Below are 131125 nucleotides of genomic sequence, written 5' to 3'. Positions count from 1 at the left end.
TATCCTGTGCTCAACTAAAACTTGGCTTACTGATGACAAATTCTTTACCCTCACCAAGGCTGTCCTGTCCACTCAATCACACGCTCCCAAACCCCCATAGTGTAAGCATGGCACTCATCTCCAGATCCCAATTACCCACTGGCTCACTGTCCAAGATCAAAAATCTCACCATCAACACTACTTCCTCTTCTTCAGGATTCACTGGCCCCAGTTGATTTCCTCACTGAATTCTCCACTCTCTTGTCTAACCTCAGTCGCTATACCAAATGACTTAATCTGAGGCATTTTAACCATTGTTCAACTGTGGCAGACACCTTTCATTTTTCTAGGTCCCAGGCTAAGCGTCAACGGTTATGAGAGGTATACCTCGGGCAGCATGTTCCCAGCTCGTCAGAAGCCATTAACTTAGAGTTTGGAGTCTCCTGGGTGGCTAGATGAAATCTCGAAGTTGCTTTATGTTGCATACACTGGTCAAGGTTCACTAAGAAAGTTAGCAAAGTTTCATTTCTTTCATTAATGTTGCAAGTGCAATTCAAAAGTTCTGTTATCAAGCAAAATCTGCTATATTGATTTTCTGTCACTGCTTTTTACTTTTAATAAACCTGGTTTGCAGTTTACACCGTCGCAAGGGTTGGTGGCATGTTTATTTTTGTGCTATTCAAAAACCGGGAAAAGGGGGCTTGTGTCAATTCAGTGAGCTAATTACAGTAACATATTTCTATTTGACCCTGGGCAATGCTACTTTACCAGAGACTCTGCCTGCAAAGTCACATTCTGGCTTCTAGGGAGTGAGGGTTTGCTTGCAGGAGTGATCTTCAGTGCTGGCCATAAAGGAAATATCTGGCAAAGCCCTAAAAATGTAAGTGTTCAGCTAGATCAGGTGATGAACAGCAAGGTCAGTCACAGGCCATGTGCATTTGAGCTACAGATTCTCAGATTTTAGTGGTGAGAGATCATCCAGGATCAGAGAGAGTGTGAGGAAGGTGGAGATGACAGAGCTGTGAAGCAGAGTGACACAGGGTTCAATATCAGCAAAGATGGCAGACTAGAGAGAGGAAGATTGGAGCTTGTGATGGAGTTGGGGGAACAGTTTTTTTCCCAGGAATGCAAGGTGAAAGTGGAAGCATTTGGAGCAAAGAGGTTGATGTATATCAGCAGGGAGATGAAGTGCTCAGAAAGAACCTTGTTAAAGGTCAGGGAGATATTAAGGGCCCATATGTAGATGAGATTGAAGAGGCGATCATGAGAGTGAGTGGGAAAGTTAAGAAATAACTTGCATTTATAAAGCACCTTTTCACAACCTCAGGACATCCGAAAGCACTTCACAGCCAATGAAGTATAGTCACTGTTGTAATGTATGTGGAGATGCCGGTGATGGACTGGGGTTGACAATTGTAAACAATTTTACAACACCAAGTTATAGTCCAGCAATTTTATCCGAAAGCTTGTGAATTTAAAATAAAATTGCTGGACTATAACTTGGTGTTGTAAAATTGTTTACAGTTGTAATGTAGGGAAATGAAGCAGCTAATTTGTACAGAGCAAGGTCCACAAACAGCAAATGAGATCGATGACCAGATAATCTGCTTTAGTGATGTTGGTTGAGAGATAAATGTTGGCAAAGACATTGGGAGAACTCCCCACTCTTCTTTGAATAGTGCCATGGGATCTTTTACGTGCATCTGAATGCAGAGGCATGAGTGCTGCCACTGAGCCAAGGTTGAGACTGGGAAAGTGAAGGATGAGCTTTGATGGAGGCAATGAGGTCAAGAGGTCTGAGACTATAATGCACATGAAGCACACATAATTCTTTAGAAATATTAAATGATCAACTGGATTAAAACAACATTCAAAGCTAACAACACAATCAGGGATTTGTGCTTATGGTAGCTTCTCCATTGCTGATCAGAGTTAAAAATAATAAGACTATTGAGGTTTCATTGAGACAAAATAAAAAGCAATGACTATAATCAGGTGAAAACAGGTCTCACAATAATTGCAGTTAATCAAATGATTTGGACAATTTCAATTTCTTCTTAATTGTGACGACCTTGATTGCAAAATGCCTTACTCTAAATGAAAAAACCCAACATGCATACAGTTTGAAATCTTTCTTTATCACAAAATACATATGCAACATTACTTTTACAATTAATTATTCATCTCTCATCAGAATAATTTTTTGGCGATATTTTCACATTGCAATACCAACCAAGTATCTGAAGCTTTTAATCACATCTCAGATTTTAATTCTAAGTGAACCAGGATCACCAGGATCTGAACTCAAAAAAAGCACACACGCACTGGTGGTTTTACACTTGAACTCCAAATGGCGTTCCTTCCTCAGCAGTGAAAGAATGTATCAAGCTCCACTTTGCAATCCTTAGTATTACCCTGTGCTGAATCACAAACTTGATATTTTCTCCAAACTATCTTTCAGCACATCAAATACTTTTCATTCAGCTCCTGTTCTGGATAAATATTATTGTCCATTACTGACAGTTTGTTTTGATATCAACTTTGCTGAATTGTTCAGTGTTGTATGGCAGATGGGGGTACCCTTCAAACTTTGAGAACTGGCAGATGTTATCTGAAAATAAAGGCACAACAATTGAATTAAATATTATCCATTAAATTTAGTTTATTCTATTGAAAATACAAATAAAAGTTGCATGATATTTATAATAGTTCACATATCTGCAAGTCCCACGTGTTTTGGGGAGGGCGGGGGCGGAGAGAAGGCAATGTATCAGCAACAAAGTGAATCTGAGCTGCTCTCATGGACCTCCAAGTGGGCTGATCAAGCACAATACTGATAGAACCTGGGAGCAGGTCAAGTCATAGGCTCACCCTTTCAGTCAAGTGCCATTATTTTTTTTTAAATGCTAAGTATGGCAACATAATTGACCTCAGCAACACTGGGCTTAGGACAGCATTAAAAAAAGCCAGCTAGGGCTGCTCACTTTCCAATGATCCCTGCTGAAAAGTGTGTTTGTACTGATGTTGAGTGAGAAGTTCAGGCTTGTCTGTGATGGACCCCACATTCAAAACAACATCACTGGGCTCGATGTTACCAGGGCTGCGGGTTCGCGGCGGGGGGGGGCTATTGGGCGCGTAGGTAACGCACCCGACAAAATCAGTCTGCCCCCCGCGCGATCGCAGCCTAATTGGATCCACTTACCTGGTCTTCCGGGTTCCCCACTGCTGATCTGTGCGTCGGGCGGGCTGCGCATGCGCAGTAAGGTCTGTCAGCTGGAGGAGCTCTATTTAAAGGGGCAGTCCTCCACTGACAGATGCTGCAACAAATAGAAAAAATTACAGCATGGAGCAGCCCAGGGGGAAGGCTGCTCCCAGTTTAATGATGCCTCACTCCAGGTATCATTAGATGGGGTGAGGAGGAGGAGGTGGGGGAGGACAGAGATCTTCCCCCCCCGGCAGGTGGGAGGAAGCGGCCTGCCTCTGCCACCAGAAAGGCCTGGCTCGAGGTGGCAGAGGAGGTCACCAGCACCACCAACATATCGCCCACCTGCACACAGTGCAGGAGGCGCTCCAATGACCTAAGTAGGTCAGCCAAAGTGAGTACACTTACTCATTCCCCTACACTCCGTCTGCCACATCACTGCCCCTACCCCACATCTCCTTCTGCATTGCCAACACTACTCTTGTCACATCACTCCTCACACCCACTCAAACCTCATCCTCATCTTACCTGCACTTACTCACCTCGCCAGTACTCATCCCACCACTACCACTCAACCCAATCCTCATGGCTCTATCTCATACTCACCCTCTCGTGCATCTCTTTCACAAACAGCCTCACTCAACCTGCCACTACCCGTGCTGCAGCCACAGTGCATGCATCACATATGTGCAGTAGGCAGCGTAAGGCAAACGTGTCGTGAGCATGAAGGGGATATACAAGGGTGTTTGAGGGTTTGTCATGGTTTTTACTTATATTGAATTTCTGACCAACTCACATTACATATTATATGGCACCACTACTGCCATGTCTTTGCAAATCCTGTCTGGTTTGTGCAATAATGCCCTTTCCTGAGGATCACAATGAAGACCCACAACTGATGACACCCATTGTGTCACTGCAGAGTGGTGTAGGTGTATTTGCAGGGCTCTTTTGTGCAGACGACTAAGAGACGTCGGCGATATCCCCGGTGGCACCCTGGAAGGATGTGGAGGAGAAGTTGTTGAGGGCAGTGGTGACTTTGACAGCGACAGGTAAGAAGATGGTGCTCGGGCCAACCGGGAGCAGCTCGGCATGAAGGAGGCTGCAGATGTCCACGACTACATGTCGAGTGACTCTGAGTCTCCGTGTGCGCTGCTGCTCAGAGAGGTCCAGGAAGCTGAGCCTCGGTCTGTGGACCCTGTGGCGAGGGTAGTGCCCTCTGCGACGCATTTCTCTCTGCGGTTGCCCTCCCTCCTGCTGTGCAGGTGGATGTGTTACAGCACTCTGTTGTGGAGCTCCACGTGTCAGAGGTGGACGGCGTGGCCGGCGATGCTGTTCGCCCTCTGAGGAGGTCATGACTGCAGCTATGGCGGCCCCCATCCGGAAGATGTACATCTGAGGGGATCCGCAAGGTAGGTACATGTGTCTGGACCCCGGGGTAAGTGTACAAGTTGGTGAATTTTCTTGTCAGGAGGAGGGTTGACCTAAGTAGGTCAGCCAAAGTGAGTACACTTACTCATTCCCCTACACTCCATCTGCAACACGTCCATTTCAACTAGGAGTGTTTCCCCCAGTCAGAGAAACAGTCCCAGTTATCTATAAAATCCCACCCCTCACATAATCCCTTAATCAGGTCAGTTAATGACCTGAAATAGCACAATAAATACTCTCAAGTGGCATCCCGCTGGCTTTAATTGCCTGCGGGATTCCCACCTGCGGGGGCTGCGCGCGCACGCCGGCGCGTCAGTAGGCAACCCGGAAGTGGGCGGGTTGGAGCCGGGCTCCGGACCCGCTCCGGGATTCCCCGATTTTCGGAGCCCCCCCCTGCCAGGAACGCACCCGATAGCGGGTGCTAAAATGAAGCACATTGTCTGGCTTCATTAACAAAGAATAACTTCTTGAGAAAGTTACGGAAATGTGCAAATCACCCATGGAACTATACCTTAGAATGAATCAATAGAGGAGGGAAAGAGACAAAACTAGAGGAAAAATACTTCCTAAAGTGGAATGGAGATAGCTCAAATTAAATTTACCATTAGAAAATTTAAAAATACAATTTTCTAAGACTGATTTGCCTACAAGACCATATTGGCCTCACTGTCTCACATTTAACACAAATCTCAAATATACTATTTCAATCATAGTATGCTTCAAACATACAAACAAACCACTTCACTAGGTTACTTAGTTAACTCAGTCTGTAAACTGCACCGTTGGCACTGATGCCACATCGGTATTATAAGCAGGCCAGTGCCCTATTCTGCTGATGTATGGCAGCAATGGCACAAGTATGCACACTTGCAACAGGTGGGTTCACTTCACTTTGCAATGCTAGCAATATAACTACAAACAATGCAAAGTATGCTCTTTAAACTTACCTATTTTTAAAAAAATTAAAATAAAATTTTGGCAATAAAGCAAACTACCTTTTAATTTCTGCAAGTGAAAAGAGTTGACTGTCTGGTCAGCTCTTCGGAATTGAAAGGTGATGATGTGAATCAGTTAGTGGCAATAGCAGTGCTCTGTGCAAGCATTTGAAAACACAGGGTTCCTCCATTGTCACTCCACAGCAAAATAAAGAATAGGGCAACAGTAACTGTCCATGCGCAGTGCTGCAGTAATGTTATCAGTACTACACTGGTAGATGCAGTATAAATACAGCATTTAATGCACAAATTGTTGCTTTGGCTCCTCGATGTAATACAGTGATATGTTATATCACATTCTCTACAATAATACATTTAGATCTCCATTACCAATATAAAAATACTCTTTATAACAAGGCCATTAAAAGATTTCTTAGCAAGCCTCAAGAGAGTTGGCCAACAGTATTCCTATAATATTCTCTTCTTGTATTATAATGTATACAGTTGGATGTACAGACGCACACAAGCTGCTTCCCAATATGATTAAAAAAAATTTCTGACGCATAGAAGCCATTACTGTATTACATCTGTTTGACTTGCACTTCATATTTAGAATTCTACAAAAATGTGACTTAATTTCACAAAGGTGCATTACATATCAGTATTCCTGCAAAACCTTAGTTATTCACGTACTTGTACTGATATATAGTCCCCAGGTCTGATAGGAGCAAGCATTCCAGATGACCAGTCACATGGTATCTCCACGCTGGGAAATATTACTTTAATGTTACCATCATTTCTTCCGCACAGTTCCACCTTAGACCGCTTACTAGCCTGGAACAAAATAATAACAAAATTAATCAATTGGTAATGGGTTTCTGTGTATTTTGGTTTTAAAACTATGACACAAAATCAATGTACAGTCACAGGCATAAAATGCCAGTCATACATTATAGATTAAAATTTCAATAGCTAAGTTTTACATTTTTTGCATTAAATTGACTGAGTCCTCTTTCTCTTGTTGCACGTTCTATCAAAAGGAGGGGTTGGGAAAACATTCCACACTACTAGCTGCTGGGATAAAAAGAAAGAAAATCAGAAGTCAAATGCTTAGGGCAAACATGTGAAAAAAAAACTAAAATCAACTCAACTGTGGTAGGGATTAAGGAGTATCTTCTCAAAGTACTTTACAGCTAACCCCTGTGAAAGGTCTGTTATTTATAGGGAAAGAAGTATCTAAGGGAGTACTTCTTGTTCTTTTCTCCCTTTCATAGAAGAACTTACTATAAATTTATGTGACCGTTTATCTTTGAACACATCAACTTTCCTGCCAACTTGAAAGACCTTCGAATAGGGCCAGCCTTAATGCCAATTAAGGGGCCTGCTCCGTAAGTCATGGTGCAGCTTCACTACAAACAGCAGCAACATTCAATTGACAAGCAAGCCACTCTGGAGCTTCTTGACTGTGGGAAATCAGGCCATCAGCTGGGGGTGTAGTTTGCTGAGATACCACTGTGTTCTACACTACAAATATTATTGGACAATAGATTTTGTCTATTGAAAAACAGCATTGTTTAAACTCTTGCAAAATAAAGTTAAAAAAATATTGGGCTCGATTTTAGCGTCGGGTTTCCTGCGGGTTTCCAGCGGGGGGGCCCCCGAAAATCCCGATATCCAGTCACGTGACCGGATTGCGCCGAGATCCCGGCCACTTCCGGGTGCCGCGCTGACGTGCGGGGCTGCATGCGCAGGCCCCGCTGGTGGGAATCCCGCAGGCAATTAAAGCCAGCGGGGTTCCACTTGAGTGTACTTACCTTGCTTGTTGAGGTCATTTAATGAGCTGAAACAGCTGTCAAAACAGGAAGTGTGGGATTTTAGGTTCAAGGCAGTGTGTTTCACATGCTGGGGGAAACAGTCTCCCTTCAACCGGTCGTGTTCCAGCCAGCAGCCTGTGGCAGCAGCCAAGGTGCACTCCACAGCGGGTGGGAGAGCCCTCACCCACGCAGGAGGCCACCGTGTCAAGTAGGGCAACCCCTGCCCTCCACCATCCCCCGCCAAGCCAGAGGACAGACCGACGTGAAACCGCAGCCCCAGTGCGAGGAACCACCTACCGACCCTGCACAACCCCTCAGACCAACACCTGCCAGATGGGTGGTGCGTTTACATCCTCGGAGGACGAACAGCATGACCAGCCCCAGCAGCCTCGCAGTCCACCTCTGACACGTGGAGCTCCACAACAGAGTGCTGTGACACATCCACCTGTACAGCAGGAGGGAGGGCTACCGCAGAGAGAGACGCGTCGCAGAGGGCACTACCCTCCGCACAGGGTCCACAGACCGAGGCGCAGCTCCCCGGACCTCTCTGAGCAACAGTGGACACGGAGGCGCAGATTCACTCGACATGTAGTCGTGGAGATCTGCAGGCTCTTTCATGCCGAGCTGCTCCTGGCTGGCCCCAGCACCATCTGCTTACCTGTCGCTGCCAAAGTCACCACTGCCCTCCACAACTTCTCCTCCGCACCCTTCCAGGGTGCAGCCGGGTACACCGCCAATGTCTCTCAGTCGTCTGCGCGGAAGAGCCCTGCAAATACACCTGCACCTACTCTGCAGTAACACAATGGGTGGCATCAGTGGTGGGTCCTCATAGTGATACCCAGGAGCGGGCATTATTGCACACAACAGACAGGATTCGCGGAGACATGGCAGTGGTGGTGCCAATATAATGTGTGATGTTTGTTGCTCTGAAATTCAATATAGGTAACACCCATGGCAAACCCTCAGACACCCTTGTTCATCCCCTTCATGCTCAGGACACGTTTGCCGTACGCTGCCTACTGCACATATGCGATGCACGCCCTGTGGCTGCAGCACAGGTGGTGGCAGGTTGAGTGAGGCTGGCCGTGAGAGAGCACGAGAGGGTGAGTATGGGATAGAGCCATGAGATTGTATGAGGATTGGGTTGCGTGTTAGTGGCGGGTGAGTACTGGCGAGGTGAGTAGGTGCAGGTAAGATGAGGATGGGGTTTGAGTGGGTATGAGGGGTGATGTGACAGAGTAGTGTTGGCGGTGCCGAAGGAGATGTGGGGTGGGGGCAGTGTTGTAGCAGACGGAGTGTAGGGGAAAGACTACGTGTTCTCATTGTGGCTGACCTACTGAGGCCATTGGAGCGCCTCCTGCACTGTATGCAGGTGGGCGATATGTTGGTGGTGCAGGTGACCCCCTCTGCCACCTTGAGCCAGGCCTTCTTGGTGGCAGAGGCAGGCCGCTTCCTCCCGCCTGCCGGGTGGAAGATCTCTGACCTCCCCCTCCTCCTCACCCCATCTGATGATACCTGGGGTGAGGCATCATTGAACTGGGAGCAGCCTTCCCCCTGGGCTGCTCCATGCTGTAATTTGTTCCATTGGTTGCAGCATCTGTCAGTGGAGGACTGCCCCTTTAAGTAGAGAGCCTCCAGCTGACAGATCGTACTGCGCATGCGCAGCGCACCCGACGCGCAGACCAGCAGCGCGGAGCCCGGAGGAGCAGGTAAATGATTCCAATTAGTGGGTTGCCTGCTACGATCGCGCGGGCAACCCACTAATTTCACCGGGCGCGGAGGCCACGCACCCGAAACCCAACCCGCCGGAAACCCGCAGGCCTGCTAAAATCAGGCCCATTAAATTTAACCAGTGAAGAATTTTTATATGCATTTTACAAGCAGAACTAAATCAACAACTTTAAAAACACATTTAACCAATCATCTTAGCAGGTCTCCCATTGCATTGCTGATGGTTTGTTGGGGGATATGCTATTTTATATTGACATGAGCACTATGCCATGCAACATACAATGTTTTATAACATATTTGATCTCCTGTGACATTAGGTAATCAACAAACAAAAAATCTCTTCCTGCAACTGTTTCTCTGCTTCTTTCCCACTCACCAAATCTTTTGGCATCACTTTCACGGTCTCAAAAGGACAAGTTTAGACATCAGGAACACCCAGGAAGCTGTTCCATGGGAGGAGTGGGGTGGAGTGGGGGCTGGGATATGGAAGTACTGGATGAAGGGTTACCACCTGTAATGTCACAGGGTCCTACCATCTCGTAGCCTTCTTCGTATGACAAACGATAGTTTTTGGCCAATTTGTCTTCAAAACACCTTTCTTTTAATTCATTCTGCACAGTAACACTACAGTACCTTTGGCAACACCTAGTACACTTTCCCAGTCCCAGGCTCTTTCAGCTGTCCACAGCTGCCTTTCAGCTTATCAGCTTCTTTCAGGTCTCAGAGCCCAGGCCAGCCCCAGCTGCCTTCCAGCTTACTGTTCAGGGGGCTCTCTTGCAGCAACATAAAGTCACACTACAAATACATTCGATGTTAGCAACACCTAGAACACTCTCCAACTCCCTGGCCCTTTCAGCTGCCCTCAGCTCTCAGGGCCCAGCCACAGCTATAGCTATAGCTGCCCTCAGCTGGCTTCCAGCTTCATTTTAAGGAGCCCTGTATCTCTTGTGCCTCACCCTTTTATTCTCACCTGGCTGGGGAAAGTCTCCACCATCTCCAACCTCAATTACTTTTTAAAGGTGAGGTTTCTTAAAGGCCCATATCCTTCCTCTTAAAGGGAAGGTTTCTTGAAGGGCCATACCCTTATTCGGGGAAAAGGGCTCTCACCATCCTATGGCTGACCTACTGGTCCTCAGTCCGTACTACCACAGTAAGTACTCATGGAGAACAGGGCCTCAGGGAGTTGGGAGCATCAGCGGCACTGGGTCTTTGGTGCACTGCAGGGCAGGAGAGAGTGAGTCTGATGCCACTCAACAGGTGGATCAGTCTATACTGGGAAAAAACAGAGTTTATTTTAAAAAGGAATGGTCAGGCATGTCCTAAGGTCTGGGAGCAATTAGGAAAGGTGATTACTTGGATGGTTCCTCAGCTTTAATAGCACAGGTGGGGTGGGGGTACCTAGAGTTTGAGAGCACCATGGAGGTCTTGCACTTTGGTAGCACTGGGATGACGGTCTTGGGATGATAGTTGTCGAGGGTTTGATTATTCCTGACGTTTGAAAAAACTGAATCTGGAATGGAGATTGACGGGGGAAGAAAAATGCTCCCGGTGTTTGGCACTGTTCCCGGGGAGGATAAGGAAGATAGCCCTGGAGTTTGACAGCTTTTATTGGGGGCGGGGGCAGTGGTGGGGGTACAAGGGTTGGCAGCGCAGTTTTTAGGTCAGGGAGGAAAGCACCAGCAGGACAGAGAAAGCCAGTATTGCCACATCAGTGCTGGCCAAAGATACTGTAGAAAGAAAGCAGAAAGCCACCACCACCATCAAACAGACAAGAAAGGTAGCTGTAACCACAACATGAAAGTAGAATACAGCAGCAGCTATAACATGAAAGGTAAAAACAAGCAGAAAAAAAGGGCCATCGCCATATTGGATGCTGAAAAAGCATCAGAGGCTCAGAGAGCATTAAAAAAGAAAAAAAGGACAGAGGTAGTGACCAGATGGAAGAACAACTGCACAACTGAAAATATATTACTTGCGATTGCAACAGCAAAGTCCAAATGAAACTTCAACTACTGCTCCAAATTGAGCCTCAGGGTAAAATGTTTTCTCATGGAGCAACTCCAGACTAACTGTTTTATTTAGAGTTGCTGATTTCTTTTAAAAGTAAGTTTGTTATAAACTTAATTTTATGCTGGAAGAAAATTCAAGATGTCAGCTAAAACCAACATTTTTTGGAATTATTTGACTGGTTTGCTGCTTCTTTCTTTTATCAGTAAGCTCTCCTGACTGGCCATTTAGGATCTTTGTTTTCATACATCCATAGTAATTTCTCACTGGTAGTTTTCTAGATGCTTTCCTCACTTTTGGTTCATACGTTCCCTATTCTTCAGTTCTGATTTGTCCTGATTTATGAATATGAAATTTAAACCAGTGAATAAAATGTGATAAAACAAAAAGTGCATACAACTGTACTGTTTACATTATTAGCAGATCTCCTGTGGCAATTTGTGCAGTAAGTCAGAGGATACTCCACATTATAAAGACATTATGCTACGTAATGCACAATGTATTATCAGGGATACTGATTTAGTGACTAAATACAACAGATTATATTCATATTAACTGGAAATTTTGCCAGTGTTTTGCAAACAAATTGAGTGTAGCGCATTTTTCTGTGAAAATTATAAATCAGCGTCTATTATTATATGTTCCTTTACCCATGTCCTCAGTTTTTGTCTTTTACTTTTTTAGGCTGTCCGGGATTTGAAAGAGGACATGGAAATGAAAGAGAAAGTAGGGGATTAGGAATGCAGGCTGGAAGAGAATAAGGAATCAGGGACAGCAGGAAGCATGGAGTGGCAGACTTATGTTATGCTGTTCCAAAGTTGGGGGAGGGAGGGGGGACGAGGGCTGGATGGTGTGTAAAAAAAAGGAAAAGAGGACAAAGAATATAGTGTGGGAATGCAGGATGGGTTCATATCTGAAGTGAAAGAATTTGGAAAAGAAGGTTGCAAGAGAATTCCACCAATAGGCTGTGAAACGTTTAAAAAAAAAAATTCCTGGAAAATTAGTAGGTGCTTTTCACACTGCAGATGGATAGACAGACTCGTGTGGCAGACAGTGTGCCAACCATGTACTGTTTTTATATTCGCTATCATATTAGTGGATCTTTGGCATTGTTCATGGTAAGTCCGATGACACACAGTTTAGTAAGGAAAGGAACATTATGTTATGTGATTAATTATTAATCCTGAAAATATTATTCTGCTGCTAAAGTGAAGCTGCATCCCCTTTAAGGCCAAAAAAGTCTAATTGATGTTAAACACTGGATGAGTTCATAAAAGGTCAAATATGATGACACAGACGTTCTGGCTCCAATATTTTTTGTTGCTGGAGAGATTCTCTGTATATTCAAAATGCCTTGGTTTCTTAATACATTAAAAAAATTGTGACAATAATTTGAGTGTGACACGAAGCGTGACACACAGGAAATGTGCACTGAATTCATCATTTTTATTATGTGACTGATATGGATATGAAATTGAAAAGGAGTTCTTCATTATGATTGTAACTATCTATGGATGAAACCCAACATAACCAACTAGTACCGACCAAAGACTTTAAAACTGATCTTTTGTCAGCAACACAAACAGGAAAATTATTATAATTAACAAGTGTTCTTTCTACCACGCATTGAGATGGACTACTCGATAACCAACATTTCCCTTCTCTAGGTTTTTGGCATGACTCAGAAAAATTAACATCTCATGGTCATTTGATATTAGAACATAAGAAATAGGAGCAGGAGTAGGCCATCTGGCCCCTTGAGCCTGCTTCGCCATTCAACAAGATCACAGCTGATCTTCTACCTCAATGGCATTTTCCTGCACTATCCCCATATTCCTTGATGCCTTTAATATCTAGAAATCTATGGATCTCTGTTTTGAATGCACTCAATGACTGAGCGTCCACTGCCCTTGGGGGTAGAGAATTCCAAAGATTCACCACTCTCGAGTGAAAAAATTTCTCCTCATCTCAGTCCTAAATGGCCTACCCCTTATTCTGAGACTATGACCCCTGGTTCTAGATTCCCCAGGCAGGCGAAAGATCCTCCTTGCATCTACCCTGTCGAGCCCTGTAAGAATTTTGTATGTTTCAATGAGATCACCTCTCATTCTTCTAAACTCTAGAGAATACAGGCCTAGTCTACTCAATCTATCCTCATACAATAATCCCGCCATCCCAGGAATCAGTCTGGTGAACTTTCGTTGCACTCCCTCTATGGCAAGGATATTCTCTCTTAGGTATGGAGACCAAAATTGCACACAATATTCCAGATGCGGTCTCACCAAGGCCCTATATAAATTGCAGTAAGACATCTTTACTCCTGTACTCAAATCCTCTTGTAATAAAAGCCAATATACCATTTGCCTTCCTAATTGCTTGCATGTTAGCTTTCAGTGACTCATGTACAAGGACACCCAGGTCCCTTTGAACATCAACATTTCCCAATCTCTTACCATTTAAAAAAATACTCTGCATTTCTGTTTTTCCTACCAAAGTGGATAACTTCACATTTTTCCACATTATATTCCATCTGCCATGTTCTTGCCCACTCACTTAGCCGGTCTATATCCCCTTGAAGCCTCTCTGCACCCTTCCCACAACTCACATTCCCACCTAGTTTTGTGTCATCAGCAAATTTGGAAATATTACAATTGGTCCCCTCATCCAAATCATTGATATAGATTGTGAATAGCTGGTGCCCAAGCACCGATCCCTGCCGTACCCCACTAGTCACAGTCTGCCGACCTGAAAAAGACCAGCTTATTCCTACTCTCTGTTTTCTGTCTGTTAACCAATTCTCAATCCAAGCCAGTATATTACCCCCAATTCCATTTGCTCTAACTTTGTTTACCAACCTCCTGTGTGGGACCATATTGAAAGCCTTCTGAAAATTCAAATACACCGCATCCACTGGTTCCCCCTTATCTATTGTACTAGTTACATCCTCAAAGAACTCCAATAGGTTTGTCAAACATGATTTCCCTTTCATAAATCCATGTTGACTCTGCCAAATCCTATTATTATTTTCTAAGTGTCCTGTTATCACATCCTTTATTTCTAGCATTTTCCCTACTACTGATGTCAGGCCAACAGGTCTGTAGTTCCCTATTTTCTCTCTCCCTCCTTTCTTAAACAGTGGGGTTACATTTGCTACCCTCCAATCTGCAGGAACCATTCCAGAATCTATAGAATTTTGGAAGATGACAACCAATGCATCCACTACCTCAATAGCCACCTCTTTCAAAACCCTGGGATATAGATTATCAGGTCCTTGGGATTTATCGACTTTCAGTCCCAATAATTTCTCTAGTACTATTTTTTTTTAAACTAATACTAATTTCCTTCAGTTCCTCATTCTCACCAGACCTTTGGTTCTCAAAAAAAACTCCCAGAAATATTAGTGTCGTCTTCCGTGAAGACAGACACAAAGGGCCCGATTTTAGCACCCGGTTCCGGGTGCGTTCTCGGCGGGGGGGCCTCTAAAATCCCGGTTTCGAGGAGCGGGACCGGATCGCGCCTCGATCCCGCCCACTTCCGGGTTGCGCGCTGACGTGCGGGGGTGCGTGCGTTGGCCCCGCTGGTGGGAATCCCGCAGGCAATTAAAGCCAGCGGGGTTCCACTTGAGTGTATTTATCTTGGTATTTCAGGTCATTAAATGACCTGATTGAGCTGTTTATTTAACAGGTGTCGGATTTTACAGTGAAATGAGACTGTTTCCCATACTGGGGGAAACACTCACACTCTCAACGGACGTGTTGCAGCCAGCAGCCTGTGGCAGCTGCCAAGGTGCATTCCACAGGTGGGGGGTGGGGGGGGAGAGCCTTCACCAACGCAGGAGGACACTCCGTAACATTGGGCAACGCCTGCCCTCCACCACCCTCCTCCAAGCAAGAAGATTCACCGGCGTGGAAGTCCAACCCCTGTGCGAGGACACACTTTTCTACCGTGCACAACCCCGCAAACCTAAACCTGCCAGATGGGTGCTGCGTTGACATCCTCGGAGGACGAACAGCATGACCAGCCTCAGCAGCCTCGCAGTCCACGCCGTCCGCCTCAGAGACATGCATCCCCACAACACGGTGCTGCGGCACATCCACCTGCACAGCAGGATGGAGGGCATCCGCAGAGAGAGATGCGTCGCAGGAGGCACTACCCTCCGCACAGGGTCTACAGACCGAGGCTCAGCTTCATGGACCTCTCTGAGCAGCAGTGCATACGGAGGCTCAGAGTCACTCGCCAGGTAGTCGCCGACATCTGCAGCCTCCTCAATGACGAGCTGCTCCCGGCTGGACCAAGCAGCATCTTCTTACCCGTCGCCGTCAAAGTCACCACTGCCCTCAACTTCTTCGCCTCCGGATCCTTCCAGGGTGCCACGGGGGACATCACCGGGGTCTGTCAGTCGTCTGCACACAAGTGCATAAGGCAGGTCACCGATGGGTTGTTCCGCAGGGCCTCGACCTACATCAACTTCGCCATGGATGAGCGCAGCCAGACGGAGAGGGCGGTTGGATTCCATGCTGTGGCTGGCTTCCCACGGGTGCAGGGTGTAATCGATTGCACCCACATAGCAATACGGGCACCTCCACATGAGCCAGGGCTGTTTATCAACAGGAAAGGGTATCACTCCATGAACGCCCAGCTCATTTGTGACCACCGCCAGAGATTCCTACACGTGTGCGCCAGATACCCTGGCAGCTGCCACGATGCCTTCGTCCTCAGGGAGTCCACCGTCCCGCCCCTCTTCCACGCACCCAACGCCGGCAACGGCTGGCTCCTCGGCGACAAGGGATATCCCCTGCACACGTGGCTTATGACACCTCTGAGGAACCCCATTACCGAGCCACAGCGTCGGTATAATGACAGCCACATTGCTACCAGGTCTACAATTGAGCAGGCTATAGGGCTGCTCAAGATGCGCTTCAGGTGCCTTGATCGTTCCGGGGGAGCGCTCCAATACACGCCACTCCGAGTGGGACGAATTATAGTTGTCTGCTGTGCCCTGCATAACATGGCACTACAGAGAGGGGTGCCGCTGGAGGAGGCCCCATGCACACCCGCCACCCACATTGAGGACGACAATGAGGAGGAGGTGGAGGAGGAAGAGGAGGAGGAGGAGGAGGGAGAGGAGGAGGAACGACCCATGCGCCGAACACCGGCTCACCTGCGTGCTCGTCAGGCCAGGGAGGCACTCATATGCCAACGGTTCTCCTAACATCACACTGTGTGAGGCGTTCACATGTCATAACGTGCACAGACGAGGGTCCATACAGGCTCCCTCCACAGAAGAGTGGTGCCTGTACACCTGCACCCACTGGATTATGCTCAATGGGTGGGACGGGGTGGTCGTCGTCATGATGAGGCGCAGGGAAGGGACATATTGCACAAGCCGCAGAATTATGGACAAGAGGTGGCAGCATTGGTGAGAAAAAGTGAGTGTATTTTGTGGTGACATTCAAAGAGTAGAAAATTAAAAAAAAACGACAAACACCCTGGTGCAATCCCTGTGTGCTCACGGAACTTTAGGCGTTCGTTTTCGGGACCCCCGACGTGGTGCTACCCCTGTGGCTCCAGCAGAGGTGGTGGCAGGTTGCTCCTGTTCGTGCCCTGACCGGGTAGATGCTTTGGGCCGACGCCCCCTGGGTTTCGGTGCCCGTGAGGGCACCTCCACAGACTGCTCCTCCTGCACCTGTGCAGGGGCAGACTCGGCCACCTGGAGAGGATGGACTATTGCGGGCACTGGTTGAGAGGGGGGCAACGGGTGAGACTTGGGGGCGCCTTGAGTAGCGTCCACACTTCCATTTCCCCGTTCACCATCTTCCCTCTCATGGCCAAGGCCCACATCACCCCTTCCACCCTGCTGGACGGCAGTTTGGATGACGTGGGTGAGACCTTGCAAGGCCACCTCCAATGTATCTGTCAACCTGTTGATGGCGGCAGAATGTTGTTCACCCTGAATCCGAACAGCCGTTGTGAGGGCCTGGATGGACTCATTGGTGAGCTGTGCGTGACGCTCGAGGGAGGCTAGCCTGTCCTCCACCGCAGACGTTCCCACACCTACCCGCGACACTATCTCAGAGATGCCTTCACGTCCCTGCGACACTATCTCGGCGATACCCTCCTGCACCTGTGCCACCATTCCCCTCATGCAGGAGTTGGACTCCTCCATCCTCCGTGCGATTGTGGAGAGTGCGCGTGGCACCTCTCCCAGTACCTCAGCAATGTTCTGGTGCCCCTCGACGACTCTCCTTTTGACAGGTGGCCCCCTGGGTTCAGCATCTGGGTCCGGCTGAGCAAAGCCTGGAGAAGAGTGCTCCCACCGACGCGGACCCTCCGCGGCTGACCCTGCCACCAGGGTCTGCTCATGCTCATGTGTGCGCGGTGACTCACCATGTGCAATCCCAACTAGCTGAGGGGGGGGACCCACCGAGGTGTGTGTATCTGCGCTGGTGGATGCAAGGCTCATGTGTGACGATGCACCCTCAGAGACGGGCATGTCCTCTGAGGAATCGCCCTCAACCGAGACGTCGATCGCAGACGGTCCTGGAAGAGAACAGAGGGAAATATCAGGCATGTGACCAAATGTGGCGGTGCGGCATATGCCATGTGATGCTACGATCATTCACGATCATGAGTGATGAGTGCCAGCTTTCCCTTACCGGCCGTTTCGCCACAACCAGACTCGCCATCCGCCATCGACAGGCAATGCAGCGTGCGGCTGATCTCCAGTGCCTCGACCTCGGCGTCTGTCAGGGCCATCTCGTGTGGCGGGCCCCCTCCGGTGCATGCCCTATCGCGTGCGTTCCTGGCCCTCTTCTCCTGTGAGGGCAAAACACAAAAACGTTATTGAGTGATGATTACAATGTGAGACGCTTCAAGCATTGGTGTGATTGGGTTGAACGTGTGCCAGATGGATGGGAGGATGCGTGTGCCACATGGCCATCCCATTGTATGGGCATTGGGGTGTGTGGTAGTGGTCGAGTGGGGACAGGGACGGTGGGTACGTGCAGGCACTGTGAGGATGATAGTTGGGTGGCTGTGAGGATTGGTGCGGGAGCGCAGTACTGTCAGTGGAGATGGGGTTGTGAGGTGTTTGAGGTGATGTGGAAGATGGAGTGATGCAGAATGCGTTAGTGTACTCACTTTTCCGGACCTGGTGAGGTCATTGAATCTCTTGCGGCACTGAATCCAAGTGCGGGTGGTGTTTCCCCTGCTTGTGACCTCCGCGGCCACCTCCTCCCATGCCCTCTTGGTGGCGCTGGCAGGGCACCTCCTTCCATCCGTGGGGAACAGCGTCTCCCTCCTCATGCGGACCCCGTCCAGCAGCACCTGGAGGGCGTGGTCCGTGAAACGGGGAGCAGCCTTACCCCTGTGCTCCTCCATCCTTGATGGAGTGTAGTTTGTGGCTGGAGGGGCTTTGGTGGACTGCCCCTTTAAATAGAGCGCAACCATCGCTCAGACGTCAATGCGCATGCGCAGGCCGCCGGCACGCAGCTGAGAAGCGCGGAACCCGTAACTGCCGGCTAATCACATCAATCATCCCGCGATCGCGTGCGCAACGCACTCAATTTGGCCGGCGCGTTTTCCTCGAGCCCGCCCGACCACCCGCTGCCAACCCGCACCCCTGGTAAAATCGGGCCCAAAGTATTTGTTTAATTTCTCTGCCATTTCCTTATTCCCCATTATAAATTCTCCCTTCTCTGTCTGTAAGGGACCGACATTTGCCTTGGTCAGTCTTTTCCTTTTTACATACCTATATTAAGTTACCCTTTGGATCCTTTAGACGTCCTACTCTTTGGTTGATCACCTGATTATTACAAATGCATTTATAAAAGCATTTTAATTTCATTTTCTGTTTCAGCTCCTAACCAATTTCTGTGCTTCCTTAACCGTAGTCCTATTATCATCTGTTCTCTGATCGAACTGTAGATTTTTGCTTGGTATTTTTGCCCCATCCCCAGTTAGTTCACTCGTTCCTCTGCTGCTATTCTTTCCCAATCAAGATATTTTTTCCAGTATTTTGCACAGGGATGTAGTGGGACACAAGGTATTTGCAAAGACAGAGAAAAGATAATCATTTTTGTAAGCTCCATTACGTTGTTAATTCACATATAAACATGAACTTTTGTTCAAATTGGATTTTAAGAAAAAAAAAACTTTCTGCTGAGCATTCTGACCTGGATCATGTTACTATTTCAATATTTATTGCTGATTACATTTATTCCAAGAAATAAGGCTCACATTTCGAACATCTTTAAGGTTCCTTCTACTTACCCCTTCCACTAGAACAAGTTGCTCAGTCCCAGTAAGTTCAGAGTTGAGTTTAGCAGCCTCCTCTCGGAACACAGCGATGAGTTCTTCTAATCGACGCTGCTTCACAATTGCAGGAACGCTGTCCTGCAGTCTATGATAGGAGTGTGTCTTCTAGAAAAGACAAATATTACAATATGAAATTTGTACAAGGCAATGCACTTCATTTTAGGCTTTCGTGGCTAACCGCTGACAGCAGAAAGGGTCCACGAGAAATTGAGGGATTTAGATGAAGGTGAAGAATACAGTGAATTATACATCACATTAGCTGCTTGCCTCAGAATAACCTTTACTCTTTTGTTGCAGATTTGACAAACGACAATATGAAGGAATGGAAAATAATCTCCCTTTGTGCAGAGCTCATGAAGAATCAATTTAAATGGAATTTAAAGCATCTTGAAGTTTGGCTTTACAATCAGCTTGAATTGTAAAATCAGAAAAGTGATCACCATGACATTTTAATTTTCCCATACTATGACCTTCTGAATTATGTGGCTTAATCAGCAAGTACCAAATTATAGGAGCATGTTGTGCTGAGGAATGGAATGAGGCAAAAGAGCGAGCAAGCTGAGGTATTTTTGGAAGGAGTATGCTTTTACGAGCTGGTTTTAAAATAGTATACAGCTAGTGAAGGATCCAAAAAAAGCGTCTAAATTATGCATCCCAAAGTCACCAATACTTTTTTGTGAATCGGCTAAGTTTAAACAGAGGGGAATAAGCAGTTTGCAAATGAAATGAATGATAGTAATGGGGTTATGGGATCAAAAAATACAATCCTCTGCCATCTCCATCCCTTCCAAATATATATGAAGGTCGAGTACTCTGTGTAGCTCACCTTTCTCATGCTGTAGGCGAAAAGATATCCCACGTTGTATTGGACCCGTCTAAGAAGTGATATGGTCTGCAAGTGATCATCCTCAGTCTCTTCACAAAATCCAGCAATGAAGTCGCTACTTAAGCTTACACCTGTTTCCATCAAATGAATTTACAGAAAAATGTAAATGAAATGTAAATACAATAAGCCAGCTATAATAAATTAACAGCAGCACATGGCCTCAGGATTTGAATAGTTCTGCACCTGCAGGTGGCACTAGAAGTGTAACATTAAAAGAACAACTGGCTTCAAGGGGTCAGACCTAATACCCACCCACCACAGAACTATTTTACAGCCCACCGCTACTCAGCCAACATTTGGCCCTAAGCCTGCCCCCCTACATTCAAATCTCAGCCTTCAATCTCCTCCTCCCTCACTGAGGAAGTATTTGACACCCAAACCCTCCCTCAGTCATTTTATTGGCTTTCAAACCATGCTCCAATCTCAGCAAGAATTCGGTCACATTCCCCTGCATTTGAGAAAGATTTTAGCCCCTCTTGTTGAGGAGCACATTTTCTAACCCCCCCCAAACCCATGGCTGCATTTCCTGTTCTAACCCACCCACTGGCTGTCAATCCCACCACACCCCCGCCCCCCAATCTCCCACCGGCTGCAGCTGGCCTTCACACAAAACCCCCACCTCACTTAATTTCCCCTTTTACAGAAACTTCCTCCCCACCCAACTGCATTTTCCAACCACAGAATACATATCTCCTCCCCCGATGGCTAGGCATTCCGTGCCTCAATCCCCCTACCTCCACTGATCTGAATTCCTCTTTCTCAGCACTCCCTACCTACTGTCGTCTTCATTTCCCTCCACTTCCCTTCATTGCCTCCCTCTCCCCCTCCCTAACACTGGTTCCATTAACCCCATCCTCTAACCTTGCTTAAACTGAAAAATTCTAATTCATCCTGACTACCCACGTGCAACACAATCGACTTATAGTATCTTGCATACCCGCACAAAAATTGCACAATATTAAGAATGTTTCATGCAGAGCAAGCACACATTCTGCACAAATCATCCAGGCATTTTTGGTATGGTGCAACTGTAGTACAAACGTCATAGGGTTAGGGTTGTGACTGCATAGTGTAACTTCAAAAAAAGTTGTTTGATGAGAGAATGTCACTTACAAGTTTGGTTAAAATTTAAATCTATAATGTCACCTCATCATTTAGGGTGGTCAAATGTAGGTAGTCATGATTTCCATCTTCCCGTACAATGAAGCAGTTTCTTTTCCTAATACACTCAGATCTCCCATAGCATTACTCAGACAGCACGTTGCTGGGAATGAAATGGAGTAAGGTGAGTAATGAATGAGGTTGGATGAGTAAGTATTTTGGGTAGGGGGAGGAAGGATTTACGGTGGTAGGGAAGGTTTAGGATGGGTGGGAAAGGAAGTGAGCATGTCTTACAGGATTGGGATGGTTAGGAAAAGAATTGGAACAAGTAGGAAAGGATTAGGACACTGTTGTATGAAGGCTGTATTGAATATTGGTTTGGTGTAGTAGTTTTTTTTGGATGCAAGGTGAATTGTATTATTAGTGGTAGGGGTGCAGTTGTAGTGTTGAAGTTTGGTGTCGTATTAGGGGGATGCAATTAGAGTGTTTAACTTAAAAGAAAGAACTTGCATTTATATATCTCACCTTATAAGTCCTCAGGACATCCCTTAAGTGCTTCTCAGTGAGTTAATTACTTTTGAAGAGCAGTCACTGTGGTTTGTAGGGAAACATGGCAGCCAATTTGTGCACAGAAATAGTAATTAGATGAACGACCAGGTACAATGGTGTTTATTGTGTCGTACTATTGGATTAAATTGCTGTCGCTTTGAGTATGGAGAGCTGTGTGGCTACACCATAGGGCTACCCACCTGGTAAAACACTATCTGGCTATAACAGAGTAAAGCAATCCCACAACAAAAAGATCAGAGCAAAGCTTTCTATCCCTAACAAATCCAATTGAGAATGGTGGACAACCAGGAAATTAACAGGAGGAGGAGGCTCCATGAACATTCCCATCTTCAGCAATGTTGGAGAGCAGCAAGTGAGTGCAAGAGACAACACTGAAGTGTTTGCAAGCGTCTTCAGCTGAAGGTGCCAAGTGGATGATCCCACTTGGCCTCAAGGCTTCCCACCATCACAGTTGCCAGTGTCCGATCAATTCAGTTCACTCCACCTGAAATTAAGAAGCGACTGGACACAGTGAAGATTATGGGCTCTGACAACATTCTGGCAGTGGTGCTGAAGACCAGCGCACCAGAGCTAGCTACCCCTTTTGCCAAGCTGTTCGAGTACAGTTATGACACTGGCATCTACTAGACAATGTGGAAAATTGCCCAGGTATGTCCTATCGACAAAGAAAAAAAGATAAATCCAACCTGGCCAGTTACCACCCTATATAAGCCTCCTCCAAATCAACAGTAAACTGATGGAAGGAGACGTTAATAGTGCCATCAAGTAACATACTGAGTTCATGTTCTGCCACAACAGCTTAATTCCAGATCTCATCAAATCTAGGCATGCATGCAAGAGCAGAATGCCAGAGGAGAGGCGAGAAATGCTGCCTTTGACATCAAAGCAGCATCCGACATCAAGCATCTTACCCAAACCAATATCAATGAGGGTCAAAGAGGAAAACCCTCCAATGGCTGGTCATAACTAGCACAAAAGGAAGATGGTCATGATGTCAGAGGCCAACCATTGCAGCTTCAGGCATCGCTGCAGGAGTTCTTCAGGGTAACATCTTCAGTCCAACTATCCTCAACTCGTCATCAATGACTTTCCTTTAGCAATAAGGTCAAGAGTGGGGCTGTTCACTACATTTAGCTCTATTCCCAAGCCCTCTGATAATGAAGCAGCCTATGCTAGGCTGTAGCAGAAACTGGACAACATCCTGGTTAGGGCTGACAAGCAGCAGATAATATTGACACCACACAAGTGCCAAGTAATGACCACCTTCATCAAGAAAAAGCCCAACCACCTCCTCCTGAGCTTCAGGAGCACCATCACTGCCAAGTTTCACAACTTAGATATCCTCAGTGTCATCACGACCAGAAGCTAAATTGGATGAGCCATATCAACACCATGTAAGCTATGAGATCTGGCTCATCTACTGACACCGCAATGCCATTCCAAGACTCAAGTCAGGAGTGTGATGGAATACTCACCACTCATCTGAACGGCTGCAACCACAACATTCAAAAAGCGCGACAACATCCAGGACAGAGCAGTTTGCTTGTTTAACATCCCTGCCACTGGACTCAATATCCACCCCCTCCATCACTGTTGTACTATCTGCAAGATGCACTGTCACAATTCACCATTGTTACTTGAACAGCACTTCCCTCTTCCGTAACCTCCACCACCAAGAAGGACAAGAGCAACAATGTTGCAGGAACACAATCACCTCCAAGTCACACACCATCCGGACTTGGGTATACTGTCGTTTCTTCATCATCGCTTGGTCAACAGCCTAGAATTCCCTACTTAACACCATGATGCTGGCAGCATCACAAGGACTGTAGCAGTTTAAGAAGGTGGCCAATTCTCTCATGACAACTAGGAACGGCCAATAAACATGACCGTGCCAGAATTGCTCACATCCTGATAGCAAATAAAAAAACATGAATGAGGTTATTCACAATTGTCAGGCAATTAAGATATTAACAAGTTCTAACATTTTAGATAAAAAGTGACCTGCGATCGCTTAGCCATCGGGGACTTCATTTGCTTTTGACACCTGAGTGCAACAATTCTTTGTATCTGACAGTAGTTTACAAATAAAAAATAAATGTCTTTCCAGGGACCACAAATTCAACTACCCCTTTAAACAAAACTACTGTAAACTAACTAACCTTCAGATCACAAGGGCCTGCCTGTGACCATCAGACAAGTTCAATCTTAACCTTATTTAAAAAAATACATTATCCTGTAGATCTGCGGACATACAAAAATAAAGCAATTTTCCAGTTTTAAATATAATGGAACTTTGCTTCCATCATCCTCACCTAGATCTCTCCGCTTTCAACAAAGGGAAATCAAAAAATTGAATGCACGAACTTGTAAATTCAATAATACCACTTGTTGTAGTAAGGCATTTTTGTTAGAAAATCATGAAGGTGAAGTTACCTGGGATGATCCTGCGTATGTGTTCAACAAGTTCTAAGTACGCCTCTCTAGTATACCTGTGATGAAAAGTAGACAATTAAGGAACACAGTCCATCAACAAAACTAGCATTAATTTAGAACCTTTGAATTTAGGAAAGGTACTTTATTTGGATAAAAACATAAGTAGAATCGTAGTGGAACAGAAGAGGTGACTGAAGGCATGATCAAACATATAGATTTTAAGGGTGCGGCTGAGGAGGCTTTTGAAGATGGGAGAGATATTGTAAGCTGAAGGGATTAGAGAGAGTTCAGAGTAGTAGTAGCTCTGCCACAGAATGTGAAGTGGGGGAATACAAAGGAGGCCAGAGACAGAAGAAGAGCGCACATGCTGGTAGTTACGGCTGAGGGAGGTTGCAGAGGCTAAGGTGAGATGGGATGGTGAAGGGAATTGTAAAGGATTTTGAATTTAATGTATTAAGAACATAAGAAATAGAAGCAGGAGTAGGCCATACGGCCCCTCGAGCCTGCTCTGCCATTCAATAAGATTATGGCTGTAAATCCACCTCAACTCCACTTTCCCACCCTATCCCCATGTCCCTTGATTCCCTTAGTGTCCGAAGATCTATCAATCTCAGTTTTGTATATACTCAACGACTGAGCACCCACAGCCTGCTGGGGAAGAGAATTCCAAAGATTCACAACCCTCTGAGTAAAGAAATTTTTCCTCACTCGGTCCTAAATGGCTGATCTCTTATCCTGAGACTATGCCCCCTAATTCTACACTCTCCTGCCTGGGGAAACCGCCTTTAAGCATCTACCCTGTCAAGCCCTCTAAGAATTTTACATGTTTCAATGAGATCACCTCTCATTCTTCTAAAGTCCAGAGAGTATAGGCCCATTCTACTCAATCTCTCATCAGACAACCCTCTCATCCCAGGAATCAATCTAGTGAACCTGCGTTGCACCTCCTCTGAGGCAAGTATATCCTTCCTTAGGTAAGAAGACCAAAACTGTACACAGTACTCCAAGTGTGGTCTCACCAAAGCCCATTGGGAGACAGGGAAGCTAGTAATAGTCAACAAGAACAGGGTGAGTTTTGGATGAGTTAGACACAGGCCATTGTTTCTGAATTCCCTTGGATCAATAAGATTACACTTCAACTCACCACCTAGTTAATTGTGTACCGATTCCTATTATCTTGCCTTTTGTGCATATGATTCAAATGTAAAGAATGTGATTTTAGCAAGTACAAGTCTGATCTGTACACTAACATGCACCAACTGAAGGGATCAAGATAGTAACTTTGAGGCTACATGGAGCTCAGATGGCAATTTGTCAGAAGTTCAGGTCGCAACTGATCAGAATGTTTAGATCCAGTTACATTATGTCTGCTAGTGTAGAATTAGCGCACTTCTTGTGCGTTGGAGAAGAGTTCCACTCAAGCGAAGTGCTGTGAAACTGTCAAAGTAAAAACAGTTTTTTTTTAAAAAAAGAGTGCATTTATACTGCATTTTAGTATCGCCGTGAAATGGCTTCCACTTTGCAGCAAGTCTAAAAGTGGAGTATAAATATGGAGTTAGTGCTGAACCAGATTCTGGAATGAAGTGGCAAGCTCTGAGACAGCTTGATGCAATGTCAAACTGATTCTCTGAATACTTCATCTTTCCTGGAGTTAGCTTAAATACTTAGAGAGTCTCATCTGCACTCTCAGCATTCCAACTGCTGGAAGAGCAGCTGTGTGAGCAAGAATGCACCTGCAGAGCTTTCTCCTGGACAGCAAAAAGCAAGTTTCAGCCAAGCAGTGTAATCAGAGTACGACCTGGTTGTAATCTGTAGTATAGCCACCAGTTTAAGAATGTACCCGTAAATTGTAACACTGATACTAATCCATCTCCAAGTCAATAATATGAATTATATTTAACAGGGGACTTTATAAACTCTATTAGCAGAAAGTTGATTACCCTCGTCTCATAGCTTTAAGGACGGCAGTGCTCCCACTCTGTGCTGGCAAATGGATCTGTTTGCAAATATTGGCTCTCTCCCGGATCAGTTGTAAAACCTATGAAGGCGGAAATGAAAAAGGGAAATAAAAATCACCATTTATTAAATCATAAAGATAGTGCACTCACTAACAAATACTGAACCAAAAGAAAAAAAGTAATGATTTCAACTCAACAGTTATCCACAGTGAGATCTAAATGTACATTCGTACAATTGTTTCCATAAATGGTATAATGTTGCACAAATTTCATTTTTTGAAATTTATTACTAGAAATAATAGCAAACAAGATGCAAAGAATAGTAAAACTAAAAGATAAACAGAATGGGATCAGATTCTAACAGCCTGACAGACACTTCAATAGTGAGTATTTTATTGAGGTGGACCATGTAGTAGATATTTCAGGATTTATCTGCTGGTTGTTTCCTACTATATATATCGCAATCTTTGAATTTTAAAATTATAATTTCTTATTGGATTTGTTCCCCTTTGCTTCATGGAACATTGCTCCCACAAAGTTGGACATTCTTGTGTGTCTGTACACTAAGACAGGGGTCAAAATCACTTGATATTGTGAATTCTGAACGTTGGACATTCAGGGAAAGGGTTAACTATGTCCCTTAAACCTGCAGAACAAGCTTTTGGCTTGTAAAAACATTGGAATTTAGCTGGGAAAATGAAGGCAGACAGCTCAGCCCTAATCCACATAGTGTGTGGAAGGGATCTCATTTTCTTTTGAGATGTGTTACCATCAGACACTAGCCAGAAAAACGGAGGGGCAGAAACTGGTAGTTAGCTTCTTAATTTAAAACTGCAAACAGAAACTACCAGAAGTCCTCTAACAGGTTTTTGATGTGCAAAATCCATTGATGAGATAAAGGGGCCACAGACCACAAGACTACATCACACCAGATCATCAAGAGACTATGAAAGTAGTCAAGTCTCCAGCACACAGAATGATTAGACAATAGAAGTCTGAAGCACCAACAGGACACATTAAAGACCAACATGGCATTTAGTTTTAATTGACTTAACTGTCAATTATTGAGGTTTGCTGGTGGTTGAAGCCTAACAAGAGAGGTGATTGGACTTGGGTGATGCCTCCCCCAATTCTACATCGCTTTGTTCTGAAACAACATAAAAGACCTCACGGCAAAAAGCTCGCTCTCTCTTACGACGACTGCAATCGAAGAGCTACAACATCAAAGAAGAAACAGCCTTGAGTGTGGCGGATTGATCACCCGGTAAACTCAACAACCATTCTCTACTGCCAAAAGGTTATAGGAAATTATGCCAATTATTTAAATAAAATTGTGCTTAATCCTGAAGCGATTTGTTTGTGTATTTCTTTTCCAAAATTTACTGTCTAGAGTTCAACAAACCTTAGACACCAGTAGGGACCGGTGTTTGGATTGTGTAGTGACAAACCCTACAGAAATCTGGCGCCTGAAAACAGGGACTAACAGATAACTTTGGAAAAGAATAATAGCAGTCACCTCATATACTTAGTAGACCTAATTTCACTGTGTGGTAATAGAACGGAGCTCGAGGAGTCAAGCCAACCAGCCGCGTACGTAGCAGCTGATAGGGAAATAAAATGGAAGAGACCATTAAAACTTATGTGACAAAACACATAACAGATAGGAACGATAAAACACAGAGTGTCTTGGCCTGGACAGGGTGGAGGAACAGTTGGGTGACAGGTCACTCAAAAAGAAACAAGCTAAAGCGGTATGGTTATTTGTATTAAGTAAAAGGAATGGCGACAAGGATAAGCACTGCCAGGATTTAGTAGAAACAGTTAATCGTCTACGCAAAGAACTGGAGGAAGCCAGGGAGGGTGCAAACAGAATAGAGGTAGAATTAAGAGCAATGTAAGGAAAATGGAAGTAAAAAACAACTGTTAGAAGGTCATGTAGAGTATTACTAGTCACAAGTCGTAGCAAAACACAATGAATTAGAGGAACCAAAACAAAAATGTCGTGATTTGGAAGATAAGTGTCAGCAAAGCGAATAAGAAACAGGTGACTTAAAGGCTGCGTTTACAGTACACGAGTATAAACTGAGAAAATCATAGAGAAAATGACTTAATTTCCCATAAACATTGTAAAAGTGGGATAGCAGAACTAGAGAATGAATTAAAGACCAAAAAAGGGATCATATGCGGCATTAATCAGGTACAGGAGGCTAGTGATGAAGAGGGGATGAGCCTGGACTGGCCAGGCATGAACTATGAGGCCAGCCAATACCATCCAGGCGAGAGTACAGGAGATGCTTTCCATCTAGAGGCTAGAGATCCACTTATGTATCCAATGAGCCAGATAAAGTACCTGGTAGGACAGGATGGTGTACAGGGTGCAGCTGACAGAATATATGAGGTTCCAAATGATAGTATACAACTGCAAGAAATGGCAAAGCCCATAGCCAAGTCTGACGGGAAGGGGGATGTAATGAAGCACTTTGCAGAGGTATGAAAAAGGTAGGATCTATTAGCGAAATGGATGAGAGAGAAAGTGAAATTATTTTGGACACTGGGATCGACAGTGTTTAGCGCCTTTTCCGAGGATAGAAAGATGGGAACGGCCACTTGGGCTCAAATACAGGAGTCAGTGTTGACAGCAATAGGGTTTAATAGAGGGGACCCAGCCTGACTCAGTGCCGACAGGAACCAAATGAGCACCCAGAAATGTATGCCAATAGATTATGGCAGTATTATAATGGTGGATACGGTCCTGGTCTGAGGGAACGTACAAGCTGGCCCCGCCCACGAGCAATGGCTCAGGACATTGATCAGCCATGCACAACCCTACCTACAGAAGCGTTGGAAGGGTTTGATGTAGGAGACAATGCAGCAAATAAAGATGGGATAAAACGAAAATGATAATCAAGCATGATAATTGGAAATCGGTGGGAACGGGCAAACCCATGGAAGAGCAAAAACCGCAACCATGGAGAAATGAGGGACCACTCAGGGACACGCTCATATCACAATATAAGATGAAACATTATAGTTGTGGAAAGTTAGGGATTGTAGATTACAACTTGATGAAAGCGCAGGAGTCTACCAGGGTCGCCCAGGTTTACAGAAACCCTAGGGAGAAGGAGAAAGGGGACAGGCTAAGGTTAAAACCTTACATCCTGATCTGTATATATTAGCCCAAAAAATGAGAGAATGTATAAATGAGAGAATACACTTGTAGAAAGGAGAGTTCCAACCCCTCAGCGGCCCTATAAAACTGAGATAGTGCCAAACCCGAGCCTCTCTGCCCCCAGCGTATGATGAGATATGACCGCCCATGTGTGCGCATAGGGATTAAAGAGATTAAAACACAGTTTGTGGATACAGGAGCATCAAGAACAGTAGTATCAATAAAAGATCCAAGGGACTCCCCCGGTCAACAGGGGAGCCCTCAAGGTTAATGGGCTCATGGGAGACTTGCAGCAAGGATGCGAAACGATACTCGTACCCCTGAAAATAGGAACCCAAATAATACTATGGTGTTGCATCCTAATGGATCTCAAAGATGGAGGAATTTTGGGGGCAGACTTAATGAAAACAAAGGGGCGCGTGGTAGATTTGAGTAACCACATGATATGGCAAACGCCAGATGAACCGGACAAGGAAAAGGTGTTATGCCTCTCCGTCTGGGGAAAGCTATGCTGTATTTGTAATGGAGTTAAGCATAATTTGAATGAAATATTTGAATGATTAGACAATAGAAGTGTGAAGCACCAAGAGGACACACTGAAGACCAATTGTCTGCCATATAAGATCATGGCATCTAGTTTTAATTCACCTGTCAATCATTGAGGTCTGCTAATGATCAAAGCCTAAACTGTCAATCATTGTCAACAACAACAATAACTTGCATATATATAATAAATATATATATATATATATGTAGCACCTTTAACAGAGTAAAACCACCCACGTTGCTTCACAAGAGCATTATCAAACAAAATTTAGAGCCACATAAGGAGGTATTAGGACAGGTGACCAAAAGCTTGGTCAAAGAGGTAGGTTTTAAGGAGCATCTTAAAAGAGGAGAGCGAGCTAGAGAGGTGCAGAGGTTTAGGGAGGGAATTCAGGAGCTTAGGGTCTAGGCAGCTGAAAGCACAGCCGCCAATGGTGGAGCGATTAAAATCGGGGATGCGCAAGAGGCAAGAATTGAAGGAGCGCAGAGATCTCAGAGGGTTGTAGGGCTGGAGTAGGTTCCAGAGATAAGGAGGGTTGAGGCCATGGAGGGATTTGAAATCAAGGATGAGAATTTTAAAAATTGAGGCATTCCTGGACCGGGAGCCAATGTAGGTCAGCGAGCACAGGGGTGATGGGAGAACGGGACGTGGTGCGAGTTAGGATACGGGCAGCAGAATTTTGCATGAGCTCAAGTTTATGGAAGCACGGTGTGAAGCACCAACAGGACACACTGAAGACCAATTGTCTGCCATATGAGATCATGGCATCTAGTTTTAATTGACTTAACTGTCAATCATTCAGGTCTGCTAATGATCAAAGCCTAAACAGTCAATCATTGAGGTCTGCTGGTGGTTGAAGCCTACCAAGAGAGGCGATTGGACATGGGTGATGCCTCCCCCAATTCTACATCACCTTGTCCTGAAACAACATAAAAGATCTCATGGCAAAAGCTCGCTCTCCCCTCCTACCACTGCAGTCAAAGAGGAGCCGAGCCGAGCGGAGGGAGCGTCCGATAAAAGGCGGGATTTCAGAGCGCTGAGAACAGCTGAGAGGAGCCGAGCCGAGGGAGCGTCCGATAAAAGGCGGGATTTCAGAGCGCTGAGAACAGCTGAGAGGAGCCGAGCGGAGCGGAGCTGCGACCGAGTTCGAAGTGACGTCAGGAATCAGATCGGGACGCGACACAGGGGAGGCACCTGATTGGTGAGTAGGTTCAGGTGAGTATTTCTACTTATCTACAGTAACTAAAGTAAAAAGAAAGGGAAGGTCTGCAGGTCTTATAGGAAGTAGCATTTATTTTTTAGTGAATCAAGGTCCCTAGTGTAGTTAACATTCTCTAAATTAAGAACAATTTAAAGGAGTAAACTCCTTAAAGGGAGTGGTAAGTAGTTTTTCTTTCCTTTTTTTTCTCTTGACATTGTAGTTGTTGTTAAGCTAACTTAAGGGTTAAGTCATGGCAGGAGATCCCACAGCCGTGTCATGTTCCTCTTGTGGGATGTGGGAATTCAGGGATCCTTCCTGTATCCCTGATTCCTTCACCTGCGGGAAGTGTGTCCAGCTGCAGCTATTGTTTGACCGCTTGACGGCTCTGGAGCTGCGGATGGACTCACTTTGGAGCATCCGCGATGCTGAGAAAGTCGTGGATAGCACGTTCAGTGAGTTGGTCACACCGCAGATAAAAATTACTGAGGGAGATAGTGAATGGGTGACCAACAGACAGAGGAAGAGTAGGAAGGCAGTGCAGGGGTCCCCTGCGGTCATCTCCCTCCAAAACAGGTATACCGTTTTGGATACTGTTGGGGGAGATGGCTCACCAGGGGAAGGTGGCAGTGGCCAGGTTCATGGCACCGTGGCTGGCTCTGCTGCACAGGAGGGCAGGAAAAAGAGTGGCAGAGCTATAGTGATAGGGGACTCGATTGTAAGGGGAATAGACAGGCGTTTCTGCGGACGCAACCGAGACTCCAGGATGGTATGTTGCCTCCCTGGTGCAAGGGTCAAGGATGTCTCGGAGCGGCTGCAGGACATTCTGGAGGGGGAGGGTGAACAGCCAGTTGTCGTGGTGCATATAGGCACCAACGATATAGGTAAAAAACAGGATGAGGTACTACAAGCTGAATTTAGGGAGTTAGGAGTTAAACTGAAGAGTAGGACCTCAAGGGTAGTAATCTCAGGATTGCTACCAGTGCCACGGGCTAGTCAGAGTAGGAATGACAGGATAGCTAGGATGAATACGTGGCTTGAGAGATGGTGCAAGAGGGAGGGATTCAAATTCCTGGGACATTGGAACCGGTTCTGGGGGAGGTGGGACCAGTACAAATTGGACAGTCTGCATCTGGGCAGGACTGGAACCAATGTCCGAGGGGGAGTGTTTGCTAGTGCTGTTGGGGAGGGTTTAAACTAATATGGCAGGGGGATGGGAACCGATGCAGGAAGTCAGTGGGAAATAAAGTGGTGACAGAAACAAAAGGCAGTAAGGGAGAGTGTACAGAACATGACCGGACAGATGGTCTGAGAAAGCAGGGCAAAGACCAAGGGAAATCTAGATTAAACTGCATTTATTTCAATGCAAGAAGTCTGATGGGCAAGGCAGATGAACTCAGGGCATGGATGGGTACATGGGACTGGGATGTTATAGCTATTACTGAAACATGGCTAAGGGAGGGGCAGGACTGGCAGCTCAATGTTCCAGGGTACAGATGCTATAGGAAAGATAGAGCAGGAGATAAGAGAGGAGGGGGAGTTGCGTTCTTGATTAGGGAGAACATCACGGCAGTAGTGAGAGGGGATATATCCGAGGGTTCGCCCACTGAGTCTATATGGGTAGAACTGAAAAATAAGAAGGGAGAGATCACTTTGATAGGATTGTACTACAGACCCCCAAATAGTCAACGGGAAATTGAGGAGCAAATATGTAAGATTACAGACAGTTGCAAGAAAAATAGGGTGGTAATAGTAGGGGACTTTAACTTTCCCAACATTGACTGGGACAGCCATAGCATTGGGGGCTTGGATGGAGAGAAATTTGTTGAGTGTATTCAGGAGGAATTTCTCATTCAGTATGTGGATGGCCCGACTAGAGAGGGGGCAAAACTTGACCTCCTCTTGGGAAATAAGGAAGGGCAGGTGACAGAAGTGTTAGTGAGGGATCACTTTGGGACCAGTGATCATAATTCCATTAGTTTTAAGATAGCTATGGAGAAGGATAGGTCTGGCCCAAAAGTTAAAATTCTAAATTGGGGAAAGGCCAATTTTGATGGTATTAGACAGGAACTTTCAGAAGTTGATTGGGAGAGTCTGTTGGCAGGCAAAGGGACGTCTGGTAAGTGGGAGGCTTTCAAAAGTGTGTTAACCAGGGTTCAGGGTAAGCACATTCCTTATAAAGTGAAGGGCAAGGCTGGTAGAAGTAGGGAACCTTGGATGACTCGGGAGAATAAGGCCCTAGTCAAAAAGAAGAAGGAGGCATATGACATGCATAGGCAGCTGGGATCAAGTGGATCCCTTGAAGAGTATAGAGATTGCCGGAGTAGAGTTAAGAGAGAAATCAGGAGGGCAAAAAGGGGACATGAGATTGCTTTGGCAGATAAGGCAAAGGAGAATCCAAAGAGCTTCTACAAATACATAAAGGGCAAAAGAGTAACTAGGGAGAGAGCAGGGCCTCTTAAGGATCAACAAGGTCATCTATGTGCGGAACCACAAGAGATGGGTGAGATCCTGAATGAATATTTCACATCGGTATTTACGGTTGAGAAAGGCATGGATGTTAGGGAACTTGGGGAAATAAATAGTGATGTCTTGAGGAGTGTACATATTACAGAGAGGGAGGTGCTGGAAGTCTTAACGCGCATCAAGATAGATAAATCTCCGGGACCTGATGAAATGTATCCCAGGACGTTATGGGAGGTTAGGGAGGAAATTGCGGGTCCCCTAGCAGAGATATTTGAATCATCCACCGCTACAGGTGAGGTGCCTGAAGATTGGAGAGTAGCAAATGTTGTGCCTTTGTTTAAGAAGGGCGGCAGGGAAAAGCCTGGGAACTATAGACCGGTGAGCCTGACATCTGTAGTGGGTAAGTTGTTAGAGGGTATTCTGAGGGACAGGATCTACAGGCATTTGGAGAGGCAGGGACTGATTAGGAACAGTCAGCATGGTTTTGTGAGAGGAAAATCATGTCTCACGAATTTGATTGAGTTTTTTGAAGGGGTACCCAAGAAGATAGATGAGGGCTGTGCAGTAGACGTGGTCTACATGGACTTTAGCAAAGCCTTTGACAAGGTACCGCATGGTAGGTTGTTACATAAGGTTAAATCTCATGGGATCTAAGGTGAGGTAGCCAATTGGATACAAAATTGGCTTGATGACAGAAGACAGATGGTGGTTGTAGAGGGTTGTTTTTCAAACTGGATGCCTGTGTCCAGCGGTGTGCCTCAGGGATCGGTGCTGGGTCCGCTGTTATTTGTTATTTATATTAATGATTTGGATGAGAATTTAGGAGGAATGGTTAGTAAGTTTGCAGATGACACCAAGATTGGTGGCATTGTGGACAGTGAAGAAGGTTATCTAGGATTGCAACCGGATCTTGATAAATTGGGCCAGTGGGCTGATGAATGGCAGATGGAGTTTAATTTAGATAAATGTGAGGTGATGCATTTTGGTAGATCGAATCGGGCCAGGACCTACTCCGTTAATGGTAGGGCGTTGGGGAGAGTTATAGAACAAAGAAATCTAGGAGTACAGGTTCATAGCTCCTTGAAAGTGGAGTCACAGGTGGAAAGGGTGGTGAAGAAGGCATTCGGCATGCTTGGTTTCATTGGTCAGAACATTGAATGCAGGAGTTGGGATGTCTTGTTGAAGTTGTACAGGGCATTGGTGAGGCCACACTTGGAATACTGTGTACAGTTCTGGTCACCCTATTATAGAAAGGATATTATTAAACTAGAAAGAGTGCAGAAAAGATTTACTAGGATGCTACCGGGACTTGATGGTTTGACTTATAGGGAGAGGTTAGACAGACTGGGACTTTTTTCCCTGGAGAGTAGGAGGTTAAGGGGTGATCTTATAGAAGTCTATAAAATAATGAGGGGCATAGATAAGGTAGACAGTCAAAATCTTTTCCCAAAGGTAGGGGAGTCTATAACGAGGGGGCATAGATTTAAGGTGAGAGGGGAGAGATACAAAAGGGTCCAGAGGGGCAATTTTTTCACTCAAAGGGTGGTGAGTGTCTGGAACGAGCTGCCAGAGGCAGTAGTAGAGGCGAGTACAATTTTGTCTTTTAAAAAGCATTTGGACAGTTACATGGGTAAGATGGGTATAGAGGGATATGGGCCAAGTGCAGGCAACTGGGACTAGCTTAGTGGTATAAACTGGGTGACATGGACATGTTGGGCCGAAGGGCCTGTTTCCATGTTGTAACTTCTATGATTCTATGAAGAGCTACAACATCAAAGGAAAAGCAACAGCCTTGAGCCCGGTAAACTCAACAACCATTCTCTACTGCCAAAAGATTATATGAACTTATACCAGTCATTTAAATACAATTATGTTTAGTCTTAAAGCGATTTGTTCATGTATTTCTTTTCCAAAATTTACGGTCTAAAGTTCAACAACCCTTGGATTGTGTAGTGACAAACCATACAGAAAAACTGCTTGAAAATCAAATCTCTTGAGTGTGACTTTGTTGACAGATTGTTGCAAAATATATTTATGCAGAACTACAGAAAGGACAAAAATACTTTGAGGGATTTGGGTACTTCCACAATGCAAACATAACTATTGTACCTCATCTGGGAAATCCTTCGGATGAGGAGATGTGAAACGGATTCTCATCTCAGGATCAATCCTCGAGACCTGATCTAATAAGTCAGCAAAACGTAAGCCTCCAAGTTTGCTTTTGTATATTGTACTAAACCCACGGCTCAGATGTGTAGGCTCCTCCATGTGAAACGGAACTTCTGAGGTATCACGGTAACTGTTGACATTCTGTCCCAGTAATGTAACCTCCTTCACTCCCTGTAATCAAGAGGTACATTTCCATTTCATCAGACTCAAGATACTGTTCAGCATATACTATTTACTGTAAATCCCATCTTCCTGTTACATTAATCTTCGCCCTATCTTAGAATAGTTTACAAGTCCCTACAGAAGATCTCCCTCTTCAAGAGGATAGAGTGGACTTCCAAGTCTCATCAAGGTAATTTTGTAATTGGTTACCCAGAGTTGGCCACAGAAGAAAGCACAATACCTGGCTGCTTCTGCAGATGTCGAGCTGAGAATTCACTGTGTGCAGAATCTAGAACATGAAGTGGATTCCCACTTGTAAATATTACTGTTCTTCAGCAGGTTAACCCCTGGTGCCAACTTGTCTGATTTTTTTTCTTTCAGGAGAATTCCACTCCAATTATATTTATGGATTTTCTTAAAAGAACCAAGCATCACTGGTAAAGTCAGGCATTTCATTGGTCACTGTTTCCATTTTGCAACTAAAAATAATATCTCAGCTGTTTCTTATTCACCAATCATTGCACTCTATTAGGAACATAGGAACAGGAGTAGGCTATTTAGCTCCTGGAGTCTCTTCCGCCATTCAATGAAATCATGGCTGATCTGTGACCTAACTCCATATACCTGCCTTAACCAAAGGTATTAAGGGATATGGGGCTAACAAAAATTGATCAATCTCATTTAAAATTAACATTTGAGCTAGCATCAACTGCCATTTGTGGAAGAAAGTTCCAATCTTCTACCACCCTTTGCGTGCAGAAGTGTTTCCTAACTTCACTCCTGAAAGTCCTGACTAATTTTTAGGCTATATCCCCTAGTCCTAGACTCCTCAACCAGCGGAAATAGTTTCTCTCTATCTACCCATCAGTTCCCCTTAATATCTTGAAAACTTCGATCGAACCACCCCTTAATCTTCTAAATTCCAGGGAATATAACCCTAGTTTGTGTAATCTCTCCTTGTAATTTAACCTTTGGAGTCCAGGTATCATTCCAGTAAATCTACATTGCACTCCAAGGCCAATATATCCTTCCAAAGGTGCAGTGCCCAGACTGAACACAGTGCTCCAGGTGCGGTCTAACCAGGGCTTTGTATAGCTGTAGCATAACTTCTACCTCCTTGTATTTTAGTCTTCTAGATATAAAGGCCAGCATTCCATTAGCCTTTTTGATTATTTTCCGTACCTGTCCATGACATTTTAATGATCTATGTACATGGACCCCTAAGTCTCTTTGGACCTCCACTGTTTCGAGCTTTTCACCATTTAGAAAGTACTCTGATCTATCCTTTTTTACTCCAAAGTGGATAACCTCACACTTGCCTACATTGAAATCCATTGGCCACAGTTTTACCCATTCACTTAATCTATTAATAATCGCTCTGTAATTTTATTCTTCCATCTACACTGCTTACAATGCTACCTAACTTTGCGTCATCAGCAAATTTGGATACGTGGCTCTCTATCCCATCATCTAAGTTGTTAATAAATAGGTGAATAGTTGAGGTCCCAACACAGATCTCTGTGGGACACCACTAGTCACATCCTGCTAATTTGAGTACCTGCCCATTATCCCTACTCTGTCTCCCGCCGCTCAGTCAATTTCCTAACCAGGTCAATTCCATGAGCTTCAACTTTAGCTAACATTCTCTTAAGAGGGACTTTATCGAATACCTTCTGGAAGTCCATATAAACAACATCCATAGACATTCCCCTGTCCATTACTTTCGTCACCTCTTGAAAAAAATCATTCATTTAAGTTATGCATGACCCATTGTCCCGTTTAAATATTATAGTCAAATTACGTTACTGCAAACTTTCCGATTCCAGATCACATGCATCATCCAAGACAGGATTTTCAGTACTTATTAAGTGATTTTTTTTAGAAGTTACTTCTTCTTTAATTCTCCCACATGTGCATTATTTGTCAACCAAAACATCAAATAAATAAACTGCTTCAATACTTCTGAAAATTTGGCCCAGGAGCTGATCCTTAGCCAATGAACATGGGAAGCATGCTACTGGTCAGATATGCATCTAGGCTGATATTACACTTCATATCTGCTGATTTCAATGGAGTTGTTTGGGACACCTTCCAATTAGTGACTTCAGTGCAGCTCTGTGGAAAGAAGATCTGATTTGGCAAGTCTCTTTAAAATAACTATTAAAAAAAAGTCAAGACCAATTTTTCTGAGCTATGTTTTTTGAATATAGACTGGGCAATAAAATTAAAATAATTCTCCCCCTACACTTTACTTCCCTTTTCAGGTCAGAGCTTTTTAAGTCTTAAGCATTCAAAACTGGGGTTACCTGATCTGAAAGCATTCTGACTTCTTGTAAAATGGAAGAAATCGGTCTGCTTCTCTCCCGTCCACGGGTGAAAGGAACAATACAATAGCTGCACATGTTGTTGCACCCCCTCATGATAGAGCTAGAACAAGAGAAATACTTTCTTTTAGCTAAAGTCTGTTCAGTCTTACCCATGCCAAGATATTTGCCCCCTAGTAATTACCCCAGAGAGCAGTAACAATAGTCACATGCCTATATAACAATATATTGTACCGCTGAATATTTAAACTACATTTACTAGAACAAGTTAATGCTGAGAAGTTAATCTCCACTGTGCTTTGCAAGAAAGCAGTGAGACACAGGGCCCACCACCAAGATTAAGTACATGGTGGCTATGGTTTCAGCCACTTCACGATGATGAAGGAGCATCAAGCAGAAGCTAGACATTCCCTTAAAGGGAGGGAGAGAAACAAGTCACAAGGAGACATTCTTCTGCAAGTCCTTCAGTCCAACTCAAAAAGCAAAATTCTCAGAAGCCTTGGAGCAAACTGCCTGACCACTCTCTCAACCAAACAGGAATAGTGCACACTCCATGAAGATCAAAAAGTAAAAAAGGAATGGACAAACAAAAGGAAGGAATAAAACAAAAAGTAGGTTGATGGTAACGCCATTCTCAGGGAGGGGCAAAACAAGAACTTGCTACATTTTATATTTCTGCAGCCAATAGCAGTACTGTTTCTTAAAACTTTTGCTGTTCGAAATGTTTGAAAATGTGAAAGTATTAATTGGGTTACTAAAACAAACTAATGTCACATCATTACAAATCAAATATTGTTAACTCATCTAAAATGAGAGAGAAGCCCAGTGGTATGCGATTTATGCATCATGCCCTGTTCCACAAATTACAGGGGTCAGTTACACATCTGTGATTTCAAACATGGCAAATTTATGATCTTAATTGTTCCAACAGAGAATAATTAAGTGAAGTTAAGGTGCTTTCCCTGCAGAGGAATGGGAGGGATGGTAAAACAGTTCCCCTATGTCTTTGCTTGCCTCTTAACGGGCTGGTTGCAAATGAGCACGGGCTTAGGTCTAGGAACAGCATATACTTCGAATGGCACGTAAGCAGCTTAACAGCTAGTTACTACTCCCATCCCAAAGTATAAATTAGTAAATTGAGATTACACATACATAAGTGCAGACTTTGTCTTGGAGTTGACTTGAACTGGCATGACATCTGCATAGGTCTCATCCAGTGACAATAAAACATTCACAGCCTTTTGGCCTGCTTCAGCCACCGTCAGGAGTCTAGGAAGATCACGGTATGAATCTGGTCCAGCAAGTACATCAACAAGCTTCTCTTTTTCCAGGATCTCCTCTTTCAGTCTCTCAGCCATGCATCCTACCACCATAATCCAGTAATTGTATTAGCCCACTCAATTGCAGCTTTCAACTAATTAAAAAAGTGAGTCATTTACTTATTATGCGACCCCTCACTTCTAGGTTTTTAAACTATTGCATCATTTTCACCAGAATATGTTTTAAACAAACGGGGAAATGAAGGTTTTATTTAACAATGGGCACGATTGGATGTTTCTGTAGCATACGCATATTGTGATTCAACTACTGAAAATCATAAATGTAAGCAGATATTTTGCACTTTTCCACTATAATCTATTCATGCTTTGAAGCTAACAAAAAAATGGGGATTTTTTAACAAAAGTACAAACTTTTGTTTTTATTTTAGATATCATTATTTGTTCACTTCTAAACAATCAGCATTTACATCCAATTTAATTTTAAAACACCGTAAAGGTTTATGCTGCCCTCAACTATTGAAACATCAGTAGATTTGGCTACATTCAAATCAAGTATTCCTATTGTATTCTGTGAAAATTATGTACACTATTCTATAACAACGTAGCCACAAACCTCAGATACATTTAACAACAAGAATGAAAAAGAACCAGTGTCTTTTAAAAAAAATAGGCTCGAGTTGTTTCATCCATTTTTATATATTATTATGCACTGAAAACTCCTGTCAACCACTTCTATTAGGAAATGAGAAAAAAGGTGTCCACATTACCAACAATATCTGTCTCACCTGTAGGTGGTTCTATGATAGGTGTTTTTAATGTTAAAGGTGTCATGGCTTGCCAGTCACATGTAGAATGCCTGATGTGACACAATTGCTGCTATTTTACAGTGAGAATATGGTTTTAAAAACTGCTTTGAGACTGCATGCAGTTGCAGATTTGGCCACTATGTGGCACTGCAGAGCAGTTTCCCCCCCCTTCTTCCCCCACACTTTGATTCTCCAGCATGATGAATTTCTGATTTACTATATAGTTGCTTTACTTTTCTAAATTTCAACTTCTTAACTTTGTACTTTAACTGTATAAATGTCATTAACCTTTCTTATTTGCCCCCAAAATGTAATTTGGCTTCGGCCCAGGTACCCACCTCCTTTGATTCCCAAAAACTCCCAGTTCTAGAGTGGATATTGTGCTCCTCAAGCCTCTCAGATTTTCACTAAGAGTTGGATATTCGAGGGAGAGACAGGCATAGACCCAAACATCTGAAACATAACCCCCCACTAGCTCGTTACACAACCTGATACGCATTCCTTTGCGCCCTAGCTGTATTCAGCTGACTTCCACCATCAGTCGCCAGCCTGTTGTGGACTGGCATTTTGCGACACTCTTCTTCCAAATGAGGAAACTGCCCAGCGGACAAGTTGGCTACGAGCATCAGCCTGATGACCAGTACTTCCACTGGTCCTGATACGGCTTCTTGCCATCATCTGCTGGGCCGATGTTGCTCCCCACTCCCATTTTCCATCCCTGCTGTCTGAATATTACCGTTGTAAGTATAGATATGAAGGAATTGCAGCTTTTGGAGCTTCTAAAGCTCTATCTTGTGGTAGGAATGTGTAGCTGTAGGCATGATTGTGACAGGTAGCTTGACAATGGGAAAATCTTATTGAAATGCAATGCAGAGGCATGACAGAATTATAAAGAACGCATTACATACATAACAAATTTATTATAGATGTAATTTACCCCTATGTGGACCACCAGCACTGGGTCACTTCCTGTCTCCTTCAATATTCCTTCTAACCTTTTATGATATGTACTGCTTTGGCTCTATAGGAATAGTAGGCCATTCAGTCCATTGAGCCTGTTTCATCATTCCATTAGATCATGGCTGATCTGTATCTTAGCCCCATCTAGCCGCCTTGGTTCCGTAACCTAACAAAATCTATCAATCTCAGTTGTGAAATTTTCAATTGCCCTAGTCTCAACAGCTTTTTGGGAGAGTTTCAGATTTCCACTACCCTTTGTGTGAAGAAGTGCTTTCTGACATCACCCCTCAACAGCCTAGCTCCAATTTTAAGGTTTTGCCTCCTTGTTCTGGACTCCCCCCACCAGAGGAAATAGTTTCTTTCTATCTACCCTATCAAATCCTTTAATCATCTTAGACAATTCAATTAGATCACCCTTAATCTTCTATATTCAAGGGAATACAAGCCTAGCCCATGCAACCTATCCTCATAATTCAATCCTTTTAGCCCCGGTATCATTATGGTGAATCTGCACTGCACCCCCTCCAAAGCCAATATATCCTTCTGCAGTACTCCAGATGGGATCTACGCAGAGCTCTGTACAGCTGTAACATAACTTTCACCCCTTTGTATTTCAGCCCTCGAGATAAAGGCCAACATATTTTTTGAACCTGATTTTTGTACTTAAGACCCCTAAATCACTCTGCTCATCCACAGTTCCTAGCTTCTTGCCATTTAGAAAATATTCTGATCTATCTTTCTTAGGTCCAAAGTGGATGATCTCCAGGTAGACAACTCACTACCCTGTACGTATTGTTTTTATCACATGATCCCCAACAAAGAGTCCCCTACAACTACAGTCGCTATGGCTGATACATTTGGATTAGTTGAAAGGACTTTATGACATTTACATAGTCACAAGATGAGAATGATGGATTCTCTTAACGTTTCAGGTCAATGACCTTTCAAAGGTCATCAACCTGACACGTTTACTCTGTTTCTCTCTCCATAGATGCTGCCTGACTTGCTGAGTATTTCCAGCATTTTCTGTTTTTATTTCAGATTTCCAGCATCCATAGTATTTTGCTTTCATTATAGGTGGATTCTCTACCTGATTACCCATATGTTTGCATCAAGAACATTCGAGAGGCCAACGTACCTAATATTCCTATTTTAAGTGGAACTTGAGACTTTGTCCGCTTGGATTTCAGGGATGCAAGCTGCTTCAATCTGTTCCAGATGGTCTGCTCTGCCTTCTCCCTGCAATTAAAAGTAAAAGTCTTATGTTACTTTCACAACTTATCTTTATCATTGTGCTATACTAAAGTTGCAGGTTCCCATAGCTGCAACTTTAGTATTCCATAAACATTATTTCCCTCCCTCATCCAACATGTAGGTAGCAACTAATAAAGCTGTCATTTTTTTCCTTTTGGCTGGACAGTTAACTTAAGGAAGATCTGGCTTTTGTACTCCTGTTGCTAAACTTAGCTTTTCTTTCCTGCCATCTTTGCAATAATGGCAGAACCCATAGATAAAGGTTAGAGATAGGCTGCACGACTGCACAAGCCATACATTACTGAAGTTGATCTCCACTGTGTAACTTCAAAAAACCTTTGTAATTGTTTTAAATTTTGCGGGTCTTGCACTGGATGGGTTAAGCATCATCGGTTACTCCCAGAACAGGACTGCAGGTCCCTTATGATGCAACACTACCTTTACAGCCCAATATCTAGCTAAATTATAGAGTGACCCAGGGAGTGGTCATAACATAAAACCCTTGTTGCACATACTACTGTAATCTTGCACATACCAGCACATAGTTTCTCCTCTCTTTACAGGTGCCCTTGCAAAATTCACCCTACAATTTGAATGAGATTAAGTTGGATATACAATAGTTAGCAATAGGAACCTGCAAGGATGACTGCAGAAATACAGATTAAAAATTTTTTGTAAAAAATTCTAGAAAAAGATAATACCTGATTGAACATGTCACTAGTAAAATCACATCTGCCTGCAACAAAAGAAATACAAGTCAGACTGGTTCTCGAGCTCATTAGATCAACAATTAGTAGAAATCCAAAGTAGTCACATACTGAATGTACTCTATTCAATTATAACCCAGTGTTGCAGCTATATCCTGAAAGAATTAGATAATTAATACAATTAATTATTGGAATATACACATTGAGTAGTTTATCACCATAATTCAAACCCAGACATGTTTCATGGCCCTGCAACACACACTAGCCTGTTACTGTATAAAACACATACAGGTGAAGTGAGTGGTTTTATTCTGTTCTTGGTGAGACTTTTTTCCCCTCATTGCTGCCTCCTGTGATTGCAGCACATCTGAACTGAAGTCCTGTTGTAATACATGACAAAGATTCAGATGACCTCCCACAAAAGCAAAACACATCATCTGAACCAGAGATGTGCTGTCTTGTAACACACTCTTGAGGTTTTGTCTGTTCCAGTTAGTTCTTTATAAAGATCGGTGGAATGTCACACATCAAAAATAACGCTTCCAAACTGCTGGAAAGTTACACAGTAACTCATGGCAGAAACATCACTTCATTGGATTTTGAATGTCATTCTACAATTTATTATATTGCATATTGTGTTACTGAAATTAATTTGATCTATTTCTGTTTCAAGTCAAAAAGGAAACTGAACTGAAAAGTCAGTAAAAAAGTAATTTAACTGGGAGAGCACTGTGCATATTTATTACTCAAAAAGTGCTTATAATTAATAATCTGTACATTTCAAAATCATGACAATCTTATCTTTCAAAAATCACAATATTAAGATTTACACAGAATTACACTATTACTGGCCATCAGTACTGAACAGCAGGAAGAAAGGGAGAAGAGAGTTTGGGGATGGGGGTGCCAGGAGGCAAAGGTGTGCTCAAGGAGAAGGATTTTAGAAAGCTTTTGAAAGCAGAAAAGAGGTGACAAAGCAGAGATGCTGAGTTCCAGAGAGGCGAGGCACAGGATCTGAAGGCGCATCCACTGATAGAGGAAGAAAGGGGGAGGGAAGCAAGCAGAAAGTTACTATTGGAGGAGTGGAGGATGCATGCTGGGATGGATGACTGGAGATCACCAAGGTTAGGTGGGGCAAAGTTATAGGGGACAAGGACCTTAAAAATCAATTTTCTGGGGCATGGGAAGGCAATGCAGCTTATTGGGGTTGGGGACGATGTGAACGGGGTGCTTTGTGCAGATGGCGATGCAGGCAATGGCATTTTGGACAAGTTGTAGTTTATGTACGGCGGAAGCAGGAAAGCTGACAAGGAGACCATTGGAGAAGTGAAGCCTCATTGCACCTGTACAGATCAATGATGTGAAAATCTGACAACTTTTGTGTTACAATTCAAAGTTTCTCACAACTCTCTTTACTCATGTTTACTGTGAAAGACAATAAGCAGACACATGATCTGCAAATTGTAACCTTGTGGCTGGAGTAAGTGGGAATAGCATTTAGTATTTCCAAGATTCAAGGTATTAGCCCAAATGATGAGATTAGATTCTGATCTGACAATCCCACGAACAGAAGCAGGCCAATAAACCTTGACATTAACAGTTAACTCTTGTCATTATTCATGCATTGTCTCCCCCTCCCACCCCCAACCCAAGACAAATTAATTATTTTAACAATACAGCTAATTTTAAAGCTTTCATCTTAAAAACTGCTTTCTTATATTGTAGAGCTCTGTTTCCAGAACACTTTGTATCTGCATAAGATGTACTTTAACATCTAAAGTATTAGCTGTAAGCCAACAATATATTTTATATTAATATAGTTTACCTCTGTGCAGCTGCTGGCTTTCATATAACCATTTTTCTGGAGGATGGACCAAGCAATTTCTGTGTCATTAACATTCATTTGACACCCATAGGTTTCAAAATACACTAAAAATAACAATGAAACAAATCAATGCTAGAAATAAGAATTAATGCAAGCTGTGGGTATTAGCATCTAAAGTGCAGCATAACTCATTTATCATTGGGATATTCTTGCAATCTCTAATTTTCTCCTCCCCTGGTTGAATGTTTTACTATGTTAAAGGTGGTATATAAATGCAAGTTGTTGTGCAGCTTTGTGTTTACTTTTAAAACAGGTATATAAATGTCAACTATTTCAGTAAGAATGCACTCAATAATAATCTCAAAAAATTTCAGCACCCGTCAATTTTACATTTTCCCATGCCGCGAGGATAAGGGAAGTATTGTAACTTACCCAATTTCACCAAAATTGTGAAAACTCACTCCAGTAAAAGAGTACAATTTATTTCAGGGTTTCTCACTATACAAAGAATGTCAAAATGCTGCATTTTTAAAAAAAGTCAAAAATAATCTTCCCTAACAATTCTCCTCTCATAGAAGAATCATAGAAAGGTTACAGCACGGAAGGAGGCCATTCGGCCCATCGAGTCCACGCCGGCTCTATGCAAGAGCAATCCAGCTAGTCCCACTCCCCCGCCCTATCCCCGTAGTCCTGCAAATTTTTTCATTTCAAGTAGTTATCCAGTTCCCTTTTGAAGGCCATGAAGCGTTTGCAACCATCTTCAGCCAGAAGTGCCGAGTGGATAATCCATCTCAGCCTCCTCCCGATGTCCCCACCATCACGGAAGCCAGTCTTCAGCCAATTCGATTCACTCCACGTGATATCAAGAAATGGCTGAGTGCACTGGATACAGCAAAGGCTATGGGCCCTGACAACATCCCAGCTGTAGTGCTGAAGACTTGTGCTCCAGAACTAGCTGCGCCTCTTGCCAAGCTGTTCCAGTACAGCTACAACACTGGCATCCACCCGACAATGTGGAAAATTGCCCAGGTATGTCCTGTCCACAAAAAGCAGGACAAATCCAATCCGGCCAATTACCGCCCCATCAGTCTACTCTCAATCATCAGCAAAGTGATGGAAGGTGTCGTTGACAGTGCAATCAAGTGGCACTTACTCACCAATAACCTGCTCACCGATGCTCAGTTTGGGTTCCGCCAGGACCACTCGGCTCCAGACCTCATTACAGCCTTGGTCCAAACATGGACAAAAGAGCTGAATTCCAGAGGTGAGGTGAGAGTGACTGCCCTTGACATCAAGGCAGCATTTGACCGAGTGTGGCACCAAGGAGCCCTAGTAAAATTGAAGTCAATGGGAATCAGGGGGAAAACTCTCCAGTGGCTGGAGTCACACCTAGCACAAAGGAAGATGGTAGTGGTTGTTGGAGGCCAATCATCTCAGCCCCAGGGCATTGCTGCAGGAGTTCCTCAGGGCAGTGTCCTAGGCCCAACCATCTTCAGCTGCTTCATCAATGACCTTCCCTCCATCATAAGGTCAGAAATGGGGATGTTCGCTGATGACTGCACAGTGTTCAGTTCCATTCGCAACCCCTCAGATAATGAAGCAGTCCGAGCCTGCATGCAGCAAGACCTGGACAACATCCAGGCTTGGGCTCATAAGTGGCAAGTAACATTCGCGCCAGATAAGTGCCAGGCAATGACCATCTCCAACAAGAGAGTGTCTAACCACCTCCCCTTGACATTCAATGGCATTACCATCGCCGAATTCCCCACCATCAACATCCTGGGGGTCACCATTGACCAGAAACTTAACTGGACCAGCCATATAAATACTGTGGCTACAAGAGCAGATCAGAGGCTGGGTATTCTGCGGCGAGTGACTCACCTCCTGACTCCCCAAAGCCTTTCCACCATCTACAAGGCACAAGTCAGGAGTGTGATGGAATACTCTCCACTTGCCTGGATGAGCGCAGCTCCAACAACACTCAAGAAGCTCGACACCATCCAAGATAAAGCAGCCCGCTTGATTGGCACCCCATCCACCACCCTAAACATTCACTCCCTTCACCACCGGCGCACTGTGGCTGCAGTGTGCACCATCCACAGGATGCACTGCAGCAACTCGCCAAGGCTTCTTCGACAGCACCTCCCAAACCCGCGACCTCTACCACCTAGAAGGACAAGGGCAGCAGACGCATGGGAACAACACCACCTGCACGTTCCCCTCCAAGTCACACACCATCCCGACTTGGAAATATATCGCCGTTCCTTCATTGTCGCTGGGTCAAAATCCTGGAACTCCCTTCCTAACAGCACTGTGGGAGAACCGTCACCACACGGACTGCAGCGGTTCAAGAAGGCGGCTCACCACCACCTTCTCGAGGGCAATTAGGGATGGGCAATAAATGCCGGCCTTGCCAGCGACACCCACATCCCGTGAACGAATTTTAAAAAAAATCTGCCTCCACCACCCCCTCGGGCCGCAAATCCCAAATCCTAACCACTTACTGTGTAAAAAAGATTTTCCTCATGTCACATTTGGTTCTTTTGCCAATCACCTTCAACCTATGTCCTCTAATCCTTGACCCTTCCGCCAATGGGAACAGTTTCTCTCTATCTACTCTGTCTAGGCCCTTCATGATTTCGAATACCTCTATCAAATCACCCTGCAACCGTCTCTGTTTCAAGGAGAACCACCTCAGCTTCTCCAGTCTATCCACATAACTAAAGTCCCTCATCACTGGAATCATTCTAGTAAATCTCTTCTGCAACCTCTCTAAAGCCTTCACATCTTTCCTAAAGTGCGGTGCCCAGAACTGGACACAATACTCCAGTTGTGGCCGAACCAGTAAAAAGTATATAAAGAACCAGTAAAACCTATAAAGGTTCATCATGACTTCCATACTTTTGTACTCTATGCCTCTATTTATAAAGGCCAGGATCCCATATGCTTTTTTAACTGCTTTCTCAACCTGTCCTGCCACTTTCAACGATTTGTGCACATGTACCCCCAGATCTTTCTGTTCCTGTACTCCTTTTAAGAGTTGTGGCCTCTAGTTTAAATTGCCTCTCCTCATTCTTCCTACCGAAATGTATCACTTCACATTTTTCTGCGTTAAATTTCATCTGTCTCGTGTCCTCCCATGCCACCAGCCTGTCTATATCCTCTTGAAGTCTATCACTATCCTCCTCACTGTTTACTACCCTTCCAAGTTTTGTGTCATCTGCAAATTTTGAAATTGTCCCCTGTACACCCAGTCCAAGTCATTAATATATATCAAGAAAAGCAGTGGTCCCAGCATCGACCCCTGGGGACCACTGAACACCTCCCTCCAGTCCGAAAAACAACCGTTCACCACTACTTTGTTCCCTGTCCCTTAGCCAATTCTGTATCCACATTACTACTACCCCCTTTATTCCATGGGCCGCAATCTTGATAAGCCTACCATGTGGCACTTTATCAAATGCCTTCTGAAAGTCCATATATACCACATCAACTGCATTGCCCTCATCGACCCTCTCTGTTACCTCATCAAAAAACTCTTACCAGGTTAGTTAAACATGATTTGCCTTTAACAAATCCATGCTGGCTTTCCCTAATCAATCCACACTCATCCAAGTGACTGTTAATTCTGTCCCGGATTATCGTTTCTAAAAGTTTCCCCACCACTGAGGTTAAACTGACTGGCCTGTAGTTGCTGGGTTTATCCTTACACCCTTTTTTGAACGAGGGTGTAACATTTGCAATTCTCCAGTCCTCTGGCACCACTCCCATATATATGGATGTTTGGAAGATTATGACCAGTACTTCTGCAATTTCCACTCTTACTTCTCTCAGCAACCTAGGATGCATCTCATTTGAACCGGGTGACTCATCTACTTTAAGTACAGCTAGCCTTTCTAGTACCTCTATCAATTTTTAGCCCAACCAGTATCTCAACTATATCTTCCTTTACTGAGACTCCGGCAGCATCTTCTTCCTTGGTAAAGACAGATGCAAAGTACTCAATTAGTACCTCAGCCATCCCCTCTGGCTCCACGAGTAGATCTCCTTTATGGTCCCTAATCGGCCCCACCCCTCCTCTTACTACCCGTTTACTGTTTACATGCCTGGAGAAGACTTTTGGATTCTCTTTTATGTTGGCCGCCAGTCTATTCTCATACTCTCTTTTTGCCCCTCCAATTTCCTTTTTCACTTCCCCTCAGATCAGCCATGATCTCATTAAACGGCGGATCGGGCTCAAGGGGCCAAATGGCCTACTCCTGCTTCTTTCGCTTATGGCTCTGAACTTTCCATAATCTGCCTGGTTCTCACTTGTATTATCAACCTGACATCTGTCATACGCCCCTTTTTTCTGTTTCATCTTACTCACTATCTCTTTTGTCATCCAGGGAGCTCTGGCTTTAGTTGCCCTACCTTTCTGCCTCGTGGGAACGTGCCTAGACTGTACCCAAACCATTTCCTCTTTACAGGCCGCCCACTGTTCAATTACAGTTTTGCCTGCCAATCTTTGATTCCAATTTACCTGGGCCAGATCTGTTCTCGTCCCATTGAAATTGGCCCTCCTCCAATTGAGTATGTTCACTTTAGAGTGGTCCATGTCCTTTTCCATAGCTATTCTCAACCTTATGATATGGTGATCGCTGCTCCCTAAATGCTCCCCCACTGACACTTGCTCCATTTGGCCCACCTAATTCCTTAGAACCAAGTCCAGCAATGCCTCCTTCCTCGTTGGGCTGGAAACGTACAGGTTAAGAAAGTTATCCTGAACACATTTCAAAAATTCCTCCCCCTCTTTACCCCTCATTATTATTGTTATCTCAGTCTATATTAGGATAGTTGAAGTCCCCAGTTATCACTACTCTACAGCTTTTGCACCTCTCTGTAATTTCCTTGCAAATTTGCTCCTCTATATCCTCTGGATGCCTTTCATTGTAAGCAAAGCATATACATTTTTTGTTGTTGATGAGATGGTTTCATTAGATAGTTCTTACACTTAGAATTAGAAAATATTCGAATTAGAAAAAATACTGGCCAAAGTCACCAGAAACAGTCAATGCTCTTTTTCCCTCGCCCCTTAAGAAAATACAAATTTATAAACTCTATTCGAGAGAGGGAGAGAGAATAGGCCAGTTAGCCTGACATCAATTGTAGGGAAAATGCTAGAATCTATTATTAAGGATGTAGAAAATCATAATATGATTAGGCAGAGTCAACACAGTTTTATGAAAAGGAAATTATGTTTGACAAATCTATCGATAGTTTTCTGAGGGTGTAACCAGCAGGATAGATAAGGGGGAACCAGTGGATGTAGTATATTTGGATTTTCGAAAAGAATTCAATAAGGTGCCACATAAGAGATTTTAAACAAGATTAGAGCTCATAGGATTGGGCGTAATATATTAGCATGGATTGAGGATTGGTTAACGGATAGAAAACAGAGAGTAAGAACAAACAGGTTATTTTTGGGTTGGCAGGTTGTAACTATTGGAGTGCCGCAGAGAACGGTGCTTGGGCCTCGGCTATTTACATTCTATATTAATTAACTTAGATGAAGGGACCAAGTGTAATGTATCCAAGTTTGCTGACGATACAAAGCTAGGTCAGCTGTGTGGATTTCCACCCCTCTTGTTTGAAAAATTTCCTTCCAACAAACTACATGATCGCAAACAAGCCTTTTGCAAGTTTGAAACACATTTCACATTTCTAAAAGTTGCGGCAACTGCAGACATACAACTTTTATGAATGTCAATGTCATGTTTCAAGATTATTACCTATTTTGCAGCAAGGGGTTGGGGGAAGGGGAGTTAGTTTATATTATGGTATATATTTGCTATGAAGTTAAATTAGGGTCTCATTGAGCCTAGTGAAGCCCATAACTCTCTTGCCTGAATTCTCCCATCTTAGCATGTACCTTTATTTTGAACATCCCTTGTTTTTGTCTTTATTAACCACATTGGCAGGTTATGGAAATTGTGAAGCTACTGGTCATAATCTTCCAAACATCCTTAGATACAGGGGTGGTGCCAGGAGATTGGAGAATTGCAAATGTTACAACCTTGTTCAAAAAAGGATGTAAGCATAAATCCAGCAACTACAGGCCAGTCAGTTTAACCTCGATGGTGGGGAAAAATTTCGAAACGAAAATCCAGGACAGAATTAGCAGTCACTTGGACAAGTGTGGATTGATTAGGGAAAGTCAGCACGGATTTGTTAAAGGCAAATTGTGTTTAACTAACTTGATTTTTGATGAGGTAACAGAAACAGTCGATGAGGGCAATGGTTGATATGGTGTATATGGACTTTTAAAAGGAATTTGATGAAGTGCCACATAATAGGCTTGTCATCAAGATTGAAGCCCATGGAAAAAAGGGGGCAGTAGCAGCGTGGATACAAAATTGTCTAAGTAACAGGAAGCAGAGAGTAGTGGTGAACGGTTGCTTTTTGGATTGGAAAGAGGTGTACAGTGGTGTTCCCCAGGAGTTGCTACTAGGACCACTGCTTTTCAAGGTCTTTATTAGTGACTTGGACTTGGGTGTACAGGGCACAATTTCAAAATTTTTAGGTGACACAAAACTTGAAAGTGTAGTGAACAGTGAGGAGGATAGTGATAGACTTTAAGAGGATATAGACAGGCTGGTGGAATGGGTGTACACATGGCAGATGAAATTTAACGCCGAAAAATGCGAAGTGATACATTTCGGTAAGAAGAACGAGGAGAGGCAATATAAACTAGAGGGCACAATTCAAAAAGAGTACAGGAACTGAGAGATCTGGGGGTATATGTGCACAAATCGTTGAAGGTGGCAGGGCAGGTTTAGAAAAGGGTTAAAAAAGCATATGTGTTCCTGGGCTTTATAAAGAGGCAGAGAATACAAAAGCAAGGAAGTCATGATGAACCTTTATAAAACACTGGTTCGACCACAACTGGAGTATTGTGTCCAGTTCTGGGCATCGCACTTTAGGAAAGATGTGAAGGCCTTAGAGAGGGTGCAGAAAAGATTTACTAAAATGATTCCAGGGATGAGGGACTTTAGTTACATGGATAGACTGGAAAAGCTGGGGTTGTTCTCCTTGGAACAGAGATGGTTGAGAGGAGATTTGATAGAGGTATTTAAAATCATGAAGGGTCTGGACAGGATAGAGAGAAACTGTTCCCATTGGCGGAAGGGACAAGAACCAGAAGACATAGATTTAAGGTGATTGCCAAAAAAAACAAAGGTGACATGAGGAAAAACTTTTTTTACACAGCGAATGGTTAGGATCTGGAATGCACTGCCTGTGGGGGTGTTGGAGGCAGATTCAATCATGGCTTTCAAAAGGGAACTGGATATCTACTTGAAAGGAAAAAATTTACAGGGCTACAGGGATTTGGGGGGGGGGGGGGGACTGGGACTAGCTGGATTGCTCTTGCAGAGAGCCAGCACGGACTCGATGGGCCAAATGGCCTCCTTCCATGCTGTAACCTTTCTATGATTCTAAGTCGCAAAGAGTCTGCAAACGGATATAGACAGGTTAAGTGAGTGTGCAAAGAGATGGCAGATGGAGCATAATGTGGGGAAATGTGAGGTTATTCACTTTGTTAGCAAAAATAGAAAAACAGATTTTTTTTTAAATGGTGAGAAATTATTAAATGTTGATTTTCAGAGGGAATGGGTGTCCTTGTACACGAAAAATAGAAAGTTAGCATGCAGGTACAGCAAGCAATTAGGAAGGCAAATGGTGTATTGGCCTTCATTGCAAGGGGGTTGGAGTACAAGAGTAAGGAAGTCTTGCTGCAATTGTACAGGGCTTTGGTGAGACCACACCTGGAGTACTGTGTACAGTTTTGGTTTCCTTATAGAAGGAAGGATATACTTGCCTTAGAGGCAGTGCATCGAAGGTTCACTAGATTGATTCCTGGGATAATAGGGTTGTCCTGTGAGGAAATATTGAGTAGAATGGGCCTTTACACTCTGGAGTTTAGAAGAATGAGAGGTGATGTCATTGAAACATAAAAGATTCTAAGAGGGCTTGACAGGGTAGATGCTGAGAGGATGTTTCCCCTAGCTGGAGCATCTAGAACTAGGGGCCATACTCAGGATAAGGGGGTCAGACATTTAGGACTGAAATGAGGAGGAATTTCTGCACTCAGAGGGTCGTGAATATTTGGAATTCTCTAACCCAGAGCGCTGTAGATGCTCAGTCGTTGAGTATATTCAAGGCTGAGATTGATAGGTTATTGGACCCTAGGGGAATCAAGGGACATGGGGATCGGGCAGGAAGGTGGAGTTGAGGTTGAAGATCGGCCATGATCTCAACGAATGGCAGCGCAGACTTGAGGAGCCTTATGGCCTACTCCTGCTCCTATTTCTTATGTTCTTAAATCCATTGTAAGTAGAGCTAGAAATCAAATGAATTTCTTCAGTTAAGGGTAAAACCATTATTTTCAGGTCTAAGAGATAAGCCTTTGACTGTATAAATGTAATGAAACAATGGGGTGGATTTTGCAATTGGATCCGAGACAGGCAGCGACCATTAGTACACAGGGTTATCTTCACGTACATATTGTGGGCAACCTCCAGCCCATACTGGATCTAGCATTGGGAGCTCACTAAAAGTAGAAGGGGGTGGGAAAATTGTGCATCGGAAGGTAAATTTGCACTGGGTAAATTTGAAGGCTGGGACGCCTGCAGTGTCACCAGGTATTGTCACCTCACTGACGATGCAGGTTGGCCATGTTGTCAATAGTCGTGCTGTCTTTTAAATTCATTTCTCCTCACCGAGACTGGCAGTGTATTTTCTGCTTTTTTTAACATCAGAAAGCCTCACATTAAAAACTGTAGAACTTCCACAATTGCATTTTATGATATGCTGTGCCTAATTAAATGATGGTTTAATGGCTTCAAACTTTAATTTTCATATATAAAAGAGTGACTTTAAAAAAAACAGCATAATTTTTATGATTTTCTCAGGCTTGTTTATGCCATTTTTTACGTTCTGGCGTATGCTAATGAGTTGGGCAGTAAATTTTGGTTTAAGTAGCTAAACAGCGTAGAATTGGCGTCAATTTTCAGGAAATTCCCGGCAGAACCACACTGGTATTTCCAATGAGTTGCGCCCCCATTACGGCCGATAATTAGACAATCCACCCTCACGTGTCCGTCCCCCGGGGGTAACGGAGGAGGCCGCTCCGCGCACCCACCTCTCCTCCTGCCGCCTGGGACTGTGTCCCCGCTCAGGTAGGGCGGCACGTCCTCACCCAGCTCTCCGTCCGACCCGTTTGCCGTCTCATTTTCGGACGCTGCGCGAATGAACTCCAGAAGGCCGGGCCCGTCTGGTAGTCTGGCGCCGGGTTTGCTGCCGTCTAATGTCGGCCTGTTACCGCTGGGAGGCGGGTCCCGACTGTAGCGTCTGATCACAGTCCCGCGCAATCCGGCTTCAAGCTGCCCATTAACCCGTGACACGCTATAATTTAACAGCCTGCCCGCAGCCTTGAAAGGCCTCATAACGGGAGCGGGAGCCGCGGTACTTCAGCGGACAACACACCCCGGGGGGGTGACTGTCATCGCGAGAATTCGCAATGAACGAGACTTCACTGGCAGGGGCCCGCCTTTCGCGCATGCGTGCATCGGCAGTGACGCCAGTCCGCCGCCATCTTAGTGAAGGATTGTTCAATTATCCTCAGTGCGCCCTAAGTTACATAATATATGAATCTGCTACTTCCATTCCTGGGGACCTTACAGCAGCGTTTAACTACAGCAAAATAAGGTTGGTCAGAAGTGATTGGAGAAATCATAGAAAGGTTACATCACGGAAGGAGGCCATTCGGCCCATCGAATCCATGCTGGCTGTATGCAAGAGCAATCCAGCTGGTTTCACTCCCCAGCCCTTTCCCGGTCGCCCTACAATTTTTTTCCTTTCCAGTACTTATCCAGTTCACTTTTAAAGACCCACTTCCCAGCACATTCTAGAGCCAACCAGAGAGCAGGCTATTCTAGATCTGGTGATGTGTAATGAGACAGGATTAATTAATTACCTCAATGTAAAGGAGCCTCTAGGTAGCAGTGATCACAATATGATTGAATTTCACATTCAGTTTGAGGGAGAGAAGAATAAGTCTAAGACTAGTGTTTTAAACTTAAATAAGGGCAATTATGAGGGCATGAAGACAGAGCTGGCTAAAGTGAACTGGGAAATTAGATTAAGGGATAGGTCAGTAGAGATGCAGTGGCAGATATTAAATGAGATATTTCATAACACTCAGCAAAGATACATTCCAGTGAGAAAGAAAGATTCTAGGGGAAGGACGTACTATCTGTGGCTGACTAAGGAAGTTAAAGACAGTATCAAATTGAAAGAAAAAGCATACAATTCCACAAAGATTAGTGGCAGGTCAGAAGATTGGACAGAATATAAAAAACAGCAAAGAATGACTAAAAGAATAATAAGGAGGGAGAAATTAGAGTGCGAGGGAAAGCTAGCTAGAAATATAAAAACAGATAGTAAGAGTTTCTACAGGTATTTAAAAAGGAAAAGAGTCAGTAAAGTGAGCGTTGGTCCTCTAGAGAGTGAGTCTGGAGAATTAATAATGGAGAATAAAGAAATGGCGGATGAATTGAACAGATATTTTGGGCTCGATTTTGCCAGGCCTGCGGGTTTCCGGCGGGTTGGGTTTCGGGAGCGTGGTCAACACGCTCGGCGAAATGAGTGGGTTGCCCGCGCGATCGTAGCAGGCAACACACTAATCGGCATCAATTACCTGATCCTCCGGGGTCCACGCTGCTGGTCTGCGCGTCGGGCGGGCTGCGCATGCGCAGTACGATCTGTCAGCTGGAGGCTCTCTAGTTAAAGGGGCAGTCCTCCACTGACAGATGCTGCAACCAAAGGAACAAATTGCAGCATGGAGCAGCCCAGGGGGAAGGCTGCTCCCAGTTTAATGATGCCTCACCCCAGGTATCATCAGATGGGGTGAGGAGGGGGGGGAGGACACAGATCTTCCCCCCGGCGGGCGGGAGGAAGCGGCCTGCCTCTGCCACCAAGAAGGCCTGGCTCGAGGTGGCAGAGGGGGTCACCTGCGCCACCAACATATGGCCCGCCTGCATACAGTGCAGGAGGCGCTGCAATGACCGCAGTAGGTCAGCCACAGTGAGAACACAAAGTCTTTCCCCTACACTCCGTCTGCCACAACACTGCCCCCACCCCACATCTCCTTCGGCACCGCCAACACTACTGTGTCACATCACCCTTCATATCCACTCAAACCCCATCCTCATCTTACCTCCACCTACTCACCTTACCAGTACTCATCCTGCCACTAACACGCAACCCAATCCTCATACAATCTTATTGCTCCATCCCATACTCACCCTCTCGTGCATCTCCCTCATGGCCAGCCTCACTCAACCTGCCACCACCTGTGCTGCAGCCACAGGGCATGCATCACATATGTGCGGTAGGCAGCGTAAGGCAAACGTGTCGTGAGCATGAACAGGGTGCACAAGGGTGTCTGAGGGTTTGTCATGGGTGTTACCTCTATTGAATTTCAGAGCAACAAACAGCACACATTATATTGACACCACCACTGCCATGTCTCCGCGAATCCTGTCCGTTGTGTCCAATAATGCCCGCTCCTGGGTATCACTATGAGGACCCACCACTGATGCCACCCATCGTGTTACTGTAGAGTAGGTGCAGGTGTATTTGCACGGCTCTTCCGCGCCGACGACTGAGAGACATCGGCGGTGTAGCCGGCTGCACCCTGGAAAGATGCGGAGGAGAAGTTGTGGAGGGCAGTGGTGACTTTGACAGCGACAGGTAAGCAGTTGGTGCTGGGGCCAGCCAGGAGCAGCTCGGCATGAAAGAGCCTGCAGATCTCCACGACTACATGTCGAGCGAATTTGCGCCTCCCTGTGCACTGCTGCTCGGAGAGGTCCGGGGAGCTGCGCCTCGGTCTGTGGACCATGTGGCGAGGGTAGTGCCCTCTGCGATGCGTCTCTCTCTGCGGTAGCCCTCCCTCCTGCTGTGCAGGTGGGCGTGCAACAACACCGTGTTGGGGGGCTCCACGTCTCTGCGGCGGACGGCGTGGACTGCGAGGCTGCTGGGGCTGGTCATGCTGTTCGTCCTCCGAGGGTGTCCACGCACCACCCATCTGGCAGGTGTTGGTCTGAGGGGTTGTGCAGGGTAGGTGGGTGGTTCCTCGGACTGGGGCTGCGGTTTCGTGTCGGTCTGTCCTCTGGCTTGGCGGGGGGTGGTGGGGGGCAGGGGTTGCCCTACGTGATGCGGTGGCCTCCTGCGTGGGTGAGCGCTCTCCCCCGTGGAGCGCACCTTGGCACCTGCCACAGGCTGCTGGCTGCAACACGCCTGGTTGGACAGAGACTGTTTCCCCCAGTGTGTGAAACTCACTGCCTTGAACCTAAAATCCCACACTTCCTCTTTTGACAGCTGCTTCAGCTCATTAACTGACCTCAACAAGCAAGGTAAGTACTCTCAAGTGGAACCCCGCTGGCTTTAATTGCCTGTGGGATTCCCACCAGCGGGACTTGCGCGCGCAGCCCCGCACTTCAGCGCGGTACCCGGAAGTGGCCGGGATTTCGTCGCGATCCGGTCACGTGACCGGATATCGGGATTTTCGGGGCCCCCCCGCTGGAAACCCGCCGGAAACCCGACGCGAAAATCGAGCCCCTTGTGTCTGTCTTCATTGTAGAGGATACAAATAACATGCCGGAAATAATTGTGAATCAAGAGGTGAAAGGGAGGGAGGAACTTAAAACATTTACAATCACCAGGGAAAGGGTTCTGAAAAAAATATTAGAACTAAAAGCTGACAAGTCCCCAGGTCCTGACGGACTTCATCCTAGGGTCTTAAAAGAAGTGGCTGCAGAGATAGTAGATGCATTGGTATTAATTTTCCAAAATTCCCTAGACTCTGGAAGGGCCCCATCAGATTGGAAAATAGCAAATGTAACTATTCAAGGAAAGAGGGAGACAGAAAACAGGAAACTACAGGCCAGTTAGCTTAACACCTGTCATAGGCAAAATGCTAGAATCTATTATTAAGGAGGTCATAGCAGGGCACTTAGAAAATCTCAGTGCATTCAGGCAGAGTCAACACGGCTTTGTGAAAGGGAAATCGTGTTTGACTAATTTATTAGAGTTCTTTGAGGAAGTTACAAGCAATGTGGATAAAGGGGATTCTGTGGATGTGGTGTGCTTGGATTTCCAAAAGGCTTTTGACAAGGTGCCACATCAAAGGCTACTACACAAAATAAGAGCTCGTGGTGTAGGGGGTAACATATTAGCATGGATAAAGGATCGGTTAGTTAACAGGAAATGAAGAGTAGGCGTAAATGGGTCATTTTCAGGTTGGCAAGATGTAACGAGTGGAATGCCACAGGGATCAGTGCTGGGGCCTCAACTATTTACAATCTATATCAATGACTTGGATGAAGGGACCGAATGTATGGTTGCTAAATTTGCTGATGACACAAAGGTAGGTAGGAAAGTAAGTTGTGAAGAGGACATAAGGGGCTCTATTTTAGCACCCGCTACCGGGTGCGTTCCTGGTGGGGGGGCTCCGAAAATCGGAGAATCCCGGCGCGGTACCGGAGCCCGCCCCGAACCCGTGCACTTCTGGGTTCCCCGCTGACGCACCGGCGTGCGCGCGCAGCCCACGCTGGTGGGAATCCCGCAGGCAATTAAAGCCAGCGGGATGCCACTTGACAGTATTTATTTAGGTATTTCAGGTCATTAACTGACCTGATTAAGGGATTATGTGGGATTTTAGAACAAAGTGGGACTGTTTCCCACACTGGGGGAAACACTGCCAGGTCAAATGGACGTGTTGCAGCTGTCAGCCTGTGGCAGCTGCAAAGGTCCATTTGACAGGTGGCGGGGGGGGGGGGAGACCCTCACCCATTGCAGGAGGCCACTCTGTCACTTGGGACAAAGTTTGGCCTCCACCACCCTCCTCCTGACAGTCAAAGTCACCAACCTGCACGCTTACCCCGGGGTCCGGAGACATGTACCTACCTTGCGGACCCCCTCAGATGTACATCTTCCGGATGGGGGCCGCCGTAGCTGCAGTCATGACCTCCTCGGAGGGCGAACAGCATCACCAGCCTCACCATCCACGCCGTCCACCTCTGACACGTGGAGCTCCACAACAGAGTGCTGTGACACATCCACCTGTACAACAGGAGGGAGGGCTACCGCAGAAAGAGATGCGTCGCAGAGGGCACTACCCTCGCCACAGGGTCCACAGACCAAGGCTCAGCCTCCTGGACCTCTCTGAGCAGCAGTGCACACGGAGGCTCAGAGTCACTCGACATGTAGTCGTGGACATCTGCAGCCTCTTTCATGCCGAGCTGCTCCTGGCTGGCCTGAGCACCATCTTCTTACCTGTCGCTGTCAAAGTCACCACTGCCCTCAACGACTTCTCCTCCGCATCCTTCCAGGGTGCAACCGGGCACATCGCCGATGTCTCCCAGTCGTCTGCGCAGAAGAGCCCTGCAAATACACCTACACCCACTCTGCAGTGACACAATGGGTGTCATCAGTTGTGGGTCCTCATAGTGATCCTCAGGAGCGGGCATTATTGCACAAACCAGACAGGATTCGCGAAGACATGGCAGTAGTGGTGCCAATATAATATGTAATGTGAGTTGGTCAGAAAGTCAATATAAGTAACACCCATGACAAACCCTCAGACACCCTTGTGCATCCCCTTCATGCTCATGACACGTTTGCCATACGCTGCCTACAGCACATATGTGATGCATGCCCTGTGGCTGCAGCACAGGTAGTGGCAGGTTGAGTGAGGCTGGCCGTGAAAGAGATGCACGAGAGGGTGAGTATGAGAGAGAGCCATGAGATTCTATGAGGATTGGGTTGAGTGGTAGTGGTGGGATGAGTACTGGCGAGGTGAGTAGGTGCAGGTAAGACGAGGATGAGGTTTGAGTGGGTATGAGGGGTGATGTGACAGAGTTGTGTTGGCAGTGCTGAAGGAGATGTGGGTGGGGGCAGTGATGTGGCAGACGGAGTGTAGGGGAAAGACTACGTGTACTCACTTTGGCTGACCTACTGAGGTCATTGGAGCGCCTCCTGCACTGTATGCAGGTGGGCGATACGTTGGTGGCGCTGGTGACCTCCTCTGCCACCTCGAGCCAGGCCTTCCTGGTGGTAGAGGCAGGCCGCTTCCTCCCGCACGCCGGGAGGAAGATCTCTGTCCTCCCCCTCCTCCTCACCCCATGTATTGATACCTGGAGTGAGGCATCATAAAACTGGGAGCAGCCTTCCCCCTGGGCTGCTCCATGCTGTAATTTTTGCTATTTGTTGCAGCATCTGTCAGTGGAGGACTGCCCCTTTAACTAGAGAGCCTCCAGCTGACAGATCTTACTGCGCATGCGCAGCCCGCCCGACGTGCAGATCAGCAGCGGGGAACCCGGAGGAGCAGGTAAGTGGATCCAATTAGTGGATTGGATCCTACAATCACGCGGGAAACGGACTAATTTCACCGGGCGCGTTACCCACGCGCCCGATAGCCCCCCCGCCGAGAACCCGCAGCCCTGCTAACATCGGGCCCAAGGAGTCTGCAAAGGGATATAGATAGGTTCAGTGAGTGGGCAAAAATTTGGCAGATGGATTATAATGTTGGAAAATGTGAACTTGTCCACTTTGGCAGAAGGAATAGAAAAGCAGTATATTATTTAAATGGAGAGAGATTGCAGAACTCTGAGGTACAGAGGGATCTGCATGTCCTAGTACAGTTAGTATGCAGGTACAGCAAGTGATTGGGAAGGCAAATGGAATGTTGTCATTTATTGCAAGGGGAATGGAATATAAAAGTAGAGATATTTTGCTACAGTTGTACTGGGCATGGTGAGACCACATCTAGAATGAGGTGTGCAGTTTTGGTCTCCTTATTTAAGAAAGAACATAATTGCTTTAGAGGTGGTTCAGAGAAGGTTCACTTGACTGATTCCTGGGATGAGGGGGTTATCTTATGATGAAAGGTTGGACAAGTTGGGCCTGTATACACTGGAGTTTAGAAGAATGAGAGCTGATCTTATTGAAACATATAAGATCCTGAGGGGACTAGAATGGGGTAGATGCTGAGAGGATGTTTCGCCTTGTGGGAGAGACTAGAACTAGGGGACACAGTTTAAAAATAAGAGGTCTCCCATTTAAGATGGAGATGAGGAGAATTTTTCTCTCAGAGGGTCGTGAGTCTGTGGAACTCCCTTCCCCAGAGAGCGGTGGAGGCAGGGTCATTGAATATTTTTAAGGCTGAGTTGGATAGATTCCTGATTAATAAGGAAGTCAAAGATTATAGTAGGTAGACAGGAAAGTAGGGTTGAGGTCACAATCAGATCAGCCATGATCTTATCAAATGGCAGAGCAGGCTCGAGGGGTGGAATGGCCTACTCCTGCTCTTAATTCATATGTTTGTATAATTGAACCTGCCTCCACCACCCCCTCAGGCAGTGCATTCCAGATTCTAATCACACGCGGTGTAAAAAAGTTTTTCCTCATGTCTCCTTTGGTTCTTTTGCCAATCACCTTAAATCTACGTCCTCTGGTTCTTGACTCTTCTGCCAATGGGAACAGTTTCTCTCTATCTACTCTGTCTAGACCCTTCATGATTTTGAATACCTCTATCAAATCTCCTTGCAACCTTCTCTATTCCAAGGAGAACAACCCCAGCTTCTCCAGCCTATCCACGTAACTAAAGTCCCTCATCCCTAGAATCATTCTAGTAAATCTCTTCTGCACCCTCTCTAAGACCTTCACATCTTTCCTAAAGTGCGATGCCCAGAACTAGACACAATACTCCAGTTGTGGCCGAACCAGTGTTTTATAAAGGTTCATCATGACTTCCATACTTTTGTACTCTGTGCCTCTATTTATAAAGTCCAGGCTCCTGTATGCTTTTTTAACTGCTTTCTCAACCTGCCCTGCCACCTTCAACAATTTGTGCACATATACCCCCAGATCTTTCTGTTCCTGTACCCCTTTTAGAGTTGGGGCCTCTAGTTTATTTTGCCTCTCCTTGTTCTTCCTACCGAAATGTATCACTTTGCATTTTTCTGCATTAAATTTCATCTGCCACGTGTCCGCTCATGCCAACAGCCTGTCCATATCCTCTTGAAGTCTATCACTATCCTCCTCACTGTTTACTACCCTCCCAAGTTTTGTGTCCTCTGCAAATTTTGGAATTGTGTTCTGTACACCCAAGTCCAATATTTCCTCATAAAAGTTCTTTTGCAAAATTGTCAATAAAATGATTTGAAGCTTATATTAACACAAATGTTGTAAACTCATTCAAAAATGGAGTTCCATTCTTAACAAAAAAAGGCATCAAAATAGGAAGTTTTTAAACCAAAATAGAGCTTCTCTCCCAAAGAGTGACATGTTGGTCTTTTTAAGTAAATTATGATTGGTATCTAAGTGCAAAAAAACCTTTAGAGGTTTTGAGCCTGTCCAGTACAATTCTTAAAGGCTTCATGATTCTTTTTGTGCAATTTTTTGTTTTCTTTTAAACAACATTGATGGGTAATATCATGTTTAAAATGATGCATGGATGCATACTGTGGTTTTTAAAACTCTTTCAACAGTTGTGCCAGATTCCCCTCAAAGAGCTTCTTTCCTTGAGAACCAGGAATATACATCTTAGGTTGTGCAAGCCAGGACTAACAGTTACCCCATTTGGCAGTGATGCTGCTTAATGGAATTCACATAGTATTCTCATAAAAACCTCTGTCTCTCAAATGATGAAAAATATCACACTGAAGACTTGATTGGTACAGATAAAAACCACGAATAAAATCATAGAATGATACACAGAAGGAGACCATTCTGTCCATTGTGCCTGTGCGGGCTCTTTGAAAGCGCTATCCAATTAGTCCCACTCTTCTGCTTTTTCCCCCATAGCCCTGTAAATTTTTTCCCTTCAAGTATTTATCCAATTCCCCTTTGAAAGCTACTATTGAATCTGCTTCCACCACCCTTTCAGGCAGTATGCTCCTGATGACAACAACTCATTGCATAAAAAAATAATTTCCTCATGTCGCCTCTGGTTGCTTTGCCAATCACCTTAAATCTGTGTCCTCTGGTTACCGACTCTTCTGCCACTGGAAACAATTTCTCCTTATTTACTCTTATCAAAGTCGTTCATGAGTTTGTACACCTCTATCAAATCTCCTCTTCATCTTCTTTGCTCTAAGGCGAACAACCCCAGCTTCTCCAGTCTGTCAACATAACTGAAGTCCCTCATCCCTGGTCGCATTCTAGTAAATCTCTTCTGCGCCCTCTCTAAGGCCTTGACATCGCTCCTAAAGTGTGGTGCCAGAATTTAACACAATACTCCAGCTAAGGCCTAACCAGTGTTTTATAAAGGTTTACCATAACTTTCTTGCTTTTGTACTCTATGCCTCTATTAATAAAGCCCAGGATCCCATATGCTTTTTTAACAGCCTTCTCAACTTGTCCTGCCACCTTCAAAGATTTGTGTACATACACCCCCAGGTCTCTCTATTCCTGCACCCCCTTTAAGATTGTACCATTTAGTTTATATTGCCTCTCCTCTTTCTTCCTACCAAAATGTATCATTTCCCACTTCTCTGCATTAAATTTTGTCTGCCATGTGTCTGCCCATTTCACCAGTCTGTCTATGTCATCCTGAAGTCTGTTACTATCCTCCTCATTGTTTACTACATTTCCGAGTTTCGTGTCATCTGCAAACTTTGAAATTATGCCTTGTATACCCAAGTCTAGGTCATTAATATATATCAAAATGAATTTAAATTTAATTTAAAGGAGCAAAGATATCAAGCAAATAGTATACAGCACACTGACACAAAATCTGGAAACAGTCCACAAAGTGGGTTTTTTTGTTTTTTTTAAGGTAAGAATAAACAGTCAAGTAAAACTACTTCCAGCTTTTCACATAGTTTCTTAAGTGGACCAATCCTTAGAATGAAATAGACAAGACTTATTTTATCCCTTGGTAAACAGAACGCAGTCTTGAGATTGATCCTTTAGATGAAGGTGTAAATAATAGAATATGTGCCCCCAAAGGCTCGCTGATTTCTGTGTATCCACATGGATATTAACTGCTATGCTTGAACTGCTTAGCATTGAAATATTCTCCCTTTTTATGTCCTCAATTTATTTGAAGACAGGAATAATCAATCAGTTGTTATCAAAGGAACAATCGCATAGATAATGTTAATCATAAATACTGATGGGAAGGTAAACATAAATTGTTCGGAATCTATCACTTGACCATTTTGACACATATTAGCCAGCCTTTATTGCCACAAAACACCAATGGAAACATTATTCTATTTTATAAATAAACCAACATTTTATTGTTAGAGAATATTTTTAAATTTTGATTTAAGATGTTCTATCTATTCCTCAAAAGCAATAAGGTTCTTGAAGCATGGAGGTCAAGCATTCATAGTTTTATTAAGCATACAGTACACGCTGTAGTACTTGGGCATACTCTTAAAATATAGTACTTACAACCACATCCCATGGTTGGGGACTCAAACACGTTACAGTTCTGAGCTCATCATTCAGGTTGATCAAACTCTACAAATCCAAATCCCCATTATAGTCTGCCACTTTTTATGCTTTTCTGAGCTAAAAGTTTCTTATCAAAATGTCCGCATATGGCAGGCCACACAGACCTGATCATGTCTTCTTCACGTGTATAGCTTTACAACTTCAAACTGCAGAGTAGTGACTAACGTCACCTCCAACACTGCAGAACATCCTCAGTGCCACACAGAGGTGTCAGCCTAGATTATGTGCTCAAGTCCTTGACTGAGGTTTGAACCCATAGCATCTGACTGAGAAATAAAATATTAACAACTGGTGTGTGAGAGAAAATCCATGATTAAAAAAATTCATGTATGAAGGTAGATGTTCCATTTGGTTACATCTGATTAACGAATATAAGATTGGTGTAACCGATTGGAAAAATGGCAAAAGATCCACTTTTCTGGATTTCTGCCTGGTTGGCACTCCATCGAATTTTCCAATTAGGTTTTGCATTTGTGCCAGAAGCATTTACCAGTTTGCAATTAGTTATATTACAATTAGCTGCAATTATATTATTTAGACATTCTCACAATTTCTCTTGTTTATGTCAGTCGTTAACCAGTCATTAATTAAGGGTCCAGGGCTGCTAGTTATGCTGTTTATGGAAATGCATTTAAAGAGCCCAATGTTAGAATTTGTAAGTTGCATTTTGAGGTTTTTATGTACCTTTTCTCTTGCTTTTTTGGTTTCTTTTCTTTTCCCACTTAGGAAGCATTGTGTCAAATATTTTGGTGCTGCCATTTTTTTGTATGACCATGTTATTGGGACAGTGGCTTTCCCATTGGGAATAACAATTAATTCATGGCTTTTGGAGGAAGAAGTGGGAAAATGTAGGGGTGCCAATTAAGTCAGGTTCCATCAGAGGACAATCAATACCCCCCAACCTGCACTAATCTGGCAGAAACTGAGTGGAAGTGGCTGCACAGGATCTGGGTCAACAGACAGCCAGATGCAAACTGTGCTGCAAGTATACCTGTGGTTAACTTTCACATTAGGCCTGACACTGATAGTGGTGTTGACGATGAGTTGCTCCCTCAAGTCTTCTTCCTTTGCCTCCTCCCAGGCCTGCTGCAATACTGTCCTACGGGGAGGGTCTCTTTGATTATCCTGGGGTGGGAGGAGTGAAGGGAGGGTCTGACTCTGGCTCCTCCTGTATTTTGTACGTCAGCACTTATGTTGAAACTTTGACAAATTGTGCAGGGATGAAAGATATTAAGGATGGGCATCATTTTAGTTAGTTGACACCACCATCACTGACCCACCACTGCCATCACTGAGCCACCACCAACATCAACATTCTGGGGATTAACCTTGACCAGAAGCTTTACTGGACCAGCTATGTCAACAATCTGGCTACAAGAGCAGGGCAAAGGCTGGGAACCCTGATTAATGGCTGACCCAACTCCTTATGAGCCCACTCTACCATCTACAAGGGTTACATGTAATACTCACCATTCACCTGCATGCGGGTACCTGCAACAACACTAGATGCTTGATGCTATCCAGGAAAAATAGTCCCTTGATCGGTGCCCCTACCATTGGACTCAGCATCCACCCCCTTCTACCACTGTCATACTATCTGCAGGATGCACTGCAGCAACTTACTAACCTAACCTTAACAACACCTCCTTGTCTTGCAACCTCTACCACCAAGAAGGACAGGAGCAGTAAGATCATGGAGCCATCACCTCCAATCTTGCCTTCAAGGCAGACACAATCCTGACTTGGGCATATACCACTATTCTTTCATCATTGCTGTGTCAAAATCCTGGAATTCCTTTCCCAACATCATTGTGGGAACACCATCAGCACAAGGTCTGCAACAGTTCAACACCGCGACCTTCTTAGGGAAACTAGGGATAGACAAATAAAATGAAGCTTTATCAGCATTGGCCACATAATGAGAACAAATAAATTCACTCTTTACATATCAATAGGATATTGCTCTTGTTCCACAGGGTAAAAATCTTTTAAGAATTTCACTACAAGCACAGGCTAGATGACCTCCTTCCACTACACTGTGCATGAGGCCTCATTCTGAGACACATCATTCTTCTTCTTCTTTTGTCCCCCAATAAGGCCTGTAGGTCTTGAAACCAGGAGATGGCATTGAGCAGACGGTGAGATTAAGAAGACCAAGACTAAATCCACTCGAATGCTTTGTTGGATGCTATGACCTGGTTGCCAATAGTGACTCAGCATGATTGTGAACTAAAGAGAACTGATAAATGACAATTGAATTGCACCGGATGTGACAGACAACATAAAAATCTACAGCCAACACTAGGAAGAAAAGAATGAAGGTGCTTTTAAATTAAGTCTTTCACACAGGATATTGGGGAAAGTCACCTGGCTTGTGCATAGAACTCTCATGATTTTCCTCCCCCCATATTTGTGCATGAAGATGAAATGCATCATATCCTGGGATGTCCTGGGATGAACAACTTAGCCAACTATAGTCTCTTCTTATTCTTCCTCAATGTGGAAGAAAACGCTGATAGGGAGAATGACAGATGCAAATGAAGAGATGTACTGAGAGGTCAACCGAATCTCTGTGATTTGGGGAGCAAATAGTCTACAGTGTCCAGCAGGAAAATATAGGTACAGGATATTGTATTCAATTTACTGAGGCAATAGAAGTAAATGAATACATAAAAGAAACAGAATCAAAAATTTGTAGCCTTTATTATGTCATTTTAAAAAGTGGAACATTGATCAGTGTCTTGTATCATTGCAACCCACTCTTATTCATAATTTACATGTCCGCAGTACACTACAGACACATTTATTGTCAGCTTTCTGACCTTTGTAATTACAATAAAATAATACAAAGCACTAATGTGTTTACATGTAAAGCATTATGGAATGAAATGCAAAGAAAATTTGCATTAGACAACCATCATTTTTGGAGAAAGATTTGTATAATTAATTTCTTCCTGAATGTTTCAGTCTATGATCATTGTGCTATTGGTGTGGAAATTCTTTGACATTCAGTTGTAGGTGACGTCTGTGGCAAACAGCAGGAAATTCTAAAATATAAAAAAAATTGACTCAGTATGAAACTGAAACAATGGTTTGGGTGTAATATTTACATTTAACACAACCGAATTTAGGATCTTAAAAGAAGTGGCTGCAGAGATAGTAGATGCATTGGTATTAATTTTCCAAATTTCCCTAGATTCTGGAAGGGTCCCATCAGATTGGAAAATAGCGAATGTAACTCCTCTATTCAAGAAAGGAGGGAGACAGAAAGTAGGAAACTACAGGCCAGTTAGCTTAACATCTGTCATAGGGAAAATGCTAAAATCTATTATTAAGGAGGTTATAGCAGGACACTTAGAAAAATCTCAATGCAATCCAGCAGCGTCAACAGCTTTGTGAAAGGGAAATCGTGGGCAAAAATTTGGCAGATGGAGTATAATGTGGGAAAATGTGAACTTGTCCACTTTGGCAGGAGGACTAGAAATGCAGTATATTATTTAAATGGAAAGAGATTGCAGAACTCTGAGGTACAGAGGGATCTGGGTGTCCTACTACATGAATCACAAAAAGTTAGTATGCAGGTACAGCAAGTGATTAGGAAGGCAAATGGAATGTTGTCATTTATTGCAAGGGGAATGGAATATAAAAGTAGAGATGTTTTGCTACAGTTGTACTGGGCATTGGTGAGACCACATCTAGAATACTGTGTGCAGTTTTGGTCTCCTTATTTAAGAAAGGACATAATTGCTGTAGAGGCGGTTCAGAGAAGGTTCACTTGACTGATTCCTGGGATGAGGGGGTTATCTTATGATGAAAGGTTGGACAAGTTGGGCCTGTATACACTGGAGTTTAGAAGAATGAGAGGTGATCTTATTGAAACATATAAGATCCTGAGGGGACTAGAAGTGGTAGATGCTGAGAGGATGTTTCCCCTTGTGGGAGAGACTAGAACTAGGGGCCACAGTTAAAAATAAGGAGTCTCCTATTTAAGACGGAGATGAGGAGAAATTTTTTCTCTCAGAGGGTCGTGAGTCTGTGGAACTTCCTTCCCCAGAGACTGGTGGAGGCAGGGTCATTGAATATTTTTAAGGCTGAGTTAGATAGATTCCTGATTAACAAGGGAGTCAAAGGTTATTGTAGGTAGACGGAAAAGTAGGGTTGAGGTCACAATCAGATCAGCCACGATCTTATCAATTGGCAGAGCAGGCTCGAGGGGCCGAATGGCCTACTCCTGCTCTTAATTCATATGTTCGTATGTAACCCTTTTATGCACCATGGAAGCATTCATCAGTCAGGTAGCCTTTAGTAGCATAATTAGTAGCATAATAATTTCACAATATTATATAATTTGAGACAAATGCACGAGTTTATGAATTTCTAAGGGTTAGGGGGATCATCCATAATTTTCATCTGTTTTACTGTTTTGTATTACTACCCTGCATATATAAAAGTGTACTATGAGAACAAGCTATTTTTATGAAAAAGTATGCATGGATCATGAATAACAGTAACTTTTTCTGGTCTGTCTTGTTCTGCAAATGCAAATGTAGGAAAAATAGAAATAAAATCACAGTTGGACAAACAGTATGTAGGAAATAAGTAATTGCAATCTCAAGGTGCAACAGATAGGAGCTAGATGGTCCAAGAAAAACATTTCCTCTTTATCAATATGCAGGATTTACATTTTTCCTAAAATTTAATATATGATGCCTAATTCATCTTGATTTGAATTGTCCTGCATAAACTAATTTGATTAATGTTTACCAAGCTACTGTTCTGCCACTCACAGGACTAAAGTCTAATATGGACTGAAATGCTCACCAAAGGTTTAAAGACTGAACAAGACATAGAGATGTATTACATTTTACTTAATTATAACTGTAACATTGACCCTGAAATTGCTGGAAAAATAATGGTGAGTTTACAGCGCCCGCCATTATTAGTGCGTGAAAAACCCATCAATTTGTGGCTAAGAAGAGATATACGGCATGAGTTCTGATTCGCCACAAATTGCTGGATGATTTGCGCTGCTCCTTAGTCTCGCCAAAACTGAAAAAATTACCATCTCGCCGTGAGCCTCCCCATTGTGTGTCATGAAATTGCTGGATTTGCGCCATTAATATGAATTAATCTCGCTTCAGTCATTTAGAGCTGGTAATTCATACTGTAAAGACCCTGTTAATGACATGATTTATGGTCCTGACATGCCGCTCAGCCTTGAAGGCCCAGAAAGGGAACAATGAAACTGTGGAGTATTGCTCACGCAGGTAGTAAATTGTTCCCAGAGGTTTTTTTAAATTTTAAATTTTAACATTTTAACACTTTTTTTCTTACTTTTCCTTTCTGTTTCTTTTTTTCTCTCTCTCTTAATCCACTCTCCCTCTTTATTACTCTTTCTGTATTTAATTTAACTTTAATTCACCCTATTTCCTTCTCTGTCATTCCTCTATTTCTTTCTCTATCCTTAATTTTCATTGGTTAAGGAGATAGACCATTGGACCCCGACATTCAGGAGGTCCCAGATCCCCTGTAGTGAAGCAATTTTTTAGTAGCTCAGGAGAGACTGAGATGAATGACTTCAGCAGCTGTCAAGGGGGCTTGTGATTGTTTTGCTTCATCTGGTTAGACCGCACCTGGAGTACTGTGAGCAGTTCTGGGCACCACACCTTCGGAAGGACATATTGGCCTTGGAGGTAGTGCAGCATAGGTTTACTAGAATGATACCCGGACTTCAAGGGTTAAGTTACGAGGAGAGATTACACAAATTGGGGTTGTATTCTCTAGAGTTTCGAAGGTTAAGGGGTGATCTGATCGAAGTTTATAAGATATTAAGGGGAACAGATAGGGTGGATAGAGAGAAACTATTTCTGCTGGTTGGGGATTTTAGGAGTAGGGGGCACAGTCTAAAAATTAGAGCCAGACCTATCAGGAGCGAGATTAGAAAACATTTCTACACACAAAGGGTTGTAGAAGTTTGGAACTCTCCTCCGCAAACGGCAATTGATACTCGCTCAATTGTTAAATTTAAATCTGAGATAGATAGCTTTTTGGCAACCAAAGGTATTAAGGGATATGGGCCTAAGGCAGGTATATGGAGTTAGATCACAGATCAGCCATGATCTTATCTAATGGCGGAGCAGGCACAAGGGGCTGAATGGCCTACTCCTGTTCCTATGTTCCTATCTGCCACAAAATAAGGTGTATCGCAAAAAGGCAAGGGGGTGTCACAATCCTGATTGTGGCTTCTGTCACTGTGTAAAAGACTAAAGGCATTCTGCAACAAATCCTGAAGCACAATGACCACTTTTTTTAATTCGAAAGGGAAAAATAAAGATGGGGCCAGAAATCGTGCAGAGTGGCGAGGCAACGCTCACCGCAACTCCTGCAACTTAAATTAACTGAAAATACTTACTGCAGGCTCTGTGGCATCGAATTTCTTGATTTTGAACTTTAAAAAAATTGTGCACTATCAACCCAGCCTCTGAGCAGCGTGAATCCAGCGCATGGAACAGTCTGTGAGAGTAGAAGACACGCCCACAAAATCTGTCAGGAAGAGAAGTCACGCCCACAGATTCAGGCTGTATTGCTGAAGCAGGCAAGCAGACTTCATTCATTTAAAGTTAGTATTCTAGATGTCATCGTAAATAAAAATTTAAAATTCTTTTAATAAGAAGTCAAAGAAACAATTGAATTAAATTAAAAATAGACAGAAGGGAAAAATAAAAAAAATAATTTTAATTTTTTAATTTAATTTTTTTTTAATGACCAAAAACTATTAAAATAAGGAGTAATATGAGACTCCACATTTTAAAAATTTAATTTTTAGCTGTTTGGCAGTCATTAAGACTAACTGCGCTTTTAAAACTTAGTTTAAACCTGGTACTTTCAAGCATACCTGTTTGGTGGCGTAATTAGTTACTTTCCAGCTGGGCAGATGAGCAAGTTTGCAATTTTTCAATGATTTCTACGATTGCAGCACACGATGGCACTTTAATTTGAAGTCGTCAAATCGCCTGCGAGCCAATAGGAGCAAGTTCACGATTTCTGCATTTTAGTGCGCATGTGCAAAAGCGGGAACTCACTCCTTCAATTCGCCATTGAAAACGGAGAGTGCTGTTGCGCTCCTCCGTTATTTCAGGAGCAATTTTTGGCTCATCTTTCTTGACAATACCAATAACAGCTGAAAGAAAGAATGGGTAGCGAGGGATGTATCCAGAGCAGCAACCAAATGCTGACAGGACACAGAAGAACTCTAAATTACATAGGCCACTGGGAGAGATCTAGACAGGATAAGAAGAGTAGCAGTTGATAAGAGAAAAGGTAACCAAACCAATATAGGTCCTAACGTAAAGGGGAAAGGCAGCTTCTCGGCAGGAGGTAACAATGGAAATAAACAGGTTAGGGACATAAAGGAGAGCAAGGTACAACCAGAAGCCAGCAGCAATTACAACCAGACCAGCAGCTAGTACAGGAGGAGCAGAAGTTAAACCAGCAGCCAGAAAAAAAGACCTAGAGGTAGAGGAGGTTGAGCTAGGAGGCGAGAGGAGAGCAATCCAGGAATGCAATGAGGAGATGAGGAGACAATCATTGCTGACCGGAGGGTAGGGAGATGGCTGTCCTCGACTGAGGAGCCTCAGAGACCCAGATCTCAGGAGCTTGACATTTGAAAGAAGAATGCCAGAGAGAAATATACACACAGGCAGTGGAGATGGTGTCCCATTGCATCTTGGTGTCCAGGGCTAGACGTAGTATTCAAAGGGTGGTGTGACCAGAGCACTGTACAGTTTAAGCAGGGCTTCCTCCGATTTTTACTCTACCATTTTGGCCGTATAGTTCAGCACTCTATTTGCAGAGATTGGACATATTGAGTATCAAATCTATTAATACCCCGTACATTCTAATACTTTATATTGTTACAACTTAGATCTATTTTATTGTATAATAGTGGAACCTTATTTTCAGATGGTATGTTCATTGCAATAAATGACTTGATCTATAACCTTTGTATATAATCAATGCACAAATCATATATGGCTTAATACTGGTAGGAGGCTGTTCCTTATGCAACAGTTCTACACTAAGTAACTTTACCTTATGTGGCTGTACAATAAGGTTAGAAAGTTTGATGTGGTTAATCAGAGGAAGCGGGTATCCATCAGCCAGGACAGCTGCATAAAACAATAATTTGCATGTCAGTTCTAAATATTGTGGACTTAATTCTTAAATTAACAATAGGTCTTCAATGCCCATCCCCACAATCCTGACCATACTTCTAATTTGCAACACATTTTAACATAATTTTGGAGCAGATTTCTTTTCTCAGTGCCCACCTCAGTCTTTCTTTTTAACTAATGTTTTTTCCCATTTTAAACCTAGTGATTTCAACTTAACGCATCTGCAAGATATAACAGCTCACATTGAGCGTTCACCTGCAGCACGGCAATTACGTGAATGAAACACGGTGATATTTATTTTTAAAAACGTTTGTTGCCAACAAGGTGTGGATGTTAGTGCTGGGAGAACAGGTCTGTTTTCTGTTTTGTCAGCACCTAGGAGTTCCGGAGTAAGTGTAACACAGGCTAAGTGTAGAATAAAGTTCCTTCTACTCTGACAGATGAAACTTTTATCCCATCAGGTTGGGCTGGACTTGAATTCAGATTTCTGAGACGAAAGGCCAGTTTTGCACCCAATGTGTCACCCAGTTCATCCAACTAGTATCAGTTCAATGTATTTTATATAGAGAATAGAAGACGATAAGGATCATATAAGCCTGTGATATATTCAAGAAATCCTAAACAGTAAAAGCCATCCAAAAAGCAAGTCCTATCTAAAATGTGAGAGTATTTCACAGCATTAAACATGCTTCCCAACAAAGTATTTTCTTTTGTTTTATATAATCTTTATAGTTTCTCACTGTTTATCTTTTCAGAACTATCCTGTTGGAGACTCAACAGAATTCATATTTTCCATTACTATCAATAACTGTCACCATTATGTCTACAAGTTTTTCCTTTCACTTCTACTTTACATGACAAGAAAAGGTGCGGGCCAATTTTCCTAACATTTGTTCCTGGGGAGCACCCATTCCCCAGATGCAAAGATCAGGAAAAAGAGGTGGACAACTGTTAATACCAAGTCTCCATTGTCTTTACATTGCCGTGGGATTTTTGAGGCTTCCCCAAGATGGGCAGAGCCGTTGCAGGCCTGGTGATACCATGTAAATGAGGCAGAGGGGGCATTATCGGTCTTGTCTCAATTTCCTATTCCCAATAGTTGGGCACCTATTTTCAGAGGCTCCTGAAGAATACGATATTGGGCCTTGCACTGATGACCCCCCCTCATATCAGGGGGTCTGAGGGCATCCAGCAGCAGTGCTGGAAAGTAAGAGGCCAATTATTTTCAGCAGGTAAACTGATTTTCGGGCCAAGATACTTCTGGCTGCTGTTGTCCAACAGCCACCAGAAGGCCCCAAGACCGATAGCCAGGCCTGCTGCTGTGGGCCTCTCAGACCTGTGGATCCACTCCATTTAGCTCCTGCTCAGTGGGTGCCTCAGGCCAAGGCCTGGGATATCAAAATTGTCTGCAACTTGACTTGGACAGATGCAGTGCATTGTACCTGTCCAACGCTTGAAGCAAAGAGGATACAGAAAAAGCAACCTAGTCATGTTTTAGAACATTATGCTGTTAGACCAGGTTATACTGAAGTAAGCTGAGGAATATTATTAAGAGAGATAGCACTGTCTGTGTTTGAACTGATGTGGAGATGCCGGTGATGGACTGGGGTTGACAATTGTAAACAATTTTACAACACCAAGTTATAGTCCAGCAATTTTATTTGAAATTCACAAGCTTTTGGAGGCTTCCTCCTTCCTCAGGTGAATGTGAGGAGGAAGGAGGAAGCCTCCGAAAGCTTGCGAATTTCAAATAAAATTGCTGGACTATAACTTGGTGTTGTAAAATTGTTTACAATTGTGTTTGAACTGTATGCTATGAAAGTCTCTGTGGACATGGTTCCTATTTTGCTGTAATAAAATTAACAACAAAATGTGGTTAACTTTGAGCATGGATATAAAATAGGAATGGTTGCAAATCAATCCCTTATGGATAGGATCTATGTGTTACATTAATCTCCTGGGCAAAGTTATGTACCCACTATGACTGGATGTGAGATAAATATTAGCACATGTAAAAGTTTCTAGCTATTAGTATTTGAATACACTTTTCTAATTTATAATATCTGTTTAGATGCTCCATATGACTAAACTCCATTTAGCCAGGACGAGCTGGACATTTTGCCATTTAAGATCATTTTCAGTTTGAGAAAATGCTTACAGAGACCCATACACTTGCAAAATTTAAACTTTTCTACTGGGGTACTTTCTGGGGATTGATGGAAAAGGGGAGACTGGACTGTATGGTATATTAGACCCTGGTTATTCACTGGGACCTGGTTCCAAATTCAGCTTAAACCAATGGGATGCAAGTCTTCTCTGGTAAGGGCCCATGAATCAGTCCTCCTCCATGTTGAGCACCACTTGGAGGAAGCACTGAGGGCAGCAAGGGCACAAAATGTACTCTGGGTGGGGGACTTCAATGTCCATCACCAAGAGTGGCTCGGTAGCACCACTACTGACCGAGCTGGCCGAGTCCTGAAGGACATAGCTGCCAGACTGGGCCTGCGGCAGGTGGTGAGCGAACCAACACGAGGGAAAAACTTACTTGACCTCGGCCTCACCAATCTACCTGTCGCAAATACATCTGTCCATGACAGTATTGGTAGGAGTGACCACCGCACAGTCTTCGTGGAGACGAAGTCCTGTCTTTGCACTGAGGACACCATCCAACGTGTTGTGTGGCACTACCACCGTGCTAAATGGGATAGATTCAGAACAGATCTAGCAGCTCAAAACTGGGCATCCATGAGGCACTGTGGGCCATCAGCAGCATCAGAATTGTATTCCAGCACAATCTGTAAACTCATGGCCCGGCATATTCCTCACTCTACCATTACCAACAAGCCAGGGGATCAACCTTGGTTCAATGAGGAGTGTAGAAGAGCATGCCAGGAGCAGCACCAGGCGTACCTAAAAATGAGGTGCCAACTTGGTGAAGCTACAACTCAGGACCACATGCACGCTAAACAGCGGAAGTAGCATGCTGTAGACAGAGCTAAGCGATTCCACAACCAACAGATCAGATCAAAGGTCTGCAGTCCTGCCACATCCAGTCGTGAATGGTGGTGGACAATTAAACAACTAATGGGAGAAGGAGGCTCTGCAAACATCCCCATCCTCAATGATGGCGGAGTCCAGCACGTGAGTGCAAAAGACAAGGCTGAAGCGTTTGCAACCATCTTCAGCCAGAAGTGCCGAGTGGATGATCCATCTCGGCCTCCTCCCGATATCCCCACCATCTCAGAAGCCAGTCTTCAGCCAATTCGATTCACTCCATGTGATATCAAGAAACGGCTGAGTGCACTGGATATAGCAAAGGCTATGGGCCCCGACAACATCCCAGCTGTAGTGCTGAAGACTTGTGCTCCAGAACTAGCTGCGCCTCTAGCCAAACTGTTCCAGTACAGCTACAACACTGGCATCCACCCGACAATGTGGAAAATTGCCCAGGTATGTCCTGAGCACAAAAAGCAGGACAAATCCAATCCGGCCAATTATCGCCCCATCAGTCTACTCTCAATCATCAGCAAAGTGATGGAAGGTGTCGTTGACAGTGCTATCAAGCAGCACTTACTCACCAATAACCTGCTCACTTATGCTCAGTTTGGGTTCCGCCAGGACCACTCGGCTCCAGACCTCATTGCAGCCTTGGTCCAAACATGGACAAAAGAGCTGAATTCCAGAGGTGAGGTGAGAGTGACTGCCCTTGACATCAAGGCAGCATTTGACCGAGTGTGGCACCAAGGAGCCCTAGTAAAATTGAAATCAATGGGAATCAGGGGGAAAACTCTCCAGTGGCTGGAGTCATACATAGCACAAAGGAAGATGGTAGTAGTTGTTGGAGGCCTATCATCTCAACCCCAGGACATTGCTGCAGGAGTTCCTCAGGGCAGTGTCCTAGGCCCAACCATCTTCAGCTACTTCATCAAATTAACCTCCCTCCATCATAAGGTCAGAAATGGGGATGTTCGCTGATGATTGCACAGTGTTCAGTTCCATTCGCAACCCCTCAAATAATGAAGCAGTCCGAGTCCGCATGCAGCAAGACCTGGACAACATCCAGGCTTGGGCTCATAAGTGGCAAGTAACATTCGCGCCAGAAAGTGCCAGGCAATGACCATCTCCAACAAGAGAGAGTCTAACCACCTCCCCATGACATTCAACAGCATTACCATCGCCGAATCCCCCACCATCAACATCCTGGGGGTCACCATTGACCAGAAACTTAACTGGACCAGCCATATAAATACTGTGGCTACGAGAGCAGGTCAGAGGCTGGGTATTCTGCAGCGAGTGACTCACCTCCTGACTCCCCAAACCCTTTCCACCGTCTACAAGGCACAAGTCAGGAGTGTGATGGAATTCTCTCCACTTGCTTGGATGAGTGCAGCTCCAACAACACTCAAGAAGCTTGACAGCATCCAAGATAAAGCAGCCCGCTTGATTAGCACCCCATCCACCACCCTAAACATTCACTCCCTTCACCACCGGCGCACAGTGGCTGCAGTGTGTACCATCCACAGGATGCACTGCAGCAACTCGCCAAGGCTTCTTCGACAGCACCTCCCAAACCCGCGACCTCTACCACCTAGAAGGACAAGAGCAGCAGGCACATGGGAACACCACCACCTGCGCGTTCCCCTCCAAGTCACACACCATCCCGACTTGGAAATATATCGCCGTTCCTTCATCGTCACTGGGTCAAAATCCTGGAACTCCCTTCCTTACAGCACTGTGGGAGAACCTTCACCACATGGACTGCAGCGGTTCAAGAAGGCGGCTCACCACCACCTTCTCAAGGGCAATTAGGGATGGGCAATAAATGCTGGCCTCACCAGCGACGCCCACATCTCATGAACGAATAATAAAAAATGTGAAATGACAATCTTACTCAGGGTGGCTGGTGTAGGAAATAGAAAAATGCAATTCTAATGCAGTCAGGGTGTCCAATCAAGCTCGGGACAGGGAAAAGAGAGCTTTATTCTGCATCTAATCATTTATACCTGGGAGTGCTTGATGCTGACATAGGTAGCAGGATTCTCTGTCTGGATTTTTAGGTGGTATTGAAAGGATCAGGTGCAGGAAATTGGCCAAAGTGCAGTTCTACCAGAAGTGCATTGGGTTATGTTTTAACTCATTTTCTGGTGGACAGGATCAGTAGCTTTAGAAGCACTCATCTCAAACGGACGAGCACTTCATTTTAACATTAATTTCAGAGCATATCAGGCCTGCATGCAGTTCTGTTGTGCAGGACGCATGATGTTAAGAGTATTAACTTTAAATGGGCATCCAGGTGGCAGTAAACAATTTGGAGGTCATGGAAAGGACACAGCAATATAAATGTAAGTGTATCTTTGGCATTTCTTAATCTTTTTTTGTTTTTTTTCCCCTTTTAGGTTCTCATGAGCCTTTGTGGCAATTGATGTAAATTTATCTATTCCCCCAGTGGCACCAATGGGTTTCCCAATGGGAATGCCCTTAGTTGATGTGTCTCGAAGAAGAGGAAAACCTACAGTATGAGGCCAAGCAGGTCAGGCTACACAAGAGATGCTCTGTGTCTACCTGCTAGTACTTGCATGCCACCCTATAGACAGAGGTGAAATGACCTTGGTTTGGCAGACATCGTGCTGGTGGACCCTCCTCTTCCCAAAGTAGGAAACATCAGCAGACCTTGACAGCATCATTAAGATATGTGAATACCTGACTTACTGTAATGTTGATGTTTCCTCACCCACCCACAGTCTGTCATGCATTCAGTGACATTACATGAAGGAAGGCACGGCAGCCTTATTTGGCTGCACTTGTCAAGATGCCATCAACCATTTCTGCAGGCCCTGGCACACCAACTGGCAATGACTGGGGGAATTGTCTTATTGTGGCCTGGGTCAGCAGAGAGACAGATGCAGAATTGTGCCTTCTGCTGCAAGAACACCACGTGGCACATGCAGTGACATTAACTGTCAGCTGTGGGCTGAAACTTGGCTCCTACTCCTTGCATTAAGTTGCAATGATGACCTGGAGGGATTGTATCATGGAGTGGTACAGAGGCAAACCTACTTACAGCCAACTTGTACAGCACAACCTCAACTTCAGCCGCCAACAAACAGTAATTGGGTTCTGGGATGCTCAGTCACTTGTCTGCAGTCTTATGCTGGCACCAAAGATTTCCTTTCCCTTCATTGTTGCTTGTTTTTTCTTAGTCCCCTGTCCCTTCAGCCTAGGCTGCTAATAGATTGAAATTCCTTCTGACATTTTCCAAAGAGTTTTTGAATGTTTCCCCACGTTTGTGACACTAGCCGTTAATTGTCCTCATCCCTTTAAATTTGATTTGCACATGGTCATTTCTCCTACCACGTAACCTGTTTCCCACCAGCAGTAAAACCTTATCACTTGCACTAGGAAAGGCCATGCTTTCAGAATACGCATATACAGAATTTTACCTCCAAGCACTTGCCATTGTTTTGGCAGCCAAATCCGAACCAAATTAGCAAGAACTCAGTCTAGCTCAATTCAAGAGCATCCTAGGATCACTTTGTCCTTAAAAAAAAATTGGAAGTTAGATTTGTCTTCCTCCCGTACACCATATTAAAATATTGGGAGTCATTTTGTGAGTATGTGCTGGCAACGAGGAATCTCACTCGCCACCAGTAATACGTAATGGTTTATTACATGTTGATATTCCAGAGTTAGACGACATTTATTTCTTTCACTAATTTTCTGTACTCTCCTCTTCTCCTGAAAGCAGCGATTCTTTGTGGAACCTCAGGCAAGTGGCCATTATTAATATGTGACCCTTGACGGTGACGTTAGGCAGGCTATTCCTTCGAGAAGAGCATTGCTAGATTGTGGTCAGAAATGGAATCCTTAATTGATTTCCACCTCTTCAATTCCTACTGCCGCTGTTGCTGCAATCAGCTACTTCAGCAAAGACCAGGGATTCAAACTGTGACCTTCCTAGTCTTTATGATTCAGCTACTCCTCAAGGAAACTCACTGAGCCATCAGGAGACCTAAAGCTATACTTTTAAGCAATTGAGGGATTTTTGTACTTTTGGGAATTGGTGTTGCTTTTAATGCAGAAAAACGCATGTATAAATCACAACTTTTCAGAACTGTTAATAATTATGAAGTCTAGTTTTATTTTCCAGATTGATACTTACCATTAACACGTGGCAAAATAATAATAGAAACCAAGAAATCAATTCCATTTTGCAGGCAGCTTACCTGTGAGAATAAAGTATGTTATTACAGTGGGAAAAAGAGCTATATTCAAACATTTATAAAATTTTGATTAAAATGATCAGTATAGTTCTGAGTAATTTATTAACTGTTTTTGACTACGCCAAGTAAGAACCCTGCTTAAAAGCCACTATAGAATGAAAGCCAACATGTAATATATCACAATACCTGCTAAAAATAGCATTAATGGCTCCAGAGGTCAATTGTATTTGATTTACATTCCTCTACCTAAGTAAGACCTAGAATAAGGTGTTTTAAGAATAACCAAGTTTCATAATCAAAGCACAGTTATCATTATACCCTTGAGCTCATTACTACTCTCCGATTCTGCAGTTTTAGGTAGTTAGAAAATAAACATAAAGGGTGAAAGCTCCACCTCAGTGAAGCAGCACGATAGCTGTTTATACCAAAGCTATTTGGAGTGAAAGAAATAGAAGGTTTTCTCCATCACACACAGAGATGATGGCCTCAATATTAATCCCCACACGATGGGGGGAGAGGGTTGGGTGGGGGGGGGGGGTTAAAAATGTAAAAGCGGGGAACGCGTCCCCAACCCGCCGCCTATGCACCTGCCTTCATTTTTTGCAGCGATGGGTAGCGAGGTGTGCAAGTGTCCCTCTGTGGAGAGGCGGGACAATTCATTAACACAGATTTAAAGCAGGCTTTCACAGTGCAATTGGGAGCCTGATTTAAATTTAACAGTTGCCGCGCGGGTTTCCCAGGGCTCGGGAAACCTGGCACTGAAAGAGAGGCAGGAGCTGCCAGCTCAAGAAGGTAAGTGCCTTTTACGGCGCACCTTGTGGGCCAGGAGGAGCGGGAATGCTATCCCCGGCCCCTGAAGGAAGCCTTTGGCCTCCCCTCTCCGATCGTGGCCTCTCTCTCCACCCTGCCGCTATCAGCGACCTCCCAATCCCCTCCAGCCTTGATTTCTCGCTCCCTCCCACCCACGATCACCGCTGACCTGTCCCCCCTCCCCAAGCCCTGATTTGCGGCCTTCCTCCCTCTCGCGATGACCTCTGTCCCACCCCCCCCCCTCAATCCCCAATCTTCAGCCTTCCTCTCAATTGCCGGGGACCGTCCCAAAGGATCCCCGGCTTTGGCCTCCTGCCGTGGTTTCCCCGTCGGACAGCCGGCCAACATGTCAATTTGACCAGCTGCTGGGCGGGAAACAGAAAAAAATAATTATTAATAGGTCCTGCCATTAAACTGGGCAGGACCGCCACGTCCCCGGCCTTGACGCGTTCTCCGGCCGTTTTCGCCCTTCCTCGCACTCTCCCACCCTCCCCGTAAATATCAGGGCAGATATTTTCATCTCTCTGCTGGCAACAATTGCAAATGAGAGGATCAGGAAACTTTGCAAAAGGCTCGCTGATTTTTCCCGAACTGGAACGGGCGGAAACATCAGTTGCACACCTCAAAGCAAAATGTAAATATAATAAAAATGAGAACACTTTTGTTTCTTGCCTTGCTCGTTAAGATCCTACATTAACATTTACATTTTTTTAATACACTTAATAATAATAGAAAAACATGGGAATTGTAATGCTGACCTTTTGCTCTGTATCAAATTTCCTATTTTCAGCTACCACCAACCCCGGCAAGGTTGCTGGAGCAAAATAAAGGCTTTACTTTACACAGGCATTACAAAAACCTTCTTTAAACTGTTTTCTTCTATTTTGGAGTTAAAATTGTAATGTATTTCAGACAGGAGAAGACCTTCAGACATTTAGCCTGTTCCTTTATTCTTCTTTTATGTCAGTTTTGTTTATAAAATTTAATAACCATGTATCCCTTCAAATGACATAAATTTATCTACTTCCTTTTTGAAACCCCTTGAAGTTTCTTGTTTGACCACCTGCACCAGCAGTTTGTTCCATATGCTAGAACATATTCCACACTATTTTGTTAAAGATATTCTGTCCTAAATCTATATCCCCACCCTGTTCTGGAATTCTGTATTTGGCAGAGAAACTTATCTGTTTCCAACTAATCAAACTCTTTCATAATCTTAAAAACTTCAATTAAATCTCCCCTTAGATTTTTCTCTGCAGAAGGGAAAAGTACATGAATACACAATTACTCTTCATAGGACAATATTGTAAGTTCCGGTATTAATCTTAGAACCATCTACTTTACCTTCTCGAATAACAATATCGTTTTTGAAGTAGGAGGATCAAAATTGGACATGACACCCTTCATGCTTTCTCACCAAGATCATGTACAATTGTAAAATCACATCTTTTAATTTGTATGCAATGCCTTTTGCTATTCAGTGCACTTTTTTGTTGCTTTCATTAGCACCTGGGAACACTGATCTAATGGTGCTTGTGGCGTGTTTACCAATATTCCAAAATCTCTCCTGGTCTGATATCTCCAATATGTTCCCATTCAGTACGTATTCCATGTTACTATTTCTTGGCCAAATTTCATCACTAGTTTTACTTGTAATTAACTATATTTGCCACTTTTCAACCAACTAACTCAGCTGGATGGGCCTATCATCTGCTCACTCCACATTGACGGAGAGGATTTGTGCACTGCTGCAGGCCTTAAAGGCTTGTCGTAGCACAAATTCTAGGCATTATTTTTTCCTGCTGGCTGCTGTTAGAAACCAAATGGTCTCTGCCCTAACAGTGTAGCCCTACTGCACCTTAGGATCAAAAAACAAGAATTACCTGAAGTAAGTGGAAGTTGCTGTCTGCCCTTTTACAGATCCCCTAATTTGAAGAGACTGCAGTATAAGCGCTAACCAACCAGTTTCAATACATGGGGGTCAATTTTCAGATGGCCGAGCGGGTGCGTTCATGGTGGAGGGGCTCCTAAAATTGGGGATTTCCGGATCGGGTCTGGAGCCCGGCTCCAACCCGCCCACTTCCGGGTTCCAATGGGTGGCATCAAGGTTGTTCATGGAGAACCTCATGAAAGGGCATTATTACACAATCCAGTCAAGAATGGCCAAGACATGGCAGTAGTGGTGACAATGTAATATGTAAAAACCATGACAAACCCTCAAACATCCTTGTGCATCCCCTTCATGTTCACGACACATTTGCCTTACGCTTCCAACTACACATACGTGATGCATGCCCTGTGGCTGCAGCAGAGGTAGTGGCAGGTTGGGTGAGGCTGACCGTGAAAGAGATGCATGAGAGGGTGAGTATGAGACAGAGCCATGAGATTGTATGAGGATTGGGTTGAGTGGTAGTGGTGGGATGAGTACTGGAGAGGTGAGTAAGTGCAGGTAAGATGAGGATGAGCTTTGAGTGGGTGTGAGGAATGATGTGATAGAGTAGTGTTGGCAGTACAAAAGGAGATGTGGGGTGGGGGCGGTGATGTGGCAGACGGAGTGTAGGGGAATGAGTAAGTGTACTCACTTTGGCTGACCTACTTAGGTCATTGAAGCGCCTCCTGCACTGTATGCAGGTGGGCGATATGTTGGTGGTGCAGGTGACCTCCTCTGCCTCCTCGAGCCAGGCCTTGGTGGTGGCAGAGGCAGGCCACTTCCCCCTGGGCTGCTCCATGCTGTAATTTTGACTCCTTTCTGCAGCATCAGCCAGTGGAGGACTGTCCCTTTAAATAGGGCTCCTCCAGCTGACAGCCTATGATGTGGGTGCGCAGTCCGCCTGTTGCGCAGCTTTCCAGCGCGAAACCTGGAAGCCAAGGTAAGTGGCTTCAATTTACTTACGATCGCGTGGGGAACCCACTGCTTTTACTGGGCGGGTTACCCACATGCTCAGTTGACCCCCCGCTGGCAGCCCGCCTCCCTCCTAATATCGGGCCCATGATCTTCTTTCCAGGCAAAATCCCTGGAGAATGATGTGGGGGCCATTGTGATGTCGCCTCCACATCATTTACATACCATTTAAACCCTTCTGTTGGTTTCAGCTTGGAGCTTCCCGCCCACAATGGGTGTTCCCCAGGAAATGTGCGTCTCTTCTATTTCCTCTCCGTCGGAACTGCTGCACACGGGGCATCAAGCAGAAGAAAATCAGCTCTAGTATGTCCCTATCCTTCTGAATTTGGGCCCATTGGTTTTCCTCATTGCCACTGTTCCCATTTTGGTGTTATCTACAAATACAAATACCTTTGAACTGACTCTCTTTGGTGCACTACTAGCAGACAATTCCCTGCCAGGTGTCTTCCCATTTACTACTGCTCATTGTTTTCTTTCAACTTGCTATTCTTTAATCCAATGCAATACATTTCCATATGTACCTTGGGCTGAAACCTTATGCGATAGCTTTTTATGTGGGATATTGTAAAACACCATTTTAGAATCCAGGTAAATAATATCTATTGCCTTGCCTTTATCTATGAGCTCAGTAACTTCAAAAGATCTAACAGATTTGCCAAACACAACCTCTTACTCCTAAAACCACTGACTGTCTCTTATTAATGTTCCTTAAGCATTGTTTTAAGCAATTTTCCCACATTTGATGTGAAACTTACAGGTTAATACTTAGATGCTCATCACCAACCCACTGTTTGAAGATTGGAGTTACATTTTCTATTTTCCAGTCCTCTGGGATCTGCCTTGAGTCCAGTAAGCTCTGGAAAATATCTATAAGTGCTCTATAAATCATTCAAACAAACTCCTTTAAAATGCTGGAGTGAAGATTGTTCGGGCCAAGTGCCTCATGCAGTGACAGTACACAACCAATATAAAAATGGAAGCTCACTTGTTTGAGTGTAGATTAGTCCTGCTGCCAACACAGTTCAAAAAGTTTGTTTCCTTTGACAATAAGACTTCATTTAGATTACTCTGTTTAAAATAATGTTTTTACATTGCACACCTCAGGAGAAAATATATTGGTTGTCCGTGACCAGTTAGTTTTGCATTCATAGCGATTAGGATGGAATTTTCAGACAACTAAATAGCCTTGAATCATTTGCTTAGAATGAATCTGACTCCAGCTTGATTATTTATGTTTGTGCTGACTCATTTGCTAATCAGCTGGGAGATGTGCAATTATGGCTGGGAGTTTTCTCGGAGCTGCTCCCACTCCACTCCTGCAACTTCGCGGGAAGTGTGACGAAAACCCCGTTTACATGCATAAGTCGGGTTTTCGGCGAAGTTTCGGAGGGGGGAATAGTTCCGAAGAAATTCCTGGCTAATCTTATCCTCATTTATAATATTTGACTTCAACTTTAAAAAATGTTTGGAATTGTTGCAACTGAAAATAAAGTTTGAACAATACTTACAGGAAATGGACCAATGTTAGATTTCTTTAAAGATAATTGTACCCTAAAGGATAACAATAGATATCTATTAATATTATCAAAAGTTGTATTTGATATCAATTAGATACCTCATAGCTCGTTTTAAGAGTTAATAGAAAGGTTTAAAGTGGAAAGGAATTGAGATACATCCTACATCCATCTATATTACATACATAAAACGTTTTGAGACTAGTGTACGTCCATAGTGCCACATCTTTCAAAAGCATCACACCTTAAAGTGTGGCCTGAGAAGCTTTGCATAACCAAAGCTTCACACATTTGTAGGACAAAAAATTGTGATCGGTTCAAATAACCACTTATCTAATAAGTTGTCAATGAAATATCCAATTACTTGAATGTGAATGAATCACAAGTAACAAAATGTACCAATGAGCAATGAATAACCAGCAGAAAACCAAGAAATCAAATCGCTTATTTTTTAAAAGCAACAAAACCAATCAAATTGCTTAATTTCTTCCAAACTCTTTTAACGATGAAGTTGTTTCCTGAGCCAACTGACTATATAAATCTAAAAATACAATTTATGATAGAAGGAATACATAGAAAGTTATATAAAAATTCACAAAAAAAATTCTTTCAAATTACTCCTAGATTTTAGCTGGGAGCTGTAGCCGAGTACCTTATGTCTTTTCAGCAAAGAAGTGTCAATAAAGATGTATCATGGCTTGTGTTTGTCCCAGAGACACAGCCTCCATGTCTAGCAGATAGGAGCCATAGATTGATCAACACTATATGCTCTATTGATTTATTAATGATTTCTCTCAATCACTTTATTATAACATATATTCTAAAATTACCTATCCAATGTTAGTTGCCCTGTAATCTTGTCATCTTTTATACCTAGTGTGGTCGTGATCTGTGCAATCTGTGAATGGAAATAAAGATTCAAGTTGTCAGATTCCAACATAACTTGTAAATCAAATTGTTTTTGCAAATTATGAGAAGTCAAAAACTCACCAGTTTAACATTGAAGAGTGGAGTTAATGTAGAATTTGGTAAGATAGCAAAGGCATAAATGTCTCCAGATGTTGTGAGGATGATTTTACCAGACAAAAACGCCACAGATGGTGCTGAATCAGTTACAAGGCGAAGTTTCATCCTCATGATTGGATACATTTTTTTCACCTGGAATAATTGGATGAACAATTGTACACATTTAATTCCTATGATTTTAAATAAAAGAGTTTAAGACTCTTATCATTAGATCCCATATGATATGAAAGATCAGCAAAGATAATTTAAAACAAGGACTGCTTGGCAATTGGACTGAGTAGCCAACCAGTAAGTCTTAAGTTCCCCAATGATAACTTCTGCCATAAAAAAGATTATGGATTCCTAAAGGTTGTTTGTCACTGGAGTGGATTCCAGTATTACGTGATGTAATATTTTGGTAAGGAGAGTTGCGGGGGGGGGATGAACTTCCTCACCGTTGTTGGCGTATTTCCGCTGCAGAAACTGTTGCTGCCCATTTTCCACTATTAGTTCACTTCCCCTGAGTTGCCTCATGCTTTTCGGCCGTTTCTGTGATTCACCCGCCTAGTACCGACTGACCTCAGGACAGTGGCACTGCAGCTCTGAATTTCCTGCTTTTACACATGAAATGCACTCAGCGTAACTTAGACTCCGATTTTTAAGGTACAGCTGCCGCTAGCATCAGCCGATATAGTGGAAGTGAGGAGTTACAGAACCTGGAGAGTTTTGTTAGTGATTTACTGCAGCTGAGAAAAACTTTTAGCAGCAATGTTTTTCTCATTCTGTCGACAGACACCTGGACTGGCTTCTTAGGAGCCGGTATGGCATTCCCTATGGGCATACGCTTGTATATAGTTGTCTTGGAGGAGGCAGGACAGCAGCACAGGATGAAACATAGGAGGGTCAGGCTGCATTTAAGGAGGATGCAGATATTATCTCTCTTTCCCCCCCCCCCCCCCCCTCACCCCCCTGCCCCATGGAATAAACAGGCAGCACAGGGCATCTGAGGAACTTACTAAGGAATTGTGCATAAGAAGTGTGCTCCACCAAAGAGACAGCTCTGACACTTACTGCAGTGACACTCATCTGCCCACAGTGCTCTGTCTGTGGCTTTGAAGGTAATCACCGCACTCAACTTTTATAGCACTGGATCATTTCAGGCAGCCATGGGCGATCTCTTCAATATCAGCAGTATGGGCATGTATTCATCAGAAGCCCTTTAAAGGAGAGCTGGGGTATTGATCACTGTTAGCATCACAGGGAGGCAGCAGCAAGATAGGGCCATCCACTTTAATGGGTTTGCTGGCCTCTCAAAGGTCCAGGGTGTAATTAGTAGCACTCATGTTGCATTGCAGGCTCCTATAGAACACCCCCCAAACGACCTCAATGGGAACGTCTTCCATTCCCTCTGTGTGTGACAATATGCAGGGAATTCTACATGTCAACTCTCAAAATGCTGAAAGTTCACCTGCTAGGGGCAGGTCTGCACTGGGGGCAGGTTGGAGCTATGCTGATGACATGAACAACCACCCCCCATCCCACCCTAGATGAGTTCAGGTCAGATCAGGTGCAGGGGCGAGAGGAAAATTGAGACCCATAATTGCAAATCTGTTTTGCACCTACGCTACAGCTATAGTGTGAATGCACTCTAAAAACAGGAATTTAATTCAGAATGTTTCAATGTAACTTAGTTTTATTTGTTTGTTGAAAGTTTATATAAGTTGGATTTTAATAATGTTTTCTTTTCGGTAATTTTGTATTTCTAAGCTTTATATTTAAAAAAACTCTAGGTTAATGTGAGGTTTACTGTAACAGTAAAATGGTCATTTGTAATTTTTGATTTATGGTAAGCTTGGATTGACATTGGTGATAATTGGTTTAGACCAGCAGGGGTCACTGCTGTTGCATTGGTCAAAAAATATTTTTAAAATAAAGTTCAAACCCTGGTGTGTGCTGGAATAGCAGTATTCACCTGAGGAAAATGAAGCCTTGTTAAAATAAAACATTAATGTTAAGAATACTGCCTCTATTTTGAGTGAATTAATAAGCATTTTAGCCAAAAATGATTTCTCCTTAGCTCTGAACAATTTGACTGCACCATCTTATTTTTGTCTTCTTCCCATCTCTTGCATGTTTAAATTATTTTTTCAGCATAAAAATTGGTAAATTTTCTTGGGGTCAGCACCATTAGCATAATTTTCGTGGGGTCCCCATGGGATCCTTCTCTGCTCCGGAATTCTTGCCTTTGCTTGGGGGGGCTTAGATGCGACAGGTGGAAAATGACTTTTGGCACTTGCAGCAGAGGAACTCTACAAGGAAGCCGAAGAGAGGGACCAGATTTTAAAAAGTCATAGGGTGTAGAAGTGCAAGCAAAGCTACAAATTGACATAAAGTTGTCTCAGGATGCTTCAGCCTGATCCCGATGTCAAATGCCAGTGGGTAGAATTTTTCCAAGGACAGCAGAATGATAGACATAATTGAATCAAGATGAAGGATTGAGATAATACCTTCCATGCCAGCTAGAATAACATCAGTTACTTCACTGACACAGACAGAAGGGTCAAAAGAGTGAAACAAGAAGTTTGGACCAGGGAAAGACTAAAGAATCTTCAAAGAAGTCCCAGTTAGTTGACTTATAAGGGGTGATACTGCAATGCTGTGCTTCCAGCGGGGAGCTGTGCTTTTCGGAAATGTGGGCGCGAAAATCATGGTTACAATATTGTAGCCCTATATCCAACCCCCGCTCCCTGTTAGTCTGGTTCCTCACTGGAAGCACTGGATTGTGACTGTTTGGCAACTTGTTTGTAGCTAGTTAATTGCAAATGGGCAATATGTTTGTTATATATGAGTGGTATTTCTACAGAGCTGTATTACATTCAGTTCAGGACATTTAAATACATTCATTGTCAGCAATGATTTGAACAAAACAGGCCTATTGTAAGCAGGATCATCTGTATATTGTATTACAATTAACTGTAGAATTATACCACTTTTTCTTTAGTGCAGTTATTGCAGAACAAATATTAATATAATGTAAATGTGCATTTGAAAATATTCACGTATTACCTGTGGTATCAGAGTTCCAATGGTTGCTGTATCCAAGTGTATATGGGAATTCTTAGGAAGCTGCAACAAGAAAATGTGCATTATCCAGTTACATTATTTAATGACTGGAGTTATTTTAATGAATGTCTTCATAACTCACAAGCAACAGAATCATAGTTGAATTGATCCTTACCGGTGAACTATGAACAGGTTTTACATACCTGGCTTCTTTCCTTGCCATCACCCCTGTGCTCGCTAACCTACTTTGACTCCCAGTTCGGCAATGCCTCGATTTTAAAATTCTCATCCTTGTTTTCAAATCCCTCCATGGCTTCGTCCCTCCCTATCTCTGTAACCTTCTCCAGCCCTACAACTCTCTGAGATGTCTGCGCTCCTCCAATTCTGATCTCTTACGCATCACTGATTTTCTTCGCTCCACCATTGGCGGCTGTGTCTTCAGCTGCCTAGGTCCTAAGCTCTGGAATTCCCTCCATAAACCTCTTTGCTTCTACCTCTCTTTCCTCCTTTAAGTCGGTCCTTAAAACCTACCATTTGATCAAGCTTTTGATCACCTGTCCTAATATCTCCTTATGTGGTCTGGTGTCAAATTCTGTTTGATAACAGTTCTGCGAAGCACCTTGGGAGATTTTAGTACATTAAAGGCGCTCAATAAATGTAAGTTGTTGTTGTATACCAAAGGGGTTTCTTGGGCTAGGAAGAGCTTTTTTGTGTAAGTTAGGCCTTATTTATTGTTTTCTTTTAGTTGCTGTATCTTCAGTACACACAACATAAAAGTCATACTGAATGTTTTAAGATTGATAAAATGTTTTTAAGAAAGTTAAAGCAGGAAATGGAAATAATTTCCTGTAATGTATACAGACTGCAGTTTGAAAGGAGATGAGTATCGTTCCATTTTGTAAGCTAGGCGATAATTAAGATAGTTCATGGGTTAACTTGGAACGTCTTACTCCAAACCCAAATGTAAATGGTTCATTTGCAGAATCAGTGATAATCATCTTTCATCTGAAATGTATTTATGAAATTGGGCTCCAGTTACAATCTAGGCAATCATCCAATGTCATTTATTAATACCCCCTTCCATATAAACACAACATCACTCCAACAAAATAGACAAGCTCTGAGATTTACGTTTCACAATAATCAGCTCTCAAAAGAGACTGGCACTTATACAGGACATTTTGGTTTTTCTTCAATGATGGGCACCTCAGATGTGCCCCCGGTGGCCTACAAGCCCATCAATGGTAAGCAACGAAGGGACCTCTCCCTGACTCCGTGAACTTTAGCGGGGCCAGCAACAAAGGTCTAGAGTGGGCATATTTTGGAACTTAGGCCTAGATGGGACACCCCGTGGATTTTCAGGGCAAGTATGTTATACTATTTGATGTACTTAGAATATTGGAAGATTTCCAAATTCAAAATGATATATCATTTCAAAAGGGCATTGTGGAAAGGATTCAAAAAAGATCAACAAATATCATTCCAAGAGTTTGGGCTATATTTGAAAGGAGAAATTCACAGAACTGATCTTGTTTTCATCAAAGAATAGATTGAGAGGAGACATGTGTGCTAAATTATAATAATGTAGGTTGAGCACAGAGTTAGAGGATATAACAAAATTAACAATCCTCAAGCAACACTTGAGATTGGAACGATTTCCTCCCTACAGAACAGTAGATATGTGGAATAGATGCCGAGATAAATCAACCAATTTTGTGTCAAAATAGCAGTAACACAAGTTGAATTAATTGGGCCTGATATTCCTTAGTGAGGGGAGGTGGAGGATGGAGCTGCACCTGCAGGTGGACAGGAATCTGGGGCAGAACCCGAGTACATTAGATTTCCACCCCATTTGAGCTCTGTAGAAAATTCCTATCAGACAGGAGTGTTTCATTCAACTCCCACCCGCCCCCCCCCCCTCCCCCCACTCCCAACCCCACTTCTGCAGCCAGCTTTGAGGGCATGTCTAGGGCATTCTGGGCTGCCCTGGGAAATTTGTTAAGAGCAGGTATAAATCCCCTACTGAGCCTAACGTAGGCCACACGATTGCCAGTAAGAAGGTTAATCAATCTCAGAGGCATTGATTACCTTTAAATTATTGCCCTTTGCTCTCTGAGATGCAGTCAAAAAATATTGGTGCCATTACTGTTCAACCCTTCCCTTATCTCCAACCAATATCAATAAATGATGAGGAGGGGGAGGAGGAAAAGAGAGATTTCTTCTTGGTCGATTATGATGATGACAAGGAAGAGGATGATGAGGAGGAAACCATCCAGGGGTCCCTGCAGAAAAATCATGCCCCACGTTCCTCTGCCCCATTCCCCTCCAATTTACTTGCTTCACCAGCTCAGATGCTTTTACCCACGGGCAATTAGATAGTGTTAATGAGAATGTGATTCACAGAACTCAGCAAACTGGAGAAGTGGGGGAGAAGAGGGCAAGGATATGTCACCTTTCCAGCGGAGGCTGAGGAGAAGGCTGCCAATGGCTTCAAAGTCGTGGGACCCAGAACTCAAGGTAACTCGCCTGAGAAGAAGAATGTTTGAGGAACATCACACCTACATGCAGGCTCTGAGGTCAACTGACAGGTGTGGCTCTCGGATCCGCAGCTATCTTTTATGGCAACACCTTGGAAGCTTTCTCTTCATTACAGAAACCAATGGAGCAAGCAACAGCTTCGTTAGAATCTGCAGCAGACCCCCAGCTAGGAAACAGACAGGGACTAATTGATGCCTGCATCTCCAAGGAAGCTCTGGTGGCAGTAGGTGAGAGAATAGAGCACAGCCTGCATAGCTGTTTTCAGACCATGGCAACCATTGTGTCTCCGGGCTTTCAGGATCTGATAGCTGCCTTTAGACCAGCCATCCCATTGATCAGTGGGGCCACAGATCCCGAGCCCTGTGGAATGGTGATGGCTGGAGTTTACCTGTGTCTGAAAATCTGCAAGTGGTGTGACCCTGTCAGAAAAATTGCTGTAAAAATCATTTCCCAGCCGCAGTAGTCGGCATTAAAACTCTCCAGGCTCTTTAGGCTCCAAATCTCCCTGCTTCTGCTTGTCTCAGCTGATCCTGGCAGCTGCTGTGCCTCAGAGATCTCAGTCCAAGTTCCTCTGAGCATGCTAGGATTGTAAAAGCAGGAAATGCAGAGTTGTAGTGCCACTGGCCTCCATCAAATGAGGTCAGTCGAGAATCGACGGGCTGATCCTGGGAAGGGCCAAAAAGTACGAGGCAATTCGGGCAGTATCTTTTAGTGGCGGAAATCAGATGGAAATGGCTTTTGTCTGACTATCCTGCCAGAAAAAATTTCCAGTGCCGTTTATGCATTGCTAATGCGCTGAAAACGGTGAGGAAATTCTCACCCAAAGTAAAGAAAAAATAAATCAAAAAGAAGTGATCCTTCCCGACCGCCTAAGACGATTGAATTGTGCAACACCCATCCCAAAAGTAGAAAAATCAGGTGGCCATGCATAGAAGTCAGGAGATGCATCCCAAAGCAAGAATGTCCCGCTCTGAAAGCAATAGAAGAGCAAGTGAGAACCGCCCTCAGTAGAGCCAGAAAAACCCAAGTAAAGGTCTTCCTCACCCTCCACTGCCAATGAAAAAATCAGAAACTGCTTCACTCCCACTGAGGCAAAATTGTCAATGCCTCCCCCACCCCACCCTCGATCCTGCACCTAACACAGAAATAGCAACCCCACAATGACCCCACTGAAAAAAAAAGTCAAACCCTGGAAACCGCACCCTCTCCCCGTTTAGACATCCCCAGCACCCCCACTGAGGCAAAATCTCCCATGCCCTTCCCTCTCCCTCTTCCCCCTCCCATCTCCTACATCCTTCTCTATCCTCTTTCTTTCCACTCTCTCTCCCCACCTCCACCCTCCTTGCCGCTTCCTCCCCTTCCCCCCCCCACTGAAGCAAAAATGTGACTGCACCCGCCACAAGGCAATATTTGCATGCCACCCCCCCCCTCCCACTCTCCCCCACTGAGGCAAAATTCATAGATAAACATCCCCACCACCTCCACTCAGACAAACTTTACCTTGCCCTTCTCCCTGCCCTCCTCTTTTGCCTCCTTTGTCATTCTCTCCCCCTCCCTTCCACCTCTCCCTTCCCCATCTCCTCTCTCCTCCTCTTCTCTCTTTTCCTCTTCCCTCCTCTCTCTATTCCTCTCCCTCCTCTCCTCTCCCCTCCTTGTTCTCCCCTTCTCTAACTTTCCCTTCTCTTTTTCTCTCCCTCCTCCACACTTCCCTTTCTCTTTTCCCTCACACTCCCTGTCCTTCTTTCCCTTCCCATCTTCTCCCTCTCCTCTCTCCTGCCTTGATTGAATTATCTCCCCACCACCTAACCCTGCTTGACCTGAAAAGTGCACTTAGTCTTGCTTCCTCATATGCAACACAATGGTAGAACAATTCATATTTCATTAAAATTACAAACATGGTCACCCATACCAATTATAAAATATGTCAAAGTGATAACTGCTCCATTGATTTCTGGATTTAGTCTGGTGATTAAATAATAACTTGTAGGCAGTCTTATTCAGGCCTGAAATCCTTGACAGAATTGAAAACAATGTCCACAGAAATTGTATGATTTTTATAGTAATACATGAATCATGTTCTACTCACCATGTCATCAGTAATGTTAATGGATAAATCTCCTACTGAGTTGAATACATAACCAGCAGTATTAAAGAAATATTCGGAGAATCCAATGTAAAGCATACGGTCATGACCCACTGAAAAATCCAGGGGTGGAGCAGGAAATGGGATGTTGGTACGATTCAAGAGATTGTAGAATTCCCCCTGGTATGAAATGACATTTCATTTAATATATTTCTGATGCATAATATTTTCTAAACCAGCCATGAAAATTGTTTTTCTTTGTATAACTTTGTGTACTTATGCAGTATGTATGTGCATAATACATAGAGAATAAAATATATCCAAAGAGCAAATACAAAGAACTAAGAAAGAAATACTTTGGTCATGCCATATCATATTGAAACATCTCAAAGCACGTCATACAATTAATTACTTTTTAACGTGAAACAACTATTGTTACCAAGCCAAATGCAGCAGCAATCCTGCACCATTAATATCCCACAATGAGATGAACGAGCAGTCAGTTTGCTTTTTTTTTTGTCTGATGTTATTTAAAGAACAAATATTGGCCATCACAGCAGGAAAACTCACTGCTTTTCTTTGAAAAATGCCATTGATCTTTAACAACCACCTGGCAGGCAGATGGATCTTAGTTAATATCTCATCTGAGGGAGAGCACCTCCATCAAAGTAGCTTTTCTTCAATGCTGCATTGGAGCAGCAGCAAATCTTGGTGTGGGCTTCGACCAACAACCTTCTATCTCAGAAAAGGAGAAGTAGCAAGACACAGAATGTGACACAGAAAGATTAGAGAATAGGAAAGATTGAGATAGACAATTTTAGGAAGAGTGACAAATTTTTCTTTCTATGAGCAATGGCACAGGAGATCAGGAGTATTATATAGTGCATTGTACCTCAGTTGCTATCATTATAAACTAGTTTATTCTCTAACTCAAGATGAGCAATGCCATGGGCGATCTGCTCATTTCAATAAAGAAACATTCTCCTGAATACACAATTAATGACCCTAAATGAGTACCATTTTTACTTTATCAGTTTTCTAGTGAAACACTTTTATTGTTTGTACAGTACTGTAAAAAGATTCTTCTTGGAGAAACAGCTATTTTCCTTCAGTTAGAAAACCTTGTTTGCACATCTTATTGTACTGTGCTATGTCATACCTTGAGGGGCAAAACCACTGAATCCTTTGCCACTAATGGAGGACTAGTTAAAGAGTAGTCAATCCCAACATATTTGTCAATTTTCTTTGTCACTGAAAGAGTCAAGTAGTTGGAACATGTTAAAATGTTATCAAATTTTTAGAGAGCTCTTCAGTATAACTCATAAAAACATAAAAGTGTGGAATGAGAAAAGGTCATTTGCCTCCCCAAGCCCACTCCTTCTATTAGACTACATAAAATTTATGTGGTGAGGGTTTACCCAAATTTATTTAATCTGACTAAATACATGGGGGTAGAGTTTCCGCTTTGGGCGCAATCGGTAAATTGTGACCAAAATGCACTTCAAATTGCACTGGTTAGGTTAGGTGTCAAATTTTCTCTAAAATTAATTTACATAATCACAAACATAATCATCTTCCATGAAACTGCGCAATCGGGCAGTGTAATAGAACATAATCTTTTCTTTTTTTCTCTTGCCATTAAAAAGTATTCCTTGATGTATTTAAGAGTGGTACCCTGGTGCAGTTTTATCAGTACAGCTGAAAATGGGTCTATCAGCAAAGATAAGCATTTTTAGTAAGACTGCCCAGTGCTCCACCTGTGAGAAACCTAATTTAAAATCACTGAAAATGACAAAAAAAAGGACACTGAACCATTTAATGGTTTTAGTGGTGTACACTCGTCAGCTTCTTAGTAAATTAAATATATTTTGATATGATAAAACTTAAAAAACATGCCTACCAGTGCCTGTGCCCCTAAGAAAATGAGCGCAATTTGAAGAGCCTTCCTGAACCAGCACAATCGACAGAATCTCGCAATTTTGTCCTGGGGGCGTGGTCAGTTTTGTGGGCGGGGCCTGATCCGGGCAAATTGAATCTTGAACCAGCGTAAAATATCGCAGAAAATACGAGCGTAAGTAGTTTTGGGTGTCTCTCATGTTTAAAATTACCCGATCTTTTGCTCAGGTTCGGCTGATTCTGTCCAGATTGTGCTGATATAACTAACGGAAACAAGCGTAAACTCAACCCCTGATATTACCTCCCTGACAGAATATTATTTTAATGTTGCTCATCTCCAACCTGTTGCAGTGTACAGTGGACATTCCTATTGTCAGCACAGGACTGTGGTCATAGGGTCTGAAATTCCAGGGATCGCACTCTGCTGGCACACGAATGGCAGAGGGGAATCCCTGTCCACCCCAAGGCATGGACCCCAACTCAAAATGTGGGAGCGGGGTCATTTGCATGGGTTGGAGTGGGCTTCCATTGCACTTCAGTGGCGCCTGCCCTGATTTACATTGCTATGGCTGCTCCGCCCGAGTTGCTCTGAGGCCTTCCAGACCGAAGAATAAAATGAGCAGCAACAGTTCTTGGATCCAAAGGAGCCATTCAGCCTCCATACGGCAGATAATCAGTCACCTCCGGGATCAATTAGCTTGGTCTGGTTAAGGTCTGGGGCACTTCAAAAGGCCTCATAAGGATTCACGCCAGCTCTCAGTTGACCTTATAAGAGTGTAGAGGGCAGAATTCCTAGGGTAGCCCTGGAGCTCCCCCAAACAAGGCCCATTGATGTGGGAGGCAAGTGGAAGATCCAAGGGAGGCCCCCCTACCAGAACATGACAGGACAGAAGAAATGCGATGGAATCCTAGAAGAAGCAGGTTCCGCCCCAAATTCTGGCTGCAGGCAGGCACCTGGTTACTCCTTCCCCTTTGGCCTGACCAGAATTTCAAGCCCATATTGTTCTGTTGAGTATTTGACCATCTGTGTCTGCATTTATGCTTATAACCTTATAACCTTCATGGAGCATTCAAAACGTGTAAAATTATTGAATACATTAAAAGGAATATTGGGTGGTACTTTGGTTAGAATGCTGTCATTTTGGAGGGTCCAGGTTTGAATACAGGCCAGACTGATTGTATGAAACTCTTTTCTCTATGTCAGTTGTAATAGCCCTCTATAAAATCAGATTTGACAGTTTCAATCCAGTTCTTAATGGCCATTGATCAAAATTATTCACAAGCTGACAACCTTACTGAGAGAGGAAAAAAATTCACTTTGCTGCAGTTGGGGTTTTTCTGCTTGGATTAGTGGTAAGATACTGGGCTGGATTTGAGTGGCAGGTTAGTAGCAGGGCAGGGCTTCTAACTTCCCACATGACTCTGCTACTAACTTGCTAAAGTTTCTTGAAGTGGCCCACTATATGTGTGTGAGTGAGATTAGAGCAGTAAAACTGCTGCTCATTTGTTTATTGCCACAGAGAGAGAGGTAAATTCAATGGTGTTGCAATGTTTAAAACGTCCGTCAAATTTCATGGGGTCAGAGGGTGGGGCCTCCAGGAGCAGGCCTTCGGCTCTGTGGGGACATATCTGCAGAGCGCCTTCCTCAAAGATCCCGAAAACGGGGGAGGAAGCTGGTTGGCCTGGTAATGTGGGGAGTGCTTGATCCCCCTGGTAAGTCTGGGAGTCCTTGAACAAGAAACACAGAAAGTTAGCATGCAGGTACAGCAAGCAATTATGAAGGCAAATGGAATGTTGGCCTTTATTGCACAATAAAGGTTGGAGCACAAGAATAAGCAAGTCTTGCTACAATTGTACAGGGCTTTGGTGAGACCACACGTGGAGTACTGTGTATAGTTTTGGTCTCCTTATCTAAGGAAGGATATACTTGCCTTAGAGGCGGTCCAACGAAGGTTCACTAGATTGATTCCTGGGATGAGAGGGTTGTCCTATGAGGAGAGATTGTGTAAAATAGGCCTATACTCTCTGGAGTTTAGAAGAATGAGAGGTGATCTCATTGAAACATACAAGATTCTGAGGGGGCTTGACAGGGTAGATGCTGAGAAGTTATTTCCCCTGACTGGAGAGTCTAGAATTAGGGGGCATAGTCTCAGGATAAGGGGTCGACCATTTAAGACTGAGATGAGGAGGAATTTCTTGACTCAGGGGGTTTTGAATCTTGGGAATTCTCCACCCCAGAGGGCTGTGGATGATGTGTTATTGAGAATATACATTGCTGAGATAGGTAGATTTTTGGACTCTAGGGGAATCAAGGGATATGGGGATTGGACGGGAAAGTGGAGTTGAGGACGAAGATCAACCATGATCTTATTGAATGACGGAACAGGCTTGAGGGGCCATATGGCCTGCTCCTAATTCTTATGTTCTTATATAAGCAGAGGATTGTGGCCCCCTGTTGTTGGGGGTTTGCTTAAAAAAATTAGAAAAAAAAAATTCCACCCGATCTTTGGCGCTTCGGGCTGCAACACTGGCCTGGGCCCCCCTTTCTCCCAGCAGGGCCCATTTGGGTCTTTTAGACGGCCAGTCAGCCGCATCTCAATGAGCATATTGGCATCTGAAATTACACCAGGTCCCACTGAGTCAAAGAAGCAGGAACTCCAGCTCAGGATGTCTCCATCTCCTGCCCTGGATGAGGGATCATGTTTAGGGCAGACCAAAGTTCTACTCCAGATAAAGATCCTCGGAAACTACCCACGCAGAATGGGACCAAGCATTTCTGGTTCCTGGCCTATTTTACAGGCCTTCCGCTACACTCCCAATGGAGTTATGATGGCAATGCATCAGAAGACCCATGTATTTTCATGGCCCTGCGCCTAGGGGCAGGAGGTGAGCACGTTTCTCTATTGGCTCTATTGGAGGGACCAATCCTCTAAAATTCTCCTGACAGGATCGTAGCAATGGTCAAATTTCTTAGAAGAAAACATGGCCAGCCACAATTTAATATTATACTGCAACATGATATGCATAGCATGCTTTTATAATTACTATCTTTATTTAATAAAGTTTTTCCTTCTACCTCAATGGTATCTTTTGTCTTACATTATACAATAATACATTGTGTTTTATATAGGATGATGCCCCCGTCATTATAAGGCACGATATTAAAAACAAGGACATATAAGGTAGCCAAACTTAGTGGGAAGTCTTCAAAAGACAGCAAAAAGTAACTAAAGGATTGATTAAGAAAGGGAAGATAGATTATGAAAATAAATTAGCAAAAAATATAAAAACAGATATCAAGAGTTTCTATAGTTATATAAAAAGAAAAAGGGTGGCTAAGGCAAACGTAGGTCCCTTAGAGGATGAGACCGGGAAATTAATGGTGGGAAACATGGAAATGGCAAAAATGCTGAACAAATATTTTGTTTCAGTCTTTACGGTAGAGGACACTAAGAATATCCCAACATTGGACAAACAGGGGGCTCTAGGGGGGGAGGAGCTAAATACGATTAAAATCACTAAGGAATTGGTACTCAGTAAAATAATGGGACTCAAGGCGGATAAATCACCTGGACCTGATGGCTTACATCCCAGGGTCTTGAGGCAAGTGGCAGTAGGGATTGTGGATGCTTTGGTAATAATTTTCCAAAATTCTCTGGACTCGGCAAAGGTCCCGGCAGATTGGAAAACTGCTAATGTAACACCCTTATTTAAAAAGGGTAGTAGGCAGAAGGCTGGAAATTATAGACCAGTTAGCCTAACATCTGTGGTGGGTAAAATTTTGGAATCTATTATTAAGGAGACAATAGCGGAACATTTGGATAAGCATAATTTAATAGGACAAAGTCAGCATGGCTTTATGAAGGGGAAGTCATGTCTGACAGATTTGCTTGAGTTCTTTGAGGACATAACGTACAGGGTGGATAAAGGGGAACCAGTGGACGTAGTGTATTTTGACTTCCAGAAAGCATTCGACAAGGTGCCACATAAAAGATTATTGCTCAAGATAAAGAATCACTGGATTGGGGGTAATATTCTGGCATGGGTGAAGGATTGGTTATCTAACAGGAAGCAGAGAGTTGGGATAAATGGTTCATTCTCGGACTGGCAACCAGTAGCCAGTGGTGTTCCGCAGGGGTCGGTGCTGGGTCCCCAACTCTTTACAATCTATGTTAACGATTTGGAGGAGGGGACCGAGTGTAAAGTATCAAAGTTTGCAGATGATACAAAGATGGGAGGGAAAGTGGAGAGTGAGGAGGACATAAAACACCTACAGGGGGATATAGACAGGCTGGGTGAGTGGGCGGAGATTTGGCAGATGCAATACAATATTGGAAAATGTGAGGTTATGCACTTTGGCAGGAAAAATCAGAGAGCAAGTTATTATCTTAAAGGCGAGAAACTGGAAAGTACTGCAGTACAAAGGGATCTGGGGGTCCTAGTGCAAGAAGATCAAAAAGTTGGTATGCAGGTGCAGCAGGTGATCAGGAAGGCCAACGGAATGTTGGCTTTTATTGCTCGGGGGATAGAATATAAAAACAGGGAGGTATTGCTGCAGTTATATAAGGTATTGGTGAGACTGCACCTGGAATACTGCATACAGTTTTGGTCTCCATACTTAAGAAAAGACATACTTGCTCTCGAGGCAGTACAAAGAAGGTTCACTCGGTTAATCCCGGGGATGAGGGGGTGGACATATCAGGAGAGGTTGAGTAGATTGGGACTCTACTCGTTGGAGTTCAGAAGAATGAGAGGCGATCTTATTGAAACATATAAGATTGTGAAGGGGCTTGATCGGGTGGATGCGGTAAGGATGTTCCCAAGGATGGGTGAAACTAGAACGAGGGGGCATAATCTTAGAATAAGGGGCTGCTCTTTCAAAACTGAGATGAGGAGAAACTTCTTCACTCAGAGGGTAGTAGGTCTGTGGAATTTACTGCCCCAGGAAGCTGTGGAAGCTACATCATTAAATAAATTTAAAACAGAAATAGACAGTTTCCCAGAAGTAAAGGCAATTAGGGGTTACGGGGAGCGGGCAGGAAATTGGACATGAATTTAGATTTGAGATTAGGATCAGATCAGCCATGATCTTATTGAATGGCGGAGCAGGCTCGAGGGGCCGATTGGCCTACTCCTGCTCCTATTTCTTATGTTCTTATGTTCTTATTATACAATTCACCACGAGCAATGCCATGCGCGATCTGCTAGTTAGATCATAATATTACTGCCTGAGCACTTAATCATTTTCTCACACCTGGTACAGTGTGGAGAAATGGATGTATCTTTTCACTGAGAATTTTCTGCAATTCAAGACAGATCTGCAAAAATAAAGACAATGATTGCAACAATTAAAAATATTGCTACAGCACCTTCCATTTAATATTTTATTACATAACATTAATTCTACGATGTTCTAAGGCACTCATTTCTCTGCCTTTCTTAAATGTGTAAACTTAGTCAATTTAACAAAATAACATTATTTGCAAAGATTGTTTATTTCTATTAGATTTTGACTCCAACATCAGCTTCCATTGTTGTTGTATGTTGGTGCCCCAGTGTAATTTTCCCTCAAGTTATTTTGTTATGATGTACCCTGTATTATACAGGATGTGGAGATGCCGGTGATGGACTGGGGTGGACAAATGTAAGGAATCTTACAACACCAGGTTATAGTCCAACAAATTTATTTTAAAATCACAAGCTTTCGGAGATTATCTCTTTCGTCAGATGAATGAGTGAAAAGGTTCTCAAATCGCATATCTTATACTATGTTGGGACAGCATCACACCAATCAAAAGGTGTCGTCGTTATTCAAACAGGCCAGTCACGGAGAACAGCACGTCCCAGTACACTAGATATACATTGTGTCGATTACACAGGCAGGCAGAAAGAAACTCAAAATGGCAGAGAGAGAGAGAGAGAGAGAATTTTAAAAAACATATAATTTTTTCCCCCCTTTTTGCTGGTTGGGTTACGTGTAGCGTGACATGAACCCAAGATCCCGGTTGAGGCCGTCCTCATGTGTGCGGAACTTGGCTATCAACTTCTGCTCGACGATTTTGCGTTGTCGTGTGTCTCGAAGGCCGCCTTGGAGAACGCTTACCCGAAGATCGGTGGCTGAATGTCCTTGACTGCTAAAGTGTTCCCCGACTGGGAGGGAACCCTCCTGTCTGGCGATTGTTGCGCGGTGTCCGTTCATCCGTTGTCGCAGCGTCTGCATGGTCTCGCCAATGTACCATGCTCCGGGGCATCCTTTCCTGCAACGTATGAGGTAGACAACGTTGGCCGAGTCACAGGAGTATGAACCATGTACCTGGTGGGTGGTGTCCTTTCGTGTGATGGTGGTATCCGTGTCGATGATCTGGCATGTCTTGCAGAGGTTGCCGTGGCAGGGTTGTGTGGTGTCGTGGACGCTGTTCTCCTGAGAACTGGGTAACTTGCTGCGAACGATGGTCTGTTTGAGGTTGGGTGGCTGTTTAAAGGCGAGCAGTGGAGGCGTGGGGATGGCCTTAGCGAGGTGTTCGTCGTCATCGATGACATGTTGAAGGCTGCGGAGAACATGGTGTAGTTTCTCTGCTCCAGGGAAGTACTGGACGACGAAGGGTACTCTGTTGGTTGCGTCCCGTGTTTGTCTTCTGAGGAGGTCTATGCGATTCTTCGCTGTGGCCCGTCGGAACTGTCGATCGACAAGTCGAGCGTCATATCCCGTTCTTACGAGGGCGTCTTTCAGCGTCTGTAGGTGTCCATCGCGTTCCTCCTCGTCTGAGCAGATCCTGTGTATTCGTAGGGCCTGTCCATAGGGGATGGCCTCTTTGACGTGGTTGGGGTGGAAGCTGGAAAAGTGGAGCATCGTGAGGTTGTCCGTGGGCTTGCGGTAGAGTGAGGTGCTGAGTTGCCCGTCTTTGATGGAGATTTGTGTGTCCAAGAAAGAAACCGATTCTGAGGAGTAGTCCATGGTGAGTTTGATGGTGGGATGGAACTTGTTGATGTTATCGTGTAGTCTCTTCAGTGATTCTTCGCCGTGGGTCCATAGGAAGAAAATGTCGTCGATGTATCTGGTGTATAGCGTTGGTTGGAGGTCCTGTGCAGTGAAGAAGTCGTGCTCGAACTTGTGCATGAAAATGTTGGCGTATTGGGGTGCGAATTTGGTCCCCATGGCTGTTCCGTGTGTTTGGGTAAAGAACTGGTTATCGAAGGTGAAGACATTGTGATCCAGGATGAAGCGGATGAGTTGTAGGATGGCGTCTGGAGATTGGCTGTTGTTGGTGTTGAGTACTGAGGCTGTTGCAGCGATGCCGTCATCGTGGGGGATACTGGTGTAGAGTGCCGAGACGTCCATCGTGGTGAGAAGTGTTCCTGGTTCAACTGGTCCGTGGGTGCTGAGTTTTTGTAGGAAGTCTGTAGTGTCGCGACAGAAGCTGGGGGTTCCCTGTACGATGGGTTTCAGGATGCCCTCGACGTATCCAGAGAGGTTCTCACACAGGGTTCCGTTGCCTGATACGATAGGACGTCCGGGTGTGTTGGCTTTGTGTATCTTTGGGAGGCAGTAGAAGTCTCCCACGCGGGGAGTACGTGGGATGAGAGTGCGTAGGATGCTTTGAAGGTCTGGATCGAAGGTCTCTCTCTCTCTCTGCCATTTTGAGTTTCTTTCTGCCTGCCTGTGTAATCGACACAATGTATATCTAGTGTACTGGGACGTGCTGTTCTCCGTGACTGGCCTGTTTGAATAACAACGACACCTTTTGATTGGTGTGATGCTGTCCCAACATAGTATAAGATATGCGATTTGAGAACCTTTTCACTCATTCATCTGACGAAGGAGATAATCTCCGAAAGCTTGTGATTTTAAAATAAATTTGTTGGACTATAACCTGGTGTTGTAAGATTCCTTGCACCTGTATTATACAGAACATTGAATCAGCATAGTAATGGAATCAGGAGGTATCAGGTTCCTGTTCCACAGGTGGAATATTGCAGCCACCCTATATTCTGCTCATTTTTTTGTGTTTTGGGTACATTGTTATCTTTTATTGTTGCTCTTCTGTTTTTTTGTTATGTGATGAATCTCAGATCATTAACGTCTTTTTGTTAAGGGGAGGTCGTGTCTGACTAACTTGATTGAATTTTTCGAGGTGGTGACGAGGATCTATGAGGGTAGCACAATTGATGTCGTCGACATAGATTTTAACAAGGCTTTTGACAAGGTCCCATATAGCACATTTGTCAAAAAAGTAAAGGCCCATGGGATCCAAGGGAATGTGGCAAATTGGATCCAAAATTGGCACAGTGGCAGGAAGCAAAGGGTAATGGCCGACGGATGTTTTTGCGACTGGAAGGCTGTTTCCAGTGGGGTCCCTCAGGGCTTGGTACTAAGTCCTTTGCTTTTTGTGGTAGAATTAGAGCGGAAATGAGGAAAATTTTTTTCACCCAGAGGTTGGTGGGGGTCTGGAACTCACTGCCTGAGAGGGTGGTAGAGGCAGAAACCCTCAACTCATTAAAAAAATACCTGGATGTGCACCTGAAGAACTGTGACCTGCAGGGCTACGGACCAAATGCGGGAAAGTGGGATTAGGCTGGGTGGCTCGTTTCTCAGCCGGCGCGGACACGATGGGTCGAATGGCCTCCTTCTGTTGCCGTAAGTTTTCTATGATTCTATGAAAGTCCTCAACAATTTGCTAAATATGTCAACTTGTCTGTAAAATAGGATTTTTTGTATTGTGCACTTCGGAACTGAGGAACAAATTTTGGAATTCTGTAAATTGTTTTACAAGGGTTTTTAGAGCCTCAGTTCAAAATTTGGACTAGTGTCACTGACTTGGGTCAGTGCCAATTTCCTTTGTTTAATATCTGTGCAAATAGGGGAAAAAGTCCTTTGCATTAGTCAAGGGTGGTAAATTGGTTAACAATCTGGAATTCTGATTGAAAATCTTTTGCAAAAGTGTCTAAAATATGCTCAAAGTACCTTTCTGATTAGAACCTGGACAATTTATCAAGTCTTTGTTGTATAATTGCCTGTTCAATCCTTATTTCCAGGGACTCTTTTCTGCTCTTTTAGTCTGCCACCCCCCTGCTCCAAAAAAACTCCAAACATGAATATCATACAAACATACTCAAGAAGCATGTATTTGGCCTGGAGGACACCCCCACCAGCCCTATTTAAAGGGACCATGTGGGATTTACAGGTTAGTTGATGGATTATTGCTTTTGCCTGCTGATGCATTTGTACCTGTTTTTGGAGGTCTCCTATACTTGAATACTAGGACGCGGGGACATAGCCTAACATTTAAAACCAGGACTTGCAGGAGTGAAGTTAGGAAATGCTTAGGAACTTAAGAACATAGGAACAGGAGTAGGCCATTCAGCCCCTCGTGCCTGCTCCGCCATTTGATAAGATCATGGCTGATCTGTGATCTAACTCCATATACCCGCCTTTGGCCCATATCCCTTAATATCTTTGATTGCCAAAAAGCTATCTATCTCAGATTTAAATTTAGCAATTGAGCTAGTATCAATTGCTGTTTGCGGAAGAGAGTTCCAAACTTCTACCACCCTTTGTGTGTAGAAATGTTTTCTAATCTCGCTCCTGAAAGGTCTGGCTCTAATTTTTAGACTGTGGCCCCTACTCCTAAAATCCCCAACCAGTGGAAATAGTTTCTCTCTCTCCACCCTATCCGTTCCCCTTAATATCTTATAAACTTCGATCAGATCACCCCTTAACCTTCGAAACTCCAGAGAATACAACCCCAATTTGTGTAATCTCTCCTCGTAACTTAACCCTTGAAGTCCTGGTATAATTCTAGTAAACCTACGCTGCACTCCCTCCAAAGCCAATATGTCCTTCCGAAGGTGTGGTGCCCAGAACTGCTCACAGTACTCCAGGTGTGGTCTAACCAGGGTTTTGTATAGCTGCAGTATAACCTCTGCCCCCTTGTACTCCAGTCCGCTAGATATAAAGGCCAGCATTCCATTAGCCTTCTTGATTATTTTCTGCACCTGTTCATGACACTTCAATGATCAATGTACCTGAACCCCTAAGTCCCTTTGGACATCCACTGTTTTTAACTTTTTACCATTTGGAAAGTACCCTGTTCTATCCTTTTTTGATCCAAAGTGGATGACCTCACATTTGTCTACATTGAATTCCATTTGCCACAGTTTTGCCCATTCACCGAATCTATCAATATCGCTTTGTAATTTTATGTTTTCATCTACACTGCTTACAATGCCAACAATCTTTGTGTCATTGGCAAACTTAGATATGAGACTTTCTATGCCTTCATATTGTGAATAATTGAGGCCCCAAGACAGATCCCTGCGGGACTCCACTAGTCATATCCTGCCAATGTGAGTACCTACCCATTATCCCTACTCTGTCGCCTTTCGCTCAGCCAACTTCCTAACCAAGTCCGTACTTTTACCTCGATTCCATGGGCTTCTATCTTAGCTAACAGTCTCTTATGTGGGACCTTATCAAATGCCTTCTGGAAGTCCATATAAATAACATCCATTGACATTCCCCTGTCCACTACTTTAGTCACCTCTTCAAAAAATTCAATCAGGTTTGTCAGGTATGACCTACCTTTTACAAATTCATGCTGGCTCTCTCTGATTAACTGAAAATTCTCGAGGTGTTCGGTCACCCTATCCTTAATTACAGACTCCAGTATTTTCCCCACAACAGATGTTAGGCTATCTGGTCTATAATTCCCTGGTTTCCCTCTCTCTCCTTTCTTAAAAAGCGGAGTGATATGTGCAATTTTCCAATCCAGAGGGACAGTTCCTGAATCTAGAGAACTTTGAAAGATTATAGTTAGGGCATCTGCAATGTGCTCACCTACTTCCTTTAAAACCCTGGGATGGAAACCATCTGGTCCTGGGGATTTGTCACTCTTTAGTGCTATTATTTTCTTCATTACTGTTGCTTTACTTATATTAATTTTATCGAGTCCCTGCCCCCGATTCAATATTAGATTTCTTGGGATTTCTGGCATGCTATCCTCTTTTTCTACTGAAAATAATGACGCAAAGTAATCGTTCAACATGTCCGCCATTTCCCCATTGTCAATGACAAAAAACTTTCAGTTTTTAAGGGGCTTCTACACGCAAAGGGTGGGAGAAGTTTGGAACGCTCTTTTGCAGACGGCAGTTGATGCTAGCTGAGATTGATAGATTTCTGTGAACCAAGGGTATGAAGGGATATGGGGCTATGGCAGGCATATGGAGTTAGATCACAGATCAACTATGATCTCAATGAATGGCTGAACAGGCTTGAGGGACTAAATGCCACTGCCACTTACTGCCTCCTGTTAAGCACCACCTTCTCTTGCAAGAAAGCAAGAAGTGTGTCAGTGAGTGTCCTGTAGGATGTCCGGGTGATGTACTTGTCATGGTTGAATAGATGCCAGGGAGTGCGACCTGTGAGTTGAGGGTGTGCGGCTTGCAACAGTAGTAATGTGTGAGGGTGAGAGGAAGCATCTGATTGGAAGAGTTGAGTACTGATTGAAAGAGTTTGTTGGTATGTGGGTGAAGGGGGGGTGTAGTGTGTGGTGCAGTTGGTAGGAGACACCACTTGACAGTTGACCTCTCTCACCTTGACCACTCGTGTCAAAGCATTGAACTTCTTCCTGCAGTGCATCCATGATTGTGGTACTGTGAGCCTGGCATTGACTTCATCCCCTACTGCCTCCCACTGCCTCGTGAGCATATGTCTGGAGGGCCACTTGCGCCCCCCCCCCCTCCCCCCGGCGGATATAGGATGCCCCTCCTTCTGACCACCTCTTGCACAAAGGCCTCTAGTGCATTAGTGGAGAACCTTGCTGCACACACTCGCAGGTGTGGTACAAACTCCGATTGGCAGATTGGTGAGGTCTGGCATGCAGATTGGAGGATGTGGGATTTAGTGATGCACAACCTTTATTCAATGTTTTAACATAACCCAACAGTTTGTAAACATAGGGACGGGACCTGCATCTGTGTTTTATGTGAGCAATGTCTGATCTTTGTTCAGACTCTGTGCGGACCCGTATCTTTTTTTTTGCAAATAAGAGGTACAGGCTGCTTTTAAGAGGTGCACCCTGCCTTTAAGAGGTGCAAGCATATCATGTGATATTTGTCCCCCCCCTGCTGGTGAGAAGTACGAACCTGCGGCAAGGCCTGCTTGCTGCCCTTGGATGAGGTAAGTGACCAGGCAGCACGAATGTCTCATGTTGCCTGCATCGGAACCAGTGGGCACAGGTTAATCATGCATCGCGATGCTCATGCCCGGATTTGGGCCTTATCCAATTTAACCCCCATTTTCTTTCAATTTTAACCTAATTTTTCCTCCTCTTCCTTGCACGCTGCTTACCTCCTCCCACCTTACTTCATCTAATCCTATCTGGATATCCTTCTATTCCTTTGTCCCACGTGTACTTATCTAGCTTCCCCTTAAATGCAACTATGCTATTCACCTCAACCACTCCATGTGGTAGCAAGTTCCACATTCTAACCACTCTCTGGGGAAAGAATTTTGCTCAAGTGCTAACATCTAAATAGCCAAGTAACATTGAAATATCAAATAACCAGTTCACATAAAATGTTTTTGTCACTAAATCTTGGAATTGCTATTATATTGTGCTATTTACATTAATAACATATAATGGTGGAGAGATTTCTCGGGCCTGCCCCCACTCTGCAGGTGTTGCTTCATTTAAATTAAATATGCTTTATATCATACCTTGTCATTCAGATAACTTCTTAAGGATGGTTCAAACCAACTGATGATTAGGTTGTACAGCCAACTGGATATAAAAAACAATTATGAAATATTAATCAACCACAACTGTGGAAAATTTTAGGTAAAAATTTTAATTCTTGTTATGAGCATAATATTTAAGAGCTTGATTGCCTGATCTGCTCAGACACTCTGCAGTCTGATTCTGTCTTTTCAGCCTCTATGCACAGTCTGCAGTTGAGGTAGGAAAATCTATGCCCTCAGTCAAGTCCGGTCACTAATGAAAAAAAGAACAGAAGGAAAGACTTGCATTTATAACATGCTTTTCCCAACCTCAGGACGTCCCAAAGCGCTTTACAGCCAATTAAGTACTTTTGAAGTTTAATCACTGTTGCAATGTAGGAAATTGGACTGTTCCCGTTCCTCCACTTTCTGTTCTGCTAATGGCCCTGATGGCTGCCTCCGTGTACTGGAGGGGGAACGCCCATTTTCAAGGGAGTTCCTGCCTTCAACATACAGACACAGGAATTGGGGTCCTTAGCATTGGCAACAAGTGAAGTGGAGGAGAAGGGTATGTTTGGTGCATTAATCACTTGACTTGACCGGGGGGTGGGGGAAGGCACAAGGGGTTTGATTGTGCTGATTTGTGTTGGCAAATTTTGACGTCGCTCAGGACTCCAAAGTGTTATTGGTTGTGTCAGTGAAATAATTGCATGCAGGTCAGGTGGAGCGCACTCAAGCACCTGGATTTTTGTGTTCAGATCATCTGCATTGGCCTGATGTTCCCCAAATGCAGGCAATTCCCTTGGCAGGAGATCCAGCCATTTCTGCAGGCATGAGAGGCCTGTCCAAAAACAGCAGCCAGAAAGCCTCCAGCCCTGATGAACCAATGCAGTACTTTAGGGGGAGAAAGGTCACTTAGCTTTTAAAGGCTCTCTGATTTTGCTGCATGCCCCTCTGAAAACAACATTTTATTTGTTTGCTGACATATAAGGCAACAATATTGAACAACATAATGGTGCTGATTTTCCTGTCCGCCCCCTCCCACTTTGTCAGAGCACTGTACAGCCGGTGCGCACTTTGGGATATTTCGCCTGTCCAGGGCTCTGTGTGCCTGAATTTGGTGGGCCAGGTCAGTAATATGGCCCAGTTGCATCCTGGCACTGGCCCACCCTGGCAATTGCAGGCCTGAGAGGCCCCCTCAGACCTCCAATCTTGTCGAGGTCCAACCTCGAGGTTTATTGCCAGCATCTTGGGTCACCACTGGAGATTGCCATCCCTCAGACACAACCGCAGGAAATTGAGGCGCAAGCTGCTTCATTACCATGGCATCATTGGCCTGTGACTTTTGAAGGTGCATGCCCTGCTGCACCCCCTTGGGGAAAGCCCCAGAAATTCTAGGGCAACATAATGGAGGCGGAGACCTGGCGATAAGTTTGTCCATCTCATTTTCCTGAATTTTGCAATCGAGAAATAAAGATTTCTTGGGTGTTGACCCAAAGAAAATAAGCCTCTATTTCCTCATTTGCACATGATATAATTCTGATGAAACTGATGGGTAACTCTCTTCCTCCCCACCCAAAAAAAAGATTTATTTATCACTTTTGAATGAAGACTTGAAGACTGTGTCTTTTTAAGTGTCAAAAGGAAAGGCATGAAAAGTGGCATAAATAGATCAGTGTATTTTTTAAATAAGAAACCTGGGTGAAAAGCTAAGACTCCATGCAAGAGATTACCAAGGATGAAAAGAGTAGAAGACAAGAAGAAATGGTTAGATGGGGCCAAACTTGGGTTTATTAAGGCTGCAGATTATAAAAGGAAAAGAAGACTGGGGAGGTAAAGAGTTCCACAGTTTTGAAATCTGGGAAAGAATAAATTACAGTAAGAAATGGTACAATAGCCTTTATTTCAACAGTTAGGGTGCAGAGGGGAAAAGATCATGTTGAGTTTAGAAAGAACAGGAGAGGAAAGTTCAGAGGAGAGTGAGCATATTAAAATATCAAAAAACTAGAGAAAGACAAGGAAGACTGTAGTGAAGTGAAAGGTTGGATGAGACAAAGCAGTCAAGAATGTGGATAGATGGAATGGAACCTTCAGTACTTAGAGGTGGCAGCTGTTGGTCAGTCATGCAAAAATCTAGTACAGGTTGTGATAAATGTTAATCCAAGTTCACCTCACAGAAAATAGATTTACAAAGCACACCCTAACCCTCAAAGAATGTGTGCATGGTCAGGTTATACAGCTGCAGACATCGGGTGACCCTCTGGATCTTGGAATACCATAATGCAATCACAGGCATCTACTCAACACATGATGAAGCATGAAGGGAAAATGCAGGATGAAAGTAAGGGAAAGAACACAGTTACCTAGATTTTCCAGAAACATAAATATGGAGTTTTGAAATGTAACTTGCACAGTCCGTTACTGATACAGTAGGCCTGCCCATATTATCCTTTCCAAACTTAAGGTAAAAGGAGATGGAAATGCCGTTGATCTGCGCCCTTACAGCACCGTGAGCTCTCCTGCAGAAAAAAGGCCCAATGTGAGTTAAAAATTGTAAATGTCAAAAGTTACTTGATGTTGGAACTGAATGCTTGAAATTTTAATTCTTGCGGGTAAACAGACCAGGAAGCAAACAAGCTCAATTACTCTGATGGATAAATCATTAAATAATGTTTGCAGAAAGATAGTAATATCCTGACATTAATATCTTTTTTTTACAAGCTGTGTGTACTGTTGTGCTCTCATGTTACCTGTGAACTTCAAAGACATGGCTATAAATTGAAAGAATTCCCTTCGCATTAAACCACAGCTCTGTTTATTCAGCTTTGATTTATATCTGGAGGCTTAAATTCTGTGGATTGGAAATTTGTGTAATCAACATACAATTCTGCATCATGTACGTCTACGAAAGATTGTTGCATCCAAAATTCCTGTTGCGCATAGGTCCGTTTATGGAAACTTGGGCTGAAAATCTGCGGGAGAGGGGTGCGGTGGGCACATCCTGGCAAAAGTGCCAGGATGTGCCCAACTGGGAACTCTGCTGCTGATCCTGCCAAAGTTCCTAAGGTCAACAGTAAGTCCCTTAATTTAAATGCCAACAGCAGGTGCCCAAACCAAGGGGGTGTATCAAGGGTTGCCCACCTTCCCCCAGAGGCTAGAAAACTTTGCCCATGCTCCCCCCAGAAAGAAAACCTCTTTGTAAGGAGGCTGCACCTAAATATATTTTTTTAAAGCTTAATTATTTTCATCTGGGATCAAGGTCATGATCCAGGCTTGTATCTCCAGGTAGGGCCCACTTCTTCCTTTCAGTGACCTGGTAGACCGTACGACCACCAAAGATCTGCTGGGCCTCTGCTAGGCTGGGGACATAGGCACTTGTGGTGTTGGGATTCACTGATACCAGTTCCACTTCCTTCTGCATCAATGGCCTTATTGGGGCAGGAGGAATCTCTGACCCCCACAAGGCCAGATGGAAATTCCTGGATAAGGCCAGGTCATGGCATCTCTAGGTCCTGACCTAATTTATGGCCCTTCTGCCATAGTCCCGCCAGATCTATAGACCCACTACCTTTTTGTAATGAACACAAAAATGTTGGGAGAAAGCTCAAACTGTAACTAAAAATGAGTCAAAACTCAAATCTGGCATATTCAATGTGTTTTCTGGTGTATTTGGAATAATTTAATTCTGCAATATAGATCTCCAAAATGGTAAACATAAGTTGCAAAGGGCACCAGCCATTTAAATGAATCAAACACTGCTGCTGTTACTTTTTTCCTGAGTTAAGGAGTACTTACAAAATCTTTGATTTGATGTGCCAGTTACCATTCGTCACAATGTAACCATTGGAAACAGCAACTTTCAGCCCCATGTTAGGGATTAAGATGATACGCATATCTGGCAAGTTCACATTGGTTATGGTAATCCTGGAAAAAAAAATTCTGTCTGAGGATTTGTGTTTAAAATTTGAGCAATATGGGTGTGCAGTATATGTGGCTGAGAAATTGAGAGATTCCATTTGAGCTACTTCAGCGATATTGGCCAAGAAAATAAACATGCATCTAGGCACACGGTGATATATTGATGCTTGTGCGCACACACACACACACACGTACACACACACACACACACACACACGCATACATACATAGATACACATATATATCGTAAATAAATAAAATTCCAATGTTCAAGTAATACATTTTCATATGTTAACACGTCTTAACTTGTTAATGGGCAGAGTTTCCCTCTTTGCAGTGGAGTAGTACCCAGATGGAATGTCTGCTCACCCCTTCAACCCATTTTCTTGGGATGGAGGTAATTTCCTTTGCAATGACTTCAATGGAAAGTAAAATTGGGTGGCATGTAAAACGGGCTGTGGATCTGATTGCATCAGTTTCTTGCTGGGCGGGTTAGGTTAAATTTACCCCCTAAGTATTGGATGAGTCACAACTTCCATCCGTGAATATTGGGAAGATTTAAGCTATTGTTTTTGGTACTTGATTTAAAACCTGCTCCCTTGCTAACAATGCCATTCGTCTCTCATTGAGACTGAACAAAACTTGACATTTTGTTCAACCTGAACTGAGCTTCTACCTTTGCAACATTGCCCGTCTCTTCCCCTACCACAGCTCTTCTCCACTAATGTTGTTTCCAGACTCAATCCATCAGTCCATCACCTTCCATTATCCACCCTTTATAAGCTCCAACTTGTCGAAAACGCAGCTGCCCACATCCTGTCTTCCTTCCCCATTTTCTCCGTTCTCACTTACTGTTTCTTCAATGCATCTAATTTAAAATCCTTATCCTTGTCTTCAAATTTGTCCATATCCTCACACCTCCCTACCTCTGCAACTTCTTCCAGACATACAAATACTTCTGCACCCTTCAGCCCACCATCAGTGGCAAAGTTTTCAGTTGGCCCAGTCCTACTCTGACAAACTCCCTCCCTAAACCTCTCCACCACTGTGCTCCTTCAAAACCTGCTGAAAACCCGTCTTTTTTAGCCTTCAATCACCTCTCCTAACCTCTCTGCCATGGCTCTGCATCCGTTCCTCATTATTTACCTGTAAAGTACCTTGGGATGTCTGGTACGTTGAAGACACTATATAAATGCAAGTTGTTGTTGTTGTGCTCTTTTAGTTTGTTCTAATAGATTAATAAATAGGTATTTTGTTTATGTTTCATCTTTCAGCTGATGTGGCTCCAATAAATCTTTTCAACCAAAATTGTCATTTAAATTATAATATCTGAGTCTAAGCCAGTTTAAGGCAACAAAACCATTATAAATGACGAATAGCGCACTAATCTATACATATATATCTATAACAAAATATAATTAATGAATTAAACAGTTTTATATACTATGATCATTTATTTATGTATAGATTAGTATGCTATTCGTATACTATTAGTGTATCCATACATACATATGGATATATATATATATATATAAAGTGCAGATTTAGAAAAAATAGTAATGTTTAAAATAACAATACCAGACAGTTTAAAATTATGAATGTGGTCTAGTGAATGCTTCTTGTTCAGCTTTTGCTGGGAATCTCTTCTGTATATCTAGGTCTCTGTGGGGAAAAAATTCACCCCCAAGCATAAGCATGTTATATTTGTTGATTTTGGTATAGGGGATACAGTATCAAAATTTGTAGGCAATATAAAAATAGGAAGTGGGAACTGTGGAGAGCGAATTCAGGAGGACATAGACAGGTTAATAGACTGGGCAGATAAATGTCATGCTAGTTAATGAAGAGAAAGATAAGGTGATACATTTTGAGAAGAAATATACACTATGAGGTTACATTTTAAAAGGAATAGTAGAGGAGAAAGACTTAGGTGTTCAGATATAGAAATCTTTAAAAATGGAAGGACAAGGTGACAAAGCTGGAGAAACAAAATATAGGATCCCAGGTTTAATAAATAGGGCAACGCTAAACCTACACAATTCATTGGTTAGATTGCAGTTGGAATATTATGCCTAGTTTTGGGCACAATACTTTAGGAAGGAATTTAAGGCCATAGAAAGGGTGCTGAAGAGGTTCACTAAGGTGATACAAGGGATGAGAGGCTTTAGTTATGAGGAGACACTAGAAACACTGGGGCTCTTTTCATTAGAAGAAATAAGACTAAGAGGAGATCCTATAGAGGGTGATGAAGGCTTTTGATGAGGTATTTCAATGGTTGATGAGTTAGTAGCTCGAGGGCATAAATCATTACAAAACAACAAAGCATTGGGGAATTTTTTAATGCTGTATTGTTAGGACATGGGAGTGCTCCATCAGAAACAATGTGGAAGCAGAATCCACAATAGCTTCTAAAAGAGTAGTGGATACGCCTTTAAAAAAGAAAGAAAAGGGTATGGGGAATAGGCAGGGGAATGGGATTATATATCTTGGGTAGCTTATAAGAATGGTTGGTATGGGAAATGAAAAATAAAATCACACTAGTGCTACTCTGAGATTGAGTTTAAGGCCTATCCGGACAACTGGAAGAAGGTTTACTCAAAATCTGGTTTGTGTTACACCTGACCTAGGAGGTCTTGATGCTCTTGCTGAATGTCAAAAAGTAGAGAAGTATTCTGTTCTTTAGCATTGGCATCTTCACTTCAAAGACCACAAAAAAAATCTCTGCCTCCACAAAAGAAGTTAACTCACATAAGCAGGTAAGTGAACTTAGCTTTTAGCAACAAACAAAAAGGGCCCCTAACCTGCACAGACAGTCTGACACAGTCTGACACACTCACGCCGTAACTCTGGTGGGAGTGCAGTGGAAGGCCCCACAAATGAGCTGGGACCTTGCTATGCTGGGTCCTGGCCTTTGCTGGGAGTTTTCGGAGGCTTTGTGTTGAGCAGAACCTCTGTCTACTTCAAACATGGTTCCCTACCAAAGAGGGGATAGGGCTATAAGTAGGGGACTCCCTACACTGGAAGTTCCAATATCCCCAATCTCAATGGAACTTGGTGTAAGATTGGAGGCTGATACGCTCAGAGAGATCAGATGTGTTAACCTCCAGCAAGCGAGTCCCACAAGTGGGGGGAGAGGGCAGCCAGGTTAGGGAAATGAATTTGTAAGTTTTAAAAGAATATTTATTACAAAGGGGGCTGAAGAGGTGGAAAAATAATTTCTCTGTGGGCGGGGAGAAGGACCAGTTACAGCAAGTGCCAGAGTTTCCAGTCTGTGTGGACTGGAGGACATCCAAGATGCATTCATAGTGGATCTGTCGGGTCCGTACAAATGTAATGCTCTCCCACTGATCCCGGATACACTGGCAGGGTTAACACTGGAGGATGCAATCATGGCATTATGTGGGGTTCATGCCCCATGCAAATTTGGGGCTAAGATATTTAAAGATATGCAGGGACATATAGGGACATTTGGTAAAACAACAACCAGGACCTGGGAGCCCTGACTCCATTCGCTACCTAGTATCGTTGTGATATAATTTGTCAGAAGCCACCTTCACTCTCCACACTGGGGAAAGGACACGATCTAGCATTGGCCCTGGAAGCACCAAAAGTACTGTAAAAATGGCACCAATGCCATTCTTAGTAGTGAACAAGCAGATGGAATTTCAATCTTTGAACTGTAAACCACTTTGGTTTAACATAATATTTGCCACAAGATATTGAGATACTTAAGTTTCAACAAGTGCAAAAAAAATTTAAAATCCAAAATTGACAAAAATGAATTGCACTTCCAGACATGATAGTGCTGCTGGAAACAGGATTATGGCAAGCTATTGGAGTCAGGAGATTTCAACATCCAGAAATAGGAAGGACTAGCAAGGAGGTATCAAGCTTAACTTAAACCTCAAATCAGAAAATGCAAAAAGGATCACGTATCTTTTCCCCTTTTAGACTTTACTATTGCATTGTTGGAAAATGCTATTTGCTCTCAAGTGTTACTTTCTGTAATAGTCATATGTGACGACACTTGTTTAAGGTAAGCCATGTCTCTATTGGATAAGACAATCACACACCCTTTAGATAATTATTTTCAAAGAAACTATAATTAACATACCTGTCTATGTTGTACTGAAGTTTGTGTAAGAAATTAATGCGTTTGCTGCCTGATATGTCTGGAATTTTCATATATAACAACCTGTTTTGTAAAACAGACATTACGATCTGGCAACCTGAAAGACAATTGCACCATTTTTTTCAAATCATTTGCAATGGCAAAATGGACTTTAATCTTGGTGGGGTGCTGTGATTCTCAAAAAGTCTTTGGCAATTTTCATTTGTGTTTCCAAACAAAACCGTGTGGTGATCCAAATTGCATAATTGACATAATTTATATTATTATATCAACTCACTCCAGCCTGTGGTATCAGGCTCTGCGATTCAATGATCCTTCCATCTGCACGATTAAGAAGGACTTGAAAACATATTGACATTTTAATTAATCAAAGTCAGAAGCTCAAATAATTGTTGTGTTTTAATGACGTCACACTTCAAGACAGTACCAAAAGGTGAATATTTGAGAGGAGAAAGAAACCTGTCTAGGAGAGGTGTAATAGCCATACAGTTAAGTAAGATGTATTATTTTGTGGTTCCCAAAATCAAAATTAAAATACTGTATAGGTACAAGTTACCAATTGTATTAATCTATTTAGGCAAAATGTCATCCATTCAGAAATTATTACAGCTGGAACAGGAGACCAGGGCTGATTTCTTAGTCTCGTGTTCGTACTAATTCTTCCATTGTCACAGTTGAATGAATGCAGGGGAGGAATGGGGGGACCAAATGGAGACAGGGGCTTTCTGTGTTTCCTGCTTTTTGAAGTTGTACATACAAATCTAATCACTGGGGAAAAAATTAGAAAGTAACCGGAATTGTTTTATTTTAACTTATTTTCTCTTTTAAAGAAAGAACTTGCAATTATTTAACATCACATCCTCAATGCATCCTAAAGTGCTTTACAAGCAATGGATTACTTGTGAATTACAGTCATTATTGTTATGTAGGCAAGCATGGCAGCTAATTTCCATTCAAGAAGCTCCCATCAATAGAAAATGAATGATTGACCTCATTAACTGTTTTTTGGTGATGTTGGTGAACACCAGCAGAATTTTCTGCGATTTGAATAATGGCATGGGATCTTTTACATCCACCTGAACAGGCAAACGATTAGTATCTCATTCTAGGCAGGCACTCCTGACAATGCAGAACTCCTTCAATACTGTACTGCAGTAATAGCCTAGATTAGGTCCTCAAGTCTGTAGTGGGGTTTGAATCCAAAACCGTCTGACTCAGATGCAAGAGTGTTGCTAACTGAGCCAAGCTGACACATTAATAGAAATAAACAGATCTGAAACCCTCCCCCACTCCCCCAAAAATGCTGTTGAGGCTAGGTCATTTGAAAAATTTCAAAACCAAGCTTGATATTTTTTGTTAGGTAGTGCTATTAAGGGATATGGAACCAAGACGGGTAAATGGAATTAAGATACAGATCAGCCATGATCTAACTGAATGATGGAACAGGCTAAAGGGGCTGAATGGGTCTGTTCCTATGTTCCTAATGTTTTGTTCCAAATGTCCAATTATCTTTTTAAATCTCAGTTTTATGTAATATTGTATATTTCTGTATGGACATTCATAATTATTAATATACTAAAATATATCTTTTGAGTGGTTATTAATAGTGCTTATGAATGTCTGATACTGAAACATACAGTGAGGGAAAGATTGTACAAAGTGCCAGTTAGAACTGGGTATTTTGAAAATAATATCCACTGGATTTCCTTCCTGCCACTGGAGGAGGGTAGGGTGGGATTTCCACCCACCTTCCAAACCCTGCCATGGCCCTGGCCCTGCCACAAAAAGAGGGCTTGCCACTGCCGAGGAGGGAAATGCAAGCGTTGCTGCAATGGGACTATCCAGAAGAACTGGAACGACTCTTAAAGTGGGTAGAAGATCTGATGAGTGATTTTTCTTTAAGGCCTAGGACTAGGTCATGGGTCCCTGAGGTTGGCAGGAAAATCGCCCAAGTACACAGAATAATAGAAATGAGAATAAATGAATGAAACCTGATGAGTATGTCATGATGGTTCAGCCATCATGGTGTGGGGCAGGCTTCATGGGTCAGCTGATCTTTTCCTGCCCGTCAATTTCGTATGTTCGTATTAATATGATGAATAGATTAAAATTGGGATAAAATTGAGGCTTTATTCAATGTGCTTCACTTGTGTAAAATGGTCATCAAAATATTCATTTTAAAGATCTGACGACTCTAAGAATTCAAAACAACTTTTATGTTGATCGCAGTAAATAGTTTAAATTATTACTGAGTTAAGTACAGTATTGCTATTTTATATGCTGATTTATTTTCACTTCTATATAATTTTATGTATACAATAAATACAAATTTGTAGTTCACCCTGAAATATATGGTCAATAATGGTGTTTCCCCACCTATTGGAGAGATCAAGACTACGATAAGCAACCCTCATAATTTCCCAATGCTAAATGGATGGATCATTATCCCTGACATTTGCTACATTCCATTTACTAGGTGCATAAGGTTACATTTCAGTTCATAGGTGGCATGGGATTGCCTATGGAAGCTGCCTTTTTGTGGTGAGCACAAGTAAGGATTGTTGGAATACAGAATTTACAAAAGGTGCAATTTAAATATAGGAGAATAAAATTCTTAGCCAGCACATGGAAAATCTCATTGAACATAACTTTGAAAAGCATAAAGCGACTACTTATCCTCCTGGGGATATGGAGATTCAGTGTTCCCTGGTTTCATATGCAATATTGTTATTCCACTGATGAATACAAGATGTGTGGGTGAGCAACCGTTCATCAAACTTCTACACAAAGCTGATGTGAAAAGTTTTAGAAAAAAAATAGAACATTGTAAGCATTTCCTCCTACCCACGTACATGTGCAGACATTTCCCTTTAAGGTATTAGAACACTATATTGTGGTAACATACCATAATCAATTCCTTTGGTGGTGATTTTTCCTTCAAATCCAGGGGTAGCAGCCCAAACACCTACTGTGTGGAGCAAAAGAATGCAGAATACTAGAGGTCCAGTCCACTTCATTCTGTCCTTGAAACCTTGAATCTATAGGTTAAAAATGAAAACAACCAATCATGAGTTTTTTTGCCCCAGAAATTAATTTCCATTCCTCCCTATTTCATACATAACTATGCATACATTCAGTAGAACTTATTTTAGTCCACTTCTTTCTTGTAGCAGTATTATTTAAATTTAATAAAACTGAAAAAATATCTGTTTTCACATATTCAGGCTCCCATTTCATGAAGCTGTCTGTCCAATGAGATGTTAAACCAGGTGGATGTAAAAGGTCCCATGGTACTATTTCGAAGACGAACAGGGGAGTTCTGTCTGGTGTCCTGGTCAATATTTATCCCTCAACCAACATCACTAAAACAGATTATTTGGTTATTATCTCATTGCTGTTTGTGGGACCTTGCTGTGTGCAAATTGGCTGCTGTGTTTCCTACATTACAACAGTGTTTCCACTTCAAATGTACTTCGTTGGCTGTGAAGCGCTTTGTGATGTCCTGAAGCTGTGAAAGGTGCTATAGAAATGCAAGTTCGTTTGTCGTTCATTCTTAGATTCAGAGTCAGCTGTGGCTTAGTTGTTAACACCCTTGCCTCTGAGTCAGAGGGTTATGAGTTCAAGTCCCACTCCAGCGACATGAGTATAGATTCTACGTTGACACTCCAGTGCAGTACTGAGGGAATGCTGTACCGTTGGACATGCCGTCTTTTGGATGAGACATTAAACCGAGGCCCCATCGGCCCTCTCAAGTGGAAGTAAGAGATCCCGTGGCACTATTTCTGAGAAGAGCAGGGGAGTTCTGCCTGGTCCAATATCTATCCCTCAACCAACATCACTAAAACAGATTATCTCATTGCTGTTTGTGGGACATTGCTGCGCACAAATTGGCTGCCGCGTTTCCTACCTTACAACAGCGACTACACTTCAAAAGTACTTCATTGTTTGTAAAGTGTCTTGGGACGTGCTGAGGTTGTGAAAGGTGCAAGCCTTTCTCAAGTGACCAATGTTCTGTAGCTGATGAATTCCAATTTAGGAGGTTGGTGACTAAGCCTTGATTTTTTGATCCTGGCAAAATGTGTGCCAGGAGTGTTTGGTTGGCAGCCGAAAGTGCACTTTGCTAACTTGGCACAATTTTGTGGGGTCAGGTCGTTCGAATAATGAACATAAGCTCCCAGCACAACTTTGGTCTTTTTGCATTGTTGGATATCTTAATGGAGGATGTGGAAAATCTGGCTGTCAGCTCAAATTTAAAGGGATGTGCCCACTTCTAGGTAAGTTGCTGCACATGAGAGCAAATATTGTTTCAGCCTTTATAAAGGTTCAAAATATATTTAGAAAATTTGTTATCCTTGGCAACATTGTGAGTAGGCAGAAAAGTGGTGCTGGGCAAAAATAAAGTGTAAGGAAAGCTGATGTCGAAGTCAAAACAGAATCTGTGAGCAAGTGACAGAATGCATCCCCTGTTTAATGGCTCTCAAAGTGGATTTGCTGCTGCACTAGGTGTGTGCAAGGAGAATTGCCATGCTTGGCACTTCAGAGTGCCATCCCCAAAGGACTATCAAGAAGTGACAACCAGGTTCATTGGTCTGTGCAATACATAGGTGCCATCTATGATACCCTGCACTCTTGGAAACTCTGGCATCCAGGGAAAGTTTTGTGTCCTGTCTCCTTTCCACAGATAAAATGATGAACATGTTGCACCTTACAAACAAAGTCTTTGTCACTTTCTTGATACATATGTGGAGAGCTAGTTCAGCGCATGATGATGGCTTAAAATGACTGTGACATAAAAAATTTAATGCAATAGTTACCTTCACACTTACAAGTGGTGCAAGTTGTCTGAAGGACAGCCTCCAGGAAATGGCACAGCTATGTGGCAGCCGCCTTTGTGGCGCTGAAGATAAGTCTCCGCTGACATGCCCAGGAAGGCCTGTCTGTGCTAGTAAGTGAGGGTGGGGGTGAGGATGAGTGAGTACATAGTGCATGAGGTGTAGTTGCGCCTATCTTTTTTATCCCCTTAAAAGCTGCTCTTCCTCTTCCAAATGTAAGAGCACCACTGGAAGCCTCGAAGGAACTTTCATCTTGCCAACATTGATTGCTGTGAGTAAAAGATTTAGTGATCTTTGCCTCAACTCCTTCCTTTGTAACATCAGGGCTCAAAAAAAAACTGTTTTTAAAAGATATTGCATTTGTTCCTTTTAGTGAAGTTTGTGCAGATTGACTACTGTCTATTTATGTGTAGGACTGCAATGAATGGAATATATTAAATTTGTTGATGGAAGCTATTAGTTATGTTTGCGTTTCAGAAAAATCCCACTTTAAATGCTTTGATATATTTAGAATGGAACTCACCCGAATGTGGGCAGGGCATAAACTCTGCCAAAGATTTAATGCTTTTAATTAGCCCCCATGGAAACTAGTTGAGGCCACAGCATGATTGCACAGGGCTCATTACAGACTGGCTCAAGGCCATCTTATTACTGGTCTACTTTTAATCTGACTTTGGTATTTTTATCCTGGTGGTTAAAACATGAGGCACTAAATTTTAAACTTAAGTACACTGGCATATTTCTTGGTCTGCACTGTATTTTTATGTGGATTGTTCTGTACTCCATTGTTTAAAGCACAAATTGTTTTATATTTTCCCTGTGAATGTGCATATTGTGCATTGACTTATTTTGCAGATCTGTAGTGAGCATAATGCTATTCTATTCATGAAAACCTTTAAAATGTTAGATTTCTGCATATTATGTGACTGTGAAGTAATATTTGTTTTTTGCATTCCTGTCTTAGAGCTTCATGCCCATGTTCCCAAAGTTTTGTCTGGGGAACACTGAAGACAAAAACTTACTTGTACATACAGGTACATTCAATCCAGTTATAAACGGTGTGGGGAGTTTGATAAATTGAGTCTCGGATTTATTCATGTCTGCAGCATTGTATGAAAATTCTTTGAGGATGTGTTAACTCTCTGCCTTGAGTTGTCTTCAGATGGTTTTAGCGAAATGACCTGATTCAATCGTGCAGTTTAGCAATAATAAGCAAATACAGTGTGAGGTTACTCTGAGTTTAATTGTTAATTGGTCAGGTAAGAATCTGCGATTTTCTGCCCATTAAAATTAATGGATAGAAAATAAACCCCAGCTTCTCAAGTCTTTCCACATAACTGGTATCATTCTACTAAATCTCTTCTGCACCCTCTCTAAGGCCTTGACATCTTTCCTAACGTATGGTGCCCAGAATTGAACACAATACTCCAGCTGCAGCCTAACCAGTATTTTATAAAGATTTAGCATAACTTCCTTGCTTTTGTACTCTACGCCCCTATTAATAAAGCCCAGGATCCCATATGCTTTTTTAACAGCTTTTTCAAAGATTTGTGTACATATACCCCCAGGTCTCTTTGTTCCTGCACCCCCTTTAAAATTGTACCATTTAGTTTATATTGGCTCTCCTCATTCTTTCGACCAAAATGTATCACTTCACACTTCTCTGGTTAAATTTCATCTGCCATGTGTCTGCCCATTTCACCAGTCTGTCTATGTCCTCCTGAAGTCTGTTACTATTGTCCACATTGTTTACTACATTTCCGAGTTTCATGTCATCTGCAAACTGTGAAATTATACCCTCTATACCCAAGTCCAAGTCATTGATACATATCAAAAAGAGCAGTGGTCTTTTAGACATCTATAGTCATGTTTGTATCTGCTGTCCCACATGCTCAAAAGTTGGAAAATAGCATAGTAGAATGAAATTATGTCATCCCACTGGGAACTTGCTACCTCTGATTGAAATGCCTATAGAAATGCACCCGGTGCACAAAAGGGAAGGAGACCCAGTATAACAAGTTTCTGCTTCTTTTTCCAGTCTATTATGCCCCATGTATGCCAGATGGCAGTGCGTTATGCAAATGAAAATTGGGGCACTTAAGTCTAACTTACATCCAGCCCACCACGACGAAACTGCCCTGGGCAAATTCACTAGTGATATACTTACTATATGATCGATACTGTGATATCTTGCTCCTCCTTATCCTATTCAACTCTGTGGTCTTCAATACGCTTGACCACTCTATATTCCTGCTTCGCCTCTCTGGTTTGCTTCTGTGGCATCATCCTCTCATGATTACATTCCTACCTGTCCTAAAGTAATCTGCACTCAATTGCAATAGCTTCTCCTCTCTCATCTGCATGGTCACCTCCAACTTGCCCCAACATTACATCCTTGGCCCCTCCTAATCTTCATATACACGCTGACCCTCAACAACATTATCTGTAAGGTAATGGTCATCTTTCTTATACGTGTTGACAACAACCATCTTTACCTGTCTGCAACCACCCTTGAATACATGACTGTTTGCTGTATTGTTGGACCGTCTGTCCGAGATCCACTCATGGATGAGCCAGAACATTCTCCAACTAAACATCGTCAAACCAGAAACCGTCCTGTTTGGACCTTGTCAGAAATCTACACCCTCACCCTCAGCCAAAAGTGACAGTGTACAAATTTGGTGTTTGGACTGGATGTGCATATTCAATCTATTGACAAGACCACTTGTTTCCACCCCTGGAACTTTACCTCTATAATAATAACAACAATAACAATAATAATAACAACAAAACAATTGATACAGTGCCTGTAATGTAAGGAATATTCCAAGGTGCTTCACAGATAGACATCATAAAAACTGATGCTGAGCCAGGAGGTATGAGTTAGGATAAAAAGCTTGGCTAAGGAGATGAGTTTTGAGAAGGCTTTTAAAGGAGAAGAAGGAGGTTAAGAAGTTTGGAAAGGTAATTCCAGAGAGTAGAATTCTGGCAGCTGTAAGCTCTGCTACCAATGGAAAGCGAAGGGAAAGGGGGGATACACAAAAGGCCACAGGCAGAGGGATGAAGTGTTCAAGAAAGGGGGTAGGTGGTAATATAGGGCTGGAAGAGATTGCAGAGATAGGTTGGGCAAGGCCTTGAATAGATTTAAAGAGGTAGATGAGGATTTTAAATGTAATACATTGGAGGACAGGGAGCATTGATGGGCAAGCAGGATTTTTCTGTGGGACAGGATGCATGTGGCAGTGTTTTGGGCACATTGAAGTTTATGTGGGGTGGAGGAACAGAGTCCAGCAAGGAGAACATTGGATCTCTGCACTCCTCCAATTCTGTCCTCTTGCATATCCCTGATTTTAATCACTCCACCACTGGAGGCCGGCCTTCAGCTGCTTAGGCCCTAGGCTCTGGAATTCCCTTCCTAAACCTTTCCGCCTCTCTACCTCGCTATCCTCCTTTAAGACGCTCCTTAAAACCTACCTTCTTGACCAGGCTTTTTGTCACCTGTCCTAATATCACCTTATGTGGCTCGGTGTCAAATTTTGTTTGATAATGATCCTGTGAAGCACCTTGGAACGTTTTACTACGTTAAAGGCACTATATAAATGCAAGTTGTTATTGCTGTTGTTGTAGTCAAGTCTGGAGGTGATGAAGGCACATATGGGAGTATCAGCAGCAAAGAGGCTTAGGTAAAAATGAGGCTGGCAATGTTGACAAAGTAATCCATCTCTGTGATGGAAAGGACAAGGATCTGAAACGGAGCTCAGGGTTCAACATAACACCAAGGTTGTGGACGGTCTGGTTGAGACTCAGTGGATGGAGAGGGGGATGGAATTGGTGACAAGAAGGTGGAGTTTGTGTTGGGGCTGAAGATGGTGGCTTTGTCCTTCTGTGTTGAGCTGGAGGGAAACTGTATGTCAGATTAGCAGTCTGACAGCACAGAGGCAGTTGAGGGGTCGAGGGGTAGACATGTGGAAGTTTCCCTAATGCCTGTAAGTAATATCAATGAAGTGCAGTATGTAGATGAGGAAGATGTGGGGGCCAAGGATAGATCCAAGGAGAACTCCGGAGGTGACTGTTTGAACAATGGAAGAAAAGCAATTGCTGGAGATGTGCTAGTTTTGTTTGGATAGGTAGGAATGGAACCATGCCTGGACAGTCCCATGAAGCTGGGTGATGGAGGAGAGGTGTTGGAGGAGGATGGTCAATGGAGTAGAATGCTGTGGAGAAGTCGAGGAGGAGAGAAAGCACCATAGTCAGAGTCACAGACGATGCACCTGTCACTTTGGTTAGGGCTGTTTCAATGCTGTGAGATGGGTGGAAACTGGACCAGAGGGATTCAAACAGTAAGTTATTGGAGAGATGGGCATGAAGCAAAAATAGTGAAAGGGAGGTTGGACATAGGGGATATTTGATGAGGAGAGAAGAGTCGGGGTGGGGTGGCGGTTGTGATTTGGGGGGCAATAATGATGGTTTTGAGGGAGAGAGGACACCTAAAGAGAGGGGACCATTGATAATGTCAGCTATCATGGGGACCAGGAAGGGGAATGGGTGGGCAGGTGTGGTGTGGGAAAGGGATTGGGGGGGGGGGATAGAAGTGAGTCTCAGAGGTGAGATGAGCTTGGAGAGGGAAGAGGAGATGGGGAGAAGCTGCAGAGAGACATGGTTTCAATGCTATAGTGGGTGGGAGACTGTGAAGACTGGGGCTTGGGGGATAAGAAGAAGGGGAGGATTCAGCAGAGGCAGCTGCATGGATCTTAGTGACAAAGAAATCTATGAGCTCTATGCACTTGATGTTTGAGGTGAGGGTGGAGGGGTGAGGGAGATATGTTAAAGAAGGCAATCGAAGGGTCAGTGTAGGTGGTGGAGTGGTAAAGCTGGGTGGCAATGGCATAACTGTGGAAGTTGATCCCGTACCTGCACATGATGTCACTTTGTACCTGGAGGTGAGCAGCCTAATCAGCGATCCTTAAAAGGATCGACCGATAGGTGGCCGCTCCACAAAAAGGCCCCAAATTTTCTTTAATTTTAAGGCCAGGAGGAGGACGGCTCCTGCTGGCTTCACAAAAATACAGCAGCTTGCTGCCAGCCTGTGCTCCCTTACACCCCCCAACCTCCAGGATCGGCTCCCCTCCCAAGCCTGACCTGCCAGCCGGCTCATTCAAATGAGGTCTGAAACTGGAAATGGTTGAGGGCCTCCTGACACTGGCTATGGGCAGGCAGTGCGGCCACTCTGCCTGTCTTGGGCGAATGTCGAGAATCCCCCCCCCCCCCCCCCCCACAATGTGTATAATTATGGCAATATTGGGAATTATGTATGACCCCTTCCACTCTACAATGAAATGCATTCATCATATCCTGAAGTTACATACCATAATTATATAATAGCTCTGGACAGTGATATTATGCATGTGGGGCATAATGAGATGAACTCATAATGATACCACATTGCTTGGGCTGGGAGACTGGAATATCAAAGTTTGATCTGAGTGGAATATTCTAATATTGGATGGGGAAGCTGAAGCTCAAATTTTCAAAACAGTTTTACAGAATCTTCTCTTTACTTAAGAATGTAAGGCACAGAACAAGAAAACAGCTTGTGGCCATTACGCCTACTCACCCCAGCAAACCCATACTTTTTGCACCATCACAGACTCTCCCTATCTTATTTATTCTTTAATGTTTTCTCTACTTAAATGCATGTCATTTATAAGTAATCAACCTCTGTCTATTAAATCTGGGTTTGATTCAAAACACAGGAAGGATAGATTCCTAATAGTGATGGATTAATTTAAGAATTCACAACTTACAAACTATAGGTGTCTTTAAAAAGTGTGTGTGAGCTGAACTGCTAAGGGTCATTCATTTGAAGTGTCAATCACGTTTTGATTTAAAATGGAATGTATTTTGACATGTCATTCTTAAAAGTACACACAACTCCACATGTTTAAATTGATTTGCAAGCTCTTGCTGCTTAAATGTGTCAGTCCTAATATTTCCTTTCTACTGACATCAGGGATAGTGTGTGGAACTTGAAATGTGTTTCTCCACATGTTTATAGCAATTTTAATGTGGAGATTACAAGTACTGACAACTGCGTCTGGAGAAACACCTACTTATTCAGATAGAGGGAGCAAGAGTTTTAGCTTTCAGTAAGTCAATTCCACTCCTGCGAATTACTATAGATGGAAGATATGCACCACCTTAAGCTGGAATTGATTTGTACTGCATATGACTGTTATTGCAAAACACATTGACATCAGCTTCATGTCTTTTGGCAAACAAACATTTCACTCTTTATGAAATGAATAGATGTAATTTCCGTCTGTGCATAACAATGATTGCAATTAACTCTTACGTCTGAAACTTTTCAGTTGCAAATTTTTATTTGCAGTAAAAATGGTTTTGTGCATGCTACAACAGGAGTAATACTGTATCTTACAATGATGAAATGAATCTGAGTAACATTTAATGTGAAACAGCAACAGTGCTTTTTATTTTATTGGGTTTTGCTGCATCTCCATGGAAGTGAGTATCTGTCACTAAATTAAGAATAACTTTTACACATTGGAACTACCGACATTTCTTAGCATTTTCTACATATAATGAGAATAACACCTAAATTTCAGTGTAAATGATGCCATTATTATACAACATCACAAACTTGATAGTTCAAATGACCTTTATCATCCCTTACTTTCCTATAGTCTTATGTCCAGTTTTATCTTTGATTGAAGCTCATGTATGGCATAAAAAAATGCACAACATATGACCGAAAAATACTTTGGGCCTGATGTTCATGTCTTTGGCAATTTTAGGAAAAAAGTAAATGAGTAAAAAGTGCTGTAATGTCAGAAAAAAAGTGGCAATGAATGATTTGTCTGCAGTTGGCATTATGCTGAGAATCCCTGTATGTCAGTTTGTAGCATTTTTGCCTTTGGGTTAGAAGGTCATGAGTTCAAGCCCATTCTAGGACTTGGACACATATTTAGGCTGACATTCCAGTGCAGTACTGAAGAAGTTCTGCATTGTTGGAGGTACCATCTTTGGATGAGATGTTGCCTGTTTTGGTGGTTCAGCAGGACTTTGAAGATCCTGTGGGTCTATTTGATGAGTTATCCCAATGGCCTAACCAACATAGCTTCTTCAATCAAAGGTACCAAAAGATCTGATTAGGTAATCATTCATCTGATTGCTGTTTGGGAGATTGCAAGATGACTGCCATGGTTGCCCAACTAATATCATCTCTGCACTTTAAAGTAATTCATTGCATGTGAATTGGTTTGAGATAATTCTTAGAGACAAGACTTCCTTACCAACAATGCAGTAAAAAAAAGGCTAACAAATTGTAGGCTAAATGTTGGGTTTTTACTAATTTAAAGTAAATTATGATGATATTATGTAACATTCCAAAGCTACAGAGCTAAATGGGAAAGCGAATATTTTGCTCTAGGTTAGACCTGCGCTTAGTAAACGCAACAAAAACAAAGGAATGGACAGGACCAGATAGACCAGTGTGGTCCATCTGGCCAGTCCTAGTGTCATTGAAATATATCCCACTATACCTGTGATACCTTTTAATCAAAATTTTCTCCTCCTACTTATCCAACTCACTCTTGAAGTTGCTGATGCAAACAGCGCCCATTGTCTCTAGTGCAAATTTTGCAGGTCTTGCACTGGATATTCTCTTGGGTTCAGTGTCATCAGTCATGATTGCAACAGATCTTGCATCCTCTACAATCTGGAGTGCAATTTCACTGCCAATTATCTATCTAATTACGATGTTATCTGGGGGGGGGGGTCACAATATCGAACCCTTGTTTTGCATAGTTGCAATGAGGATTTCCTGTCTTTATGGGAGGTGGACTGGAGAGCATGCAAGGTACAATTGTAAAGCAACAACCTGGTTTATTTTATATAAAATACATGAATGAACAGAATACAGTTTTCATAATGGAATTCATCTACTTCCTACTGCTCCTCATACCATACAAATAAACAAAATGTGACTCTGCCTCTGCTCTAAGTGAAAACCTACTTTCAAGCTAGATATTTCTAAGGTAACTGATGGGGTGAATGGATATTTTTCAGACTGGAGAAGGGTTGAAAGTGGTGTACCATTGGGTCAGTACTGGGTCCACTTTTGTTCTTGGTATATATAGATGGTATGGACTTGGTTATAAGGAAAACAATCTCAAAATCTGTTGACAAAACAAAAGTGGGAGGTTTGGCAAACAGTGAGGAAGACTGTAAATGACAGGAACACTTAGATAGATTAGTGGGATGGGAAGACAGGTGGCAGCTGCAATTGAATATGGATAAGTGTGGGGTAATACAGTTTGGGAAGAAAAACTAGAAATGGCAGTATACACATAATGGAAACGCAATGAAGAGCATGGTTTACTAGAAAGACCTAGGGGTTCAAATAGATAATTTCCTGAAAGTGCAAATGCAGGTAGAAAAAGCCCTAAAAAGGACAATGGAATTCATACATGGGGCTGAGAGTACAAGAGTAAAGAAAATACGAACATAAGAAATAGGAACAGGAGTAGGCCATACGGCCCCTTGAGCCTGCCCCACCATTCAATAAGATCATGGCTGATCTTCAGCCTCAACTCCACTTTCCCGCCCAATCCCCATATCCCTTGATTCCCTTAGAGTACAAAAATCTATCAATCTCAGTCTTAAATGTACTCAATGACTGAGCATCCACAGCCCTCTGGGGTAGAGAATTCAAAAGATTCACAACCCTCTGAGTGAAGAAATTTCTTCTCATCTTAGTCCTAAATGGCTGACCCCTTATCCTGAGACTATGCCCCCTAATTCTAGACTCTCCAGCCAGGGGAAACAGCCTCTCAGCCTCTCAGCCTGTCGAGCCCTCTCACAGTCTTATATGTTTCAATGAGATCATCGCTCATTCTTCTAAACTCCAGAGAGTATAGGCCCATTCTACTCAATCTCTCCTCATAGAACAATCCTCTCATCGCAGGAATCAATCTAGTGAACCTTCGTTGCACCACCTTTAAGGCAAGTAAATCCTTCCTTAAGTAAGGAGACCAAAACTCCTTACGAGTAACTCCTTACGATGAATTTATATAAAATATTGTTACATCACATTTACAGTTTTTTGTGCAGTTTTGGATGCCCCGTTATAGAAAGGACATTAAAGCCATCGAGAGTGTTCAGTATAGATTTACCAGGATGATGTCAGAGATGGCAAACTATAGCTATGAGGAGAGACTTAAGGTATTGTGATTATTTCCACTGGAGTAGAGAAGGCTAAGAGGAGATTTAGTAGAGGTTTTTAAAAGTAAAGAGTTTTGATAGTGGATAAAGAAAGACTGTACGGAATTGGTGATGTGGGGTAATCAATTTAAGATTATCTGTAAGAGAGTGAGGAGAGAGGTTAAGAGAAAATTCTTTACATAGAGGGCTGTTAGAGTACGGAATGCTTTGCTACAAGGAATGGTTGAAGCAGAGACCATTGCTTTTTTAAAAATCCCAATTTTTAAGGGAAAATTGGATAAATA

The 131125-nt window shown here is 43.4% G+C and overlaps 2 protein-coding genes across 2 annotated transcripts; both read right to left on the bottom strand.

The window, feature by feature from the left end:
• Window positions 1-2096: 2096 nt before the first annotated feature.
• cdk5rap1 (CDK5 regulatory subunit associated protein 1) lies at window positions 2097-54772 on the bottom strand. The gene is made up of 13 exons (XM_068000632.1): window positions 54415-54772; window positions 45234-45337; window positions 43403-43437; window positions 42586-42686; window positions 39554-39764; window positions 38384-38504; window positions 35856-36086; window positions 26349-26446; window positions 24409-24464; window positions 20242-20372; window positions 19371-19520; window positions 6241-6381; window positions 2097-2590 (listed from the first exon to the last, which is right to left on the bottom strand). The coding sequence occupies exons 1-13, from the start codon at window positions 54716-54718 to the stop codon at window positions 2483-2485; spliced, it is 1791 nt and encodes a 596-aa protein (XP_067856733.1). The 5' UTR covers window positions 54719-54772; the 3' UTR covers window positions 2097-2482.
• A 12732-nt stretch (window positions 54773-67504) lies between these two features.
• Window positions 67505-129306, bottom strand: LOC137335352 (bactericidal permeability-increasing protein-like). Its single transcript, XM_068000685.1, has 16 exons — window positions 129210-129306; window positions 119675-119737; window positions 116752-116866; window positions 112515-112643; window positions 111083-111238; window positions 108720-108783; window positions 101259-101322; window positions 95268-95359; window positions 94112-94288; window positions 89491-89550; window positions 86410-86577; window positions 86250-86317; window positions 85414-85456; window positions 80133-80196; window positions 72891-72967; window positions 67505-67846 (listed from the first exon to the last, which is right to left on the bottom strand). Exons 1-16 carry the CDS (start codon window positions 129304-129306, stop codon window positions 67808-67810), a joined length of 1476 nt encoding a protein of 491 aa, XP_067856786.1. The 3' UTR covers window positions 67505-67807.
• Between the last annotated feature and the right edge of the window lie 1819 nt (window positions 129307-131125).

The sequence above is a fragment of the Heptranchias perlo genome, chromosome 19, assembly GCF_035084215.1.
Source record: "Heptranchias perlo isolate sHepPer1 chromosome 19, sHepPer1.hap1, whole genome shotgun sequence".
Lineage (NCBI taxonomy): Eukaryota > Metazoa > Chordata > Chondrichthyes > Hexanchiformes > Hexanchidae > Heptranchias > Heptranchias perlo.
The sequence above is the reverse complement of the archived record's forward strand: the minus strand, read 5'-3'. Positions and strand labels throughout refer to the sequence as shown.

Coding starts and splice junctions, on each gene's coding strand:
- cdk5rap1 (XM_068000632.1), bottom strand. CDS start 54,718: ATGAGGCCTTTCAAGGCTGCGGGCAGGCTGTTAAATTATAGCGTGTCA. Junction 20,373..24,408: donor CATACGCAGGATCATCCCAG/GTAACTTCACCT, acceptor TGATGGAAACAG/GTGTAAGCTTAAGTAGCGAC. Junction 2,591..6,240: donor GGGACTATATATCAGTACAA/GTACGTGAATAA, acceptor CTTTATTTTCAG/ATAACATCTGCCAGTTCTCA.
- LOC137335352 (XM_068000685.1), bottom strand. CDS start 129,306: ATGACTGATGACACTGAACCCAAGAGAATATCCAGTGCAAGACCTGCA. Junction 95,360..101,258: donor ATTTCTCCACACTGTACCAG/GTGTGAGAAAAT, acceptor TGACTCTTTCAG/TGACAAAGAAAATTGACAAA. Junction 94,289..95,267: donor CAGTGGTTTTGCCCCTCAAG/GTATGACATAGC, acceptor ATTTCATACCAG/GGGGAATTCTACAATCTCTT.